At 42.4% G+C, this 144,179-nt stretch overlaps 3 protein-coding genes and 1 pseudogene across 20 annotated transcripts; 1 reads left to right on the forward strand and 3 right to left on the reverse strand.

Annotated features, from left to right (window-relative positions):
* Positions 1-22,863: 22,863 nt before the first annotated feature.
* Positions 22,864-85,619, reverse strand: LOC147605043 (RNA pseudouridine synthase 4, mitochondrial-like). Of its 3 annotated transcripts, none has more exons than XM_086794220.1 (3): positions 85,273-85,596; positions 37,435-37,494; positions 22,864-23,359 (listed from the first exon to the last, which is right to left on the reverse strand). In XM_086794220.1, exons 1-3 carry the CDS (start codon positions 85,543-85,545, stop codon positions 23,192-23,194), a joined length of 501 nt encoding a protein of 166 aa, XP_086650346.1. In that variant the 5' UTR covers positions 85,546-85,596; the 3' UTR covers positions 22,864-23,191. The 3 variants fall into 3 exon arrangements, with proteins under 3 accessions (XP_086650346.1, XP_086650347.1, XP_086650345.1); XM_086794221.1 differs by lacking the exon at positions 22,864-23,359 and adding an exon at positions 26,182-26,585 and having other exon boundaries at positions 85,273-85,608; XM_086794219.1 differs by lacking the exon at positions 22,864-23,359 and adding an exon at positions 27,121-27,724 and having other exon boundaries at positions 85,273-85,619.
* On the reverse strand, positions 30,784-34,513 carry LOC147605044 (uncharacterized; annotated as a pseudogene). The gene is made up of 4 exons (XR_015265253.1): positions 32,641-34,513; positions 32,162-32,507; positions 31,900-32,061; positions 30,784-31,804 (listed from the first exon to the last, which is right to left on the reverse strand). The product of XR_015265253.1 is annotated as an uncharacterized LOC147605044 (transcript).
* Positions 85,620-93,729: 8,110 nt separating the features above from the next.
* Positions 93,730-113,311, forward strand: LOC147605045 (uncharacterized). 3 transcript variants are annotated; one of them, XM_086793969.1, is made up of 4 exons: positions 93,730-94,529; positions 94,625-94,739; positions 94,908-95,004; positions 112,814-113,311. In XM_086793969.1, exons 3-4 carry the CDS (start codon positions 95,002-95,004, stop codon positions 113,183-113,185), a joined length of 375 nt encoding a protein of 124 aa, XP_086650095.1. In that variant the 5' UTR covers positions 93,730-94,529; positions 94,625-94,739; positions 94,908-95,001; the 3' UTR covers positions 113,186-113,311. The 3 variants fall into 3 exon arrangements, 2 of the variants coding, with proteins under 2 accessions (XP_086650095.1, XP_086650094.1); XR_015265224.1 differs by lacking the exon at positions 112,814-113,311 and adding an exon at positions 95,699-96,188 and having other exon boundaries at positions 93,730-94,739; XM_086793968.1 differs by having other exon boundaries at positions 93,730-94,739.
* Positions 96,297-118,771, reverse strand: LOC147605046 (protein SPA1-RELATED 4-like). Of its 13 annotated transcripts, none has more exons than XR_015265221.1 (11): positions 117,955-118,759; positions 117,396-117,468; positions 117,151-117,259; positions 115,634-117,024; positions 115,313-115,470; positions 106,813-107,746; positions 106,556-106,702; positions 105,651-105,989; positions 105,467-105,510; positions 104,892-105,015; positions 96,297-97,547 (listed from the first exon to the last, which is right to left on the reverse strand). XR_015265221.1 is itself a non-coding variant. In XM_086793964.1 (11 exons), exons 2-11 carry the CDS (start codon positions 117,396-117,398, stop codon positions 97,531-97,533), a joined length of 3,258 nt encoding a protein of 1,085 aa, XP_086650090.1. In that variant the 5' UTR covers positions 117,399-117,468; positions 117,955-118,762; the 3' UTR covers positions 96,297-97,530. The 13 variants fall into 13 exon arrangements, 10 of the variants coding, with proteins under 10 accessions (XP_086650090.1, XP_086650093.1, XP_086650091.1 ...); XM_086793964.1 differs by having other exon boundaries at positions 104,907-105,015; positions 105,467-105,529; positions 115,634-117,012; positions 117,955-118,762; XM_086793962.1 differs by having other exon boundaries at positions 97,414-97,547; positions 105,467-105,529; positions 115,313-115,473; positions 117,955-118,763.
* Positions 118,772-144,179: the final 25,408 nt, after the last annotated feature.

Consider the following 144,179-nt stretch of genomic DNA (forward strand, 5'->3'; position numbering starts at 1 on the left):
ACCCTAATTCCAACAGGACTTTTGCGAAATCTGGAGAAATTCCATCTTTTGATGCCAGAAAGCCCAAGTATTCAACATGGTCGGTAGAGAAAGTGCATTTGCTCTTTTTGGCAAAAGAGTTGGTGCTTCCTTAGAATCTCAAGAACTTTTCTAACATGAGCTTCATGGTCAGCTGCATTCTTTGAGTAAATCAGAATATCATCAAAGAAAATAAGAACAAAATCATCCAAGTATTCTCATCCAAGTATTCTCTGAGAATGTCCTGTGTTAAGCGATTGAATGTAGCTGGGGTATTTGTCAATCCAAACGGCATGACAATGAATTCATAATGCCCATACCGAGTATTGATGGCTGTCTTCGGGATATCTTGCTCATTAATCCTGATCTGATAATACTCTGATTTGAGATCTATCTTTGTGGAGATCTGGGCTCCACTTAGCCTGTCCAGAAGCTCATCAATTCTGGGGATAGGATACTTATTCTTAACTGTCAGTTGATTTAGACCTCTGTAGTCCACACAGAGTCTTAGCGTTCCATCTTTCTTTTTCTGAAAGAGAACTGGCGCACCCCAAGGTGAAACACTGGGTCTTACAAACCCTTGTTCCAACAGCTGTCTAAGCTGTTCCTTGAGTTCAATGGCTTCAAGAACTGGTATTTTGTACATGCGCAGGGCTACTGGCTGAGCTCCTGGGGTCAATTCTATCACATGATCTACTTCCCGTATTGGAAGCATCTCTGTTAGCTCTGCTGGGAATAAATCATCATATTTACTTAACCAATAAGGCTCTTTAGCTTTTAACTTTGAGTCTACCGGATTCATTTTGACAAGATAAATGCGCTGCTTCTTTCTAAGTCCTTTTAGTAACTTAGAAGCCTTTACTAACTGCAGACTTGGGGATCCTGAAATTTCGGTTCCTTGAACTTTGTTTCCGTGAAGGTCACGGAAGGAAATGGTTCCATTATGACAGTGAATGTCAGCTTGATTTTTGTGGAGCCAATCCATTCCAAGGATCCCATCAAAAACTCCCAAAGGTATAACTCTAAATTGACAGTCAGTTAAATTCCCATCTAGATGGAACTGAATACGATCTGTCTCAAGGTGAGTGAAAAGAATCTTTCCACTTGCCAATTCAACTTGCATAGATTTCCCTGATTTCTGATTTAAGAATGAGTACTGCCTGAATCAATCAAAAGCTTAAAAGGCTTACCCTGATACTCAGCTGGAGTATTGATGATGGAGAATTGACGATTTGGCCCTTGATTTTCAATTGCTGCATAAATCTGGCCTCTTTCTTCTTCCACTACTTCTGCTATTGTGACTGCTCTGACTGCTGTAGTCTGAGGCGGAACTCTTTCTCTTTGGTTGTCCCAGTTCTGGGAAGGAGTTCTGAGGCTACTCTAGACAAAGGCAGATGGCTGATGAGCTGGGGTTCTCCTGGGATTTCCCTGATTCTGGCACGGGGGACCTTGATTGGACTGATAAGAAGGAGTCTGTCTCGGAACTCTGGGACCCTGGCTTCCTTGGCCCACAGAAGGAGATGGGCAGACCTTAACATTCAAAGCATCTGTTCTCGCTTCGAAGGTCTTCTCTTTGCATTTTGGAGAGAGCCAGAGTTCCGGAGAATGTACTTCGGGGTAAAGGTCTCCCTTCATTTCTAAAGCTTCCCGTCTCCACATTCTGGTTAGGACCTTGGAGTCTCTTTGGAGGCGGAAAGTTGGAAGAACTTCCCGGTGTCTGAAATCTCTTGAAGGATGAGGGAGCTGGCATTGGCGGAACTTTTACGATGAAGGCTTTGGCAAAGTCCTTCGCCATTCTGACAGCTTCAGCCATGGACACTGGCTTGGCATTTTTGACCAATGTGTCCAAGGGTTCGTTCATTCCTCGAATGAACCTCGCCATGAGTTGCTCTTCATCAAGAGGTGGTGAATATTTGAGTAGAAGAGCAAAGGCTTGGTGATATTCCTCGATGGTTTTGCTCCCGTGCTTTAGCTCTAAGAATTCATTCATTTTGGTTTCCAAAAATCCAGGGGGACAAAATCTCTTTCTCAAATAGGTTTTTAGGTCGGTCCAGGACTGAGTATTTCTATCCAGACGATTGGTGTCACAGTGGTTCCTCCATGCTACCCTGACTGTTTCCACTATTTTTAGCCGGGCAAGAGCCATTTTGCTCCGCTCATTGTAACCTGTGACATCAAAATATTCTTCCATGGCTTCCACCCATTTCTCCACAGCCTCGCCTAGGTTCTCCCCTTCTCCTTTTGAAGGGTCCTGGCTGAGTCCTATGAAGAGCCTTACGAACATCAGGGTCAAGCTCGTCATCTTCAGAGAGAGGGTCTGGCTCTGATGGCAACGGTTTCCTCGTCTCATGATTCTGCCAAAAATTATATATTATTAAATTTTTATATTGATATCGTCGTGAGATCCTAAGACTTAAGAGGTTCGAAAAACAAATTTTTAAACAAAACAATGATCTTATTGGAGATCTATGACATATGTCCGATAACAGATTTTTCTTTATCAGATTGTCCATAAACAATCATTTATACAAGAGGAAATTTTTCTCCAAAAAACATTTCTTTATTTAAATATAAGTTGTAATATGTACATAGAGCAGCTCGGCTCCAGAATTCAAAATCTCCTCGGGAGATGCATATGACGATAGTACTGGGGGCCATAGCCATGCCCTGATACAAACGTCCACTTACTGCTGACAAGGGAGCTATTATCTTCCTCTTAGGAATAAAGCAACTACAGAGTCTGTAGACTTGACATGAAAGTTTGAAATTTTGAGGCGTCGAATGATATAGAATGACACCACGCACCATTTTCAGCTTTAACAGAATCATTGTTGCCAATGAGAGGTTCTGCCTTAACATTGCATGCCGGTCACAAGAGGCATGGACATACTGCCGTGCAAACCACTTATGCTGTCGTCTCTCCGCTAGGTCAGGAAAATATAATTCCTCGAAATGGCTTGCGAGTCTTGCTCGGCTTGTTCGAGTTGAAGCGGAAGAGATGAGATGCTCGAAGGCGAACGCAATCATATCTTGTGACTGGGTGAGGTCGCGAATACCGGATAAGTATGGAACTTCCATCTATAATTTCCAATTCAATTTATAAGTTTTTAATTTTTCTTTGAAGTTTACTCAACATAATATTAGCAAGCGAAAAACATTATTTCTCAAAAATTTAAGCAATTTATGCTATTGTTACGTAAATTTTACAACAGCGCTCTGATACCAACTGTGAGATCCCTCTGCCCCCTCCGCGCACCAGACTCCCGGTAGCTAACAGCAGTGGAAGCAGCCCCCTCATGCGTGGGGCAGGGTTTCTCACTCGGGGCCTTGCCCACGAATGTACGGGCACGAGACTAGGCTGGTGGTCGCTCCGAAAACCAAAACCGGGAAAATTTTCCATGCCCGAAAAGCGGGGACGATTCCACCTTTTTTAATTTTCTTAACGAATTTTTCTAACGTGATCAATTCTAAGCTATCCTTCAACTGAATAAACCAGATAGAAGGAAACTGTTCACTGATATAATTTGATCATTTTAGTAAATTCAACGCTTTTTTTCTGATCAAGATCAGGCACAGCCGTTGATCCACTCATTTGAGAAATTTATCAGGGAATTGACTAGCTACTCGGATCCTAGCGTAATCCTAAGATTTTTCAGTTGATTATTAAAAACTCCACTGATTCCAGCCTAACCCCATCCGGCCCATGGGTTAGCCACCGCCTTGTCACACTGGAATCGGTAGATCCAAACAAGTACTCACCCACCCATAATTGAAATGCCATTCTTAACTTTAGCTTTAGAAAACAGATATGCACACACTCCTCTTTAAAACTTTAATCTATAAAACAAAACATTGACAAACAATTTACGGGTTACACATGTCATACTTCCAAATTTCCATTGAGTCTTTGTTTCTCACAAAACAGTATCACTCTGGACTCTCTGTTGATACCAGCGAGTCAACAACAAGATCCAGTGTGATAGATTACAATAAACATAGGTCCATCATATAATATCTTCCTTGACATACGCATGGATGTCCTCGGCACCGCGAGCCTGTGCATCTCCTGGTCAAAACCCTCCAGGATCCTCCTTAGGTGTCCTGGCACTTCACTCAGGGACCGCTTCGTCGGCCCTCGTCCATCGTACCAGAAGCGTACCATTTTAACCATACCGAGGCTGGTCAAGACCTGGGCAGGCTTTGCCGCGTGAGCTATCCCTTGAACACTCCCCACCAGCTGTTGCAACCGAACTTCCCTTAGAAAACATAAATGCCAAATGCTCCCTCCAGCATTCTGGCGTAAGACAGTCCTTTTAAGAAAACAAGGTTTCCATGCAAGTTTTCAGTTTAGATTTTGTTTGAAAACCATGAATAATCTTAAATCCGTATCCCAATACTTCTAGATCCAGGTCTGAATTCCAAACAGAATTCCTCTGAACTGATCACATCGTTATTGACGAAGGAATTAGGTCTTGGTCAATAGTCTGAATCAGAGTTTGGGTCTGGAAAGGTTCTTCCTAAACTAACTTTCTCGAAAGATACTATTTCAATTTCTCTTTTTCTAAATTTTGTTCGACGAATATTTGCTTACAGATTTCTAAAACATGGATTTCTTTAAGAGGAATAAAATAATCATTTATCTCGATCTCCGACTTCGATAGTTTAATTGAATTTTCTCATTACCATCTTAATGAATATGAAATGGTAAAATTTCCTCTCACATCTTATCTACCTATTCATTTTTCTAATTTTTACGAAAATTAACAGAAGATTAAAGAGAATCCTTAAAGATTCTATATGCATCTAACTATGCATAAAATCCAATTCTGATGAAAGTCACACTTTTATCATCATAAAAATCATTTATGATGGAAATCACTCTTTTAACATGAAAGAAAATCTTTTATGCATACTTTTATGCATGAAAATCAATTATGATAAAAGTAACACTTTTATAATAAAAATAATCTTTTATGCATGAAAATCAAATATGATAAAAGTAACACTTTTATAATAAAAAAAATAATCTTTTATGCATACTTTTATGCATAAAAATCAATTATGATAAAAGTAACACTTTTATAATAAAAAAATAATCTTTTATGCATACTTTTAAATATGATAAAAGTAATACTTTTATAATAAAAAATAATCTTTTATGCATACTTTTATGCATGAAAATCAAATATGATAAAAGTAACACTTTTATAATTAAAAAAATAATCTTTTATGCATACTTTTATGCATAAAAATCAATTATGATAAAAGTAACACTTTTATAATTAAAAAAATTTCTTTTATGCACAAAAATCCATTTTGATGAAAGTAACACTTTCATAATAAAAGAAAATTATTCCTTTATGCATAAAAATCTATTTTGATGAAATTAACACGTTCATAATAAAAAGAAAATTATTCTTTTATGCATAAAAATCTATTTTGATAAAAGTAACACTTTCATAATAAAAGAAAATTATTCCTTTATGCATAAAATCTATTTTGGTGAAAATAACACTTTCATAATAAAAAGAAAATTATTCTTTTATGCATAAAAAACTATTTTGATGAAAGTAATACTTTCATAATAAAAGAAAATTATTTCTTTATGCATAAAAATCTATTTTGATGAAAGTAACACTTTCATAATAAAAGAAAATTGTTCCTTTATGCATAAAAATCTATTTTGATGAAAGTAACACTTTCATAATAAAAAGAAAATTATTCTTTTATGCATAAAAAACTATTTTGATGAAAGTAACACTTTCATAATAAAAAGATTATTCTTTTATGCATTAAAAAATAATAATAATCAATATGCATCTTCTATGCATGAAAATGACTCTTTTAGAGTATAGAATTGATAGGAATTACTCTTTTAGCATAATAAAAGATAATTCTTATTTCCAAAAATTTCACCATAACCTCCTTTGTATGGCTGACCATTTTTCAAAACAGGAGAGAGGAGATATAAAAATATCTCATTATTTGGGAGTTTAAAACTCATTCAAGCATGTGAAATAGGCGCCTCCTTCATGAGGGGAATTCCCCCATGCAGAGGTGTCAAAAATGCATCATTTCACCTAAATATGTCTCTTTTTTAACTATTAAACATGTCCTTAGTCAACTCTTCATCTTATGTGAGTATTTACTCATTTTTGGGAGATTTTTCTTTTATTTCTTCATTTATCTCCTCCCTACATTTGGATGAATCTTATTGGTCCATAGGAACCTTAATTTAAAATTTCAAAAAAATCTTCACTCCCAGGATAATGCCTCTTGAACAGATTATACTTAATTTCTAATGCACCTTCTAAAAATCTTTTTGAACTTTTGTTTCAAGGGAACTTATTTTAATAAGATGAGAATTTTTTCCATCCAAAAATATTTAAAATCTGAATATTCTCTCTCCAAAATATTTTCTCTCTCTAGGCCAAAACTGGTAGAAACAAGATCTTTTATATTTCTAAAGAGAAAATTGATTACAGGGGAAGATGCTAGACATCTTGAGAGGCTGGGGAGGAATCTTATAGATTGAGCATGTGAAAAGTCTTCTTAAAAGAAAATTTGAGATGAAGGATTTGGGAGATTTGTGCTACTTTTTGGGAATTGAGGTCGTTCGCTCACCTGATGGTATTTAGCTATCATAGTCATGTATTGGACATATTGTCCAAGTATGGGATGGCTGATTGTAAGCCAATCTTGGTGCCATTAGATCTAAATGGCAAGCTTAGTGTGGATGTAGGTTATGTGTTGGAGGATCCCACTATGTACAGGAAGATTGTGGAGAGTTTGATCTATGTCATGGTCAGCAGGCCAGATTTGAGTTACATTGTTGGCTTAGAGAGCCAATTTATGCAAGTTCCACGCAAACCACATCTTGATAGTGTGCGACGCACACTTCAGTATTTGAGCCACTGTTGATTATGCATTATTTTATGTAGCAGGTGTACCATTGGAGCTATATGGGTACACAATGCAGATTGGGAAGGTAACCTCTCAGATGGGAGATCTACCAGTGAATTTCTCTCAACATATAGGAGATCTACCAGTGAATTTCTCTCAACATATAGGAGATCTACTGGTGAATTTCTCTCAACATATAGGAGATCTACCAGTGAATTTATGTTTTCATTGGGGAGCGCTACTGTGACATGGAGCAGCAAGAAGCAACCCACAGTTGCCTTGTCAAGTACAGAGGCAGAGTACAGAGAGGAGCTGTAGTGGCAACGTGTGAGGTAGCTTGGTTACACAAGCTACTTGCTGATTTGAGGTTACATGTTGTCATATATTGTGACAATCTTAGCAGTATATAGTTGGCCAAGGAACCTAGTTTTCCATGTGCAGATGAAACACATTGAGGTACATTACCACTTCATCAGGGAGAGAATCTTGGCAGGCGACATCGACTTAGCCTACATCAGCACACAGGATCAAGTCGCTGACATCTTCACAAAGGCTTTGGGAGCTGAGAAGCTCTGCAGATTTTAAGATATGCTTGGAGTTCATGAGCTAGAGTTGAGCTTGAGGGGGAGTGTTAAGATGTCAAGATCAACATGAGCTGACACTCACGAGGTGCCTGCATGATCGTTCGACATTTACATCACTGCGCGGGTTTGGTACTGACTAGTCCATACCTACCCACTCCTCTTAGCGTGTTCACATTATGGACCATTTGCATATACTCTATTATGTGTGTTAGTCACTTTATCTTCTTAGTAGACCTCTTTTGTTGTGTGAAGAAGAAGAATTTTCAACCTTTCACCTTATGTGTTCTTGTCTAGGGTCTGTGTGAGTGTGTGTGTGCTTGCAAGAGCTCAAGCTCTCTTCTCCCTGCATATTTTCAATACTTGCACGGATGTGGTTTGCTCGGTTGTGAGTGACCGATTCATTACCAAACAGTTGTGAGTGACCGATTCATTACCAAACAGTTACCCTTCCATGGGGTGTGCTTTCCACGTTAGCAGATCTATCTTTAGGATTTGTGAGTCCCTTTGAACATACACATGGTCTAATGCCCAATCGTGCACCAATTTGGATTCCCTCATGAAGGGACTCCCCAAGATTATGTCATATGAGTCTGGTTGGTGCAGAAAGTTCATTACAACAAATGTATGATGGTAGCGGAACGTAAAGAGTTTAAGTCGTACATTCTTCAAAAGCCCCACGGGTCTTGAAGATGTTCCGTTTGCCATTTTAACGATAAGATCCGCTCTTTCCAGATCGGGTTTTTCCCAATTCTCCCATCATTTTGTGATGATGCTGACTCCCACGCCACCATCTAGGATGGCCAATGCTTGGTATCCGCCGTTATGATGAATTGGGATTGTAGCATTAGTGTTGTCACTTTCATAATATCGCCCCTGGTATCTTCACGAATCTAGGCGTTCTTTCCCTTGTGTGTTTTAAGTTTCTTTATGCTAGAGGTGGCTGGATTTTCTCTGTAGTGGTCGTTGGCTTTAGTCCTCCCTCTACACATTCTTTTATGTTTGCCCACAATGTTGGTGAATTGCGTAGTAGTTGTCCCAATGGCATTTGTACAAGAGTGGGCAGTACAACTGCGAGACTGCCTATGTCTCTGGGCTCTTTGGCAAGTGAGGGTTCCTTGCACGTGTGCGTCTCATATCCACCCCTAGGCACTGAATGAATGGACACATCTTCTCAGCCTCCTCAAACATAAGGTCACTTTGGGTCCCTCTCTCAGACTCTTCTACGATTAGAGTAGGCACTTCCAATTCTCTTTCCCTTATCGGCTCGTTTCTTGGATACATTGTATCCCTGGCCTAGTTAGCCCTTAATTTGGCTTCATGAAGTCGTTGTTGGCACTCTTCTACTAGGGCCCTAGCTTCTTCAAGCTTTCTTACCTATTCTTTAGCATTTGGGTATTCACTCACCAATCCCCTTAGGTGTTGTTGGTTTTTCTCTTTGCGCCTCTTGGGCAAGCTCGTCTAATTTAGACACTTGATCACTCTCTTCCCTTGATTGGGTGGATCTGGTGTCGATAGTATCTTCTTCAGATCCATCCTGAGTTGTGACCTTGGTGTCATCTTTACCCACTTTTTTCACTCTCCTTCTCCTACCAGTTTTAGAAGTGGGGGCATCTGTCGGGTTCTTCCCTTTGTCCTCTAGTTGGGCTTGGGCTTGTGTCAGGATATTAAATGGTGCGATGTTTCCAGGCTGCACACTTATGGTCCTGATAGTGGTCTGGTTAGAACCCGACAGATGGGCAATCTTTGATCAAATGATCAATCCCACATTTAGTACAAGAAAGCAGTGGCATGTCATTAGTAGGGGCTGCAGCCATTGGCTGAGTTTGATGCGCATGAACCACATTCTTGTTAGGGCATCTGCTATTCGATGAGGTCCACTACAACCAAAACATTGTAGTGGCCCCTCCTCATATTTGAGTTTATGTCCTTACCTTTCCACACTATACCGTGGTTTGGAACACTGGTATTGGTGTATTATTTTGTAAGACATAAATTTTTGGTGCAATCTCTGAAGCTTCCTCGTAGTACTCACTATTGACTTCTACCTTACGCACCATTTTGCCCTCATTTGATGGCTCCTCAATCAGCACTTGGTTGATTTTAGCTTGTGGTGGTTGTGGCAGTAGAGGTGACGTGTCATGTATCCGGAACATCCCTCTAGGTAAATAGGATGGGTTTGGCTATCTTACAGCCTCGCAGTGATTTGCACTGGTGGTGCTAGTAAGGTCAGTGGTGCTCTGGGTGTCAACAATTATGCTACGGTTTGGAATCTCAGATACCTGCACATGGAAGTGTCATGGTTCCCTAATTTTACATAATGAGCACAATAGAGTAATGACCTTACTCTTAATTGAGGTCATTCAGTGGTAGTGTGATTCATTCTACACATAGAACACCATACCAGATCTCTACGTGGGTAAAGATGAGCATGGCCATGCCCTAATGCTTCTCTTCCATCCTTAACCTTCAATTTGTCCAATATAGCATTATTGAGCATCCACAATCATGTTCCCAACTTGCTTACTCCGAGTTCCTGTGTCTTGGTGACTCGAAATTCACGAAGTTATTGCTACTACTACTGAAGCTGCCTTGACATCTTCAGGTTGTGGCAATTCAAGCATATTGTCTTCATATTTGATTGCCAACTTACAACATGCATCTAGAGTAGCTGGTCGGGCTAATACTAGATAATCATGCATTTTGTGATCTCCAACTCCTCTCTGAGAAGCAGGGCAATAACTGATCATTAGTTAGCCTCTCCTGTAGTTTACATCTTGAATTCAAGTGCTTTAGGCAGGATACGTAGTCTCGCATAGACTCATTTTCTTTGTGTTTGATATTATGCAGCTGTGCCACAGGGCTCCATCTATCACCACTTCAGGCAAAGCTTGGCACAAACACATTCTTGAGCCGAGTGAAATTGATCTTATCTTCTGGCTTGAGGGTTCAAAACCATTGATGAGCCTTTCCTTCTAGGGTCAGTGAGGAGAAGGCATGAATCATGGTAACATCACTTACTAGCCCGCAGGTTTTGCATGTGGACTTAAAGATCTCAAGATGTTGGATGAGGTCCCCATCCCCTGAGAACTTTTCTATGAGCTTTGAAATGATGTGTGGCTTCATTTGGGATGGTCTGGATTCTAGAGCAGTGCCTAGTTCCCTAACCATTCCTTGGCCCATTTCTATAGCCATATTCAACAAATCTTTCTTTGTGGCCGCATTAATATCTACATTTGGATCCACCATTGGTCTTTGAGGAGTTACTCCCCCCCTACCTCGACCTTGTCCTCTTCTTGCATTGGCTCTCCTAGGAATTTTGGGTCTATGGGTAGGTTCGGCTACCTCACTCTAGCCTGGCTCATTATTAGCAGTTTTCGCTTGTCTTTGTTGAATTAAGAGCTCCATGTACTACAAGAACATGGGATGATTGATCATTTTCTCTATGTCTTTCTTTGTGTACATGCGGTCTTTTACTTCCACAGTTTCCCTAGGTAGGTTATCCCCTTTGTTATCGGTATCAAATCCTTCCTTTGCTCTTGGCTCTTCATTAAGGGGCTCTAAATTTGGGATGTCTCCTTCAGTCCTGCCCATGACCATTTCTGGTTCTTTGCCACGTGATTGAAATGGATTCACATTTTCCATTTCCTTTTGTTCAGCCCTCGCTCTTCGAGTATCGAGCTCTTGTTTCCTTAAGCTCAATTCTTGCAGTTGTTGCTCTACTTCAGCCCTTTTCAAGTCTAATTCTACTTCCTCAGAGGTTGGGAAGAAGACTTAACCTATCCTAGCCGTACTTTCCATGTCTCTCCTTATCCTAGGAGTTCCAGTGTTAGACAACCTAGAACTTGAAGGTTGGGCTGGTAATTCTTGCCTTGGACCTAGTCCAGCATTGGTTGACGGGCCTATACCTGCAGATTGCGCTTCCTCATCGTTGCTGGTTTGGAGACCAAAAAATCCTCGGGCTATATCAATGATACCATTGGATGTGTAAGGGAAGGTGGTTTTTCCTCCTCTCCAAACCCAGAGAGAAACGTAGCCCTTCTTTCATGGATTCTTCACTACTTGTATCAATGGTGGTCAGATTCCTCAAAACACTCAATTAAATGCTCGCTAAGTGGCCTGAACCAACACTCTTTTGATATGAAGATCCTTGATGGTTCGATGCACTATCGTCGGGAGTAAGGTCATGTCCGATGAGTTTGCTAGACCTCAAGTGCATGTGAATATTCATGTTTGATAGCTAATCTGCTACCCCAAATGAATTTTGATAGGGTTCTGTCGATCTATTTTTTTTTGCCGCTGTGAGATGTCATGGAATCGTTCACGTCATGAAGCCCTAAATGGTTCACGTCATGAAATGGTAAGTAGTTCACATCATGAACTAGTTTCTACACTCTCACGTGCTCGAGGGTTACTTCGGATTTTCAGGTCCGCGTAGTCTTGATCTAAATTGATTGGTCTCAAATTGCTCAATTAAGGCACTTCCCTAACCTTAATTTGACAATACTAGATTCGTGAACTAGATCCGTTTATGCTGTGAAATTACAGAAAACAGTTCACGTCATGAAATATTTATTGTTTCACGCCGTAAAAAGGTATGCGGTTCAGTCATGAGATCTAATTGGTTCACATCATGAAACAGATGGTGTTTCACATTGTGAAATATTATCTCCTAGTTCACGACATAAAATTCTGTAGGACCTGTTGTGTCAGAAATGTTAGGATAAGGTGACCTATTTTTAGCAAGGTAATCTCGTGATTTTTGGCGCTGATTTGCGAAAGCAATTCACGTCGTGAGATAGCAGGAAATAGTTCACGTCTCGTGAACCGTTTTCCTGCACTTTCACGTGTTAAGTTCTCGCATTGATAGAGAGGAGTTTGGGTGCAAATTACCTATCCAAATGCTCCAAAATGGTTGTGCTAGTCCTAAGGAGTGTAATGCAAGTTCAAAACACAACCAATGGTGCCTTATTTTTATGATTTTTATGGATTTTTTTGAAAAAACAAAAAACAGAGTATCACCCTACTCGTTCACGTTCATGAATTTGGTGATACAAACATCAAAATTGAAAGGAAAAAATGGTGTAGCTTTCCTCTAGGGTCACCCCAGTACTCACCCTCACAATAAAAACAACCAATTTCTCACAAACCTTCACTTCCACTCAAACTTTATCCATTCATTCCTTACACAATGCACTACCAGAATGCAAAGGCAATGATGAAACTTGTATAGTGGGAGCTGAAACTCAAGGAGGACGGAAGAAACAAGGGTGTTTCCCTGGCAGCGATGCCACAAATGCTAAGGGCTACCACACCTCCCAAGAAGGAACTCTAAGCATTCACCTTTGGAACAAGAAATAGATCACAACCGTTGTAGAGGGAACTTACCAATGCTTTGAGCTCGTGTCCCTTGAGGTCTCCAAGCTCACTTTGAGAAGCTCCAATTCTCCAAGCTATCACCATAGAGTCTGACTACTCACACCACCACATAAGGCAATCTCTCTCTCTCTCTCACTCCTCTACACAAGCATACAAGCATGGAGAAGGCACATGTACTAGAGTACACTCTCGCACTCTTTCTCAAGACAAGGCAAGAGCTCTCATAGCATAAAGGGGGATTATGTCCATTCATTATGAGAAAATACCTTATATACAATTGGCCCTATTCACACCTGGACGACCAAAACTTACTAACTAAGGCCTTGGGTGGCCAATATCTCATAATGTTACAACTTTTATAGTGCCTTTGTATATGACACTTATTAATGTTCTCAAATGGAGGAGCATAATTGTTAATCCTAACTGGGATTAACATACTCGTATGGATCTTGGTGTTCATAAGTCTTATAGATCTCTTTTTCTTAGGTTTCTATCTCTACAGATAGTCACCATGGTGTGGTTCTTGGAGGAACAACTAAGGTAGTAGTACCGGAGGTGGATATGGCAATCGTGGGTATCTATACATACCTCTTGGTCATGCCTTTTGGTAGGTAAGCACTGGAGCTTGGGCCAGTTGAGGAATGTTTGGTGGGGCTGGCAAGGCTAATGGTTGCCTTGGAAAGGGGGGCATAGGAGTCCATTCTATTGGGTTTCTTCGACGAGCTATATTATGGTCTACTAGTGGAAATGCGCACAAAACTATTGGTTTTCTACATCTCAGTAGTGGAAACTCTATACTTATATGATTTTGGTGGTAAATTGCACATCAAACATATCTCTTTGTGGAAATAAGTGTGGATGTCCAGCTTGAGGAACTACTGGCCTAATCAATTGAGATTATTTTTTTTACCAACTCGGCCATGTTCATGTTCTTGAATAAGACTCTTGCTGGTGTTGGTTAGGAAATTTTAGTTACCGAGGCTTTGGATGATACATCCCCTATCTCTTAGTTTGTCTTGTAGATTATCTACGAGGTCTATTGCCTCGCGCGCGGAAGTACTCATCAAAGATGTAGTGTCTAGACCTATAGAGATGGTCATGAAGCCTCTTGCTCTTAAAACTTGTAGAGATGTTCCTGAAGCCTCTTGCTCTTAAAATTGATCGATGAGTGATAAGTCATCCAATCTTTCATGAGGGTTGCATCTCATATGGAGAAACTTGGTTATAGTAATACCATCCTGCATTATCTCTCCTCTCTTACTTAAGGTTTTAGATTTGTGCTATAGGGCTCCATCTGGCTCTACTAGGTGTGAGGATCCCATACCGAAAGTGTGTCTCAAGACCTCATAGCTTTAGTTTTCAAGTGGGTTTAGTGCGGTTGAGGAAACAATATGTGATTACTCTTTCCCTATTATCAAATCTTTACCCTTTCTCGTGTTCCTCGTTTCCTCGTTCAAAAGAAGAGGAACTCAAACTTGGTTCTATGTGGTGAAGAAGCTTCTATAATATTGACTCCTTGAGAGGGTGAAACTCTTATACTTGCAAGTGTATGCTTGCACTTGGGTTTCAATTGGGACAAACTTGGCTTAGGATTGACACCAAACATTTGAAACATTGTGGTGTCCTGACATGGTTTAACCACTTCGTGAGGGGAGAAAACCTTGATGTTCCTAGTCATTCTCCCACTCCTTCACACTGGAGCTTTTTGCCCAAAGATAGGATAATTTAATGTCCTTTTCACAAAGTTTATGGCTTTGTTTATAGAGCCAATGAATCAATCTGAGACTTAGAGGACCATGGCAGCTCTTGCTTGTCCAGGGGTTCCATTGTTCCTCCGCTCACATCTACATTTAATTGGCTCATATCGCCCAAAGCTCCTTGTTTGAGATAGATTGAAGAAGTCTTACCTTCTTAAAAGGGGAGCACTTTGTTGAGTGCTGGTTACGTTTGCTAGGACCAAAGGCTAGATGGATTTGATGAGGTATCATATAATATGCTACAATTGATTAGATTGTCATTTTTGACAATTATTCTAGATCGAGTGCATATCAAAGGGTTTTATTCTAGTGAAACCATCTCAAACCAAGTATGAGTGTATTTGGGCACGTGTGTTTCACCTAGGACGAAGTTTTTTTTTAAAGTTAAGGAGCTCATGGCTTATGTGAATTTGGAGCAACTTGGCTCATGTCCCACGTCATGGATTTTATCTGAAATGACTCTCCTCTCACGTCTGATGAGCTAGGCTCGTGACTCACATCTCATGTCTCATGTCTCGTGTCTCATGGCTAGCTGGGCTCACGGCTCATGTCTTACGGATTTTATGAAATGGCTTAGGCTGGTCTAGTGATGCTAGACTCATCTCACACTTGGTGGACTCACATCTCACATCTTATGTCTTACGGATTTTCTATGAAATAGATCCATCTTTTATTTCTTTTATGAAATAGGCATGCTTGGGCATAGATTCCAAGTAGTGCCACAGTTAGGGTTAATGAGAGCAATTAACAAGTAATAAGTGTACTTAATGCTCTAATAATTGTAAAGGACAATAAGTTTTATTGAATATTGATGCTAATACACATTTATGACAAAAAAATCTTGCTAAGACATGGCTAGGTGTGTCCTTATGAGTTTGTTTAGGATCTTGGCTATCGTTACATCTAGTGTACAAAGAGAAAAAGCACTATTGACAACACCTGGCAATGATCCACATGTATGTTGGTCTACTAGAGGTAGATATCTAGTGGATAGGTTGAGATATGATGGGTATACGCCCCATTATTATGTATATATGGCCAGGCAATATAAGAGGTAGGAGCCCACACGTTTTGAGGAGGCACTTGGACATAAGCATTGGGAGGATGCCATGGATGAAGAGATGGCTGCATTATAGATGCTAATGAGACATGGGATTTGGGGCCATTTCGTAAGGAAAAGAAGATAATTGGATGATGTAAGTGGGTTTGCAAAGTGAAGCACAATTTAGATGGTTTTGTTAGTAGATACAAGGCAAGATTAGTTTTCCAAGGGATATGAAACAAGGCACCTTTAATTGGCTAGCATAATATTAGGTTTACCTACCCTTTGACTCATGCTCATGTCTTGGTTCTCACGTCCCACGTATGTTTTAGCTCATGCCCACATCTATAATAGCTCAAGCTCATGTCTGCTATAGCTCGGGCTCATGTCTCACCTCTATTATGGTTCACGTTCATGGAGTGACTTTAGGCTTGCATCTCTTAACCAAGAGAGGTGGTTTAGCCTACTTCGTTTGTGATTTTTTAGACTTGAGATGGGGGATGATTAAGATTCATAATCCTAGTTTAAGATGTTTTATGCAAGAGCTTGCATATTTTTTAAAATTTTAGTTAATTTTGCATGCTTCTAAAAACAACAATGCATGAAGAAATATGAAATACATGAATAAAAATTAACTTCCCACTCTATTCTACACCTAATGGAGCTCAAAGCTTATATTTTCAGAGTGGATTCCACTCCTAATCACAATTGCTAAGCTATTCCTTAGCTCAATGCAATGAAATCTAGACCTTGTGGGCTTCTAATCATGTAAAATACCATGAAACCATGGTTTTCCAAGGTATGTAATAATGCAAATAAAGCTTGAAAACAACATAAAAAACAAACAAGCTAGACACATCCAAGGCTCCAAAATAGTAGGTTTTTTCCTAATCAACACTAGGCAATATTGGGTGATCCCAATAGCTTGGAATAGGCAAACAAATGGAACTAAGCCCTAGGCTTTTCCTAGCCTGCGCGCGATGAGTGCCAAATATGTTCAAGTCAAGAGCTTACCTTAGCCTTTATGAATCATGTGCCATTGGTACTTATGTAGCATCGCAAATGCAGCTTCTGGTGTGGGTGCGCTAGCTCGTACATCATGCCCTCACTACATTGTAACGTTGGAATGATCCTTTGCTAAGTGGGAGCTTCCTTTGCCAAGGCAAGAAGGAGATATCCTCTCACAAAAGGTGGGTGGAGAACAAGCTAATTAGGGAGAAGCCTATAAACAAACCTATCTAGCAAGCATCCCCATCAAGAAAGCAAGATTCAATAAAACCCATGCAAGATGGCTAGGAGGAGGAGATCGAGCACAAGTATTTTATTGCAAGAAAATGAATGTGTATTGTTCAATGCCAAAAATTACTTATATACAAGTGACTAGCTTTGGACAAAACTTAAAAATAGTCCTAGGCCGCTAGTTCTAGTCAAAAGCAAAGTACGTACATGAAGTATGTGACTTTCCTATTTGGCATTATTTACCTCATGGTACAAGTAATGCCGCTTTATAAAGTCCATGTCTGTAGTGCCCATTCATGCAGGTAAGATGACAATGCGATAGGTCATACAGACAAAACCATGTTAACCAATGAAGTAGTTTACACACACACACATGTGTGTGTGTGTGTATATAATATGTATAATGTATGTGTATATGTATATGCATATATACATACATATATATATATATATATATATATATATATATATATATATATATATATATGTACATATATATATACATATACATATACACATGCATATGTATATGTATATGTACATATACATATACATATACATATACATATACACATGCATATGTATATGTATATGTATATTTATATGTATATGTATATGTATATGTATATGTATATGTATATGTCATGGCAAGATTTCTTTGGTTGTCCTATATATAGATGACTTAAACATCACAACTGATAATGAAGAAATGATCCAACAACAGACAATGGATATGTTGAGCCATGAGTTGAAGATGACAGACTTGTAGTAAACATACAAGTTAGCATCAGAAGCACTTCTAGTAAACCTAATCTTTTTGAAAAATTAGTCTATCTTGTGATATCATGTCCTTAAGGCCTCTTTTAGCTCATACAATGCCCTCTTCAGCCTGCAAACTTTGTTTTTCGATCCACACATCTCAAAACCTGGTGGTTGAGCTACATATACCTCCTCCATGAGATGTCCATTTAGAAATGGTGATTTGCAACCAAGACAAGTACTGCCCTGATAGTTCTATAACATCGTTTTGTTGAGGTGTGTGAGCAGTAGTAGTGAGTTAGTGCTTAATTCCATTCTCCTTACTATTAATAGCTATCAAATTCTGTTGAAAGGAATTCTCCTCCCCAAGATGTACGAAACTTTTTCACCTCCTTTCCTGTCTCATTCTCCACAAACTTATGCCAAAAGCTTCATCCTAAGGAAATAAACCCACAGCTTCCTACTATAATCGTCGACTAACAATATGATATCTTACGGTAGTAGATATCTTACCACAAAGATTAGCCCAAGTACCATATCCAAAGGAGTGTTTGCCCTATTGTTGCTCCCTTGTGAAAATGCCTTGCGCTATTGCTTGCCCATCATGTAAGCCTCACATGGTTCTTGCAATTCTAAAAACGCAGGTAAATTAGCTACTTTTTTCTTTTTCTATATCTTCTTTAGCACTGCAAATTCGATATGACCAAATCACTTGTGCCAAAGCCTGCTCATGGTCTTAGTTGCAATCACTGTGAGGACACTCAACTCATACAGATTGTTGTGCCTTACTCCTTTATCGACTTGCCAACAACATCTAGAATTTCTACTTCAGTTTTCTTGAAGTGTACTTCAAGCCAATAATCTGTCATCGTAGTAAAAACTGACAGCAAGTTCCTCGTGATTTGAGGTATATAGAGCACGTCTTGACAGCTTCTTCTCTTCACTTGTAGCTGCCACAAAAGAGATGGTTCTAGATCCTTCAATTGGACATTTAGCATTATTCCCAACAACACTGATGGGTTCCTATAAAGGATTCCAGGAATTATACCAATCCTTTTTACCGGTCATGTGTTGAGGTATGCCACTATCCAAAATCCATCTATCATTAAAAACTAAAGCCTAAGAAGATGAACATAATTCTTCAATGGTGGTGACCCAAAGTTCAAGCTTGGTTTCGACATTGTTAATTGACTCCTTTCCCTTCCATGAAGACTTAAGGGTGCCGTTCTTCTCGTCAGCTTGCTTGCTTCTGTAGTCTTTGACAATGTGACTCTTGTCACAGTAATAGCAGCTCCCTTGAAAATTCTTCTTCTTTGACTTCTTCTTCTTGTCATCAGAAGATGCTGCACCTTTGCCTTTAGCATTGGTAGAAAATGCAACATCACTCCACGAGTCTTCAACCTCATCTCCTCCTCAAGTACTATAACACTAAATTCTTTAAATGATAGAGATGGTACTCTAACCTTAGTGTTTAGTGCCGCAACCAAGCCATCATACTTTTGTGGAAGCACTTAGATGTACCTCCAGGCTAGTTTCTCACTGGTCTTTGTAATCCCTAATAGCCATTTGATCCTACAAATTTTTGATTCACGTAATAAATACTTTTAACAACTTCTCCTTCACAACAAACTTCTCAGCAAACAAGGTAATCCTCTAGGTTCTGAATCCTAGTTTGATTGTGGGTCTTATACTGATTCCTTAGTATAGTCTAGGCCTTCGATGTCTTAGTTGTGTGTGTTGAATTAGAGTAAGAACATAATCACTTGCGCTGGTGTGATGATGGCACAAAGTGACTCAGCATTGCACCTCTTCCATGCATGAAGAAGTGTAGCATTTGATGAAAGTGTGTTCGTGCTGTTGTTGGGGTCAAAGGTTTCCCAGAACAGTTTCTATAGAAGCTCATAAGAGTCTGGAATGGCATTGACTTTGAATTTCCAAAGAATGTAATTTGTCCATCAAGCTTGCCTTCTCTGAAAGCTAGTGAACGAATGCGCAGGACTAGTGCAACTGTAGCAACAACAACCGAGGAAAATCCATCACTCCTAGTATTCTATGCAAAGAAAGACTAGACTTATGTACTATTTCTGTTATAAGAATCTAGCCTCTGATACCATATAAGGATATAGCACGACGAAAAGATATATAACAAAACAAAGTGCAATAGATAGAGAATGGAGAGAACTTAAAATTATTAGATAGGTACAATGTAATGGTGCTATCCATCCGTACACTCTCAAGTAGAGCTTAGTGGCGATCTAAACAGACTCTAGGTGAAGGATGTACTAAGTGTAAAGGGTGTGGATACTCACAAGCATTAGATGTCTTAGCTTGTGATATATTTAATGTTAGCGTGGTGTGGTTAGGTGTGGATACACAATGCGAGCGATTACTGGCATATACGCAATCTCACCATCCTCAATCTCACCATCCTCAAAGTCTACCCAACTGACCCCACCATCCACTAATAATGAACTCAACCAACCATCCGGGGCTTCCCTTAAGCCCCAACTAACTCTCAAACCCCTGATCATCTCCTACATTAATGGTCACAATAATGACCCCATCAACGTCTAAGCCAAGGTTTCCACCAAAGACAAGTGCATCAATGGATTTTTCTCATACTGGGGGCCTTTACAAATGTGCACCAAACATGCTAAGAGGGAGACATTGAGCGTATACCAACACATCTTATCATTAACTCTTCTCATCACCTAGCCAAGGCAAGGACATCTCACGAGATGCATGCATTTGCAGAGTATGCACCACTGGTAAGGTGGAGGACGAGGAGCACTATTTGATTAGATACCCATCCTATTGTAAGATCCAAGGGAAATTTTATCCTCTTCCCATGATCAATTCAACTCACTCTTGTGGGTCATGAAGTATGAGAACTAGAGATGTGTTAGGACACGTATTTACTAGAGCTTTTTCATCATAGAATACTAATGCAACTCTCTAACAAACAGAGCCACCTTGGCACCTTCCAAACTATAAATCCAAGATATCCTTCAATGACATGACAAGCTCGCATCACAATGGAGAGATGCTATGATTTCTATGCACTCTATTGTCGTCATACGTAGCTTTGCATGGATATTTTAGCTTATGCAACTATTTTCGTATAGTTTTTATTTCCATGGTTTAATATTCAATATGGATCCATTATACTACTTTCTTGATCTCAAAGACACTCTTAGTCTTTCGAAGATGGTAATCTGTGTGTGTGTGTGTGTGTGTGTGTGTGTGTGTGTAGCCTGTAATGGCACGTGGAGCTTGATCAGATGCGGAGCTGTACGTCAAAGTGCGAATGGTGAGTGCTTTTGGGGTCTAGGGGGTGAGGGTACCCAAGTCGTAGCACTTGGTCAGTTGAGCAGCCTTATGGGCCACCCTCTATAAGTGCCTGGCAGTGTGAACTTATCTGCATTCCTTCTATGGCTGGGTGGTGACTAGAGCTTCTTGTGCTCTTGTGCTATGGCGGTGGCTATGGTGAGCAAAACATTAGTATCGAGTGCAGTCCTCTCTCCTTGCATGGGCTCCCCATTCCCCTCTTTGCGTGTGAAGCTACTCCCAAAAGGCAAGTTTTCTTTCTTTTAATGGTTATTGTTTTCTCTTATTATTCTTTTTGTACTTTACAACAATTTTATCTGTGTGTGTGTAAGCTTGGAGAGGAAGAAAGCATTAGTTTTGCAATCCGTTACAAGGTTCTATATGTTGAGCTCTCAAGAATGGTAGAGAATAACGAGAAGGAGAAAATCACAACTAGTATGTGGGTGTGTGGTTCAACACACAAGAGAACCACTTGATTTTAGCAGTGTGTGTGTGTAAGAGCTTTTGAATGTGTGAACTTTGAAGCACACATAGGAGAGAAATAGAACTCATCTTTGTGTGTGTGGTGGTGGCAAGAATGTACCTTTGTGTAGGCTCAATAAAACACGTGTGTGAAGGAAATTAAACACATGATATATATTGTGTGTGTGTGTGTGTGTGTGTACCTTTTCTCTATGTGGAGAGGCCAATTAGAGCAAAATAGCCCATCACACACACAAGCAAAGGGTGCGTGGTTAGCCTCTAGTTCAAGAGAAAATTGAGAGAGATTTCACGGCCATGCGGCCATTGAGGGCCAGCCAGCATGTCAAGGAAGCCACATGGCTTGGCGTCCATCGATAAATTGGCCGCCAAGGGGTAGAACGATGGCTGCAGAGCAGCTGCTCCTACCGACTGTGGTGGTCGTGACTGTGTGTGCTACAACCATCTGAGCGAATCAAATGGTTGCTTACCAAGTCACTCAAGGCCAGGAGGCGCAAAGAATATAGCTTTTAAAAATTGACCTCTCATATGCACTCATAAACGAGTTATCTTCCAAAGGTTTTCCTTTTAATAAGGGGAAGTGCACACACACTCCTATCATCATAGTCTCCAGTAACCGCACAACCCATTGCAGAAGGTGAATTTTGGTATTATGATGTCATCATAAAGAGAAGTCATTGTCACCTGTTAGTCGTGCAATTTACTGTGTGAGCATGTGATTTGACATCATGTGTGACCTTGATGTGGTCATGTATGCATAGTCACACACAAGATCAAACACATGAATTTTACTCTATGCAATGGATGTGTGTAACCATGGAGTTTCACACATAAGTTCCATGGTCATGTGTGCGTAGCAACATGTGGTGAGACTTTCACGGTGACGATTGCCACACTTTGGCATAATTTTGAGTTCACTCGAGGTTTATGATAGCAGTTCCCACAAAAAGACATCAATTGATACCATGTTTTGGGCAGTGCTCACACACAAATTGCAAGGCTATTGGTTGTAAAACAGATAACATGCATTGGCACAATATTTACATGCTCTCACCCCTTGTGCGCATATCCATTAACATACGAAAAAAGTTTACACCATCTATGGGGACAAGTAGTTCGTCAATATTGACTTTGGCAATAGATAACAAAGTTTGTCACTGTAAAATTGATTGAGTTATGGTATTTGAATTCAATTTTTGTAAACTTTTACAAGTTTGCCTATGCGGACGTTAGGTTCCATTCTTGGGATGATTGTCTTCAACCCATTGCACGTTTTGATCTCTTTAAGTTGGTTTTGATTTGTTGGGCCAAGGAGCTGTGCTCACTTGGTCACACTAAATTATGGTTGTTTGACCATCCTTATTCGAAGATGTATGCATGCCAATCAGCGACCAGAAAACCAACAAAGTAAAAATTATTCACCATCAATGCATGCATGTATGCTGTAGACATGTATTATGTCCATGTATGTATGCACATGCGCCTTTTTGTAGGTGGGTACGCACCTATAAACGTGCACCTGTTTGTGAGGGGGTGTGATAGCACGGGCACATGTATGCATGCTCTACATTCTGAAGAGTATGCATGCATGTTTTACTTTCTGAAGAATATGCAGAGACTAAGAAGACCTCGCGAGTATACTTCTATGAAAAAAAAAGGATTTTTCATTGCACTACAACCACACACCAAGAACTGTTTGTTGCCACCTATTCCTCTTCCTTGGAAACATCTGGCTTCGTTTTTTCAGTCATATTGGAATCCACTTTAGGGATCTCGTTGAGTTTCCTTCCCCGAGCATGAGTATTTACCACCTGCAGAAATTTTTTTGGCAAGTACAAAACTGATCCGTCTGGAAGAATGTCTTTTCTGGTAACCTGCAATGCAAAACTGTCATCTAAATAGGACTTCTTTATAGCGCAATTAAGGCAGCCATGATAGCTTTAAATTCAATATTAAAAGAGTGAAATCAAACGCAGAATGGATCCCCAACAAAACATAGCCATAAACGAGCAATGGGAACACACTGGTTATCGGCAAAAGCAGAGTAGTATTGATCATCCAGCATGGATTCATACCCTACATGGATGGATCCGTTCAAGACATATGTTCCATACCAGTATGAAATCGGCCCAAAATAAACATCTAGAGGAAATCGCACATTGTATCCTGCACACTCCCCGAGCCCCATATGTTGCTGTCTTGCAGCCTGCTGCCAGCCTGCTCACAAATTCCGGACACTCCAGTGCTGCCCGTCTCTGTCTATCTGCATTAATTTTCATCCCTCCCCAACCCCTACCCTGATTCTTTTTACTTTTCCCCTATTTCCCCAATTATTCATGTTCAAGACCGACTTTCCTCAAATTTCAAATCTTACAAATCCCTCAATTTTCCAAATTACTCCTAAATTCCCACAATTTCCCTCATTCCCCCAATTTCCTCCAAATCCAACTTCTTCCCTAATTTTCCCAAATATCCCTAGATCCACCAACTTTCTCATTTTATGTAATTACCCCTAAATCCCTTAATTACACCCAAATTACCAATTCTTCCAATTTCCCCCAAATCCTCCAATTTTTCAAATTCCCCAAGCGTCCCTCAATTTCATCCGATTCCCCCACTTCCCCAAATATCAGCCAGCGTCCCCGATTTCAGCTGGACTTGTCCAATTTTGAAAATTCTCTATTTAATGGCCACAGCCAAAACCCACAAAACTTGAAAAGAGACTTTGCACAGGGACACCACTACAAGCTTTAGGAGCCTTCTCTTCTCCGCTGGACTCCAGAAGGACCAGATTTACCCTAGTAAAATCTTTGATACAAAGACTCTCACCAATAAATTGAAAATCATGAATATATAAAAAATACAATTTGCACATAACCTTCTTCTTCTTGCCCACATCTGGGACCCTTTAACTAGTCCTTATCACGTTCATGGACACATGGCGGCCAACCAGCAAGTACAAAAGCAGTAAGGCTGTTTCAGCCAAGCACAGCAGCAGTACAGACAAGTCCGCCAGGGTATGGACAGCAACTGGCAGTCATATTGAAGGCAGGGGCTGATGTGCAAGCCTTTGTGAAGAGGAGAACAATGGCGTAGATTTACAAGGGACCCTTTACATGTTATTAACCTTACCCTAAGGTTTGGCAAAATATAACAGGTATTGCCATATAGTAGAGAATAGGCCACCAAAATATTGTTTTGCATTTCCATTAAATATATTCTGAGAGCTTTTCAAGAGTAAGAGTGTTTTTCTAAGGTTTTATTTTAGTATGTAATGATTACTGCTTGAAAAAGTCAAAGAAATGATGACCCTCCTTGCCCTTTCTATTTGCATGTATTCACCCATCTCCTTTCTATTTCAGGTCTCACAATGCTCTATAAAAGGCCTCAAGGGCTCATTCTCTACTAGAGTAGAGGGACTAGGAGCGGCTTCATGTACTAAGCTTGTATGAATTAAATGCCACGTCAATAGCATTTAATTAGTACAACTACGAATGAGTGTTTTTCTAATGTTGTATTAATTAGTAGAGAAAGTCAACATGTGCTCCATGTAAAAAACTCAACAATTCTTTGTGCTATTTCCTCGTGCTCTAGGCACCCAATGTCTCATGGATGTGAAATCCATTTAAAACGGAGTGCCCAAATGACACTTTGTCCACCCTCCATAAGTGAGTGTGAATCCCTTTAAAAACCAGGGTGCCCAAGTAATAACTTGCCACCCTTTTATTAAATGATGTGGAGACCATCAAATGCCCTCTTTATAGCTTCTGTTCACGCACATATGTTTCCCCCAAATTACTGGGGGCTGGCTAAGGCTATTTTTTGCCCGGACAAAGCCTAAGAGTCAAAAGATTGTGCCTACAAAACCAATGTACTTGATAAATCTAATGCAAAAGTCACATCATTAAGTCATGTGCTCTCTCTCTCTCTCTCTCTCTCTCTCTCTCTCTCTCTCTCTCTCTCTCTATGTGCACACTCCCCAACACCACGGCTTTCACCTATCACCCACCATAGCTGCATACCTGTGCTAACCCTAGCACTATGTACTGCAGCACACTAGCTCCTTCAATTGGGTATTAGAGCTAGGACGTCCTCTTGCTCTTGCTCCCGCTGTCCCCATCATTGCTCCCTTTTCTTTCTTCGTTGTCCACGTCATATGCACTGACCTTAGTTGCATTCCGTACTCGTACTCATCCCTTCGGTACTTTCAATACATACCGTACCGGTACCATGCTTTCCATACCCGTACTTTAAAAAAAGTTTAAAATGACTAGTCACTCATAACTACTAGTGAATACATGGTATGCAGGTTGATATTGAGGAGCTCGAGCGTGGCAAACTGCAGCATGCCGAGGAGAGCAACATAGTTCGTGACGAGCAAGAGGAGATATATAGACAGCTTCATAAAGAGCTGGAGGACATTGATAAACAAGTCACTCGAGCTCAGTCTCAAGCTCTCACGACCATTTCCCTCACTTCTTTAGCTCAATAGAGTCATCCTTCCACCTCTAAAGGCAACAAGGTGTATACTCATGGTGCACATTCGAGAGCTAGTCACATATTCAACTTGTAGCTACTAGCGGCTAGCCTTGTACTTTCATGATTTATGATCAAACATATATAATGTCATATTAAGACTTCATGTTGTATGCTCACAGATTTACATAGCATAGATGTTTGAATTTTAAATGTTTTTTGCTCAATTCTGTGTATCAATGTTGCTGAATTATGAATGGTTTATAATATTTTTTTAAATTATGTAATATGTATACATTATTTTAAAAAAGTGAACGTACTTAAAGTACTTATCCCAATGCGTACTTTACGTACTTGTACGCATACCATACCGTATCGCACCGTACCTAAAGTACTCAATCACTATGGCGTTGACATACTTTTTCGCAGCCTATACTGCCTACCTTTCCACAGCCGTTCGCCAACCTCCAATGCACGTCTTCGCTTTTAAATAAGACCGCCAGCTAGCCTTATTAAAAACTGAAAGGATTAAGCCTCTAAGCCTTATCACTAAGGCTTATTAAAGCCACGTCAACGTCAATCTACTATCTTCAAAACTCTTATCTCCCAGTCGACTGCCACCTCCTACAACATAATCATCACCATACAATTAGGGGATTTCAAAATACATGGTAAAATCATCGAATTGAAGGTGTCTGCATCACACCAAAAAAATGATTTTTTTTGGAATTTCAATACTTAGCATGAATTGAAGCCTCTCCAAAATTTGGGAGTTTTCAAAATCACGGCAAAAATTGCCTAATTAACCACTCCAACATTCATAAAATTTGGCGTATTTCAAAAATTGGGCAAAAATCGTCTAATTGAGCATGATGAGTTGGCTCTGACACAACATGTGATGTGGATAGTAGGTACCATGATGAGTCGGCTCTCACACAACATGTGATGGGGTTAGAAAGTAGCATCTTTCTTTTGCATAACCTTATTCGTGAACATAGTTGTCAGGTACGAAACGAAGGTACGAAAAAACGGTACCAGTACATGACTTTTAAATTTTGAAAAATAAGTTCAATTGAGGTACGATCTACTTTAAAAAACACTTGAAAAAAAGATATTTGTACACATTTAGAGATGCAAAGTCTAGAGAAGCTGTAATTTGTCATATGACATAAACTAGTACAAAAACTCAAGAGTCATGAACAATGAACACTAAACATGCCATAAATAAGAGTCGTGACCCATGGCCTACAATAGGAAATACAAAAAGGTGTGTTGTGACCACTAACTAGTCACAACACTAAGTACAAAAATGTCTAAAGTCTAGACTCTAGTCCTCCTCCTCAGAGAAATCACTAGGGGAAGGAATGCCCTCGCTAGATTTGCTTCCATCATCAGAGGCCAACCCAAAACTGCCCTCGCTAAGGACATTGCTCTCGTCATCATACTCGGGCTCTCTGATGCGTGCAATAGGAGCATCCTCTTCTTCAGCAAACAGGTGCTAAAGTGCTCCTCGAAGTCGAGCCGGAGCCATGCCTCACATATGTAGCCATTGGGGTCGAAGTAGAGCGCCGAACAGTGCATCCGCGACCTCCTACATGTGTGCCACCTCTAGCTACGCGACCTCTACGAGTACGAGAAACTCGACGGTCAATCTCCTCTAGCTCCCTATAGAGATCCGCATATATAGCCTCCTCATCTGGATCTCGCTCCTTGTGGACACTCTTAAGAGTGTCCACTGTCAACTTGAACTCGTCGACATTCACCTGAAAGCAAAGTTTAAACATTTATAAATTATTAGACTGTAGTCATGGCACATGCATTTATAAATAATTATTAATGAGTTGAACTTTGAACTCTGGAGATCTCTACCTGTTTGGAGATCTCCATGTCATGCATCTTCTCCACCATGCGCATGTTAGCACGACAATATACAAGCCGCTCTAACTGCATGGTGCTGAGACGGTTTCGTATCTTTGTGTGTACAAGTGAGTAGGAACTCCAGTTCCTCTCGCATGTCCCCGAAGAGCAATCATATAAAAAATAAGAGAGTTAGAAATTAGAATGTAAGAACTAGTTAGTAGTTATGACTCTAGAGACTAGAGTATACACCATATATTCAATAGTCACCTGTGACAAGACTCTCAAAGCCACTTTTTGTACGTGAGCCATTTGATAACCAAATGACTCCCACCAAAAAAGTGGCCGGACCATTGACTCCCTACTCGAGCAAAGTGGGTTCGTAAAAGCGGCTCCCCTCTGATCATTATACCGAATGAGCTCTTGGAGGAAGTCTCTTTGCTCGTGGACGGGAAGTATCCTTGGCAAATAGGCATCCCGATCGGAAAGTAGCTCCTCATCGGCGAAGACCTTGGTACTTTGTAAGCGGGATGCAACAAGGCCGCAAGACCATGGATAGGTCTATACATCCATCACCACCTCCTCTCCACAAGCGCCACGATCGAATCGCGTCGCGGAGTGAGTGGAGGCTCGGTGGGATCCCATGTGCCGAGAGCGCATGAAACAAGGATGTTCATGATACCTCTCTTCTTCCGATCACTCCATCCATCGGAGAGGATAGAGAAACCATACTTCGCCCATCCTTCTTGCTGCACGGGTGTGAGTTTGTCGTTGATCCTTTGCCTCTCATCAAGCGCGGTGGTGCGCATCTCATGGTAGGTGATACCATGCCATTCACCATGAGATGGCCCCAGCTCCGCAATGGCCTTCACCATTTTGTGCCATTGTGGAACCTTGAGCACACTGAAGGAGAGATTGCAGTCTATCACCGTGCATGCAATCTCCTCATTAGCGGCTTTCATCTTCGCCTTCACATAGGTGAGGTTGTTAATGTTTGCACCGATGGCAGTTTGCCTCAGAACTGGAGAGCTCTCCTCCCTTGGCCTCTTTGGAACTGCCTGAGACAAAACCGAAGCCGGATGGGATGGGCGAAGGAGTCACGGATACGGAGGTACCGGACATGGAAGCTCCCCCACATCCACCTTTGCCTTGGTTGCGGATGAGCGAGTACTTCTTCACTATACCATCCGCAATTTCTTGGGGAATCTCCTTGCACGGCGCCACTTCCCCACCAAGCTCGGACACATGTGCAAGTAGCCTTGTGACGCTACTTGTGCAACCCTTCCAACAAAAGTTACACGTCCATTTCCATGACCCCGAATTATCGATAGGTTTCTCACCGGTGGTGGTGTATAAGGCAAAAGCCTCATGCTTTTCCTTTCATCCGGACCTCATTGCCAAAGTGGCAAAGTCTGAAGAGAGAGAGAGAGAGCTTGAGAGAGGGAAAGAGAGCTTGAGAGAGAGAGAGAGAGAGAGATAGAGCCTAGAGGGAGAGACTAGAGCCTTAGCTCTAGGTACTAGTTAGTAGGCCGAGAGAGAGAGAGAGAGAGAGAGAGAGAGAGAGAGAGCTTGAGCTTGAGAGAGCTTGAGAGAGAGAGAGAGAGAGAGAGCTCGGGAGATAGATAGAGCCTTGAGAGAGAGAGAGAGAGAGAGAGAGCTTGAGAGCGAGAGAGAGAGAGAGAGAGCTTGGGAGATAGATAGAGCCTTGAGAGAGAGAGAGAGCTTGAGAGCTCTTATACAAGGGCCAAGCCTCAAGGCTCTAGAGACTAGCATGGAGGTGAAAGCCTAGGCCCTAAAGGGATCAAGTTCAAGGCCATGTGGCCCATCATCCATGGCACACGAAAAAACGGCTACAACAAACGGGAAACGCGCGAAAAACGAGCGAAAAAAACAATCAAAAACGGGGAAAAAAACGGTAAAAAACGGGCAGTTTTTTTCAAGACCGTTTCACTAACGTACGGTACGAAACGGTACGACGGTACGACCGTTTTGCTGGACCGAAACGTCCACTGGCATCAAAACTGTTTCGGAACAGTTTCGCACTGCTCGTTTGGCACCGTCCCATACTTTTCGTGCCTGTGCTATGGTACGCATCCTGTAGACAACTATGTTCGTGAACACCTTCTTAGGTGTGAACACCCCTTATATCTGGATAAGAAAAAGTATGCCATGTGTCCGTCCATGGGTCTAATATGTGAGAGTCAAAAGATAAGGCCTACTGCCTATAAAAGCAATGTACTTGATGGATCTAATGCAACAGTCACATCATTGAGTCGTGCGGTACACTCTCTCTCTCTAGCTTTTTTCTCTCTTTTTTTCGTAATAGAAGATATATTACCGAAAATTACTTTACAAATGGCCACATGGCCGCCATGTGATGTACTAGCTTTCCCTCACTAATTACTCCGAAAACAGGTGTAGCTCGAAGTACGGCCTTCACCTATCACCCACCATAGCTCCATACATGTGCTAACCCTAGCTCTGTGTATTGCAGCACACTAGCTCCTTTGCCTTTTTTGTGCCCGCCATAGAGTCAAATCTATTCATCAACTCCACCTGCCTCTCAACATCCACTAGTTTTGCGCATTGACTACAAAGAGATTCAACACCTATGAGTTAGCCAATCATAAGGTTTCTGTAACTGCTCCCTATACAGGAGGCCTGACAAATCAGAAGATAAAATACACATTTTTAGATCACTTTACTAATACAAACAATGGGCAATATTTGCAACATTAAAACTGAAAATGACAAAGAACACTTGACACCATTACTGGAGCAGGAAAGCCCCCCCCCCCCCCCCCCCCCCCCCTCCTCCTCTCAATACAATTGTATTTCTTGGAGTATTTATATGTATAAGTGTTCATGGACCCAAGGCCAAATTTCTCCATAACAAGAAGTGAGTACATCTGAAAAACAATAAGATTTTATCAATGAAGAATCAGTTGTCGAAGTCAAGGTTGATGTGTACGTACTGTACGTAATGTACGGTACGTATTTGTACGTTGTTCCGTACAGATAAAATTTTTGTGTACGTAAAAATACGTACCATTGTAAAAAATATCAATCTATATGACATTTCATATCAAAATAAACATAAAAAGATCCAAATACATTTTAAATTGTGAGAGAGACCTACAAGACAATCTAATAAGGTCTTTGCTAATACGCATTTGATTAGTAATCACAAAACCCTTGCCGCATGTTGTAAAACTTGTTACTTCAGAAATCAAACATTAGATACCAAAACCATTTTTCAATCAGATGACAGAGATCAATCTTCAATCACCAATCACCACTCTTAGAAGTTAGCTCTATATAAACTGATGAATCAGTGTTCACAGTGCACACAACAAAAGTCTCGACTCTCATCCATGTCAAAAGGCTGCAAATGCATCAAGATTCAAAACAAACTGAATACAATGCACATACTACATAGCAAGCTGCAACACTACATCATAGAAATGTCCTCAAAAGGCCCATAAGGGCTAGTCCAGAGTCTAGACTCCACAATGAAACATGATCTAACAGTCAAAACTCCTCATCAGATGATGATGATGACGATGCACCAGAAGAGAGCAAGTCCCCATCTGTCAAGACATTGCCCTCGTCGTCATACTCAGGCTCTGCCATCACGGGCACATGTGATGATGTGAAAGATGTATCATGAGATCCATGTGCTACATCATCATCTCCTGGCTAACTCTGAGTATGAATGAGAGTGACAGCCTCATTCGCCCGAGTCCGCTGCGTACGAACAGGCAGCTTCCCCCGACGAATGCTCCTCCGTCTAGCGCTCTCTGAATCTGCAGCCTCCTCACGCAAAGGTATCGCCAAAGCCCGTGCGCGTGACCTTGTGACACGACGATTGATGCTCTCCAACTCTCTATGAAGGAGTCGTATAATATCTGCCTGCTCGTCTCTGACACGCTGCTCCACGTCGCCCTCAGTAGAGGTTGGCCCATCTTCACATGGGTCGGATCTGCCTGTGGAAAAGCAAAATCCGACAAGTCAAAACCACAAGAAATGACTTATATTGAAATGTGTCAAAAGACGTACGACAGTTAAAACTTAAATATACCTGCTTGGGTGCCCCCAAAGCATGATAATCTCGCACGAGCTTCATGTTAGCTCGGCAATACACTAATCGCTCCAGCTGAGCGGTACTAAGTCGATTGCGGATCTTCGTGTGAACCAAGGAGTACGCACTCCAATTGCGCTCACAAGCACTAGCAGAACAATCCTACGATCACGAATCACGATACGATTTCGGAGTCAAGACTCAAAACCCTTAATGAATCAAACTTTAAAGATGGATGCAATTGTGAAAGAGTCAAGAGTACCTGCGAGAGGATTCGGAGAGCAAGATGAGTCAGCTTTGGAAGACCTTGTCTTCCATAGCTCTGCCACCACGTGAGAGGAAATTTCGTCGCCTCCTCTCTCAAAACCACCGCTCTAGCAAAGGATGGTCCTAGATTGTTCATAAAACTCACCATCTCTGCATCAACCTCAAGTTGCTCATCCTCGTCGTACATTATGTTGATGTAGTGGTCTTTCTGCGTGAGCAGAGTGCTCTCACTAAACAGCTCTGGCTTCTTGTAGAAGGGATGAAGCAATGCAACCATCCCATGAATGGGACGGCTCATAAATGTCCATCGCCGCTCTACAATAGCCAGGATGTCACCACGGCTACAAATTGATAAGCCAACATTCCAACAGTCATTATATAATATAACTTTAAACATATTGTTCATTGTTGCAATGTGCATATTATTTAATATTAATATAATCAACCAAGAACAATATCCAAGTGTACACTCACTGAGACTCCGTCAATGTCGTACAAGTGGCAATATGGCGCTTCATCTCCATGAAGAGATGATAGACCAGTCCAAGAGTAGAGCCCTCCATATCTGTGATTCGGAGGAGGACATGGATAGGCTGCAATGCCACCGTCAAGCTCTGTACCTCTGTCCAAAAGGCCTCGTCAAGCACTTTCCGCTGAATGTATCTAGTGGCCTCTGTCTGTGCATGGTGCATAAACCTCCATTTCGGGTCCACCACAGTCTGTAGTAGTGGGTCCCGCAATCTAAAAAGCCTCTGCAAGACCAAGAACATATAAGAAAACCTGGTCTTCGAGGGTCGCACCATATCAAGTGCACTATGGCTCCTGAAGATGGCCAAAGCCTGATGTTTTTTTCGGAAAAATGTAGTAATCTTCATGGCATCTACAACATTAGGTTGCACCCATGGCAACTTTCCAATATCCTCCATCAGCAGGTCCAAGCAATGTGCAGCACAAGGAGTCCAAGCAATGCGAGGAAACTCTGCCTCGACCAATTCACCCATACGCTTGCAATTTGAAGCATTGTCTGTCACCACTTGGACCACATTCTCTGGCCCAACATCCAAAATTGCCTGTCTGATGTGGTGATAAATAAACTCAGCACTGATGGATTCTCCTGCCTTTCCTGCATCCACAGCCCGCAAGAAGTATGTGCCAAGACATGAGGACACCAAAATATTGATAATGTGTCGTCTACGCATATCACTCCAGCCATCAGATATGATGGTGCACCCAAAAGACTGCCATCCTGCCTTGACAAGTACCAATGCCTTGTCTATCAAGGCTTTCTGCTCTTCAAGCATCGTGGTACGCATTTTGTTATACTCCACCCCGGACCACGAGTCTGTGTGGCCAACCTCTGCTATGGCCCTCACCATTCTCTTCCATTGATCAGTCCTCAGTACATTGAAGGAGATGTTGCACTCCACAAGAGTGCTTGCAATCTCCATCTCAGCCACTTTTTGTCTCTCTTTCACCCACGAAAGAGATGACACACGTGAAGGCAAAGTACTCTGTCTCAGCACATGTGCATCATCATCCTCATCACCCTCCTGCATGACACGGGCCCTCTTTCTGTCCCCTGTAGACTGGCTATCCTGTGTGGAAGAATCACCCATCTCCCCCACAAGCGCATCATGAAGTGCATCTTGAGTGTGCTGGCTGCCCCTTACCTTCTTTGAACCCTTTGCTGTTGATGAATTCTCAGCAATGAGCTTGTCTCTGATATCCTGCGGCACCTGCTTGCACCCACCACAATTGCCGGTGGTGCCAATACCTGTCAAGTGTATCACGACACGAGAAATTGTGCTCGTGAGCTCGAAGTTGCAATACTTGCACTGCCATCTACGCGTGCCAGAACCAGCTTGGGTCGGCGTATTAATAACACGGATGACATTCGTGTGCTCCTGCCAGTAGGGGTTGCATGGCTTCGGCATATTGGATCCTGGAAGCTCTGTGACACAAACAAAGAGAGAGAGAGAGCTTAGAGCAGAGTACATACTCCAAAGGAAGAAAGAGAGAGAGAGAGAGAGGGAGAGCGTAGAGCATACTCCAAAGGAGGAAAGAGAGAGAGAGAGAGAGAGGGGGACCCCGGACTCGGGAGGGAGTGAGAGAGAGACGAGATTAATCATGTAGACAGTAGTACATTGGCAGAGAGAGAGAGAGAGAGAGAGAGAGAGAGAGAGAGAGAGTACAGTACGAGATGCATCATGAGGGACCAAGGCCATGAGCGAGAGAGCGTGTGAATTACCTGTGCACAGTGTGCACAGACGGAGCGAAACAGAGCGCTGGGCGAAACAGGCGAAATTCCAAAACAAGGCCAAAATCGCACGGCGAAGGTCAAAAAGGGGGTTTTTTTTTTTTTGTTTTTTTTTTTTGAAATAAATGTACGGATGGATCCGTACGCGTACGGATCCGTACAGTACGTTCCGTACGGTACGGATCGATCCGTACGTACGTACGGATGCAACCTTGGTCGAAGTAGACCAAATCACAGGCAGTCTCCCACCTTCACTAGGTGAACACTTGCTCTCACTAGTCTTCCGGGACTGTACACCAACAAGCACGCCCATACTAACGCCTGGCAAGGTGAAGCACCACAGAGAGAGTAATACCTGGTGCTCCCAAGTCAGCTTTGCTCCTAGTTTTCCTCATACCCAAATGACCTGCACTGGCTCCTCTAAATGTGAGCGCAGTTAGGGTAATCATGGGAAAAGTCACCATCCGGCCTTCCTTGGTGAAGGCAACTGGGTGTGATGCTTTGCCTAACAAGACTTGTAAAAACAACATTTGATTTTAATAATATCTGAATCTGAAAATACAAAAATAAGTACTTGCTGAGACAAGGATTTAAATTCAGATCTCAAGAGAGAAGTTCATCCCCTTTTTAATGTTCTCCAATTTTGTAGGCAGGTACAAGAGCTACAACAGCGCACAAGTGCTGTAGGCAGATTCTGGGCCGGAACAGCAGTCGAATACTCCAGCAGATACAGTCGAGTACACTATCATCAACAAGTACACCAAGAGCAGACGGGTACACCAGCAACAGTAGGTACTGGGCAGCAGGCGGGTACAGCTATGTAGGCGGGTACAGCTCTGTAGGCAGGTACTGGGCAGCAACAGGTGCTCGGCAACAGGCGGATACAACAACAGGTACAGTCAAGTACACCATCAACAGCAGGTACAGTCGGGTACACCAGCAACAGGCGGGTTCAGCACTCCAAGCGGGTACAGGGCAGCCAATCGTGTTCTCTACAGAAACCAAGACAGAGGCGAGTTCCAGGAGGTGCCTACTTTCCATCATCACACCCCCCCCCCACTTACCATCCACATGTGGGGAGGAAATGTTTCCCCATGCAATACATGTTGTAAATATTATTATTAAACCTTAATAAAGTTGGGCACCCACATTAAAATCAAGTGTCCAGCCAATGTTTTAAATGTGTGAACGCCCAACCTTATAAACATTAAGGTTTAAATTACTTAATGGATTTTACATTTGAAAAGGCCATAGGCAAAACACAAGTCCTGGCACGGGCCTTCCTATGGAGTGACAATCTCATAGACAAGGTCGGCACAAATATCAGTCCTACCATGGAGTGACAGTCCCATGGATAAGACGCAATCTTGGTCATACACGGGTGGCAGCAAACAGGCTCCCGTTCATATGGCACAATGCTGGTCACACACGGGTGGCACAAAACTAGTTCCCGTCCATGTGACACCAAATGACTGACCCTTTCACATGGAGCACTGGCCTGGCCACATGTGAACATGGTACAAATCTGGCCGCTCTATGGAGTGATAGTCCCATATACGTGGCTCCAAAAATGGAGATGGACCAAATGGAGACAAGTTCCTAGGGATAAGACACGTGTCGTCATCCGACCAATGAGCATATCCAACACTAGAGGGAGCATCTCTCCCTCATGGGATATCCTGGTCCTTGAGCTCCAATGGTAGCACTCAAAGAGTGGACCTAAGTCCTCTTTGTTTTGGGTCTTTCACCAAAACCCAAGAAGACATATCTTGTTCCAAGTTCCACCAGTCGTTCACTAGAACTCTGGAAACTTGTACCTTGTTCTTACCTCTGGGACAAGTCCCCGAGTGCCAATAAGAGAATCCAAAAAAACCATACTTATAGCATTGTGGCCATAGAAACATTATCCCATGCTGTATGAAACATATCATTCCTTATACAAATTCAATGCATCCCTGCCAAGGAAGCCATGAAAAATAAAAGAGCCCTTAGAACCATAGCAGATGCCATGCAAAATGTGCTCCCTAAAACCATAGTCCATATATTCCATTCTAGGGTCCATATGATATAAGACACAGACATAGTCCACAATCCTTGAACAAATCCAGAGTTTCCATAAAAAACATTTTCCCTAGATTAGCTTTTCTTGACAGCATTTGCCAAAAGTCAAAAAATGTGCTTCCAAATCTTGCCTTTTTGAAACATTGGAAAGTATGTCAAGGTTGATTGTTTCTGGGGCATTAGCATTTGCTCCATGACACTATGCTTCATGTTTAGTCATCCGATTGCCCTCAAGACAAGACAAGCAAGACGAATGTTTTGATGCGTGTTGTATTGAGGTGCTGCAAGACTTGCCTTGGCATTCTTGTGATCCACATTTCTGAATATGTGATCTTCTCATGCTCTTGAAGCATGCCTTTCTCCATGCAGGTGGATTGGCTGGCCATGTTTCAAGTTTCAACCACACTAATAGCTAGTGTTGCCCCCAGCTAGAACCGTCTTCCTTGTAAGGGGGAGGAATGCAGGGATGCCTTGCACTGATACCAATGCGACTGAAGCAAGGGGCTTGTAAACTATTAATGCGGTTAAACACATTTAAATGGCCATAGCCAAAACCCACAAAACTTAAAAAGAGACTTTGCAAAGGGACACCATACTGAGGCCGAAATCGGGCAACCCCCTTCCCCTTGAAGCATTTGAGCTATCCAAGGAGAAATAATTCTACGAGTACAAGCTTTTGGGGCCTTTAGCATCGACGCAACAAACACTGCTTTCCACTCTACACTTGTTTAAGTTCAACATAAAGTCAAATCATGCCTTATTAGATGACCAAAAATAGCAATAGTCTTCACAATAATGGACCCCAAACAGCAACCTTAGCTTCACCTCAAGTCATGTCAAGGAAGCAACCACATCATACTTTGACTTCAAAAAGTCTATAAAAGGCAAGCAATTAGTACTGACTTTTACAATAGCAACGTCAGATAAATCAATTTCACAAAGCCACTTACTTTCTTTAATTCTGGTTGTTTCGATTCACTTGCTTGACAAGCTGGTACACACATCCTCACCTAACATAAGACCACTTCAAAATATTAAAATATCTGAAAGGTAATATCGTGATATCACACATTAAACAGCCTTAATCAAGTATTTGAGGCTAAACTCCCCATAAACAGAATGCTATTCAAATAGACATGCAATCTCAAACACCACAACAATACTGTGTTGCTAAAAAATAAATAAGCATAAACAGATCTACAACAAAATGCAGAGATTTGTTTCATGCTCAACATTATAACAAGCAGAAACCAAATACAAACAAAAAGCCTTTTTCATTGCTTTAATAACCTAGATGTGACTTATGACTAGTCACAAAGGTGTTTCCCCACTAAGAGGCAACCAATCGTACGCCGGAAACACCCCAGTTCTCACAAATCTTCTTCCCCTTGCAACCGGATATGCAAGGAGACTATGCCAGTTCCTTCTCCGTAATGACCCAACCCCTAAGGGTTTTCCATCTCTGCTGGACACCAGACACTACAGAGGGAAGCTAGGCTAGTCAAAACAATATTGGTCCATGGGGGCCTTCAATAAATGTTGATCATTTGATGGGACAGATGCTACAGCATAGTATAAATGTGTCATACACGTGTCTCATAGGCAGCAGCAAGGGGATAACACACTATGCAGGAGCTGGGCAAGAGGAGCTGAGCACTTCATAGGGGTGGAGATTGGCCCTAGATGAGAGACAGCTACACAGGTGGCAGTGCTGAGGTGCAGTTATGGTGAAGAAGTAACAGGCGGCCAGCAAATCAGGGCTGTAATTCACCCCGTTGGGTGTGAGCATGTATTGGACACCATCTCAAAAATAACAATCACTCAAAACACTTTATGAAATGGAAACAGCACAAAACATAGTCAAAGCTGAAAAATAAAGTATGCTCAAAGACACCACACTTGGGCCACACCTCCCCCCCCCCCCTCCCCCAATACCAAGTATATTATTGGAGTATTTTATTTGTACAATATTCCACAGGCTATGCTTACCAGAGTTTGCCATTAACAAAAGATGAATATGAATACCAAACATGTTGGAGAAGAATCCGTCGATGAAGACTCCCTCAACACTATCCCGTCTCTCGCTAGAGAGATGCAAACACGTCATTGGTGTTCCGGGTCACCACACGACATTGCTGTGCCTGTACTAGCCTCTGGCTCGCACTCTCACAATGTAGGAATGCTGAAAACTAAAGAACTGGCAACAGTGGACACTCCTGACACGATACTAGGCAGCAACGGAGTTGTTGATGTTGAAGCGCAACAGAAGCAACCAGTTGGAAACGGGCGCCGCCCACAAGCACAAATGGGCATCTAAGCTGCCCAGAACAGCACCAAAATCAACGTACACCACCACTGTGAAGCCAAGTAGGCTGTCCGTACAGATTGTATTAAAACAATGGAGACGTAAGTGTGTAAGAGAAGATGTGAATTTCCTTCAAGGAGGAAAGAGGAAACCAACGACCGTGCAAGGTAGGTGGCCAACTACTTGGGCCACCCACATGTGGGGTGTCCTCAACAATGGAGACGTAAGTGTGTAAGAGAAGATGCGGATTTCCTTCAAGGAGGAAAGAGGAAACCAACGACCATGCAAGGTAGGTGGCCAACTACTTGGGCCACCCACATGTGGGGTGTCCACCCACTTATGGAACACCCACTTTTGATGAATGTGAACCTACGAAGGTTGTTAACATTACAAAGTATATTAATAAATTAATACAATAGTTTTAAGTGCACTTCCCACCTGCTCACATGCTACAAAACATGTTAGAATATAGGGCAATCGCACGGTTCACAAATAGGTGTCCCACGCCCATGAACTAGACATTCATGGTAGGCAAACACACGAAAATAGTTCACGCAAAAACAATAAACATGTGTGCATGTGCACTTTGTTATTAGCAAATCTCCCGTTCATGGAACAAGTACAACACTGGCATTCCGAGCACAAGTTTGCCACACTGGAAAGCATGGAATCCTAGCAGAACTAGGAGCTCGGGCACGTGGATCCACACACTAGCCACAAACGGGCACGAAGAACTGGGATCCCAGACACTCGGATCCACACACTGGCCACAATCAAGCATGAGAAACTAGAGAGGACCATTTCGGTGGCCAAATGGTGACATCCCCCCCCCCCCGCGGCTTCTAATCAGTTTCCTCAACTAAAAAGCGTCAACGTACACCCAGAGACGTTGGGGGATAGTCAAAGAAGTATTCTTCGTTGAAAGTGTGCATAGAGCAGAAGCAAAAGAGCACTAGAGTGTGCTGAATAGAGAGTGCAAGAGAGAGAGAGATATGGAGCAACTATGCTGAATATACTGAAGCAATAGTGTTGGCCGACTAGAGACACTGAAGCTGGCCGACTGGAGGACTGAACTGGCCAACTGGGAAAAAACCATATGGGCTGGGAAAAATCCCAAAAAATATGTAAAATAGGGGTGGCCAACCCACAATCAAGGGCCATGCAAAAGGGACCAAAGAGGACACTAGAAATCGGCAGAAACTGGGGATGACTGTGCTAATACCCCCTCTCAGTACTAGATGCTGAACAAACTCCGAGAAGCCGAAGATGAGGAGCCAAGGAAGCCTGAGAAACCGACTTGGTGAACAAATCTGCAGCATTCTCCGCTGAAGGACAATACTCCAAACGCAAATCTCCAACAAGAACCTGTTCACGAACATAGTGATACTCTATCTCAATGTGTTTCGTATGAGCATGAAACACAGGGTTCTTGGCGATGGCGATGCAACTCTGATTGTCACACCAGAGAAGAGTAGATCCAATAGGAGGACAGCCAAGCTCCTCCAATAATCTCCGCAACCAAATCGCCTCACATGCAACATAACAAACCGCACGATACTCTGTCTCTGTAGAGGAAAGCGCCACAGTAGGCTGCTTTTTACTGCGCCATGAAATGGCTCCAGACTTGAGTGTAAAAACACAACCAGTGGTCGAACACCAAGCATCTAGATCTCCGGCCCAATCTGAATCAGACCATCCAACAAGAGTGCATCCTTGGCCATAGAAGATGCCAAAGTCCAGAGTGCCACACAAGTACCGAAGAACTCTGAGAGCACACCACCAATGCTGCTGACGAGGTTTGGATGAGAAAGAACTCAATAAACTGACTGCGAAACATATGTCCAATCGGGAGTAGGTCAACCAAACCAAACAACCTACAAGAACCCGATACTGTCCCTGCTCAATCCCTAGAGAAGCATCAAGAAGAGAAAGCTTCTCACTAGTATCCATAGGAGAAGATACTGGTCTGCATCCAGTCATCTGAAATCTATCAAGAATCTCCCGTGTGTACTTCTGCTGAGAGAAGAAAATGCCCTTCGAGGTCTGCCAAATCTCAAAGCCGAGAAAATAATGCAGAAGGCCAAGATCCGTCATCTCAAACTCTGTCTCCAAAGCATCCATGACTGAACGGATCCTCACAGAATAAGAACCTGTAAAGATGAGGTCATCAACATAGAACACAATGATAACAATCAACCCTCTCTCAAGGAGAATATAAAGGTTCGAATCTACATGAGAATAGCGTAGGCCGAGCTTCTGAAAGAACTCATCAATCCGCTGGTACCAAGCCCGCGGAGCCTGCTTCAGACCATATAAAGCCTTCTTCACCCGGTACACCTGATCCTGTTTGCCTGGAACAACAAATCCTAGCGGCTGATCAACATAAACCTCCTGTGTAAGCTCTCCATTCACGAAAGCCGACTTGACGTCCGTCTGGAAAACGGGCCATCTATGATGTCCTACAAGAGCAAGAACAGTGCAAATGGTAGTCATCCGGGCCGTCGAAGCGAAGGTCTCATCAAAGTTGACTCCAGGGCGCTGAGCGTAACCCTTGGCAACCAACCTCGCCTTGTGCTTGTCCAAGCTGCCGTCAACTCGGAACTTTGATTTGAAGATCCAGCGCACACCAATCACCTTACGCTGCAGTGGCCTAGGCACCAAAATCCAAGTGCCATTCCGTTCGATAGCATCCAACTCTGCCTGCATAGCACGACGCCAAGGCTCATGTGAAAGAGCCTCATCCACAGAAGTGGGATCAAAAGGACCATTAATGACAGGGATAGATGTCATGTGCATAAAATGCCATGGACATTCTCAAATGCTAGTCCAGAAGGGGCCGCCAGAAAAGAATCAGAAGAAGACCAGAGTTAGGAGCAGGCTACAGTTTGGAGCCAATGTTGGACTGGAGAAGGACTTGGATCCCTGTCGGCTGTACCAGAACAGAGCAGGAGCTGTCGACTGAGATCAGAAGGGCTGTTGGCAGAATCAGAACTCAAGCGGCGACACGCGCCTCGGTTTTGATGAATTAATGTCCAGTCGGCCAGCCGACTGCTGATCGGCCAACACTCCATGAAGTCCAAAAGCCTATAAAAGGCGTAGATGCTCATTGAGTAGATCATTCAACTCTTTAGGAGTTGGGTCCTAGTTAGGGACTGAGGCAGCTAAGGGCTGTAGATTGTAAGTACCTTTTGTACCATCAAAAATATACTGAATTTCCAGCATCTCTCTCTCTCTCTCTCTCTACTCTCCCTTCTGTCTGCGTTTTTGCATCCGCATGTTCTCAGTGGTGTTTAGGGCTGAAAGAAGACTCTCAGAGCTTCCGCGTGTTACATTGGTATCAAAGCATCAGGCTCAGCAAAGCTAAACACTGATTCAGTCCAATATGATGGTGTACAGATCAAAGGTACAAGAAAGTACACGGATACGAAGCCCAAGACAAGGAACACAAGAACGGGAAGAGCGCCCAGGAGGTTTGTTGGTGGTGTTCCACAAAGCCAGAGGGGGTGGCAGTCCTCTGAGAGCCAGATAGGTTCTCGGGCAATGATCCCAAGGGAGGATTATCCTCCAAGGGGTGATGTGAGAGTGCCAGACTCATTTCTCAAGAATGAAGACCAAGACGATGTTCAGGGTCAGGGCAAGAATGGATTGGAAACTAGAGGGAACAGATGCATAGATTTTATTCAGAGTCAGAGTGGTTTTGGAGACCGGGCCGGGTTTTTAGTGAAAAGGGTTGCTAGAGTTGGATGAATGACAGAGGGACTCCGAGAATAGAGTGGGATGATGACAGTCATCCAAGGGAAAAGTTGGAATCCCGTCATCAAGTTTACCAGAGGGGGATGTCATGTGCATAAAATGCCACGGACATTCTCAGATGCTAGTCTAGAAGGGGCAACCAGAAAAGGATCAGAAGAGCAGGCTATAGTTTGGAGCCAATGTTGGACTGGAGAAGGACTTGGATCCCTGTCTACTGTACCAGAACAGAGCAGGAGCTGTCGACTGAGATCAGAAGGGCTCTTGGCTGAATCAGAACCCAAGCAACGACAGACGCATCATTTTGATGAATTAATGTCCAGTCGGCCAGCACTCCATGAAAAGTCCAAAAGCCTATAAAAGGCGTAGATGCTCATTGAGTAGATCATTCAACTCTTTAGGAGTTGGGTCCTACTTAGGGACTGTTTTGGTGATGTTCACCTTTTCAAGAAGGCAACCAAGGGCTGTAGATTGTAGGTACCTTTTGTACCATCAGAAATATACTGAATTTCCAACACATCTCTCTCTCTCTCTCTCTCTCTCTCTCTCTCTCTCTCTCTCTCTCCCCCCCCCCTGTCTGCGTTTTTGCATCAGGTCTGAAAGAAGACTCTCAGAGCTTCCGCGTGTTACAACATAAGAGCATAGTTGACAAACATGTTGCCCTCATGAATTTGTTTCCCTGTAACTCTGGAAGATCGCCAGAGAGAACCACGCGGAGGAGCATAAGGAAGCTCACGTAACCCAGAATCACGAACTGCCTGATAGTACCATCCAGGCACAGATCTGCTCGAACTCGCTGGAGGAGGAGCAGAGTCATCATCATCTGACTGAGAATCCACAGCTGGAGGTGTAACAAAAGCAGAGGGAGGAGGAGGAGGAGGAGGAGGAGGAGGAGGTGGAGGAAGAAGAAGCTCACCACCCCCGTCTGAAGATGTAGGAGTCTCGTCGAACACCACATCACGGCTCACAACAATTTTGCCGGCCTGTGGATCGTAAAGACGATATGCCTTGGACACAAAGCTGTATCCAAGAAAAGTCATGCGCTGATACTTCGAGTCCAACTTGGAGCGATGCTCCTAAGGCACATGAACATACGCCGAACAACCAAATATCCGAAAATGAACAACGGAGGACTTCTCACCATGGAAAGCCTCATATGGAGTTTTATCAGGAAGAGCAGCAATAGGAGACCTGTTCTGAATGTAGACAGCAGTTAAAGCCGCCTCAGCCCAGAAACGTCGAGGTAATGAAGAATGCTCAAGCATAGCACGGGCCATCTCCATAATGGTCCTCTTCTTCCTCTCTGCAACTCCATTCTGTGATGGAGTATATGTTGTAGTAAGCAGTCTCCGAATGCCATGGGTCCTGCAATATTGCTGAAACTCTTGGGATGTAAACTCCCCCCTCCGTCGCTCCTGAGAGCCTTGACCGAGCGACCAGTCTCTTTTTCCACCTCGACTCTCCAATCACAAAAGTGCTGAAAAGCCTCATCCTTGGTCTTCAGAAAGAAAAACCAAGTATATCTGGAGAAGTCATCCACCATCACGAGCATGTACAACACCTTACTCAAAGACGCGGTACTCATAGGACCAAATAAGTCTACATGAACAAGAGCAAGTGATGTCAAAGATCTGTGTGTCGCCTCCTTCGGGAAAGGTGGCTCGGTTTTGCTTCCCTTGAAAAAAAGAGGAACAAGTAGAAGATGGAGCCTTGATGGTCGGTAAACCTTCAACCAACCCATCTTTCGAAGCTCGCTGTAGAAGCTGATAGCTCAAATGGCCAAACCGAGCATGCCAAAGAGTAGAAGAAGCACCAGAAGAAAACATAGCAGTCAACTTGTACAGACCACTATCTTGGACTCCTTGAGCCAAGATGCTACCAGTCGCCTTATCACGAATGGTAATCTCATAACGAGAGAAGATCACCTCCGCACCTTGAGCTGTAAGAGCACTCACTGACAAAAGGTTAAAAGCCAAATCTGGAATATACAGAACGTCAGAGAAGTACCTCTTCTTCTCGAAAGAGCGGAAGATGGGGATGGTGCCATGTCCATGCATTGGCACGGAAGAAGAATCACCCAATGACCTGGCAGTGAAGTCCTCGAACCAATCTCGATGGGGTGTCATGTGAGCAGTAGCACCGCTATCTACAATCCACGACCGCGACTGAGAAGTCACAAGAGCAAGTATACGACGATGAGTACCTACTAATAGAAGAATGCCATCATCCTTCTTGGTCTGAGACACCGCTGTAGAGGAAGAGTTCTGTGCTGCTTCATCCCGCTTCTTCTTGTGTCATTGGGGCGATTTATGACCCTTCTTGCCATAATAATGACACTCAATGTCTTTGTTTTTAGAAGATGTGCTTTTGTCTTTATCCTTGTCGGTATCCTTGGAGTTCTTGTCAAAACCCCCTTTCCCTTTCTTTTGTTGATTCTTCCCTTTATCTCGCACAGCCAAAGCTCCATCAGGGCCACCAAAGGTGCCAGTCCGCTCCTCAGCGAGACTCAATTTGCATAACGGAGGGGAGAACTTCCTCCCAAGTAACTGGAACAAGACGAGGAGAAGAAACAAGAGACGAAAAATATGCATCAAACCTCTCTGGAAGCTTGGAGAGAAGCCGAATAGCCATGTCCTCTGTAGAGATATCCTTGCCACAAACAGCAAGCTTGTCCCGGAGATCTTTCATCTTCGAGATGAAAGCAGATAAAGATGGAAAGGCGGAAACTGATAAGTTCATAAGCTACTTTTCCAACGCCAAAATCCGACCCAGAGACTTAATCTCGTAGAGATTCACAAAAGCCTTCCAAACTTCATGTGCAGCATCTGCTATAAGCACATGAGAGAGAACAGAATCCTGACTTTTCAACATCAGAAAGGAGAAAACACGACGATCATTTGCTTGTCAAATATCAATATGTGCCTGAGTCACACCACCGGAAGCAAGGGTGGGAGGGGTGGCATTGGCCGGTGTAACAAGCCAATCCCAAAGATCCACGCCACGCAAGGCCGATTTAACCTTCACCTTCCACAAGGTGTAGTTGGAACCATCCAACTTTGCAGACTTAGAGAACATATGAAGAATAGTTGAAGCAGCCATCACAAAGCTTGGGCTCAATCTCAGAAATATGCACAATCTCAGAAGAAGAAGTGGCCTCCACAGGTGCCAAGGGTGCCACCAAAGCCCGAACCACCACAATCCCCCTCTGCACAAGGGAATGTCCATCGGAGAGGAAAATGCAGCCAAAGAGGGACTGATGTCCTGAAAAAACAGGCCGCCTAGATCCAAACTCCAAGTAGGAATGAAACACTGATGAAAAAGTTACCTTCTGGCTGCAAGCAATGAAGCCAAACTGAAGGAGAACAACTAGCAAAAGCTGTCTAGAAAACGCAGCAAGAAGAAGGCTGCAGATCTGAGAAAAACGCAGAGGTTAAGGGGCTATGAATAGGGCTAAATCTGGGGCAGTAGATGGAATCGTTGAACCGGGAGCGATGATACCATGAAAGAGTGCAGAGAGCGGAAGCAAAAGAGCACTAGAGTGTGCTAAATAGAGAGTGCAAGAGAGAGAGAGAGAGAGAGAGAGAGAGAGAGAGAGCAACTATGCTGAATATAATGAAGCAATACAGTCCCAAGCAAGAGACACACAAAAGATAGACAAGGCAAGATACTAGACTGAGAGGCCAGCCCACCTATTTAAAGGTGGGGAGTGCTGGCCGACTCGGGACACTGAAGCACGCCAACTGGAGGATTGAACTAGCCGACTAGGAAAAAGCCATACGGGCTAGGAAAAATCCCAAAAAAATATGTAAAATAGGGGTGGCCAGCCCACAATCAAGGGCCATGCAAAAGGGACCAAAAGGACACCAGAAATGGGCAGAAACTAGGGATGAATGTGCTAACATTCGTCAACCCATTTTGCATCAATAGGGAGGTAGTTTTTAAACTTGACAAGTCTCCAATACATTCCATGCATGTTGTGAGGTTTTACATGAACGGACGTGAGAAATAATGGATCTCTTTACTAACAAAGAGATCAAGGCCATAGCTTGAGCCTCACGTGCATCCCATCTGCGTTGTTACTGAGTGGCAACTTTGGTGCCTGTTGAGCATTCTTGCCAAGAGTTGCAGGTGCAATGTCTACAGGTATCAGCTCGTCACCATTGACAAACCCCCAAAGGCTTTTGCCCAAGAGCAAGTTCTTGACCATAAAACTTGACAAGGAGTAGTTGGTGCCATCCAACTTATCCTCTTGTGAGAGTACACCAAGTACATCTATTGTGTTTTGTACCATTGATACAAATGCACAAACTGCAAAGAGGCTCAAAATAATCTATATGCAACCAAAAATGCACTATTGTGCACTATCAAACCCAAAATGCACAAACTGTGCCAGTAAGCTGCAATCACTTGGGTTGTAGTTGCTAATGTGCTCTGTCCGCACTACACGATGTACTTGTATCGTTAAACAACAAACCCTAACTGGTATTCACCTTCACACATGTGGTCATCTTGTTGCTCCGATTCTATTTGTACAACTCCGAACTAAAACCGTATAGTGCCATGTCATCATCTTGCACAGTTATACTTGCTACCAGACGACTATACCTGATTGTTGTACGAGTTTGCTGTACAGCTGAATCAACATCAATACTTGCTGCCAGACTGTACCTAATTACTGTACGAGCTTGCTGTACAGCTAAATCAACATCTTTACTTGCTAAAGGTACCTTTCAGTACACATACCTTGGATTTTTACAACAAAAATTTGGGGCTTCCATTGTCTTCCGACATTGGTCAATTACACACTACACTACTTGAAGCCGACTAATTGCATCTGTAAGTGAAATTTGAGGCTATTTTCGTTCTTTTCTTCAGTTCATTGCAACAGGTACACATTGTTGTCCTAACCCTAGCATTGTGCCAACAATTGGTATCAGAGCCTGTTTTAGGGTTTCAAGCTATTTTAGGGTTTTGTACAAATTCAAGTCAAATCAATCCATTCAAGGTACATAGCAGCTCAACCCGCCTGTGTCCATCCCCAGAAACCCTGGAGCTCACACACAAAGGAGCAAGTCAACTAGCATGAGCATGGGAGAAGTACTTGCGCATATATTGATGATAAGTGAAATGAAGTATAAGCAGAACTTATAATGAAAGCCCTAGTTTAAGTATCCTTTCACACTAGGTGTCCAAGGGGAAAAACCCATCGAATTATCTCATGTTCACATGTGACACTACATATCTGCATACCTTCAATAGGTACTTCTCCCACGCGATCTTTTGGTCTGCAACATAGCACTTTAGAAGATCTAACACATCTCAATTTGCAGCCTCACTTTGGCCATCCATTTGTGGGTGATATGCCGATGAAAAATCCAATTTAGTACCCTTGTTATCAAAAAGAGCCCTCCAAAATAGGCTTGTAGTCTTAGGAGCTCTATCCCCCATAATGCACTTCCGCATACCATGATGCTTGAACACTTGTGCAAGAAAGACCTTCACAATATGCTCGAGTTTTATGGTCTTCCTGACAAATAAGAAATACGCTTGCTTGCTAAACCTGTCCACAATCGTCCAAATAGCATCATTACCCAACTAGGTCCTATTATGAAGTGCACAACTATGCTTGCCCATGGCTGCAAGGGAATAGGCAATGGCTGAAGCAATCCTAGAACCTTTGGCCTATCAAATTTCACCTTTTGACAAGTAATACATGTACGTACATAGGCTTCTATGTCCTTGCATATGATTGGCCAAAAGAAATAGCGCTCAATCATGTGCGTAGTAGGTAAAATACCTAGATGATCAACATAAAGAGGAGCATGGCACTCATCCATAACCTTTTGCCTCATGTTAGACAGCACACATAGACAGCTATTCTTCATGAGATAGCCATCTTTGATCACATATGAGACATGTGCATGACCAGCCATCAAATCAGCCCATAAACTTGCAACATCTGCATCGGAGTGATAGAAATCTCGCATGGCAAATAGATCCCCATGTGAAGCAACTAAAACTGCAGCCACATATGGTCTCCGAGACAATGCATTGCCACAACATTCTTCTTCCCTAGAGTGTGTACAATCTGAAAAAGAAACATGAAGAGGAAGTTTGTCATCCTCATATGCTTGTCTGAAAGTTTGGTTTGCGTGAGAAAGTATCTTAGGCTTTGGTGAACTCTCTTCACCGTAAAATCAGTCCCAAAAAAATGATGTTTCCAAATGGTTGGCATGAATTTCAGCCAATAATTCTTTCTCATAGATGCCCAAAGAAAGCTCCCCATCATGCAAATGACGGCTTTCATAAGCCACGGCATATCTCTCTTAATTTAGGACAACACTGATATGATTCCCACAAGCATCACACTATTGGTACTAGTGGACACTCTTGGGCACCATACCAGGCACAATAACGGAGCAGTTATTGATGTTAGAGCGCGACAAGAGTAACCAGCTAGACACTGGCGCTGCCCACAAGCACAAATGGGTGTGTAAGCTGCTCGGAACAGCACCAAAATCAACATACACCACCAAGATGATTGGAGGCCAGCAGCAGAACAGCCCAACCAGCATTATGAAGCCACGTAGATAGTGCATACAGGTCGTATAGTTCTATAGCCAAATGACATGGCAGTCGTACAGCCCTGTCACAAGGGCCAATTGGTGACAAGGGCCAAAGCTAACAGAATAGAGGATGGTGCTCGACGGAAGCTAGGTGGCTCCATCTCTCAGACAACCCCTTCACACGAAAAGTGTAGGCACTATGGCTAGACACCTAGCGCTTTGTGAGTCCTTCCCATTTGTGATTCCTTGTTCAAGGACATGTCAGCTAATGTGAGTCCTTCCCTTTGTGATTCCTTGTTCAAGGACATGTCAGCTAATGTGCCACCACAAGAAAGTCAAGGTTAGTTGTGCACGTCCTGCACACATCAAACATACTTATTCCCGCACACCAACGTCTCTTGAATGATGTATTGGGGACACTTCTTAGGCTAGTTGGCCGAGTGAACGGGCACCTACCCAAGTCAAGAGTCTAGGTCTAGTAAGCACAAGTGTGTGAACCCATCTTAGGCATGATACTAGCAACACCAAAAAGGAGATCATGGAAGCTGAGGGACCATGGGCTGCTTTCAACCCATTCGCCAAGCCAATTGAAAAATAGAAGGCCAAGAGAGAGGCCCAAGCATAGATTCCTGTTACAACCCCATGGATCTCCTAAACACAAGACACAAGTGATTAGTACAAACCCCCTAGAGGGGTCAACTCCCAACCGCAGCTTCTATGCTTTGAACCACCCCTGCGCTAGGGACTAAGGTCTAACTCCCACAAATCCATGCCAATCTACCCCATAGAGGCCTTCGGCATGCCGATCTATGCTCTGCCACATGCGTGGCAGGAATCTTGGTCGAACTCTGATCAATAGTGAGATTATGTCACCATATTGGGCATCTCCAAACTTCATGTGTGGAAGGGCCTTGGACGTCCAAAAGATCGAGAATGTACAAGCTTTGGAAATGGGGGATTATCCAGTATAGAGGACCAAGTGTTCGTAGCATGGTCCATGCACTCGAGACGGTTTCTTGGACACAGAAATGGATTTTGGAGCTCAAGTGTCAAGTGGAAAGTATGTGTGGCGAACTCTTGAGGATTTGGGGGAGATCGAGCAATGAAACAAGTTTCTACATGGTGCTTACATGTATTTCTCATGTGGTGGAACACAAAGAGATCATCTCCTAAATTTTAGGGAAAGTTGCTATTTTTGGCAATCTCCGATGGAATTTCCGTTCGCATCGTTACCTCCGGAATTCGACAGAGATCAAGTATTGCCAAAGCACCGATGTGAAATTAACTATCATCTACGATATTTTTAGAGCTGAAGATTGTGGAATTTTTGGCCTTTGGATTTGGGACATGTGGCAGATAAGAGAATAAAAAAGAGACAAGTGTTCTCACATTATCAATTCAGCTCTACACATGGCATTGTAGCATTTTCTTGCTTATTTGAACATGAGGGAGTTATCTCTTGGGCGAGTTTGAGCGCTTCAAGCAGGTTTTTGGAGGCTGAAAACTCTGATTTTTCAACATTTCTCTTCATTTCGAAGCCTACCATAGCCATATCCAACTTGGGAAAGATGATTTTCACTACTCTACACCATCTTGCACACCCCGGATGGCTGTTTTTCAACAAAACAGTCCTAAAGCTTGCTGAAATTTCTGGTTTTATGCGATATGCATGCTATTATACTAGTTTATGCACTCATGGATGAGCCACATGGGCTGGTTTACAGGTTTTAGCACTCATGGATGCGACATACAGGCTGCTATATACAAGTTTATGAGCTCATGAATGAGCCACATGGGGTGGTTTACAGGTTTATGAGTCCATGGATGAGCCACATGGGTTGGTTTACAAGTTTATGTGCTCGTGGAAGAGCCATATGGGCTGTCATGCAAGTTTATGCACATATGGAAGAGCCATGTGGGCTGTTATACATGTTTGTGCGCCTATGGAAGGACATGTTGGATAGCCATATTGGATGAAGAACAGGTTTATGATTGTATATGGATAATCCGGCATCTCCCATGGGGAGAGTAAGGCCCTCAAAGCTTGTACATGTTATATTTCTCCTTGGATAATGAAATACTCCCAGGGAAGGGGGGGGGGGGGGGGGGCACGGCCCATTCCGACCACTATGTGGTGTCAGTTGTGCAACGTTTATTTTCAGCTTTGTGGATTGCTTAATGGCTGTGATTAAATGCCGAAATGTTTAATTGTGCTCATGGTCAAAGCGATGCACACCCACTCCCGCGCTTCCCGAGCGAGTTACAGGTTATGACAATAATAATAACCCATGTTTTACTTATATAGTGCCAACTGCTGCTATAAATAACCATTTAGTTATAAATAGCCAGTACACATGGATTTATTGATAATAATCTTAGCCACCCGTGTTAGCATGCTTTCTCCTAATCCCAGGGCTCCCTAGCCCTGCCGGATTAGGAGAAAGCATGCTAACATTGCCCATCTCTCAAGCAGCCCACATGTGAAAATGCTGCGCACATTTTTGTGTCCTCTCAGCCAGCCCACAGTCCGAGTCGACCAGCAGCAAAAGGCGAATCTCCACTAAATAAAGGTGCTCCAGCCTTCATTCCAAGCGTCTAATCTCTTAGCAAGAACCCATAGCCTTGTGCACATGCGCCAGGCAGCCCACAAGCAAGAAAACGCAATGAGGTGGTCCTAAAGCGAGGTGACCAGTAGCAACAGCCAATGGCCCAATAGTCTCCAAGAGGAAAATGCAGGCACCAAAGTGCTGTCCAGCAATACAGCAGAAGGCAGCCAGGTCAGCCCCCTTTAGCGGTGTTCTTCGCATTGAGTTTTGGTCAGTTCAAGGGCTGATTCTCAGCCCACAGTTCAGCAATAAAGCAAATACACCTTCATGCTGGGGGCCCTTCACTGGGTTATTCAGACCCAATCTGGTGTACTATCCTCTATTTATCTCTCCTTCACTCTCCTATGTGCAAATTGTCAATTTATGAATGATGAATTCTGCCCTAACCATTCTATCTCCAAGCTTCACATGTCACACTTGTCAGAGCTTCAACAGTTGGTCAAATGATTTAGCTTTTTTTTTTTTTATCTTGTGTGAATGGTTTACACTACTCCAGGAAACACCTCTAAGAGAAGCCCACACCGGTCTTTTGTGTGGATGGTTTGCTAGTGCTCCAAGGCATCCTAAGCAAACCCTCAACACAAAAGACAGTTTTTACTTGCATCAGGAAGAATCTTGACTGCTACCACTATGGCAACCTCAAACAACAAGAGAGAGCAAGAAATACAAGAAGAACCTAAAGCATCCTGAGAGCGTTGTGCTACCCTGGCACCGACCCCTATGTTCTTGATGCTCGACCAAAATTCAATAGATGTTTCAGGCCATGTTCAATAATGCTATGGCTAACCACGACTGTGCAGCAGTTGTCCAACAGCCACCTGCACCCCAACCTTCTTCTCTGGCCCCTTCTTGTCTCTCTCCCAACCACGTTTTTGCTTAAGAGAAACAGAAACTTCAAAATGCTCACATGGCCATGTGCCAGATGGTACTCTAGTTCAATGCCCAACAACACAACCAGAAGCGGCAACAAAAGGTAACTGAGGATTTGTAGAGAGAGCAAGCTGCCAAGGAAGATGCACAACAACAGGAGGAGCATGATCAGTTCCTCCTCAACCACAGGATGACACCGACTTCTTTGAGACCAGGAAACCCTTTTTTGGAAAGGGTGACCTTCAATAAGTATGGCGGTAAAATTGATCCTTCAGCCTTGCATTCTTGGTTACATCAATTTGACACTTATTTTTATTCTATTAGTAGAGAGATAGGCATGGTTTTGGCGAGCTGCCACCTAACACGCAATGCCATTCTTTGGTGGCACGATTGGTCCAAGGCCCACCCCAAGTTTGTGTCAGAATACACAGCGGAGATGATGACCAGATTTGGGAACACGAGAAAAACGCAGTGCAGAAAATCACAGCACAAGAGAGAGAGAGATAGAGGCGTGAAACTCTGCTCTATATACACAAGATCCCGAGTATGATACGAAATGGAATGGGGGGCTGGGGGCCTATTTATATGGCCCCATATACCAGTCGGCCTGTGCTACAGGCAGCCGACTGGTCCTTAATCTCCACGACCAGCAAAAGCCTCCAATCGGCCAGCTAAACTGAGTCGGCCAGAACAGAAATGTGGTCGGATACATGAAGGTTCAGTCGGCCAGCATAAAGGCCCTCCTGCCAACACATGGAAGCCACCCAAGCCATGGGAAAAAATAGGGGAAAAATGCGGGGAGTGAGGAAAAATGATAAAACACCTCATAAGGGCGGGCACACCCACAACAAAGGCCCTAGTGTATAAAAATAGACAGGAGATGACTTCTAACACCCCCTCTCAGCTCCTGGCTGTGAAACCAACCACAGGGAGCTAGGGTGCCGCCTGAGCAAATCCTAAGATAGCGACTTCGTGAAGAGGTCCACTGTACTGTCCTCCGTCGAACAGAACTCTAGCAAGATGTCATCAGCAACGATCTGTTCACGAACAAAGTGCCTCTGGATGACCATGGGTTCCTCCAGTGGAAGCCCAAACCTGCAATGCAACCTCTGCATCCTCACTACCTCACAAGCAGCAGCCCGGTACTCTGCCTCTGTCCTCGACAAGGCAAAAGATGACTGTCTCGTACTGCTCCGTAAAACTGCTCCTGGGCCTGAAGTAGATCTCCTCGTGTCAGGATCTCCTCCCCAAACTGAGTCACTCCAACTGTGGAGTCGGACTCCATCCAACAATCCCCCACCTGTGTACAAGAGTCCATGATCCTTCGCATGCCGCAGAAACCACAGAAACGCAATCCTGCCTCCCAAAGAGTCATCCGCAACCATGAGCTCAACTGCCTCATCAGGAAGCTCCCGTCCAATCTGGTGTCCATCAACCAGATCAATGAACCATTCTGCTTCTGAGTCAAAGAGGCATCACACTGCTCACAAGGATCTACACCTGTTACGGTGCAAAAACAAGTCCTGGAAACCTGCTGAAGACTACGCAAGGCCTTGTGAAACCTGTCAACCACCCCCTCTGACTCCGGAACCACAAAGCCTGGAAAAACCACCTCCTTCTGCAAGTAATCACCTGCCACCTGCCTGGCTTTCCGAAAGGTCCCCGTGGAAAGAACATCCTCATCTACTGGAGATTCTTTGTCCCGAATACGACGAGACATCAGAGCATAAATGACCTGTTCAGTTTCCTCTGACTGACGAACACAAGAACTACCAACATCAGTACTGGAGAGTTCCTGCCAACTGCTGCCATCTACTGGCAAGCTATCCACCATCTGGTCTCGGAAAGCCTGCATCTGCAGCGTATCAACACTTAAGTGGCCATTACCAGACTGCCACTCATCACAAACTACCTGGCCTGTTGCTTTGTCCCGGAGAGCAACAAAGCTCATCAAACTCCACCCATACGCCAGTCTTGCAAACCTGATGCACTGACAACAGATGAAAACCAAGTGCCGGAACATACAATACCTGGGAGGAATGCTTCCCCCCTCTGCCATCGGGAACTATCTCCATCCTGCCCTCACTGTGAACTGGGATAGTGGATGTATCCCCAGAAAGAATGTGACCAGAATACTTGCAGAGATCCTGTAAACCAGAGCGGGAAGGAGTCATGTGCCTGGAAGCACCACTGTCTAGAATCCACTCCCGAGTATCCCCAGTAAGAATGTGACCAGAATACTTGCAGAGATCCTGTAAACCAGAGCGGGAAGGAGTCATGTGCCTGGAAGCACCACTGTCTAGAATCCACTCTCGAGTATCCGTTGTGGAGAATCCTCCAATCTCCTCCCTGCCTGAAGAAAATGAAACATCCGTGTCCATCACCTCCAGGTGCACAAAAGCCAGAGTCTTCATGATTGTTGCTGAGGAATCTTCACCCTTCTCGGTCTTCCGCTTGGGACACTGCTTCCAATAGTGGCCTTTCTCGCCACAATCATTACAGGTCCTCTCTGCCTTTAGTTTCTCGCGGTCAGTAACGGACTTCTTCTCAGAAGACTTCTCCGACGAAGCCTTCCCTTTGCCCGTGTTACGGCCTTTCGACCATTGGCCAGTTAAGGCCTCCGAACCTCCACCCTGAGGAGGGTTCCTGAATCGTTCCTCCTGGTCCAAGACCATGGGCACAAGCTCCTCCCACGTGATGGTGCTGAGCCTGCCACTGGTAATCAACGAGGAGTAAAATGCTGAGTACTGAGAGGGCAAGTGTGATAGCAACGTTATGGCCGTGTCCTCTGACGATATCTCCTTCCCAGCCTGAAGAACTCCCTGCTAAAGAGCCTGCAGCTTGTTAATATGCTCCCGCATCGTCGACGACTTTGCAGGGCTCATAACCCACATCTGTACTACCAAGGAAATCCTCTTCATGGGCGATACCCTGTTGTAAAGAGAGGCCAAATGCTGCCATATACCTCTGGCCAGCGTCATATGCTTTACATGATTGATTACCTGCGGTGTGCAATTGAGAAAGATAAACGAACGGACCCTCGCGTTGACACGATCCCACATCTGTGTCTGAGCCTCCCAGTCCTTTCGGATCGACGGTAACTCCCCTTCCCTGGAACCCCAACAACGACGAAATCAGCGAGGTCGTAAGACTCTAGAACAGATTCCATCATAACCTTCCATATGCCGTAGTTGCTCCCGTCCAACTGACGGTCCACCGGGAACGTGGGGAGTGTCGGGATCTTCACATGCCTCTCAGCCATCTCAAACAAATCTGCCATTGCGGGGATGTACTCTGAAAAGGGTGGGTGGGTGGGAACAAAGAAGAACTAACACCTGCAAGTGGCTGCCCAGCAAATCAGCCCGCCGTCCTCTTGCTTCTCCTCTTCCCGAACAGTCCTGTACGGTCCACCAATCAACAACACAACAGTCCCCCTCTTGCTCACACAAATCCCAAGAACTATCTAGAGCCTAGGCTCTGGTACCATGTCAGAATACGCAGCGGAGATAATGGAACACGAGCAAAACGCAGTGCAAAAAATCACAGCACAAGAGAGCGAGAGATAGAGGCGTGTAACTCTGCTCTATATACACAAGAAGATCCCGAGTATGATACGAAATGGAATGGGGGGCTGGGGGCCTATTTATATGGCCCCATATACCAATCGGCCTGTGCTACAGGCAGCCGTCTGGTCCTTAATCTCCACAACCAGCAAAAGCCTCTAGTCGGCCAGCTAAACTGAGTCGCCCAGAACAGAAATGTGGTCGGGTACATGAAGGTTCAGTCGGCCAGCATAAAGGCCCTCTTGCCAACACACGGAAGCCACCCAAGCCATGGAAAAAAATAGGGGAAAAATGCGAGGAGTGAGGAAAAATGATAAAACACCTCATAAGGGCGGGTACACCCACAACAAAGGCCCTGGTGTATAAAAATAGATAGGAGATGACTTCTAACAGTTTGATGCCATGGACTGCAATTGGGACTAGTTCGTCAAAGATCTGAAATGGTGGTTTCTGCCACCCCATTACCTTGACAGACTTGAAGACAAATTCAAGGATTTGCATCTAGTGCAGGTATGCTAACTACAATGGTAATCCTTGGAACAGAGGAGTGGCTGTGGCAGAATTCATACATAGTGCACACATTATTTTGTTAGTAGAGACTTGGGAGCATGATGCCCCAAGAGTTTCCTTCCAGGACACGTATGTGGGACACTCTTTAGTGAGCACACAACGAATATTGAGGTCAAGGAAAAGGTGGGGTCGCAAGCATTGATTCAAAAGGATATAAGCAGGTGGAGGAAGCATAGTAGCAACGGAACGGGAATGGAACAAAAGCCGCATCAAGAGAACGTGAACGGGCCAAAGGGGGACCAAGAACGAGGGAGAACGACCTAGATAATTCCTAGAAAAGACAGTAAATCTTCACATACATTGCTCATTTTAAAACCCGTATTAAGTTACCTAAAAACAAAAAGAAATACTTATAGAATTTGCGAAAGTTTAGATGTAACCAAATTAGAGACACTAAAGTCTAGTGCACCACACAATTTCAAAATACATACTAATAGATCTCAGAGTTCAAAAGAAATTAGCCCACATCATACATAACATAAGTGACAAAAGACAAAATCCGGCCCACGGCCTAGATAGAAGAAAGAACCCAAGTCCCAAGCAATAAACTTGCCCAAAGCAGCACATGCAAATGACACAAAATGTTGGACTCCAGACTCCATAGTCCAAGCCTCACGGTAACATGCAAATAGTAAGGAGATATCATGCATGGCTACTGCCAGTGATGCCTTCAAGGAGACTATCATATGTGTCATCTAAGAAAGCCATATCATCAAGACCAACATCTACAACATCCAAAGCTTCAATCCCATCCTAACCATGATCTCCAAGTACACGTGTCTCCTCATCATTCGACGACTCCTCATCAAGCAATATAAACTTCTCTGGTTTAGGAGAATATCACCAAGCAAGCGCAAATTAGCACTTACAAAAATCAAATCATTAACTTGTTTTGTCCCAAATTTGTTCTTCTTGGATGCGACATGGCCGAACATACTCCATAGTTGCTCAATCAGAGAGGAGCTTGCACCTTGAGACAAGATCCTTCCTGCCAATGATTGAAGCTCTTGTGTACGAGCCCCATAATCCTCCCACTATAAAGCAGCCCTAATCTTAAACTTGTCACTTTGTGCATCAGCCAATCCAAACCTTCCCAACTTGCTGCGATAAAATCCAAGTTAGTCTTTCACCAACCTTTGTTTATCATCATCACGAACCTGCCTAGAAAGAAAGTATCATCTCCCAACCATCCATTACCTCATCATCGACCTCTTGTCCACATCCTTGGAACTCAAGATCCAAGACATATGCAACAACATGCATGGAAGAATGATAACCATTCCATCGTACTTCACATAATTCTCGAACCTCTGCATATTTCTCATCGGACAAGCCTATATCCCCTATTTTCTCAATCATTCACTCAGCCCCTTCATAAACCTTATCAATGCATGGCTCCTGTCCATCTGCAATCTATATAAGGCGCATGATCGGCTTCATCATAGCATTGATAGTGTTGACTTCATCCCAAAATGTGAAGTCTTTGTAGGCATATACTCACTTATGGTAGTGCTATGTGTGAACAGGGCTTAACCAAGGGCACTTTTTCCCATGTGGTTTTTCCCCTTGGACATCAAGTGTGAAAGGACACTTAACATATAATATTTTGTACTTCTATATTATATGGATGTGGCACACATGCAAGGGTTGACTTGCATTTTGTGGATACCACACTTTTGGCTCTCTCTCTCTCTCTCATTTCTGTGTGTGAGCTTCTCTACCCTGCACCTAACCCTAATGTGCAGGTTTGTGTGTGTGAGTGTGTGAGTCCAACACCCAACATTTGGTATCAGAGCAGGGAGCTGGCCCTGATATTCTGCTGCTGGAAAAATTCCTGCGAAATTCCGTCCACAGGCTGCCAAATTCCGTCGCCTACGTTTTTCCGTCCGTCGAATTCCGTCGCCGCTGTGTTTCCGTCTGTCGGAGCTCAGCCATCCGGCCGCCAGTGACGGGCGGCACTAGTGGGGAGCCCACCACCTCCGCCCAGCCTCGCGGCGGCGCCTCCTCTGCAACCGGCGACCCAGCAACGGCGCCGCCCAGGTGCGTCTCTGAGCCGTCAAAGGAGCCGCCGGCCCACCCTTGTGCCGCCCCGCCGTTCCGTCCAGGCCGTCTCTGCTACGTTCACGGTCCATACCTCCCGCTCCGTTCTGCTCCGGCGCCGCCGTCCGTCCGTCTACGCCGTTCCAGGCCCCCGTCGCTGTTCCGTCCACGCCGTGTCCGTCCGTCTACGCAGTGCTCGCCGTATGCTCCATCCTCCACGCGCGCTAGCCCACGACTGACTCGTGGCCTTCATTCGCCAACAAGCGACTCCAGCGACAACTGTCCTACAAGCTGCACACCTCTCCCGCCCATTCCGACTTACCTGCGGCTCGCCTTGTTCTGAGCGCCCGCCTCCGTCTGACGACTCGCCCGACGCCTGCCCAGCACGACGATGACTCGACGGCTGCCATTGTTTCTGTTTTTCGCTGCCGCCGGGCCCAGGTGCAGCTACACGAGCAGCTAGCCTCAACTGCCGCCTCCGTCTTTCCCATCGGCTCCGTAAGCTCCAGCCCAGCTCCCCGTCAGCTGCCCACAGCCATCCGCCTTCTCCACCTGCAACGACTGGCCACCCGCAACGACTTCCTCCATCGCCCAAGTTCTTTTTCAATTTGTCTGCTCCAAGCCTGCTGCCCTTGCCTGAAGGTATTTCTCTGTGCAAATTTTTTATCAAACCCAAATACAAAATCTGCAGCCATTGCAGTACAGGTCATATGCCGATTTTGCAGACAATGAATGCTGTACAAGTCAGATTGAAAGGAAAATTGCAGATAAAATTTGGGGGTTTTTGAAATTGAGGTCAAAATCAGCAAATTGAACCTCTCTTATTTGCAGAAATTTGGGGGTTTTCAAAATTGAGGTCAAAATTGGCAAATTGAAGCTCTTACATTTGCAGAAATTTGGGGCTTTTGTGAAAATTGGCCAATTAGATGCACATTGAAGCGATTGGAGTGCATAAAAATTGGGGATTTTCAGATTGGAGCATGTAATTGGGCATTACAGCTGCGATTTGTCGCGTATGTATACACATTGTGTGTAATTGGACAATTTGGTGCAGGTTTACACTTGCTTTGGTTTGCAGGCATACATTTGCACAGGACATTTGGTTGCCTGGCAGTGCACATTGGTGCTTGGTTTGCTTGCAGTTATACTTTGTTGACATGGCACAGAATGCTACAGATGTATTTGGTGTACTCACCCAGGAGGACAAGCTGGATGGATCTAACTACTCCCTCTGGAGTTTCATGATCCGTAATTTGCTGGTAGCCAAAGGGCTTTGGGGCATCGTGTGTGGTGATGACACACGCCCACTTACCATACAGCCAGCCACACCTCAAAGGGGAGGTGCTCAAAGAGCTCCTGATGTAGATCCTGCTCCCACACAAGAGCAGAAGAGATGGGACTCTAGAGATGCACAGGCCATGTCATTGATAGCCCTTTCAGTGAAAAGGACTATTATTCCGCACATTCGTTCGTGCAAGACATCGAAGCTTGCATGGGACACACTGGAAGCAATGTATCAGGTACGCAACGAGGCAAGAGTTGCCTACTTGAAGAGGCAATTGGATCTTCTTTCTATGGATGAGGGTGACTCCATGGCAGATCATCTCACCAAAGTGAAAGATTTGCAGGAACAATTGCTCAACATTGATGAGGTTATCCCAGACAGACAGATGGTCACCAACACTCTTCATTCTTTACCGCCTTCCTACTTGGGCTTTCACACCTCTCTCAACCTCTCGATGAGAGGAGGTGGTGATCCCGTCACTTTTGAAGAGCTCGTGGGTTTACTCTTGCACGAAGAGCAAACAAGAGCAAACATATCGAGCAACCGTGGTGGAGAAAAGGCATTTACAGCCAAGGATAAAGGTAAAGCAAAGAGCTTTAGGCATGGGGGACAACAGTCTAGCAAGGCTGGTCATGGACAGCCCTCTTCTAGTGGTGAAAAGTCTGACAAAGGGGATGCAAACAAGCCCAAAAAGAAGGGCAAATGTCACTACTGCCATAAGCCTGGACACTACATCAGTGAATGTAGGAAAAGGATTGCAAAAGAGAAAAAGAAAGAAGCAGGCAATGCAGTAGCAGACTCTTCGGATGACAAAGCACAGCAATCAGCTAATGTAATCCAGGAAGAGTACACTTTTTTGGTCACATGCACTAGTGACACACCAGGTGCTTCAGACACTGATATGTCATGCAGTGCATCTGACAGACAGAACACATCATGGTATTTTGATAGTGGTGCTTCGAGCCACATTTTGATGTAAATACAGTGGCTGCCCACACTCCTGCTATGCATGATGCAGAGCTATGGCATGCTCGTTTTGGGCATGTAAATTTTCGGAGTTTGATGCCTTTGCAGAAGCATCATATGGTTGATAATATGCCGCCTCTTGAGTCTCCGCCAAGACATGTATGTGAGGGGTGTATTTTGGGAAAGATGCAACGAAAACCATTCCCCAAAGATGGAGCTGTTAGAGCTGAAAGTAAATTACAGCTCATACATAGTGATGTATGTGGTCCAATGCGGACACCATCCATAGGGGGGCATCTTTACTTTGTCACGTTCATTGATGACTACTCCGATTTGCTTGGGCTTACCCTTTGAAAGCGAAAGCAGATGTGTTTGCATGCTTTCGACACTTTGTAGCAATGGCTGAAAATATGTGTGCATGTAAAGTCCAAACACTCCGCTCAGATAGAGGTGGAGAATACATGTCAAATGCATTCAAGGATTATATGCTTCAAAAGGGCATCAAACACCAATGTACTGTGCCTTACACACCGCAGCAGAATGGTGTAGCTGAAAGGAAAAATAGATCTCTCATGGAGATGGCAAGATGCATGGTGAAAGCACAAAAGTTGCCTCACAAATTTTGGATGGAAGCTATAATGTGTGCAACTCATGTGTTGAACAGGTGTCCAACAAAAGCTTTGAAAACCATAACACCATTTGAGGCTTGGTATAGCCGAAAGCCAACAGTGGATTATATGCGTACATTTGGGTGTTTGGCATATGCACATGTGCCAGAACAACTCCGAACAAAGCTTGATGACAAAGCAATTAAATGAATTTTTGTGGGCTACAGCAATGAAAGCAAAGGATACCGTCTTTATAATCCAACTACACGAAGGATTTTTGTAAGTAGAGATGTGGTATTTGCTGAAAATTCAGAACAGCCCATATTCATCTTGTATAAAAGCAATGATACAGGCTTACAGGACATGTTTGATGGACTTTTACCCATTGCAATTAGGGGGGATTCAGATCAGCCAGCCCCTACACAAGGAAATCCACATGTAGAACATGTGGACCAGCCAGCTATTCAGCCCCCTTCTATGGAAGAAGTGGAAGATCTTGTCAGAGAAGAGCAAACAGCCATAGACACAGCCAAGTCAGTGCCAAGATGGTTGCTGAAAACTTTGCAAGAAAGCAAACTTGCAGCTCCACTCACAGGTAGAACAAGGGCTAGTTCCAGCCATGCTTTGAATGTACATCGTAGGGAGTCTGCATTAGCAATGGGTGGTCTCTTTGATTCAGAAGAGCCTTCTTCTTATGAAGAAGCACATGAGAATGAGCATTGGTTGCAAGCTATGCAAGCTGAAATTTCTTCTATCATGAAGAATAATACATGGGATCTTGTGGAATTGCCTAAAGGCAAGCATGTAATTGGCACAAAGTGGGTGTACAAAGTCAAAAGAAAGTCTGATGGTACTATTGACAGGTACAAAGCAAGACTTGTGGCTAAAGGCTACTCCCAAAAAAGGGGAATAGATTATGAAGAGACTTTTGCTCCTACTTCGAGAATGACCACAATAAGATCTGTGATTGCATTGGCTGCCCATAAAGGATGGAAAGTGCATCAATTGGATATCAAAACTGCATTCTTAAATGGGGATTTACAGGAGGAAGTATATGTAAATCAGCCCATTGGTTTTGTAGTTCCTGGTGAGGAACATAAAGTATGCAGGTTGCACAAAGCATTGTATGGGTTAAAGCAAGCTCCAAGAGCTTGGTATGATAAGATACATGCTCATCTAACCAGCCAAGGTTATGAGAATAGTCCAGCTGAAAGCACATTGTATGTGAAGAAAACCGATGCCGATATTCTCATAGTCATCTTGTATGTAGATGACATGCTCATTACAGGTACAAGCAAAGCACAAATTTCAGATTTCAAAGCTGATTTGAAAGCTGAATTTGATATGTCAGATTTGGGGCCTTTACACTACTATCTCGGCATACAGTTTATGCATACAGATGATGGCATTGTTATGCAGCAAACTAAGTACATAAAAAGTTTGCTAAAAAGGTTTCACATGGATGAATGTAAGCCCATTTCTACTCCGGTAGAACCAGGTGTACGGCTTACTATGCATGATATTGGAGAGCCTTTTGAGGCCGGCATTTACAGCCAGGCAGTGGGATGCCTCATTTACTTGTGTAACACGAGGCCAGACATATCTTTTGGGGTGTCTTTGTTGAGTAAATTCATGCACAGCCCAGGCACAAAGCATTGGCAAGCAGTCAAACGCATTTTTCGATATCTTAAGGGTACCCTGGATCTTGGCTTGTTCTATCCCAGGGGGGGCAGCTTGCAGCTTTATGCATACAGTGATTCAGATTGGGCTGGTGATTATGATACCAGGCAATCCACCAGTGGGAATTGTTTTTTTCTTGGCAGCTCATGCATATCTTGGTTGAGTAAAAAGCAACCCACTGTTGCTACATCTACTTGTGAGACTGAGTACAGGGAAGTCTTTACAGCTACAGTAGATTGTGTATGGTTGAGGAGACTATTGGCTGATCTTCGTGAGTGTCAGCAAACACCCACCACCATTCTCACTGATAGCCAGAGTGCTACGGCCGTGGTACGAAATCCAGTATTTCATGCACGTACCAAGCACATAGAGATTCATTATCACTATGTCAGAGAGAGGCTACATGCAAGGGAGATCAGTTTATCTTATTGCCCTACACAGGATAATGTTGCAGATCTATTCACAAAGGCTTTACCTCGAGAAAAGTTTGAAGCTTTTCGCAAAGCTTTGGGCTTACTCTCATACAGAGAGTGATCTGCTACCTTGTACAGGTTCACACTTCCACTACAGGGGGGATTTGTAGGCATATGCTCACTTATGGTAGTGCTATGTGTGAACAGGGCTTAACCAAGGGCACTTTTTTCCATGTGGTTTTTCCCCTTGGACATCAAGTGTGAAAGGACACTCTAACATATAATATTTTGTACTTCTATATTATATGGATGTGGCACACATGCAAGGGTTGACTTGCATTTTGTGGATACCACACTTTTGGCTCTCTCTCTCTCTCTCATTTCTATGTGTGAGCTTCTCTACCCTGCACCTAACCCTAATGTGCAGGTTTGTGTGTGTGAGTGTGTGAGTCTAACACCCAACAGTCTTGTATGGTTCTCGTCCCATCCACTCATTGCATATAACCAACTGCTTCAAAGGCAAGTTCACTTTGGAAGTTATAACCAGAGCGTGTCTCCGAGTACTTCAAAAGATCCTCTCAGGGTGATCTCTTGCGGAATTCATTCAAAATAAACTAATGGTTATGAATGAAGCTTATTATCTGCTCTTGTATCCCACAACACAATTTGGGTGAAAGCTAGGAGATTTCCTCCACGTGGATCAAGGAGGCATCTTCTCAGGAATTGTACAAGGGCTACGCCAACCTCGAGTTATAAATAAATACCTACGGGGGCGCCACGCTTTGGGGCCAATTGGTCTTTTGTGCAGGAGCACACTAGCTCCACTTATTTATTTTCTTCTTCTTCCAAATTTATTATTCCAGTTCGTAAAGCGATTTAAGTGTGATTAAGTGTGTTCACCGCCCGTCAAGTTTCTGAAGGCCGGTTTCAAGGTTCCATTGCCGAGATTCATCGTCAACTTTTTCAAGGGGCGAGCTTGTGGTCGACACATTTAATTCTATGGCTCAAACTAGTGCGGAGATGAAGGATTTATCTTCAGAAGACTACTTCGATGAAGACGAGGAAAGCGAGCAAGAAATACCTTCCGATATGCTAGAAGCTGAAGATGATGATGCCACCTATGAAGCAAAGATGCAAAGCTTGATGGAGGGATTAATGGAACTCGCGAAGGACTCACGTTTTCCACAAAACTTCAAAGCTGATTCTAAACCACAGAAGCAGGGGTCTGAGAAGAAAGCTAAGCCTCAACATTCGGCTCCCATCCACCCAAATTTTCAACCATACCCTGATTCTTCTTCTTCTTTTCCCCCACCTATCCATGGAAACCCTTTTAATACTTCTCATCCTGGTTACTTTGGCGGAGGCTCTGTCTTTCATTCCATGACTGGGAGCTATGGTATGCAACCAGGTATGCATGGAGGTATGTATGGAAGTATGCCAAGAGGTATGTATGGAACTTATGGTGGTGGTGGTGTTAGTGCTTTTGGTATGCCTGGTATGGGAGGTGGTATGATGGGCATGGGATCTAATGCTGTGGGCAATTCTTTTCTCAAACCACATCCCTATGATAATCTTGTTCAGGGCAAGAAGCCAAAAGATTATAAAGAGGGTGGTGCTGCAGTAAAGTTTGATACTTTTAATGGTGCAAAAGATCGTTTGAAGGCTCTCACCTTCATTCAATAGTTTGATGCGGCATTTTCTGGTGGAAACTTCACAGAGGCATCTAAGGTACGAAAGGTAGCTTCTTTCCTAAAGGGTGATGCTCTTCAATGGTGGTCGACACTTCTTCATCAGGGAATAGCACCTAGCACTTGGGTGGAGTTCAAGCAAATCTTCTCTTCTTTATGGTTGACACCGACTTTTGAGGTGGATGTTATGACAGCTTGGCATCGATTAGATTCCAAAATTATAGCAATCTGGAAGAATATAACAAGAAATTTTGGGATGCTCTGCTACCGATCACATCCTTTAGGCCCGTGTCACTAGTTGAGCAGGTAGAGACATATTGTTGTGGGTTACCCAAGGAGCTTCGTGATTATTGCATCAAAACAAAGGTCATTAATATGTCTCAGATGATAGAAAATGCTCAGACTGGATATGCCATGCTTACTGGTCAGATGTCAGGATTCAAGGATCAATGTCTCTTCTCCAAGAAAGCATCAAAGGAGTCAAAGAAGACCAAAAACACTGAACCATGAGAGAGGGGGCAATCCAAGAAGAGAAAATTTCAGCCCTTACCTCAAAGGACAGATGAAGAAAAGAAAGAGCTTATAGCTGGCAACAAATGTTTCTCTTGTAGGGAAGAGGGACATCAGTACTGTAGGTGTCCGACGAGAGCACCTAAAAACGCAAATGACTCAAAGGAAGAGCCTAAAGCAAAGAAACAGAAACCGTCTGCTGGACTAGTACCTGACTTGATAGGGTTGAAGCAAGGGGATGCATCTTCAGAGTTATGCAGAGCATGGGGAAGACTTCGAGATCAGGAGGTTTTGATCTTTTTCGACCTGGGGCTCGTGCAAACTTCATCACCCCCGAGCTTGCACCAAAGTTGGGCATCAAACCAGAGGAGATGGGTGTGTTGCATGAGGCTACTTTTGCTTGTCCTGGACATTCGGTTGAGGTTACACCGATCATTGGGAAACTGCGTCCCAGTGTGCAGACTGAGGAAAATCTCTCTCACTCATAAGAATAAGGAACACACTCTTGATGTAAAGCTTAAAGGAGAATCTATTCCTGTTGTATCGGCCTCGACCATTTCTCGTTTAATAAAGAAACATCTTTCTCTTTACTTAGTGTTTGTTAAAGAGAATCAAGATACCACAGATTCTAACCTGTCTGAGTTGGATAAGGAAAGATTGGACTTTCTCAAAAGTTTTCAAGATTGTTTTTCAGAGGCTTTGCCAGGGGAGTTGCCACCTCCTAGGCCTGAGGATCATGGGATGAGATTATGAGCCAAGTGCGTGATCTGTTGAACAAAGGGTTGATTCAGCCGAGCTCTTCGCCCTATTGTTCACCAGTGCTTTTGGTACATAAGAAAGATAGTTCTTGGCGGATGTGCATTGATTACAGGGCACTGAATAAGATTACCATCGAGAATAGATTCCCTATACCTCGAATCGATGATATTTTGGATCGATTACAGGGAGCAGCTTACTTCAATCGCATTGATCTGAAGAGTGGATATCATCAATTTCGCATCAGGCCAGAAGATGTGCACAAGACAGCTTTTGGACTTTATGAGTTTTTGGTCATGCCTTTTGGTCTTATGAATGCTCCAGCGACTTTTAACAGGATGACGGATCGGATTTTTCGACCCCACCGTGCTTTTGTGGGCACCTTCTTTGATGATATGATTGTGTTTTCTCATTCAGAGAAGGAGCATCGGGAGCATTTGACCAAAGTCTTTGAGGAACTCAGAAAGCATAGGTTGGTTGTCAATGGAAAGAAGAGTGAATTTTTCATGCAAGAGATTCACTTTCTTGGGCACATAGTGTCTAAGGATGGCGTCAGGATGGATCTAGTAAAAATTGAAGCAATAACGAATTGGCCGGATTTGCAGACTATTCATGATGTGAGAAGTTTCTTAGAACTTTGTTCATATTACAAAAGGTTTATCCGATTCTTTGCAGAAATTGCTTCACCTTTACATCACCTGACAAAGAAGGATGTAAAATTCCGATGGACAAACAAGGAAGTGGAAGCTTTCAACAAGCTTAAGGAAAAGCTAACTACTAGTCGAGTTTTGGTTTTACCGGATCTTCATAAACCTTTTGTGGTACAGTGTGATGCATGCGGGAATAGCATTGGAACTGTTCTTATGCAGGATGAACATGTTATTGCTTATGAGAGTAGAACTTTTTCACCAGCAGAAAGGAGTCTACGAGTATATGAGAAGGAGCTTCTTGCGATTATTCATGTTCTTTCCACTTGGAAGCATTACCTTCTTGGGGCTGATTTCATTGTTCAGAGTGATCATCAGACTCTTCGCTATTTCCTTACCCAAACGAAGCTTTCAGAGAAGCATATGAGATGGGCAAATTTTTTGTCCATGTTTCACTTTCAGATTGTTCGGGTGGACAGCAAAAAGAATGTGGTAGCGGATGCCTTGTCCAGGAAACCACATGTGGCCGCCGTCTCCATTATCTTTCATCATGAACTTGATGATATGCGAGAACAGTATGCTCATGACTCAGATTTTTGATCGTTTGACTGAAGGAGAGCAAGTTGATCATTATCCTCTCAAGGAAGGATTTTTGATGATTCATGACAAATTGTGTGTCACATCTGAGGCAAAAGGTTTTGACAGAATGCCATGCTCCGCCTTATGCAGGCCATCGTGGTATTGAGGCTTCAGTGAAAGCTTTGGAGGCATTCTTTTATTGACCTATTATGCGCAAGGATGCTGATGCTTTTGTTCATGATTGTATCATTTGTCAAAAGGTGAAGTATGACCGTCAAAAGACACCTGGGTTACTTCATCCTTTGCCTATTCCAGATAGACCGTGGGAGAGTATTGCTATGGATTTTATCTTTGATCTTCCTTGGACAAAGAGTGGAAATGATGGCATCTGGACTATCGTAGATCGTTTCAGTAAGCAGGCTCATTTCATTCCAATCAGGAAAAAGATTAATGTAGAGCAAATGGTGAGGATGTCTTTGACAAATATCTTCAAGTACCATAGGATGCCCACATCTATTGACCGAGATCCTCAAATGACGAGTTTATTTTGGAGAGCATTGTTCGAGAACATGAAGACTTCGTTGAAGTTCTCATCGTCTTTTCATCCACAAACAGATGGGCAATCGAAAATTGCCAACTCAATTATATTGGATCTTCTAAAGTGTTATGTTTCGGATCATAAGGAACAGTGGGAAAATTATCTTCCTTTGGTGGAGTTTGCTTACAACAACACCATTCACACTTCGACATTAAAACACCTTTCGAGATTGTAGAAGGCGAGAAGAAAGTACCTCCGATCCTACATACAAAAGATAAGATCTTCGAGGCAGATCGTTTTGTGGAGAATATGGATGAGGCTTACAAGAAGGTCAAGGTGGCTCTTCAAAGGACTCGAGAGAAACATAGGAAAGCAGCAAACCTACACCGTCGATCGTTGGTTTTTGATTAGGGTGATTAGGAAAATGAAGGGTAAACAGACTTTATATCCTAAATCGAGTATGCGATACTATGGGCCTTTTCAGGTGATTGAGAAGATGAGTGATGTTTCTTATCGTCTTCAGTTACCGGATCATTGGAGAATTCATAATGCATTCCATGTGAGTCTTCTTAGACCTTTCAGAGGTGAGGTGCCAACAGATCAAGTTGATGAGACACAACCAGAGGTAGAAGAACTTGATGAGATTCTTCAACCTGAACAAATTCTGGCACATAAAGAAAGAAAAGTCAGAGGAAAAGTTTCATGTTGATATCTAGTGAAGTTTATGAACTATTCACCTATGGATTCGAAGTGGATGGAGGAGAGTGACTTGGCAGATTCACCGAGGATACTACAACTTTACCTCGAGGCTTTTGGTTTGGAGCCTACCTTAGAAAGTGCTTCAACAAAATCAGTTGTGGATTCTGGAGTACTACTTGTTACTCAAGAGTGGGGTGACTCCGCTCCTTTGTCACAGAGTTCACTTGGATGAGATGTGGAAGTCGCTTGGTGTTCTTATCAGCACACCCGAGATATTGAACTGACAATATATCTGCCTATGGGATTTCTATGATATATGTGTACTAGTCACATGGTTTGATTCATGGATATTCGAATCTTTTGAGAGAATGGGAACGCCTATTCTAGACTTTCGTTAATATGCATCAGTGTTTACTCATGTTCATGATGTACTGCTGATCGTGGATCCTGTGAAATGGCCATGAGCCGAGCAAGTAAAGCATCCAGGGGGACATGACTATTCACGAGGTGGATGCTCTTGATTTATGTTATTCAAATGTTCTGTTTCAGTTGGCAGGACATAGCTTTCTCATTGCTCTCTTAGGTTTTGTTTCAGTTGGCAGATCCTTTGAATGAACAATCGAAGACGATTGCTTTGTTTTAAGAGGGGGGTATGCTACACGACTGAGTATTTTACCTCTTTTTCTTAAGCATTGTAATTATGTTTTAAACCTGTTTAGCATTCACTAATCATATTTATCTGTAAATGCATGTGTAAGTTTGTACATGTGTGTGGATGCAGATACATGTTTCACGTGTGCATGCTCATGTGTTACGTGGCGCTGCCACGTGGCACTGGTACACGCAGCTTACGTGTCACACCTAACTGCTACACGAGCTAATGTGGCGGTACTCCTGACTACTGTTGATACACCTGGCGGCTAGTTGATGGGTTGCCATGGTTGCAAGCTCTTCTCGGTGGCTGACAGCATAGGCAGCCTGCAGGCACTGCCACGTAGGCAACTGACGTGGCAGGCACTGCAGTCATACAAGCGCTGCAACCGTGCTGCAACCAAGCGCGCGCGAGAGAGAGAGAGAGAGAGAGAGAGAGAAGCGAAGCCGTGCAGCAAGCGCAAGGCGAGCAATAGAACGTGAAGTCGACGAGCAGTAAAACGCATCGCCGTGCAAATTTTTAAAAAAAATATTTAAAAAAAGCGATGGAGAAAAAGCAACGAGCAACTGCGTGGGATTTCGAAATCACTAAGTGCCATGTAATTCTTTTTTATTAAAAAAAAGAAGAGAGAGGGAAAAGCTATTCAAAGAGGAGCTTAATAAAATCAAAAGCTCTTGTATTAGTTTTTTTCTAAGGGCTTTTTCCCCAAACTTGTATAAATAGGGGGCCAAGGCTCTTGTATCCCACAACACAATTTGGGTGAAAGCTAGAAGGAGATTTCCTCCACGTGGATCAAGAAGGCATCTTCTCGGGAATAGTACAAGGGCTACGCCGACCTCGAGTTATAAATAAATACCTGTGAGGGCGCCACGCTTTGGGGCCAATTGGTCTTTTGTGCAGTAGCACTCTAGCTCCACTTATTTATTTTCTTCTTCTTCCAAATTTATTATTCCAGTTCGTAAAGCGATAAAAGTGTGATTAAGTGTGTTCACCACCCATCAAGTTTCTAAAGGCCGGTTTCACAAAGCATGGACTAAATGTGCTATGCGTATACCTGTCTTCAAGCTTTAGACCAGTTGCTCTATTTGTTGCCTCACCATCAGCTAAGAACTGAATATCATTCTATGGGCCAACTTTCGTAATACCTTGGGTCCACTCTTCCACAAGCTGATCCACAGTTTTTTAAGCCCCAGAAGCATCATGTGAGGAAATGAATTGCATTCTTCCTCGAGAATAAGCAACCATGCCATGAATGGACCTTTTTCCAGTGTCACTCCATCCATCTGCAATAAGTGACACCATTCTTTGTCCAACTTTCATGCACGGATTCTAAAGCACATTCAATCACAGCTTTCTCCTTTTGCAAACAAGGTGGTGCGTAGTGTCTCATACGAAGGAGGCTTGTATGTTGGGCCATACCGTGCAATCTCTTGGACCATTTCAATAAAATATGGGGACCTGGCAACATTGAATGCTACATGATCATGATAAAAGAACCTTGCAACAGCTGCATCTACTCTCTTTCTTGCGCTCCCAAGGTTTGCTGCTTGCCGGAGCTTGCACCCACAGGCTGCGAATTCTATGAAAATGCAAAGCTCCCAAGTCCCCCATATTGTTGTCCATCTCCCATGCTTACATCGTCCCCATATCTAGTGAAGTAAGATGCATCAATTACTGGTTTCTTTCGTGCACATGCTTTCTCCTCTTCACTTGGGTACTTTGCCAAAAGCTCTCTACACATTTCAGGTGTTGTCCCTGGGCATTTGTTCACTTGGTTTTTTTCATTGGAAAAGCTGTTGCTGCTGCAGTCAACCTGGAGAGAGAGAAAATTGTACGGCTAGCAAACAGAGAAAGACTACTGCCCTTACTGTACGGCCAACGATGAGAGGGAACAAGAAACTAATTGCTGCCCGCCACCTCTGCTACATGCACATCCTTCACCTCCCTTTTAAAGGAGTCAGCCAGCCCAATATACCTGTGCTTTTTCGTCTTTTTGCCAAAAGTGGCTGAATATGCTTAAAATGCCAATTTTTGTGCTTTTCCCAAACTTGTTGGTCAAGTTTGCCATAGGCGCCTTTTTCTATCCATATTCACATGCCCAAAATAATAATAAGCCCAGCCCATCTTTAGTGATATGTGAACACACCATCTTATAAATGTTATAAAGTCACTTTATATGTTAAAGATCCCATGCTGCTTCTCCTCAAAAGCCATCTTTCGGGCCAAACTTTGCTAGTAAATGCTCCAGCTTTCTTCCATGGAAAATCCCCGTTCACACCTTGGTTCCAGACAGTGCGTGAAACACTGTTCAAGATTGGTGAGAGGACCAAATTGGTGACAGACACACCTGAAGAGGTGGAATGGGTTGGTGATAGTGGGGCTTCTACCCACATGACTAATCCAGCCCATATCCTGCACGACTTCCACACTCTCTCTTCTTCAGTTCGCACCGGCTACAACTCCTCGCTTCACCGATGGCGGTAATTTTTCTTTGGGTTCCTTTGCCACCTTACATGATGTTTTATACGTACCACGGATTTCCAAAAATCTGTTTTCGGTGTACAAAGCTTCTCAAAAGGGACTTGGTGTGTAATTTGATGATGAGGCCATTGAAGTGATAGACAAGAAGACTCTCTCGGGTGTTGCCAATGGAGTCAATGATTAGGGTCTCTACAAGATAACCAACTTTACTTCCTAGCTCACACGCACTGACTCCCATATTCATCAGCTTTTCTCCCCCCTTGATGGCTTTGGTTTCAGAGGCAAATACTTCTCTGTGGCATTCACGCTTCGGTCACGTACCCATTGCTGCCTTACACAAAATCCATTCTCAGCAGATTGTTAGCGGACTACCTCAGCTCAAGTCTCTTTCACACATTTGCTCATCCTGCATGATGGACAAGCATCATCAAGATGCATTTCCAGAGGATGCCACTCATCGAGCAACCCGAAGACTGGACCTTATACATGCAGACCTTGCTCAACCCATGGAGGTTGAGTCTCTTGGAGGGGCTCGATATTTTCTTCTTCTTGTGGATGATTTCACTCGCAAAGTCTGGGTTTGTTTTCTAGCTCGCAAGTTAGATGCTTTTTGCCAATTTCATGACTTGGATCGCAATGGTGGAAAATCAGTCTGGGGTGCAGTTTCATTTCTCCAGACTGATAATGGTGGCAAGTTTGTACCGTTTGATGCCTTCCTTGCATCAAAGGGCATTCACCAACAGACAACAATTCCTTACACTCCTCAACAAAATGGAGTTGTGCAAATAACTCGTGCTTTGTTGCATCATGCAAGTCTCCCTCCTGCTTTCTAGGGTGAAGCTGTGGCTACCTTAGTTTATCTCATTAACCGCTCTCTCACAAAAGCGGTTGAGGGAATGACTCCGAAGGAGGCTTTTTCAGGAGACAAGCCTTCTGTTTCTCACCTACATGCTTTCGGTTGTGTTGCTTATGTGCATGTCCCAAATCAAAAGAGGACCACATGTTGGGTTTTATGCTGTGTATGCACCCAGAGGAGTGCTAGTGATCATCAGTAGGTTACTGGGGCACTTTTTACTTCAGTTAGTGGAGGTTTTTTCCCCCAGTTTAGTTCAGTTTCACTTATATGCAGTTTATAAGTGTTTTGGTCCACCCGGCACATTTATGGCCGGACATGTGAACACTTATCCTTTAGGGGTCACTATCATGTGGCTTGTACTTCACTTTTCTATCATTGAGATATACAGCAGTCGTGTTCATCTCCTGCTCCTTGGTTTTCCACGCCTAATTGCTTTCTGTAAACCCTAACCCTAACCTTGTTTGTCTTCAATTGGTATCAGAGCCATTGAAGCTCTGCTCAGCACTACCCGTACACTTGCTGCATCTGCCCGTACAGAAAACGTACATTCAGTCTTCAATGCCTGCATCGCCTTCAGAAGCTGTACCAGCCCGTACAGTCAAGCGAAGCCACCACCTGTGCGCCGTCAGCTAACCTCTACGCCTGCTGCCCGTAATCAGTCGCCTTCAGTCAGGTACTATAGTACGCCGCCTACAACTACTATAAGTGTCCTTCAGTCGGGTACAGCGCGCCGCCTTCAGCGCACGTGTACCAGCCACCGTACGCCTACAACTTCAGCGCACGTGTACCAGCCACCGTACAGTCAAGCGCAGCCATACGCCTTCAGCGCCAACAGTACCTGTCACCTGCGCAGTCATACGCCTTCAGCGCCGACTGTACCTGCAAAGCTTTGGTCAACTTTGTCAGTACGGTACTGTGGATGCCTCAGTATCCGTACTGTACCTGCTTGCTTACAGAGGACTGTTTTCGTACTTTGCTACGAGTACCTGCACAGTACAACAGTCTACAAGTACAACAATTAACTCATACGTATTGCAATCTCAACTGGTAAGCATTACAAGTTTTGAGTTTTGGGCATTCTTATTTTTCTCTGTGAAAAATATACAGGCACAACAGGCAGATTTTCTAGCAAGAAAATATACAGGTTTTTTGCACAGTTTGGGTGCAACAAATTTGGGCATTTTTGGGGCATTTTGGCATTGTGTACGCCATTTGCTGCTCTATTCAGTCATTGGTGCATTGAGCTGCACATTCAGAGGATTGAGAGTGCAGGCAGATTTGGGTGGATTGTATTCAGTGGAGTACAGTTGTTATCACGGTTTTTGCTATTGGGTTTTTTGGTAAACAGGTACAACATTGTGCGTAAAGCATAATGGCAAATCAACAGCAAAGTGATGTATTCACATATTTGTCTAAGGAAGACAAATTGGATGGCACGAACTACTCCTTGTGGAGTTTTATGCTGAAAAATGTGCTTGTGGCAAAAGGTCTTTGGGATTTTGTTAGTGGTGATGAACCACGTCCAGGTCCATTGGCTCCAGAGACTCCTCCCCAAGGGGGTGCTCGTGGACGAGGACAACAGGTACAGGCTCCAGGACAGCCATTGCCTGTTCAGAGAACTAATGCTCAAAAGACATGGGATGCCAGGGATGCACAAGCTTTGTCACTCATTGCATTGTCAGTTCAGAGGTCCATTATACCTCATATTCGTTCAGCTAACTCTTCACAGAATGCATGGGTGACTTTGGAGCAGATGTATGCTGCTCGTAATGAGGCTAGGATCTCATTTTTGAAAAGAGAACTTGAAAATCAGAAAATGAATGAAGGAGATGATATGTCTAGCCACTTAAACAAGCTGCAGGATTTGAGAGAGCAACTCATCAATGTGGATGAGATTATTCCTGAGACACAGCTTGTGTCCACCATCTTGCACTCTTTGCCAAGATCTTACTTGGCTTTCCATACCTCTTTGAACCTCCGCATGAGGAATGCTGTTGAACCCCTCAAGTATCAGGAACTTGTTGCTCTCTTACTACAAGAGGAGCAAATGAGGAAGAATATGAATATGAACACAAATGCTGAACAAGCATTTACTACAGGTCAAAAGGGGAAAGGAAAATCTCAGCCAAAGAGTGCAAATCAAAACTCAGGTGATGGTGGTTCTTCACAGGATACCAAGAAAGGTGATGGACAGCCCAAGAAGAAGGGCAAATGTCATTACTGTAAGAAGCCAGGTCACTACATCACGGAATGTAGGAAGAGGATTGCCAAAGAGAAGGCAAAGGAAGCTGGGATGTCTGTTAATGATGCTCCTAAAGCTCCTCCAGAGACTGCTTCTTTTGTTGAGGACAGGGATTACTGTTTTTTTACATGCAGCTACGATGCCTCTTGGTCTTCACAGGCACTCAGTTTGACAGAGCATGCATGTACTTGGTATTTTGATAGTGGTGCCTCAAAGCATATCACATCTCGCAGGGATTTGTTTAGTCATGTTGGCCCTGCCCCTGTTGGCAAAACTGTTCAGTGTGCCAACAATGCTTCATATCCAGTGTGTGGCATTGGGGAGATTCAGCTTACAGCCATTGATGGCTCCATTCTCCGCCTTACAGATGCTTTATATGTACCAGGGATAAAGAAGAATTTGTTGTCCATTTCTTCTTTAGCACATTGTGGAATGCAAGTCCACTTTGATGATGATAAATGCATGGTCAGAGACAAAGCAAATGCCTTGACCTTGATGCTTACTGGTACATTATGTCATGGACTTTATGAGTTGGATGCATTTCAGCCAGTGGATCAGTCTGCTTATCATGCATTCACTCTTACTCCAGCTATGATTGATGCGGAGTTATGGCATGCTCGCATGGGGCATGTAAATTTTGGTAGTCTTATGCTTATGCAGCGACATAATATGTTTACAGATCTACCTCTCATGGAGAAGCCTCCAGATCACATTTGTGAAGGATGTATTTTGGGAAAAATGCACAGGTTTTCCTTCCCACGTGATCAGGCTCTAAGAGCAACTGCAAAGTTGCAACTTATACACAGTGATCTTTGTGGTCCCATGCAGACGAAGTCATTAGGTGGTTGCTTTTATTTTGCAACATTTATTGATGACTTCTCTCGTATATGCTGGGTCTATCCTTTGACACAGAAATCACAGGTATATGATGCATTTTTGGCCTTTATAGCACTTGCTGAGACAGAGTCAGGATGCAAGGTGAAGACTCTCCGTTCTGACCGAGGGGGGGAATATATGTCACATGTGCTGAATTCCTTTCTTGGGAGTAGAGGTATAAAACATCAGTATACTACTCCTTACACTCCACAGCAGAATGGGGTTGCAGAAAGGAAAAATCGGTCACTCATGGAGATGGCCAGATGTATGCTAAAGGCAAAAAGACTACCACATATCTTTTGGGTGGAAGCAGTAATGTGTGCTTGTCATATTTTGAATCGATGTCCCACAAAGGCATTGGTTTCTATTACTCCTTTTGAGGCTTGGCATGGCCGCAAGCCTTCTGTATCGCATTTTCGTATCTTTGGGTGCCTTGCATATGCACACATACCCAAAGAGTTAAAGAGGAAGCTTGATGATAAAGCCACAAAATGCATTTTTGTTGGGTATAGCCGTGAGAGCAAGGGCTACAGGTTATATGACCCACTATCCAGGAAGATATTCATCAGTCGGGATGTGATTTTTGATGAAAAATCAGAATTATCCATGGCTGGTTATGACGCAAATCAGGCTGAAAATGATGTGTTTGAAGGTCTACTACCCATGGAGTTTCATTCCACAGTTGGTGATCCAACTCATGAGGGTACTGGACAGCCAGCAAATGATGTAGGTGGTGCAGAAATTCAGCAGCCAAATGAGCCAGAAGCTGAACCAAATATGGGACAGCAGGCACCACAGGTCAGACATATACCTAGATGGTATTTGAGGACATTACAGGACAGCCATTTAGAGGGTCCTCTTGCTGGTCGTACTCGTAGGGAGACAAGGACCAATGAGCATGCACACATCATGGATTTGAATCTGGTTATGGCAGCCAGTTTACAGGATTATGATGAGCCTGATTCATTTGTGGATGCACGAGATAATGTGCATTGGAACAAAGCCATGCAGGATGAGATTGATTCTATTAAAAAGAATCAAACATGGGATTTGGTTGATCTGCCCAAAGGCAAGAAAGCCATTGGTACTAAATGGGTCTATAAGTTGAAAAGACATGCAGATGGATCCATTGACAGGTACAAAGCCCGTTTAGTTGCAAAGGGCTATGCACAGAAGAAGGGCATTGATTATGAGGAGACATTTGCTCCTACATCCCGTATGTCGACACTTAGGTGTGTCATTGCATTGGCTGCACATCGTGGTTGGGTTGTTCACCAGTTGGACATAAAGACTGCATTCCTACATGGGGACCTCGAGGAGGAAGTTTATGTATTTCAGCCCATGGGATTTGCAGAACATGGTCATGAGGGGAAAGTATGCAGGCTGAAAAAGGCCTTGTATGGTTTGAAACAAGCTCCACGAGCTTGGTATGCAAAAATAGATGCTTTTCTACTCACTCAAGGATTTGTGAACAGTCCATTAGAGACCACTTTGTATGTGAAGAAAGAAGAGACAGATCTGCTGGTCATCAGTCTTTATGTGGATGATCTCTTGCTCATGGGATCAAATGATGACAAAATTGCAGCATTTAAGGAGATACTGCAACAGACATTTGACATGTCTGACTTGGGCCTTGTACATTACTATTTGGGCATACAGTTTGTGCAGGATAACAGAGGCATTGGGTTGTTGCAATCACGTTATGTTGCTAAACTTCTGGAGAAGTTTAAATTTCAGGATTGCAAGCCTATTAGTACTCCTATGGAGCCTGGGATGAAACTGTCACTACAAGATGACAGTGTTTCCTTTGATGCCACTACATATGCTCAGGCTCTTGGGTGCCTCATTTACTTGTGTAATACAAGGCCAGATATTCAGTATGCAGTCTCTCAGTTGAGCAGATTCATGCACAGCCCACGGTTGTCACATTGGCAAGCTGTGAAGCGTGTATTCCGTTATTTGCAGGGTACCTCGTCTCTTGGTTTGCTTTATCCTGAGGGGGGTGACATGCAGTTACACGCTTACAGTGATTCAGATTGGGCTGGTGATTTTGATACCAGACATTCCACTAGTGGGAATTGTTTCTTCCTTGGCGCTTCATGCATTTCTTGGCTAAGCAAGAAACAGACCGCAGTGGCCACTTCGTCTTGTGAGGCAGAGTACAGAGCAGCCTACACTACTACTGTTGAGTGTGTTTGGCTGCGTCGTCTTATGACTGATATGGATATTTCAGTGGAGGAGCCTACACCTATCTATACTGATAGTCAGAGTGCCATTGCTGTGGCCAGGAATCCTGTGTTTCATGCTCGCACGAAACACATTGAGATTCACTATCATTTTGTTCGGGAGAGACTCCAGGCAGGAGATATCAGTCTGATCTACTGTCCTACAGATCAGAATGTGGCAGACATCTTCACCAAGGCATTACCACGTCCGAAATTTGAAGCATTCCACCATGCTTTGAATTTGTTTCCTTTTGGTGGATGATGTACAGTGATCACATATCACTCCAGGGGGGTTTGTTGGGTTTTATGCTGTGTATGCACCCAGAGGAGTGCTAGTGATCATCAGTAGGTTACTGGGGCACTTTTTACTTCAGTTAGTGGAGGTTTTTTCCCCCAGTTTAGTTCAGTTTCACTTATATGCAGTTTATAAGTGTTTTGGTCCACCCGGCACATTTATGGCCGGACATGTGAACACTTATCCTTTAGGGGTCACTATCATGTGGCTTGTACTTCACTTTTCTATCATTGAGATATACAGCAGTCGTGTTCATCTCCTGCTCCTTGGTTTTCCACGCCTAATTGCTTTCTGTAAACCCTAACCCTAACCCTGTTTGTCTTCACCACACTCGCACCGAAGTCAAAGAGGATAATCTTCACAGGTTACAGTCTAAGATCCAAAGGGTATTGCTTTCGGGATCCGAAGATTGATGACATCATTATTTCCCGTCATGCTCGATTAGATGAAAGCTTGTTTGGCATCGACTCCTCTCCACCACCTGATGCATCTCGTCAGATGTTAGTGATCTTATACCTCTTCCACGTCCAGCTCCTCTTCCTCCTCCTCCTCCTCCTCCTCCTCCTCCTCCTCCTCCTGCAACTCCGGTGCCAGCTGCTACTTTACAGCCACCAGTTCTTGTTGCACCAGCTTCTGCAATTCCCAATCCCTCTACGAGTCCTCCCACCAGTGCTTACTTCATCACCTCTCCCAGTAGCATCGGATGATTCCTCTACTGTAGCTGGATCTTCTTCTTCACGCTTTGAGAGGAAGCTTAGCCTACCTCAGTGGGTTCAGCAACTCTTTCGAGATTCTGGTCTCACTGATATATATACCTAAATAATTCCAAGAACATGCCCAAATTCACCTTTTAGGAACGTGCATGTTATATATGTTGGAATGTTGGCGATTTCGAGCGTGTGATCTATGGCTAGAAGGTGCCTTGGATTATCCCATAAGTGGAAGCATGGGAAGTTGAAGAGCCATATATAGGCTAGAGTGGCACCTTGTCATAGTCATCTCCTCCGACCGGTGTTTTGGTGTCACGTGCATCCCGCACTTGGATGCCACGTAGAAATTTCTGTACAGAAGGTGCAAGACCTGGGATGGTGAACTGGTCCCATGTGAGCCCAGTCCGGGACAAGTCAGCCATCTCAGTCGTCCGAGGTCAGGTGTGGCCGAGATTGTTAACTGGGAAGTACCACAGACAGCTTATCACATTAGATCATTTGTGGGTATATGCCAGGCATATTCCACCCACATTGACAAGTTTTCTAATCTCTCGGCAGACCTCACCGATCTGTTAAAGGGAGTGAAAACAAGAAGGCAAAAGATTCGAATGACTCATCGAGCGTTGGAGGCATTCCAGAACCTCAAGGTGGCTTTATCAGAAGCGCCTTGTTTAGCCCTTGCCTCGTGGGACGAACCATTTCAAGTGATCACCGATGCGAGTAACATCGCAATTGGAGGTGTATTGCAACAGAATGGTCATCCGGTAGCTTACATGTCTCGTAAGTTACTGCCCGCCGAAAAGAACTACTCAGTCTATGATCGTGAACTCCTAGCAGTTATACAGGCCTTGAAACATTGGAAACATTTCCTGTATGGCCGTGACTTCGAGGTTCGCACTGACCATCAGGCATTGCACTGGATTCAGACGATGCCAAGTGCACAGTGGAGTGATCGACAACACCGCTGGAGTCAGATATTCCAGCAGTTCGGTGGCATGATTGAGTACCTTCCAGGAAAGGCCAATCCAGTGGCCGATGCTTTGAGCAGGAAGGGACAAGTATCTGCGATTCAGACCACTAGACTTGACCTTGTTATGAAGCACACGTACGCGGATTCCGAGGAATTCGGTACTCAGTGGGAACAGGCATTGGATGCCACAGGACCATGCCATTTTCTGATACGCGATGGTTGGCTTTTCTACAAAGGCCGACTATGTGTCATGAAGTCATTCCGGGCAGCTCTTCTCCATGATGCCCATGACGCCATTACAGGTGGTCATAGGGGCATAAATTCGACTCTGGAGAAATTAGAACGGCAATACTATTGGCCAAAGATGAGGCGTGATGTGTTTACATATGTACAACGCTGTGACATTTGTCAAAAGGTGAAAGCTCCTCGTGGAAAGAAGATAGGGTTGTTACAGCCTTTGCCAATTCCTGAGGGTCCTTTCCAGGACATTTCGATGGACTTTGTCACAAATCTGCCTCCCAGTCCGAGTAAGCATAATACGCAGTGTTTAACTATTGTTGATAGGTTCAGCAAATTTGTTATGCTTATTCCTTGCAGGGCCAATGTGACCGCCGAGGATGTTGCCCAGCTATTCATTCGGCATTGGTACCCGATTGGCGGGATTCCTAGAACCATAGTGTCAGACCGAGATGCCAAGTTTACTAGTCATTTTTGGAGGGCATTGTTTGATAATTTTGGTACTAAGTTGAATTTTTCCAGTGCATTCCACCCACAGACAGATGGCCAGACAGAGATATACAACCAGTTGGCCTTTGATGTGCTGAAGTGTTATGTCCACGATCAGCAATCTAAGTGGGAATCGTTTTTGCCTTTAGTTCAAGCTATTTTGAATGACTCTTTTTCTTCAGCTATTGGCAGGACTCCATATGAGGCAGCGTTTGGAAGGCCTTTCCAGTCGTTGTTAACCAGGACTTCGTCTTCAGTACCGGAGGCGAACAGAGTGACGGAGTCTTACCAGGAGATCCTAGAGTCTGTTAAAGACAGATTGGCTAAAGCGCAAGAGGCCTACACTCGACAGGCCAATAAAGACCGAAGGGACATGACGTTTTCGGAAGGGGATTGGGTGTATCTTCGGATTATGAAGCAAAGATTGAAGCAGGTGGGCAAGCGATGCCCAAAGTTGTCTTTCAGGAGCTTCGGACCATTTCCCATCCGGAAAAAGATTAATGAGGTGTCTATGCAGTTAAAGCTACCTCCGAGTTGGACTATGCACGATGTATTTCATGTCAGTTGGTTAAAGCCATATGCAGGTCCACCCCCTTCAGAGGTCAGAGACGAACCGGAACCAGACATTATTGATGAAGCAGAAGTAATGGTTCCAGAACAGATCCTTCTGCACCGTTTCAAACATGGCTCAGGCCGAAGACTACGACAGTTTCTCACGAAGTTTCAGAACCGAGGAACTCATGAAGCCGTATGGCTCGACAAAGAATTTTTCGAAGACTATCCGGCATTATTGACGGATTATTTGGAGGCTATGCAGCTTCCGTCAAGTTAAGCAGAAGGGGATGTCACGTGCATCCCGCACTTGGATGCCACGTAGACATTTCTGTACAGAAGGTGCAGGACCTGGGATGGTGAACTGGTCCCATGTGAGCCCAGTAGTCAGCCAAGGATCCATCTCAGTCGTCCGAGGTCAGGTGTGCATTGTCCTGCACATGAGTCCAAGGTCAAGTGTGCACTGTCCTGCACATGAAACAGTGCCAGTCCGCGCAGTGAGTCTCCCTCTGGAATGATGTCAGATGTTCTATGTATCTAGTTTGCAACTGGATGCCAGACCTCTGTGGTTGCATGTAGAGATGGGGCCAGCCCATAAGGCTACCCCAGTGCGAAGGTTTGCACTCTTAGTGTGGGCATGGGGGAGATGTAGAACCACCCCCCAAGGGGCCAGGAGGGCCCAGGCTGTGCCCACCAGCCATGGCATGGGTTGGAAGGGCTGTCGGCCAGCCCTAGTACTTCTGGACAGGCAGCCGACAGGGCTAGAAACCCTACCCAGCAGGTCGGCCAGGTGTAGGGGGCAGTCCCACACCCATGCGCAGAGTGTCCAGCAGCCTGGCACTGTCCCAGCAGGCATGCGCAGAGTGGCCAGCAGTTTGCAATAGTGTGAAAGCACAATATTACTAAAGACATGGTCGTGAGGCTTAATAAAGCTAGCCGACTGGATGATAAAGGGAGTATAAATACTCCAGCCAAGAATCAATGAAGGCATCTCATAATTCACCAAGTGCTCCAAGCAAACAAGGGCCAGGACAGCCAAGAAGTTGCTAACGCAAAGGGGTGAAGGACTGAAGGTCAAGGGCAGGATTTTCCAGCCAAGAAAAGGTCAAGTTTTCTGTATTTGTTTTCAGATTTACATCATTCTAATAAAGCAAATACACCATCCGTGGTGGGGGCCCTACATAGGGTAATTGGGACCCAATACTGTGTCCTCTCCATCTCCCCCTTCTCTCTCTATTTTCTGCACATCTCCTTTCAGTTTGTGCATTAGTTCCGTCGCGAAAAGAGTGCTGATTTCTGAGTTTTGAAGTACCGATCCTTCTCCGAAGCTTCCGCATATTACATTTGGGAGGCAGCTCACCGAGAGATGGGAGCCCGGTGGAGGGATGCTACAGTGCCGGTTGGGGGTGTTCGTGGAGCTCGATGGTGGTGCATCTCCTACGTGCGTTAGTCTTCCGCTGCGCATTCTGACAAGATACTCATGGTAGTCAACCCACAAGACTATATAACTATCAACTCCATTATGCATAGTATGGACTTGATATTACGACATCCCCACTAACGTCATCAGTGCCCAATAGTGGGTGTAGAACTCTGTACCAAGATATGCTCTCAAACACACACATAAGAGCATATATTCACACAAAGTCCTTCGTACTGAGTTTCTGTCAAACCTCTAGTCTCACTGATGCACAACTACATAACCAGATCTCTACCACCATCCCTGGACCTCTCGAGCTTCCACATCTCATCACAGTGAATTATGCTCTAATGAGTTCTCGATGAGCCTGAGAGTCCAAAGAAGGCTCTTTCACAGCCGCAGTGACGGCAAGCCATGGAAGCCAAGATGTCCTCTATTGAAAGGAATCACACTTGGTCTTTGGTACCACGGCCTTTACATCGTCGTGTGATTGGTGTGAAATGGATTTTCAAAGTCAAGTTTCAAGCAGATGGTACTTTGGACAAGTACAACACCCACCTTGTTGCTCGAGGATATGCTCAGAGGTAGGTGAAGACTTTGATGGCACATTTGCTCCTAGAGCCAGGTATACTACCATCAGGATTGTTTTGGCTCTAGCTGCACACTTCAGATGGCCCTTGTTCTTCCACGAGGGAGGCTTGGAGATCGTGATGGTACCCACCCAATGGATCTTATTCTACGAGGGACAACGAACAGAGTTTTCTAATGGTCAATGCGTCGAGCATGGCTGAGGTCTCCATCTTTGGGGAACAATGTGTTCCAAGTTCCGTAGAGACAAAGATAGTCTTCCCCCACGTGCTGCAACCAGAGGTAGTGTTTCAAGCAAAAGAGGAGGCAAGGTGGTGCTCCCAATACTAGTGTCTGGGATCCGTGTGTCGGAGGTCCAACACACAACTCTGGCAGGCAGGTCAACCGTATTTGTCAAGGCTATGACTCTAGTTTATTCTGAGAGCCTTGCTACGCATATTGGAGGAGCTATGATCCGGTGGACTTCTGAGATCATTGCTTGGTGTAGCTGAAGTCTGGACATGATGGTGTTCCCTATTCATAGTTCGAGGTTTTGTTCTTGTGGGGATAATGGACGCATGATGCAGCTGAAGTCTAGGCAGGATGGTGTTCCATGTTCATAGTTTTGTTCTTGGAGTTCTAAGATCATTGCTTGGTGTAGCTGAAGTCTAGACAGGATGGTGTTCCCTGTTCATAGTTCGAGGTTTTGTTCTTGCGGGGATAATGGACGCATTGGTTGCAGTTCATAATTCTATACAGTGGAGGTCAGCGCAAGTTGGTGCTAGACTTTAGAGTTCTGTGCAGATTGCTGCTTGAATTCATCGTCAGGGGACAACTCTGCAAGGAGTTTGGCATTTGTTTCGAGGAGACAATTGATCAGTGCATTTTCCGAGGTGTATCCAGCATCGGCCAGTCCTGGAGTGTCCATGGACGCATCGTCATCGACTTGGCTTCTTCAGACTTTTGCACACTTTGAGCTCCAAAGGGGGTGTTAGAATGTGCATCTCTTGTGTGCTTGGGGGTGGAAACTACCTCTTGTAATGGGATGGGCTTTTATGACACGCGGCATTTTATCCAAGTCGTGGGGTATTTATGCAAGTCAGGGGGCCCTCATGTGCAAGTCGGCCATCATCATGTGCCTCCTTTGCTCCCCGCACACTTTATTCACTCATCTACAATGAGAGCACTTATACACTTGGTCTACCGACAGGGTATGACCCTTGTAAACATCTCATACTAATGCCATTGAATTGTCTACTTTCTCTCGTCTTTCTTTCTCCTCTCTCTAGTGCCATTGTGCACTTCATCACCCCTTCACAATGTTCCACATGCGCGTTCCAACCGTTTTGGGCAACTCAGCCATGGGGGAAGACGTTCCCCTGCTCATACATAACCCAAGTATACGGGTCAATGCAGACTCCCCTTTTATAAGTTTAAAGCGATTGGGATGGTTACCATGCCTTTTGAAGGAAGGCATACATAAACGACCATGATGAAATGCAATGCAGACTCCCCTTTTATAAGTTTAAAGTGATTGGGATGTTACCATGCCTGCTGAGAGAAAAACAAAGAAATACCTGTCTTGTACGAAAGAGGGTTTCCGCACCATTTCGGGAGATCTGAGGGCAGCACTGCTTAAGCCAGCTGATAGCAGTCACATCCTTGCGCTGCTGCATGATCTGGGCCAGGCCCTTCGCACGAGGCACTGGGGGGAGAATAACCCATCTCCCTTTCGCTGATGCCTCCTCCAAATGGGCAGCAACAACAGCCGGACGCACAGGTTTGAGGATAACCCTTTTGGCCTCCGCACCTGCCAGATGAAGAAGAGAGTGTAAACCGCTCTTTAACATGACAACATTTGCCCCTCCTCTCAGCAACACCAACAAAATATATTTATTATTTATTATTATTATTGGCTATTAATAGTATATTTATATATTATGATTATTATTGCTTGGCTATTAATTATTTTCTTTTAAGTGGTGGAGGACCTTAGGGTTTGAAGGCTGAAACCTTACTGAAGAGACAATCTGAGCTTCCGAAGTGTTTCTTTTTTTTATGATGCACTTTAGCTAGATGTGGCTGTATGAAAAATGTAATACTCATCCCTCTTCTTTAATTGCATTGTATCATTGTATATGCATTTAATTGTGCTTTTATTGTTAAAAACCGAATCTCCAAACTAAAGTCAAGTAAAAACGTTTCATCGAATAGATTGCGGATGGATCATGCCTTCGTGAATTATCCCGATAATATAAATGGTAGATGGAGTGGCAGTGAGAGAGATAACGTTCATGACGTTTTTAAAAAATGTACTTTTTAAAATAAAAAATAATTTCACTAAGGTTCAAACCTTAGTAGATTTCCTAAGGTCTTAACCTTAGGTTATTCATTAATTAGTGCCCTCTTTTGTGCGCACTAAAATTAATGCATATGTCTAGTGCAGTGAATATGACTAAATTAGGGTCCCTTACACACTTGGATGATAAGTGATTATCGAAAACATAGAATGGGTCACGATAAAATAGAGTATGGAAGTTTGGACCCATCTGCTTCTATTTTATTCCAAGGCTAGAAACCTTAGGATTTAATGTGAAGTCTCAAAATAGAAGTACTTTGTATTTAGCAGAAGTTGATCTACGCACTTGGTTTCCTTCTTTTCTATAGGTATAAGTAGCAACTATTGCATTATGCACCCCCTTCATAGGAAAATGATAACAAATGAAATGGTAAACTGGAAAACACTATGAAATTTAATACACACAGAGAACATTTTATAAGAGCCGAAAGACACACCATTTCCATTAAAAGAAAGTGGTGTACATCTAACATTTGTCCATCAAATGAGATGACAGAGTACTACTAGACTTAGCTTTCCAAGTTGAGTTGTTTATTGTTACCTTCCACCATCCAAACAAGAGACATGTATTAGTACGCTTGCAAACTCATGGGAAGCTATAGATGTCACAATAAACAAAAAAAACAAATGTATTAACATCTAGTAGTTCAAGGTGAAAGATTGAGGTAGCTTATATGGTTTCTTTTAACAACGAGAGTGATATCACTACGTAAAGGTGTTTATGAAGGAAATATTCTTGTTTGTTAATTATAAATACAAGTTTAATGATAATTTTGTTTAAAAAATACAATAAAAGAAGTGAATAAAGGTATATTTAAAACTTCAATCCTAGTTAGGTACCAAAATGAGATGAATCTCAGTAAGCCAAGGGCAAAAAAATGCAATGAGATAACACAAGATAAACTCAAAGTTCAAATCTTTGAGCCATGCATGCACCCTATGAGCTTAGTGCTAAAAGATAAAACACCAAAGCAAGAGTAGTTAAGGCAACAAACCTTCCATGTAGCAAAAATTTCATCAAAGATGGCTATTTTGGAAAAATCTAAAAAGATCAAGCTAAGAACATGAAATCAAAGCATGCAATCTCATGACCACGTTTTATTCATCATGCAATCTCATGACCACGTTTTATTCATCATGACCACGTTTTATTCATCATGTTTAAAAAAAGATTTATTGTAGTCGAAGTGATAAAAACATGGATCTCATAAATTCACCAACACAACCAAAGAGTCTTTCAAGGTATTAATGGATTAGGCCCATGAACTTGTGGCTCAAAGGTAGCTATACCATTCAAGGAAAGTAATTTATTAAGGGTTCAAGTTAAAATAACTTTGTATGACTCAAGACCTTCAAGATCCATAGCATCCATGACTCTACTCCAAAAAAATATTTAGTTTTTGAAGACCATTACCACTAACAGTCTAACAAGACAATAGTAAAAGCTACTCATTCACAGACACTATGATTTGTCAAAATCTAAAGCAACAAGGTCATGATCCCGGATGGTTTTGTGGAATCTAGGGACTTCAACACATGAGAGAACGGGTTGAGCAATCAGGGAAATGCTTTTCCACGTCTGCTTTTATAGTCATAATAAATGAAACATTTATATAGTTTGTTAGTGAGTCATGAGCTATCATAGGCATTCCACTGACTAGTTGGGAAACAATTGTGTATGTTAGCTATTCCAAACCCAATTTACTAGCACACAACCAACTACATACTAGGAATATTTAAAACTATGTAGTTTTTACATTCTCACTTATAGCAATATTAAAAACTACATAGTTTTTGTATGCTGACTTATAGCAATACTAATAACTATGTAGTTTTTACATGCTAAATTATAGCAATGATTACACTTAATCGTAACATCAGCTTAAATTGAGTGTAATCATTGCTAAAGCAGCATGCAAAAACTACATAGTTTTTTATATTCCAAGTATAAAGTTGGTTGTGTGCTAACAAGTTGGCTATGTGTTAGCAAGTTGGGTTTGTAATAGCTATCACACACAATTGTTTCCCAACTAGTCAGTGGAATGGCTAGGATAGCTCACGACTCGCTAACAAACTATATAAACGTGTCATTTATTGTGACTATAGGAGTAGACATGGAACCCTTAACTTTGGGCCCTTTAATATAGCCTTACCCTAATTGCCCTCACCACGTTCAACCTATTCTCTCGTGTATTAAAATCCCTACATTCCACAAAACCATCCACAATCATGACCTTGTTGCTTTAGATTTTGACAAACAGCATCTGTGAATGATTGGCTTTTACTATTATCCTTTTGTTAGACTATTAGTGGTAAATTGGCCTACAAAAACTAAATAAGTTTTTGGAGCAGAGCCGTGGATGCTATGGATCTTGAAGGCTTATTATATTAATTGTGTGTCAAAACATAAATTCTACTATTGAAAATTTCTTATTATATTAACATAAAAGGACTGGACTAAGTTCAACAATTAAAGATCTAAACTTCCTCTATTTTTATATATCCTTCAAGGCATAAAGCAAACATTTCCACAACAGAGATTCCAATTATACTAATAGACATATAGCTCAACCAACTAGCAAATTATACCAAATGCTAAAAAATCACAGACGTAAGCTGAAAGTAGCATAAGAAGTTAAACTAATGTGATGTGGTATTGTTAAAGAGTCATCACATAAAAGCAAATTTCCATGCAAACTAGTATGTATAGTAAGCATAGATAGTAACAATATCCAACATCTAGTAAAAAAAAACTATTTTTCTTACATTTAGTCATGCCACAATCTAGCGTGGTAAAAGAGCACACATAACCACGTTAATATAGTTAGCATACATGTTAGCATTGATAGTAATAATATCCAACATCTAGTAAAAGTTAAACTATTTTTCGTAGTTATTAAGGATAAATTTGGTCATGCCCCAATATAGTGTGGGAAGAGAGCACATAACCATGTTAATATAGTAAGCATACATGTTAGCACAGATAGTAACAATATCCAACATCTAGTAAAAGTTAAGCTATTTTTCTTAGTTATTAAGTAAGCATTTAGTCATGTTGTGGTAAAAGAGCACATAACCATGTTAATATAGAAGAAAACAAAATATTTTAAGCAAGTTATTATGATTATTATAAATCTCTAATAGCAGAAAATGAATAACCCAATATATATAAGAAAGTGATTATAGTCTGCATGTAGATTTAGGTTTGCTTTTTGCCAACCTATTTTAATAATGTTCTTATGGGAAGTTCACCATGGTATCGTAGTAATCTAGAAACAAATACACGAGTATAAGTATTAAAATTTTGCTTATAAATATTTTTTACTATAATAAAGTTACGATGCCAATACTGAAGTTATCAGGTTTTCATGTTACATCCACTATGTCTAAGTAAAAGACCTTCACAATTAGTCAAGTAACCATGTTAACCATGCATGCATACCTATTACTTGGGCAAAATCATCCTACACAAATTCCCTCTACAGGGACTTAAACTTGTTGGTACCACCAATTACTTAAGTGTGATCATGCTTGTTAATTATCTACAACAAAAACATAGGGATTCTAACTATGTTACTTATCTATCTTTCAAAATCAATCACATGCAATAAAATGGTCTCTATGATCCCAAAGCAATGCCATGTTATGCAAGTTGCACTACAAAATTGTTAACATTTTATTTCAATAACAACAAGGAGACTCCAACATAACATTAATAGAAAATCTAAAGTATAGATAAATAGTTTTAAAAATATTACCTAGAACTTTGATATTTTATTTCAAGGATTGTCCCCATAGAGTGACAATTGCCCCAATGGCAAAAGCATTTGCCACTTTAACAAGCCTTAACTTATTGTAAGTGTACAAGGAGGACTTTTTCATATAGTTTCCCTAATGTTATGACAAGGCTCTCAGACAAGACGAGGATAGCAACTAAGGAAACAACAAAGGCTGTAAATAAGCAAAAAAGCTCAAGCATCAGATTTGAAGCTATCAGAAAGCGTGACCCCCAAAGGCCAAGGCAGCCCATCAAAAGGGTAAGATATCCCTTGAGAAAAAGCTAAAGAGGACCAAGACCACAGGTCCAAAAGAAAAAGAAAGAGCACGCAAAAGTGAAGAGTAGCTAGTCACGTCATAGTGACCAACACCAATGGAGCAAACACCAACGGAGTTCATAGTCAAGGAGTATGTGGACCCGGCTTGAGTACTCACATTCTTAGCATAACAAAGATTCATCAATCAACATAATAGAGTTTTTCTCATTGTACTCCATAAGCTAACATCTAGGTTAGCTAGAAAATTGGGATGAACTCTTCAACTGAGCTCTTCTAGTCCTACTCTAGCCATGATCAAAAACTTAACTGCATACACATGCTCACAAAGGTACTATGTCATGTAATAGGGAAGGAGATTCCACCACCTAGTGCCTTTGCAAGCCAGGTAACTACTGTAAGATCTCCACATATTTGACAAACTAGAACTTAACACTTTGATAAAAAGATGGGTGCGACCATCACTTATTCTTTAGTAGCTCGAGAGCAACCCCAACCATAACCCACTCCTCAATAAGAAAAGCTTACCCAAGAGTAGTAGCCACTAGTATAGCCCCAACCTTCTCAAGAAACACAACCGTAAGAAGATGAAGAGGTCCATGTGAAGAATAGCTAGTCATGTCATAGGAAGTGACCAACAAAAGAGTAGAAATCTCTTAGCGTGGGGGATAATACCTTTGAAGAACATGAGCTGGTAGCTCCAAGAGGAGCCCAAGGAATATAGTAGCAGCATGAGATAGAGCAGCAAGCTCTCACCACTTGACGAATCACCCAAAACTTAGCCTCTACCCTTGCATGACAAATTCTCATAGAGTCCCGACCGACGAGACTACCTCCAATCCATCTCACTAGTCCTTATGAACCCCCACCCTATTACCAATTTTCTTTCCCCCAATACTCGGCATAACCTTTATGTCAATGAAATCAAAGGACAAAAGTGGCTTAGCCTTGTTGGTGGTCATGTGGCTAAAACCTCCATGAATATTATGGGTATGCTTGGGTATAATTTGGGCTCCCTGCTTGCATGAGTTTGCATCATCAAGGCAAGCTTCCTCTTCTTCCACACCCTGTTAGCACTTAAAGCTCTCCAATAGTGTTATAATGGAGGAGTTGGGTATTTGGACGACCAGCTAGCACACCCACACAATCGAGAAGTTGTTTTGGCAACTCTCTTTAGTGAATTTCCCATGACACATGATTTGGCAAGGTAAAAATTCTAACTAACCACCTTCTCTCTTTAGTATTGCTAGCATAATTCCTTAGATGAGACATTGTTTGCCCATGACTCTTATGAGCACAATGGTGGAGTTTGTAAAGAAGAAAAGATTTTATTTTTGCATTTAGGGAAGGTTTATATTTTATTCCTTGTAAGTTAGTAAAGGTTGATTTACTTGCATTGATGACTTTGTAGAATAGCTTTAATTTCTTTCAATTTGTGCTCCATTTTGCACTTTCCTAGCTTTAATCATTTCTTGTTTTAAAAAACACAAAAAATTTAAAAGCTTAACGGATGCACATAACCTTAATTTACGCCTTGAAACTATCCCCAAAATCACATTGAAATCATAAAACGTACTATTGTACGGCATGTAGTTGCAATCGTACCATGTAGTTGCAATCGTACCATGTACAATCGAGATAGATTTGGAGATAAGCCTATTCGAAATTAACTAGTTAGCATGTGACACATATGACATCAAAGCGATCAAGTCACACATTGACATGTGGCAATCAAATGTGTACAAGATCATATGTATGTTATTAATTTACTCATACAATTGAATTATACATAGTATTTTTGAATTGTATGTATCCAAAATTTAAACACATGGGATGCGTACATTTGAAAGTATGCCGTATAATTGAGTTATACGTTGCACAGTTTAAACATATAACATACATTTAAAGAAAAAAAAGAGAGGTGAATCCTAAAAAATTTCACCTTTCTTAGGGTTTTTGGAAACATCACAACTCTAAGGCTATGATAGGATAGGACCAGAATTGATTTCAAAACTATAAGACTCTAATAGGATAGGGCCAAAACTGATTTCATCCAATTGATGCACTTTCCGTATTCTCCTCCCGAGATAGGGGTTTCTTTAGTACAGTTTGTTTCAAATGCTCTCCCTAGTTAGGCTATTTGAGGTTATTGTTAGAGAAGCTTATTAGATTAGTAGTTCACTCAATCACCACATATAGAGTGTTCATGTATTCACTTTCCTCCCTCGGATCCATAGATTTGTCACACTGGTTGATGTTTCTAGGGAGTCCTATTGGGTTTAAATAGGAGCTTGATGAGAGGATCCTAGTCCTCTCATCCATAGATTTGTCACACTTGGTTGATGTTTCTAAGGAGTCCTATTGGGTTTCAATAGAACCTTGATGAATTGTTGGATTTCGTCTCATACGAAAGAAGCTCAAAGCGTTTCCTAAGGTTAAAATAAAAAAGCCTTCTATCCTTCAGGTCGCCACATCAAACATCTCCACAATCAGCCCATCTGCCCCATGAAGGCAATGCTTGTTAACTCTTCTAATAGCCTTCTATTTGGCTTCTCATGACTGTCTGGACAGTTTTTTTTCCCTGAAGCAAGGCATCGTCTACAGAATACGAGCAGCAGGGACTAAAAAATCTCAAGGCGGAGCCCAAAGCAAGCATTGAAAAGGGTATTGCTTTGGCTGACAAGTAAGCTTTGTTCCTTTTCTGCCAGCAATTTTGTAGGGTAGCATGTAGCTTGGAGATGCACAACAAGCATTCAGACTTCAAGAAAACTTGAACAAGAATCTATAAAAAGCTGAACATGCTTTTCATGATTTGTATCTCCAATTGTGTGTTGAGAAAAGGATATTACATGCCTTTAAATTTGATTGCTGTGTGTTTTTGGGAGCCCTCAAAGTCTTGAGAGTCCTTCAACCTAAGGGGTGAAAGTTTTGAGTTAGCAGGAGGAGTTGAAGATCAGTTGTTGCTGCAAGTCTGCGATATTTGCAGCAATTGCCTCTCTTATGAAGTAGTAGCCGATAAGATTTTAGGGGACTTATATCTTCAATTGTGTGTTTAGAAAAAGAGAATTACGCCTTTAAATTAGCATGCCTTGTGTTTGCTTTGTGTTTTGGGAGCCATCAAAGTGTTTAGTGTCCTTTAACCCCGATGAACGCTTTGATTTGGCCGGTGGAATGGAAGGGGAGTTGCTGTTACAAGTCTGTAATGTTTGCAGCAATTGCCTTTCTTATGATGTAGAATTCGGATAACCCTTTAGGGTAGGTCTTTTTGTCTGATATATTTTCGGTTGCATGCATGCTTAGGTCATATGTTGTGATGGTTGTTTTGATTTTGTTCATAAGTCATTCACCTGACCACAGCATGTGGCAGTTAACAGGAATAATCAAAGGGGTTAAGGGAAAGCAAGCAGGAAGACTGTGCCGGAGACATCAGTGAAGGTTTCAGTTTTGGTTAACTGTAAGATTAGTCTTAACCACATGGAGTTTTTGGTGGACTGTTTTTTTTAAATTTTGTGTAAGAACTTCTACTGGGTCTTGTCAGCTTCTAGAGGCTCCATCATGGTTTCATTATTTGGTTTCCCTAATGACTATTATGTCATGTTGCTTCATCCTTAGCCTAGCTTGTTTCAAGTTGACTCAACAGCCTGGACAGCTAGAGCTAGGCTTGTCCATTGTGAAGAGGAAGGTTTGCCTCCGTACTTTATGTACATCCCGAACATGTTGGTACACACCTGTACTATCACAAAGCTGTGATTGTGTTGGTGAATGTGCGGATGCGGCAAAGTGCCTTCTTACTTTATCTTGTTGGTACACACCTGTACTATTCACAAGGTTGTGATTGTGTTGGTGAATGTGTGGATGCGGCAAAGTGCCTTTGTGCAGCTAAAAATGGGGGCGAGTTTCCTTACAATGAAACTGGCCACATTACTTGTATGATTACAACTACACTATAGATTATGTTCGAGATGCAAATGACAATGTCAAGAGCAAGGCTTGCTCTTCTTGTGGAGCTCAAGATTGCAAAGGCAGGCTGTATTGATTTCTAGCTCCTTTTTTCGTTGTGTGGTCGTGAGTCGTGACTTTGGCTGCCATTTCAAGTTAAGCACTGCACTCTCATGTGATCAACTGTTTTTGGTAAAGTACATGCAACACTTCCATATCAAGCGATATCATGTGCAGTGTAAGTGCTCAAATCAAAGTTCCAGAAAACGGATCTCATATGCTCAATACCAAAGTACCACAAATCAAGTTGCTTTTCATATCTTATAGTCAATGCAATTCTATATTTAACTAGTGTATCTGGGTCCATCGATTGAGTGGATTGAATGTTATGCCCAAGTCCAAGATTTACAGATCTTTCAATGTGTTATTTTGTGCATTGACTATGCATCATCCAGCTTTGGACAGCGCTGGACATCGTTACGAGGTGACCTTAATCAAAAAAATTTCTTTTCTTTTCTGTGCAATGTCATTTCTCAATTTCATAATTATGATTGTTATGTTGGTTGTGATGTAATGCAGCAACAACAGGTATTTGTGATATTGTTTGTAAGGGGAGTCAAACCCTTATATGTTCATGGTAGAGAGCAAACCTCTGTTTGATCAGCTGCATATCGGCCAGACAGATTTGTTGATGGTCAGACACTACTTCCCCTTATTTTCTAAATTTATATATTATGTAGCATTGAATACAAATTGCACCCTTGTTACCCATTATTGGAATACAACACTCACAGATTACAAATTCGAATCAATTTGCTGAATCGAAACAATACTTACAGATTACAAATTTGACACTATGCAGCACTAAACTAGATTCGCTGGACAGCACATTCTTGTTGCCGTTAATAATTAGTGCGAGACAACCTTAAGGATGCTCGAGTCCTCATTTCATAACAATGGTTTGCTCTATAAGCTTTCTTTTTACAAAAATGGATAATAAAATATTTCAAAAATCTCACTTCCGTGAATGGTAAGACTCCTGACATTGTTGACAGTTGAACAACCTTCGCAAAAGATGGCCCCTAGAAAAGTGGCATGCCAAATAAAGGCATGACTGTTTTTGAACATGAATATCCATGGCCCCTGGCCTTCATACCCACCATCACACTTAAATGCATGGCCCTTGAGAGTACATTAAGGAGGCTTGGATTTTGAGGGTTAGATGTGTACCAATCAAGCATTTGAAGACATAGCCTATGTAGGCAAGGCCAAGGCAAAAGCGATGCTCCTTGCAAAGTGGATGGGATGGGTCGGAAGAGGCACATACTTCGCTGTGAGGGCAGGCTCTTAGCATGTTTGTGGCAATGACACTAGAGAGAGATTAAATTGGCATATCAGTTACAATGCATAAGACCTTGTAAGATTTAGATCTGGTCATCACTAAAATCAAATTGGAAGTAAGAAAAGAATACCAGAAAAGAATACCCGATGAGTCTAGGTGCTCATGGGAATAGAGTACTCATATATTAACTTAGGGCTGGGATTCCACTAGATTTGCCTTCATATAAGAGCTTGCCCCTCCATGTGTGTGTGTGTGTGCATGTGTGAGAGAGAGAGAGAGAGAGAGCAAAAGTCAAACGTGTTAGTGTATAGATGGGATTGCGCAACTTAAAGAAGCAACATGAGCTTTTTACCTCTACAATTCTCTAGTCCAGCTTTGCCTCTAGTTCTCATTCGCTACTTCATTTCACATCTCTATTCTATTCCTTAATCCAACTATATATCCACACATACCAAGAGGCACTAGAAGAAGCCTTTTGAGGTAATCAGAACACTAAGCAAGTTAGGCTGGATATATAACAGCTGTTACATGGAGGATAACATTAAAGTTCACTTGCAAAGATTTAACATTGACATGTTCTCTGTCGGTCAATCATGAAAATATTAGGCAAAAACCAAAATAACATTTGTAAGCATTTTTGCTAAGAATTTCAAACTATTGAAATTGGTTTTACTTGTTCTCTCCCCAAATTTGGTTGATACAAAGTGAATCGTGGCACGAGATTACAAATGACCCCAAAAGATCTTTTCCACTTCCGAGCCAACAAACTTACTTGATTAAACTAATGCACTTGGTAAAGAAATTATTGTCAAATTGAAGTCTTTAAAAAAAAATCAGTGTACAAGTTTCTAAAACAAAAAGTTGTGGAATTGAACTTGACACACATCCATAAAACCCAAGGCATCTGACTGGGTACAAATTTGACCACTTTCCATATAATAAGTATAACCAATGTGGCCCATGTCTATAAAGTTCCATTACAGACAAAACCCTGACAATCTCACTGCATGCAGGGTTTAGACCAGAAGGCTCCCTTGCCCGAGGGACATGGGCGGTCCAGATGGAGACCTGCAACTTGCAAGATACTATTTGCCAGAACTAGAGAAACTTTTAGCAAAGCACCTTTCCCGTGCTTACCCTTCCTCATTAGGAAAAAATGTTAGTGTACATGATGTTGAAGGAATCCCAAAATTTAAAATATACAATGGCTTGCTGATATAGTCAAGTAGGTCATCAATGTCTCTTAAAAAAGGAATACAAAATACCAAAAAATGGCTTTTCAGGGGATTATCTGATAGAACTGGTTCCTTGCATCAGGGTTATACCTCTTGGATTGCAGTAAACCCTATTTCTGTACTTCATTTGAGCTCTCCCTCGTGTTGTTCAGTGGAACCAAGATCACAATCAATTGTTTCAGTTGTCAGCATTTGAAGTGCTGGAGACGTATATTAGCGTAGCTAGAAATCAGCTGCAATGTATGATGCAACCATACATAGTGAGTGTCAGCATTTGAAGTGCTGGAGACGTATATTAGCGTAGCTAGAAATCAGCTGCAATGTATGATGCAACCATACATAGTGAGTGTCAGCATTTGAAGTGCTGAAGATGTATATTAGCGTAGCTAGAATCAGCTGCAATGTATGATGCAACCATACATAGTGGCCCTTACAAATTCTGACTAAGTGCAAGGAATATGGAGCCTCCACTCTCTTAGTTCACATATGCTTGAAAGAGCTGGAACACTGGCATTTGCATGTCTGGTTTATTGACACGGATTGTATACATGAAGGTGTAATTGGAGGAGCATGCAGTAGGTGTCCTTCAGCCCTTGATTGTAATTACTTCCACTGTTCATTATTATGCCACAAGTGCCGTTGTTAATCCCTATATCACCTCCAGTGCCTTATGTGTTCCCACTCCAACCTTTCAGTCCATCACATCATTGCTGTGCCAGAAACTGAGTTCATTTTATACCATCTGCAGTACCTTAATATTCCCTACAGAGTTGGCTGCCACCAATATTTGAGAATCGCCTCTCCAGCACACACTTGAAACAAACTGACCCCCAATATCTTCAAACTCTTGACCTGAAATTGGATCAGCATATCCAAATTTGTGTGACAGCATGGTCACAGGAAGAGACTTATGGTATACAAACACCTGATTAAAGCAGCCAACAACCATAAATTAGAAGCCATCATTACACATAAGTTGCTTCAATGCCTCAAGTGTCTCCCTTAATTGTCAAAATGTTTTCTGTTGCTGTACTGAGACATAAATAAAGCCAATTTTACTATTTGAATTAAGCAAGCGCACATGCACGCTGACAGAGAAGAGATTTCAATAATGTCGACTAAAGATCCAATCGGTCTATGAGACTAGAAAGTGTTATATCTGTTCCATGTAAACTGGAAATCATAACAATGGAAACAACAAAGCGCTAAAGAGAAGCAAACGACTAAATTACTACAAGGGCCTCACATATACAATTAATGAATGAGGCTCATCAAGTGTAGTCCTCCTGTAATCACATGTACAATGAATGAATGAGGCTCATCAAGTGTCGTCCTCCTGTAATCACATGTACAATGAATGAATGAGGCTCTCCTCTAATACGATATACATAGGAGTCAATGTCCACTGGCTGGGGCAATGCTACTCTATGGCACCAAAGAATGTCCCAGATCTGGAGCTGACTGGAAGACGTTCTCAATCTAAAGGGGTGGAGCATCTCTGTGTGCTCGACCTCTGATGACTCCATGTGTGTGTGGCACAAGGAGATCCCAAGTCCCATGGGCACTCTCATGGTGAACTCGGGTGTCTCGTCTATACTCTCTCCCTGGGCTGGGTATCCACAACAATAACCAGGTAATGCCCAAAGAAATCCATGATGGATCGAGATGGCATATCCCACTCATGTGAAGGTGAGCCAGGTCTAAACAGATGATGCAGCTGATCTCTTGCCGAGAGAGATCCAGGAAAGGAAGCTGTACTCAAATGGGGGGGAAGCGATCGATCTGGAGACCATGTGAATCAAAACAGTTGGTGATCCAAGAATACCAACATGTATGATACGTCCTATACCAGCTGCCTCAGAGACTTAGGTGCCAGCTGCAGGAGACTCTCTATCCAGTGTGTATACATGATGTAGGTAAGTGATGGTCTTGAAAAAAGCATCAAAGATTAGGGAGGCTGGCCCCAAACACGGCAAGTATAATCTCATGCAGCACTGATGGCTTACACCTAAGCATGTGTGGGAAAACATCATCATGTGCTTATTCTCTCATACCCAAATCTGGACCCCAAAACGAGGCACCATAATACATCACAGCAGGACTCACCAAAATGTCAGACAGACAGCCCTTAGTTCTTGGCTCTTGGAAGTGGGCCCGGAAGTGTTGGGATTCGGAGTCTCGTGTGTACCATCTCTGTGTGTAAACCACCTCTTAGCATGTGTTTGTGTGTTTGTGTGTGAACAGCCACTTATAGCTAGATATAATGTGTGAATGTAATAAGCAGTGATGTCATAGGCCTAGCCATATGTCACTGCCCCAGTGTGTGTGATGTGTCAAAAGATAAGGCTATAAGTCTATAAAAGCATTGTACTCATTGAAGTCTTCTCACATCAATCATAATCTTTGAGTCGTGCAAAATCATTGGCTTTGTACTCTCTCACCCTCTCTGCCTACACGGTTCTCTCTTTCTCTTTTCTACAGTCATGGCCACCTTCTATCCACCGTCACCCCACAGTGGTACCAGAGCCGCAGCCCTGACTTCCACACCCATACCCACAGTCCCTTCGCTCCGTCCTTTCCACTGCTCGCAACCCCTTCTGCTTGGCACTCCACACCTCCGTTCCACGGGCAATTCTCGCTGCCACCCCCCCTGCTGAGCCACCATTACATGGGCGGCGCTAAGTGGGGACTGCTCCGCCCGGCCGCTCAGCCTTCCTACTGCTGCCTCCACAACCGTTCACTGCACCCCAGTGCCCTTGTCTACAGCATCCTGTTTTCGCATGTGGGTCCACATCTTCGCCTGACCTTCTTCAGTGCCCTGCTGCTCTGCTGCCACTCGTCTTCACTGCTCTGGCGAGACAGCAGCCTGTACCTCTACATCCCGACTGCTGCTAGCTTCTCTGCTCTAGCGAGACAGCAACTCTGCAGCCTGACTGCTATGAGCTTTTCCACCTCAACTCCTGTATGTGTGCCATGCTCTCGACAAAACGCGTTGATCTACTATTGTGACATCACCATTAGCATCTCATCTCCGCTGCCCACTGAACCTTGTTAGCATATTCATCCCCATATTCTGCCCATGTATTTGCCCATATTTGATCCATTTTATGGCCCTTGGTTGTGGGTTGGCCACCCGTATATTTCTCCCATTTTTCCTGGATTTTTCCCAGGTCGGGTGAGCCTGCTCTAGTCGGCCAGCTCCTATGGTCCAATCGGCCAGCCCCTTCTTACCTATAAATAGGTGGGCTGGCCTCTCCCTTTTTTGTTCATTGATGTGTGGTTCATGAGTTGACACACACTCACCTTTTGTATCCTTCACTTATGAGACTATTTATGTCTCTTGCTCGGGATTGCTTTCATTGCAGTATATTCAGCTTATTAGCTTCATCTCTCTCTCTCTTGCACTCTCAGTTCAGCACACTCTAGTGCTCACCTTGCTTCTGCTCTGTGCACTCTTTCAAACCTACTCATGCTTCGACATCATGGCACTATCAATGGCAACAATCGATAGATTCTCTAGCACCAGGTTCCCTACCCAGTAAACCAAGATGCTGCTCTTGTTGATGCGAGAGGGAGTATGGGAGACAATCTCAAGAGATGACCAAGTATTGACCCACACAAGCAAAAGATGTGGCAGCAACCCCTAACCGGCCTAAGTCTTGGTGCATCACATAGACTTCAAATCCACAACCAAGCAAATCTCGGCAAAAATAGAAGGTATTTTCGGTGATAAAACCACTAACTCTAATGTTTTCCTGAAGCTCAAACTTTATGATCTTAAAATGAATGAAAATGAAGATCATCTGGCCAAGTTTGGGTCAATAGTCCAGCAACTTGCTAGTCTTAATTGTGAGCCTGAAGACAAAGACAAGGAGGTTGTACTCATTAAGAGTATGCGAGGGATCACTCGGTATGAACAAACTTTGGAAATCCTTCGCGTGGCAGCTACAAACTTTTAAAGCCTAGTAGCTTTGCTTCTTGAGAAGGATAGAAAAAATAAAGAGGAACAACAAGGTAGCAGCAGCTTGACCACGAAAAAGCTTTTGTCGAAGCATAAGATCCAATGCACGTACTGCAAACAAATGGGCCACAAAGAAGCAAATTATTTTAAAAAGCTTGAGAAAGAACAAGAGTAGTACCATGCACATCTTGTTGCTAAAGATGAGGAGAAGCCAACAACTGAAGAAGAAGAGATAATTGCAGCAATAGCCCAGGTCTCCCTTGGTGAGGAAGACTATGATTGGGCATTCTAGTATTCTTGTGTTGAGCCAATAAGGGTTCTTTGCCTGGGTTGTCTCCCGAAAAAGATTTGTAACAAAATGTTAGTGTGTTTTGTGTGCCTTCACTAAGCGCTTATAAAAGGCTCCGTGTTATTCTTTACCCCTGTTAGGAGCTAGAGGGGTGACGAAGAGCTGCCTTGTTGCTTCAATCACTTGCTGAATGGAGGATTAGTGCATGGCTAGATCGCTCCCTTGCAGCATGTGATGGAGTTAGAAGATAGCTATTTCCTTTGCGTGTTGGGTGTGAGGGCAAAAGGACGATAGAACCAGATGTACGAGAGATCAGAGCAAAAGAACACAGCATCAAATATGTGAGTGAGTCTATATATATAATGGTGAGTGAACATATGTACAAGAGCCCTCTGCTGTGAGGTGACTCTAAGTAGAAGGACCAATGCAAAAGCAGAGATGATGTCGGAGCTAAAGCACGGTCAATGATGAAGGCTCACGTCGATGTGAGGCAAAGTACTCCGAGAGGTAGTCAGTGTCGAAGGCTCGCATCGGTGGTAGTTGCAGCAGAAGATGAGGTGATGCAGGCTCTGGTGACAAAGGTGCTGCTGTACTTGAGGTGGTAGATGAAGAGCAAAGAGGACTTCTGTCCAAAGTGGTGGTTGTGGTGCAGGCTCTGGTGACAAGGGTGCTGCGTACCTGTGGGGTGGTGAGGAGCAAAGGGGGCTGCCGTCCCGAGCGGTGCAAGCTCTGGTGACACAGGTGCTGCGTAGCTGAGGTGGTAAGGAGCACAGAGGGCTTCCATCCCGAGTGGTGCAAGCTCTCGTGACAAGGGTGCTGTGTACCTGATGTGGTGTCGGTGGTGAAGATAAGCAGAGAGTGGGCTGCCGTCCTGATGGTATGATGTAGCAGAGAGTGGGCTGCTGTCCCGATGGTGAGAGCTGAGGAAAAACGTTGAAGTGCTCTATGTATAGCAGAGAGGGCTGCTGTCCCATGAGCTGTGGAGAAAATGCTGATATGCTGATGTAAGCCTTGAGGTAAGCGCTGATGATAGGCTGATATAAACGCTGAAGTAAACCCTGATGTAAGCGCTAAATGTAGCAGATGTAACAGCTGATGTAAAACGCTGATGAAGCGCTGATGTAAGCGCTGAATGTAGCCGAGGGCTGTTGTCCCATGGTGTGGCCTGTAGCAGAGAGTGGGCTGCTGTCCCGTGATGTGGCCAAAAGAGAAAACGCTGATGTGCTGTCCTGTCAGGCGAGAGCGACATTGTGTAGAACCCCGCAGAAGCAACAGCAACAGCATATGAAGTGGTACCGGATATGATCAATGATATGGTACACTCAGGTGAATGATGACACAAAGCTATATATACTAAAGGGGACTGCTGGTCAGCCAGCCTAAAGGCTGTCGGCCAGCAACAAAGACAATAAAACCAAAAATACCCAAAAAAATCCCCTTTTTAGGGCTGGGAAAAAAATTGTTTTGTGTAAACCACCTCTTAGTATGTGCTGGTGTGTTTATGTGTGTGAATAGCCACCTATAGCTAGATATTATAAATGAATGTAATAAGCAGTGATGTCATAGGCCTAGCCATGTGTCACAGCCCCAATGTGTGATGGGTCAAAATATAAGGCTATAAGCCTATAAAAGTATTATTGTACTCATTAAAGTTTTTTTTTTCTGACTGGCCTTGGGCCCAAGATCCTCCCATAGTTACTGATTTTCTACTGCCCGTAGGCGCCTGCTCATAGATGCTAAGCAATGCCACCGTGGAAGCACCAAGGGGGGTTTTGAGCCCAAGACCTCTTGGTCCTAGGCAAACAGCTGCACCACTTGAGCTATCACCTCATTGGCTACTCATTGAAGCATCACAAAAGTGCTGAAGTGCATCAAGGTGCCTCTGAAGTCCCTCTGCTGAATCTGAAATGAGGACCATGTCACCTGCACTGCCAAGCCCCTATGCCCCCTTGTCTGTCATTAAAGTCTGAGATCTTATCAATATTGAATCCAAACGGTGTACAAGATAGCGGGCAGCCCTGTTTGACCCCAATTGTGCTACAGATCTCCTTGGATAGAGCTCCTAGTGTCTGAACCCAGCCCTGTGCATTGGCTGTCGGAGCATTGAAATTACCCAAAAGGAGGATGTCTACTTGTTGGGCAAAATCCACAACGACACCAAACACAGGAGAGGCATAAGGTGGCTGACCCTCCTGCAATACATCTTGTGCAAATGCAGATGTCTCCAATGGGAAGTAACAAACCGCTATATGTACGACTTTGGCACCTACAATAGCTATGCAGATCCACATCAACCTGGCCGCCTCATCCTACAATGTGAGCACATTACAGAGCTGGGTGCAAGATAAAATGGCCACACTTCCTAAACCTTGCACTCCCCCAAAAATATGAGTTTACAATAGGCACGCTTGACTCTCCTCGGAATGTCTAACAACAGGTCTCAGAGGGAACCGCCTCTACCAGATCTTAAGTCTGGTCACATGTGGCCGCCTAGAGGCAACAAGAAGTCTGGACGTTGCAATGAGAGTGCCCTGTGGTTGTGGACTGAGTTTGCTCTAGCCAAACTTTAGTTGAGCATTTTGTGATAAAGGAAGTAAGAAGAGAATGATCTAGGACAGAAGCAAGCTGCCCCATCTCAGCAGCATGTCTCTGTCTAAATCAATGGTACTCACAGCCACGGTATGAGGCATTTAGTTTCCTTGAAAAAGTCTTGACACAATAGGTCATGGGATCAATGGCCTCCACAGCCTATAGGTATAAAACATTTGGTCTCAACTACACAAGTGGATCACAATTCTGACCCTAATAGGTGGCCATCAAGCAGCGGTGAATAGGGCATTGAATGAATAAAATCCTGTGCAGCCCTAGACCAGTTCAACATCCTAATCTGGACTTCTTGTTGATTTTGGTCCTACTGTCCATGGACCCAAAGGTTGAGGTATTGAGTCTCGACCTCGTGGCTCTCAGCCAGTATTACATAGTTTATGGTTGCACCTTGGGCAGAGCCATTGCTTCCATAAGTCTCATGTATTTTTATCAGAGAGGCCTGCCAATAAGGGGCATGGTTTGGCGCAAACGGGGTAAATCTTGCACTGTGCTTTGATCAAGACATAGATACATTGTTTATAGAGCTGCATTGCATCTCAGCATGTTTGAGGATGGGTGGCTTCGTTGCTGAGATTATTGACTGGTTCATGGAGACAGCCCTCAATTTACTAAAAGGATAATGGGTTCTAGGCCAGCACATGAGGGCTTCATTGCTGAGATCTCTATCGAATGGTTCATGGAGACAGCCCTCAGTTTACTGAGAGGATAATGGGGTCTAGTCCTGGTGCTTTGCATCATTGGATACAACCCATTGAGAGAGAGAGAGAGAGAGAGAGAGAGAGAGAGAGAGAGAGAGATTAAGCGCCTACTAAAGACCCAATGGGCCTATGAGACCAAAGTGATACAATAATGTCCATGGTAGCTCTCATCATGGAATGGAAAATAAAAAAGAAACAAAAACATAGCTATCTCACTAGGGTGATACAAAACTGTCCATGGAAACTCATCATGGAATACCAGGAACTAGAAACATGAGAGGAGCATCAGCCCCCAGTAGATGGTATACCACTTTCCAAGATATCAAGCATGGGGCTAATGAGTATGGCCGAGAGGTCTCCCTCAGTTACGTCACGCGGAAAGGAAGCTCGATGGCGGTGGAGCATGTCCTGAATCTGGAGCTGATGAGGGGGCCGTGGGCGGCGTCCGGCACGCTGGAGAGAGAGAGAAAGAGAGAGAGAGTACACGGTGACCAGATGGCCACACGTTTGTGGTAGGAGTCCATGGGAAACACTATTGCTAGTGCCTGAGGTCTGTGCTACAGTCAATCGATGCCAAGGAGAGGTGTGCTGCTCATCCAAATTAGCCTAAAAACCCGCCATGCTTCTCAGATAAAGCAAGAGCATCATCAAAGGTTTTATGATTGTGCTGATGAAACATATCATGACAAGGACACCAAAAATGATACCCTCTACCTAGTCCTGTATCACCTCGATCTGGATAGCCAGTTGGTGGACAAGATTGCACAACTGCACCACAAATCCACCCTCTTTTTGGTTCATGTTCTTGTTCTTCTTGACGTTCCAAACAAATATCCATCTGGGAGGAAGCACTGTTGCAGCTTAGTGTAGACACAACACCATAGTAGCCAATAAGCATGCAATCTTTGATGGTCACCACTAGAAAATTGGTTTTGTAAAAGGCAGTAAATCTTTGGTCTGTTTAAAGGTGCCAAAGTTGTAAATAGACACAACACCATAGTAGCCAATAAGCATGCAATCTTTGATGGTCACCACTAGAAAATTGGTTTTGTAAAAGGCAGTAAATCTTTGGTCTGTTTAAAGGTGCCAAAGTTGTAAATAGCATGATCTTCTGATAAGTGCAATAAAAATCGCTATTTCTCAGTTTAAAGGCATGTCACTTTGAAGCACAAGTCAAGAAAAACTTGGAACTGCCAATGCCCGAGGTTATGAATTGAGCACAAAAACATTGACAAGGCAGGTGTGAAGCTGGGCCAAAAACACAGCATGTGACATGAAATCGATCATACCCCATTCGTTTCTGATCCACAAGCTATGTAGCTCCCCTCTGCAACTGAAAGTCCAACAAAGTTCTGAGTATAAACAAAATATGAGTTAGAATCAACTGAAACAAGAAAATTGCAAACACACTTTCCCAATAAAATAACCCAGTAAAAGCTCATAAGATAATTGAGAACCGAGGAATCAACCCACCTTCACATTGGTATGGCCAGTGAATGTTGTGACACAATCACTTCCTGATTCAAAACTTGCATGGTTTCCCCTGGCTTTTGTGCTTGCTTTTGTTAAGTCCCAAAGTTTCAGCGTATTGTCGGTAGAAGCAGATACAATACTTATAGAGTCTGCAAATCTGATAAAAGAGACGGTCTTTCGATGGCCTGTCAAGATGCATGTTGGACCCCTGATGTAGCGGAGGTCATAGCAATAGACTTGGCTATCTGCTGACCCGAATGCCAGTAAATGGGAATAATCTGGAGAAAACTGTACACTGCACACATTTGCTTTTGTCTTGATTGTCCCAACACTAGTACCCTACAGCCACCAGTAAGATCTTACGACTTATGTCCCCAAAAGGTATGTAACTCATTTTGTTTTGATTATGAAGTTATACAGATGCCAGTTAGTGGCTAATAACAGTAATTGTCGAATGTCTGTTAGTAGGTTATAAGTTAATAACCCCGTGTAAAGTGACTAAGATAAGGGCACCTCACTTTATGAGATATATGAGTAAGCAGAGGGCTCATTAATGGCCACTTCCTACAGTGAGAGAAAACTCATGAAAAGCCAGGAACATGCCTATGCCATGCTCAAGCCTAACACCTGAGAGGTGGGTTCTGGTGTATGGGATGCCAGGACTTGGGTGAGAGTTGTGGCACAATGTTGGTCTAGCCTCAGGCTTGGGGGTGCTCCTGTAGGAAATATGGCTGGGTTGAGTGCTGCCCAATTTCCTCCTTGAGCGGTCTTGGAATTGCCTAACAGTGTATGATTGGTGGAACAAAAGCTAAAGCTGGCTGGTTTTATTCTCTTAATAAACAAATGACATTGGTCAGATAACCCTAATCCTCTTAGGTATGCGTCACTTCCTAGCAACATGTTACCTGATTCGTGCTCCAGAGTTTCACACAGCAGTCATCACTCCCACTTGCCAGCTTCGAAGGGTCATTATGAGAGAAGTCTACTGACCAAGCACATTTGTCATGCTCTTTGAATTCCATAATTGTTCGACCAGCTGTCACATCCCATAACTAACAAAAGACATCAGTTTGTTAACTGCTTAGAAACACATCCATTAAGTGCTTAGAAAAGCCTACACTTCATCAGGACTTGGAGAGAAGAACTGGATAAAAGCACTGACCTGAACAGCCCCTTCCAGGTCGCTGGATGCCAAATGATTCTTACGGAAGTTGTTCCAGCAGACACAACTCAGTTTTCTCCTACTGTTCATCTCAGTTACAGGGTAATGCATGTCATGAGACTCTTCCAACAAAGCATTGCATTCAAAGATCTTAATCCTTCTGCAAACTCCTGCTGTTGCAAAGAACTCATCATCACAGTCAAAGTTCAATGAGCACACCATATTTCTTGTGTTCAAAATGTCACCATACTGCAATGTAGCCTTCACATCGAATCTGCTGTACTTCACAAATTTGCACAAGTCTTCAAAGAAACCTCCCAGACGATCTCTAGAGTTGCCTTGTTCTGCTTTGGAACTGCTAAGGCTATTGATAACCCTGGATGTGTCCAGTTTCTCTGCATGTAATCTTTGCTCTTGACCACTCTGTCTGATGTTGTCATTTGACAAGTAAGAGCCAGTACTATTCCCCCTCTTGATCATAGAGAGATAGGATTCTCTCAAATAGGTGAAACTACTCATAAGCTGAGCAGATTTTGCAAGCAGTAGCTCTTGTCTCCTGCCTTGCAATCCATCTCTACCATGACTAATGCCATCAAACTCTTCTTTCCAAAAAGATTGATTATTCAGGAGATTCGATCCACCTATTTCAGCCTTAGAACTTTCCAGAACCTTATCCTTTTCCTTTAATATCTCGCCCCGCAGCTTGCTCTTCATAAGCAAAGCCTGCCACCTTTCAACCTCTTTGATGTCATGGTTAAGACACTTAAGTTCTTGAGATAGCTTCTGGATGATGACATGTTTTTCTTGCTGCATCTGCAGTAGAAAGTCCAGAGTAATTTCTGCCTCTGATACTTTCTCTTCTAGGTTCATGATGGCCTCTCTTTCAGCCAACTTGTCTTCGACCTCACTGAAAATATCTGCATGCAAAATCTCCCTGTTCAAAAGACATCACAATTATATGATTTGTTTCTGCAAAGAATTTTTGATACTTGCAGCACATATATACTAGACACTTCAAGGATCAAACCCATCAGAATAATCTCAAATTTGTAAGTTTCGATATGAAAAAAGTGTTTACATCAAACATATCATTCTTTCGATATCAATATTTTTTTAAATCATATTTCCTGGCATGCAATTATGCCAGCCATTTTCCCCACCATTCCCATTACAAGAAAATGTGCCTGTAAGATACTATGATAAACTCACATCCATCGCTACCCCTAAAAACGATTTTCCTAAAAAGTTGGCTACTGATGGCTATCCAAATGCAGCCAATCATAGACAAGCAAAGAAGAGATCCTGAAGAGGCCTGTGCAAACTTAATAGGTAAACCCAGCCACCAATATGAAACTTCTTTGGGGCCTCTTTCCAGTGATCTCTCTAAAGGACTGAAACATACACAAAGAGATCAAGGTTTTCTAACTCGTACGCAGTGTACTGCACAAGGATGTCTCGACCGGCTTAGCCTGTAAAGCCTTAATGGACCATCTTGGAGGGACTGGTTAGCTCATAGCTCCCCTAGAAGGCACAACCAGGCCTCGAGCATGAGGATAGACCAGCACCATCCCCAAACTTCTCATCCAAGCCTTGGTGTCCCATACCGGCCACCATCAACGATAGAAGACAGGAGCCAGACCAAGACCTTATCAGGGTCCTCACTACCGCCATCTCCAGCAACCTGGGAGTGTCCATTGATGAGCCTAAACCTCACTTATTTAGATGTTATGTGAGGGTGCCCTGAACTTTAAGTTACACCAACTCATAAATTAGTGACTTCACTAAAACTAAGTATCCTTCTTTGGAGCCACTCAGTGGCATTAAACATATTGCGTCATTTAAGACATAACCATGACTTCATTTGGTATGTACAGAACTCTAGAGCAACAGTAACATTAAATGAGCTTATTTTTAAGAGAAGCAAAGAAAATCAGATGCTGATCATTGATTTTCCAATAACAGCAAGACATAAGCTACAGCAAGTCTCAAAAGCTTGCTCAAAAAGGATATCAAGAGACATGGAAGCAAAGGGCCACTCCCAACGAGGCAAAATAATTTGTGCACGAAAGCCTCTTGAAATATGCTCCATATCATATCAGTGAATCACAGAGGTTTGATCATGGGACAATACAAATTCAGGAAGGTTTTACTTCAGCCAAGCAGTTCACAGCTATTTGATAGCATAACACCTCCTAGAAATCATTCTTCTATACCTTCAGCCAACAATGTCTTGAATGGCATAACCGTTCAACCATGAACCTCTATGTCCAGTCACCTGTGAACCTTCTAGAGCAAGAACTTCTGAAACTTGGTCAGAAACCTGCTGCTTCTGCATGGACATCTGTCCCAGCCACACATGCAAGCCATCTGCTGCCATTATCATACTGCCAGAGTAAATACTCGTTACAGACTGTCAGTAAGGATTGGGTAGGCCAACTAGAGACAAGATAGTTGGATTCATGGTTGCTTGTGATCCTTGCACGTGTAGCACAAAGCACGGTGAAATTGACGTACAATTTAGGATAACCTTCCTTTTCCTTTCCATAATCCATAAATAGGTCCAACTATGTGTCTGTGTCTGTGTGTGCGCGCGCCCCTTCGCGCACCCTGGCAGCCCCTTCCAGTGCTGCCCCACTCATGTGCTGCAAGTATTCCCACTTGCAGGCTGTGCGAGCTGTTCACCTTGGCGCTGTGCACTTCTGTTGCCCACTTGACTTCCCTCCATTGCCTATCTGTGCTGCCTACATTTGGGCCCCCTGGTTTGCCTGTTGGTGGTTGCCTGCCCCCCATGCTTTGCTGCAACCCACCCAGCACCGCGTGCTGTATCTAGCTGCCTGCCAGCTGCATCACAGGCCTGCATGACTTATCCAACCTTTGACAACCTTCCTTACAAACCTGCAACTTTGCGACATCACACATAGCGCTCTCTCTCTCTCTCTCTCTCTCTCTCTCTCTCTCTCTCTCTCTCTCTCTCTCTCAAGGCTATGATTGAGGAGGGTAGGGCACACTGGCACCTCGTTTATTGTTCCTTTGTGGATTTTGATTCCATCCCTAGATCACTATTTCTTGGATGATTGCAGGAGCTCCGCTTCCCACCTGCAATGATTTGGGGTGTCATGGCACTATCGGGGACCTTTCCAGAGAGATTGGTAGCACTATTTGGGTCAAACAGGGTGTACACTCTCTCCGACACTTTTTGGGCTTTACATTGATGAGATTTGGGGTTTCATCGACCAAATGGGTGGCCCAGGCTCACAGCTAGTCCTCATCTCAGACTTGGCCGAGGGATTGCAGCACCACCTCGATGCATTGCAGGCCTTTTGTGATCAGAGGGACCTCACATTAAATCTTGAGAAGACCAAGTTTGTGCTTTTTAATACCTCCTACCCGGTTGCAGCCAGACATTCCTGCACATACAGAGGAGATGAAGTTGAGTTGGTCAGATCATATGTATATTTGGGGTTCACTTTTACTGACCCGCTCTTTACTATGCGCCCGGCTGCCCAGGTACCACTGGCACAAGGATATGCCGCTCTGGCTCATTTAGAAAGTGTTTTCAGACTCGCTTTCCAGAACCTGGTACCAAATGCTGGCTATTTGATACTTTGGTTCGCCCGGGGCGGAGATGTACAGAGCATCTCTCTAGGGACCAGACTTGGGAGCGGATGATTGGAGGAGAGTGGAGAGATTGCAGGTTATGAAGGTGTTACTGTCATGCATGATCAGGAGTGAGCCATCCATAGTACTCACCGAGTTTGGATCAGCCCCTCTTGTCATAGATACCATGTTCCAGGCTGTCACATACATCCAACATGTCTACACATTACATAGAGATCACCTCCCACAGTTGAGTCCTCTAGACAGTTGTTGGTATGCACACACAGTTCTGACTCCCCCGTTCTTGATCTTCATGGCAGGAAGGCGACCACATCATCCTGCCTGGATCTGACTCAGCTTCATAGAGAGCAGACAAGGATCTCCCCGAACGAGCTTTCCCCAAAGCTCCAGTCTTCTAAGCATTTCTTGAAGGTCACTAGGACAGATTCATTGAGAGGCTCGGTAATCTCCACAGATGCATGTCCCATAGACAATTATGCAGGCAATGTAGCACAGGGGAGATAGAGTCAGAGAAGCAATACATACTTAGATGCCCAGTCTACTATGAGATAATGAACGCTACCACTATCTCTTCAGGTAGGGGTTCGGGCCCTGTCACAGGTGCTGCATTACAGAAATCGGAGATGTCTGGAACTTTACCTATTAGAGCTGAGGCACAAAGACAGACTATTGAAGCAAGAGCCCGAGAGGCAGGATACCGCACATACATCTATCACTGAATTTTTGGCCCTCACAAGCGAGCCCAGCTTACTCTAAGCCCACAAGAGATCTATTGGGACAGATTGACCAGGACAGGGCAGATGCACCCACCAAGTGAGCACCCCAAGCACTTGGGGGGGTCTGAGAAAGAGCACATGTCCTCCAAAGAGCCAGACGTTCCCATCGAGGCCAGATACTCGGTCCATGAGAAGCAGGACACATTATGACTTAGGACACATGAGTCTTCTGTTGGCAGCTGGTTTTTCTTTTTCCATGTTGTCTTGACATCCAGTTTACTCATGGATCACATGCAACATCTTTGCGGACTCATAGAGCTTCAAGTCTTTCTAAGTTGTCAAAAACATCTCTCTCTCTCTCTCTCTCTCTCTCTCTCTCTCTCTCTCGCTCTCGCTCTCGCCTGACTGCCCTGCGCGACTGTCTCACGCGCCTGTCTCTGCTCCATTCCCTCCCCCTCGCTTGCGCCTGCTCTCTCCCATCACGCATACCTGCTTGCCTGCTCTCTCCCTCGCGCGCGTGAGCCCGCCTGAGCCCCAGCTAACTGCCGCTTTTTGCTGCTCGCGCGCCTGAGCCCCGCCTGATCCTCGCCACGCTGGGCCTGGTGTAGAGCACCACCAGGCCATAGTGGTCACCTCCGTGCTGTGTCCCGCCCTGTAACAAGACTGCGGTACGTTGGGAGAGCCAGGCCAACAAACGCGGGCCATTACCACAATGCCGAGGAAACTCACCTACACAAGTGCCCTCGCCACACCAACCAAGCCATTGACCAGTCACAGCTCGAGCTCGTGGGATCTCTTAGCAGAGATCGACAAGCTACGAGAAGAAAATGAAGCCTTGAAGAAGCAGCTCAGCAAAGTTGAGGCCAGGGTGGCCACTCTCGAGGGCAAGCCAGACCCAGTTCAAGAAGTTCAGGAGCAGATCCAAGAAGCCAAGGAGGAGTTCATTGACGCCACCAAAGGTATGCAACAACATGTGAAATTAGATGTTATTTCCACCATCAAGGAAGAAAAACTTCAAGTGTCAGTTGCCCGAGACATTCGGGTAGGGGGACTCCCACAGGGTTGGGACAAGCAAGAGGTAAGGGAGAAAACTGAGATTGATGCAGATGACTACATCCCCAATATGGACATCTGGAAGAGGACAATCAACAGGGTTCTCCCCTCCATCGACATAGGCAATCCATATCTCATTACCACAAAAGGGGGACAGGCCATCCTATGCTATGAAACCAAGAAGGACAAGATCAAGGTTTTGCGACAATCCAAGGCACTCCAAGGCACCAAGCTGTGGCTAGCAGATGAGCTTACACCTATGCAGCTCAAAAACAAAAGTGCAGAACTTGCTAAAGTTTGAGAAGCCTGCCAAGCTGGACAGTGGGCTGTCTACCGCGAAGGAAGAGCAATAATTGAAGACTTCCGGAAGCCTAAATTGCATTAACTAGCTCTCTCCTACGTACCACAAGCATTCATATTACACATGGTAGTTGACCCTTAGCTTTTTATTCTTATTTTCAATGTTCGCTCTTATGCACACTTGCGCATAAGTGCACCCCGAAGTGGATTGTAATGATTGTGATGTCATGTCTTTTGGTCCCATATGCCTTCAAGGCATTCCACGGACGTTAATATGACTCTCTCTCTCTCTCTCTCTCACTCACTCCTAACAGAAATCGATAAGCTGCGGAGAGGAGAATGGCAAGCTGAAGGATCAGCTCACTGAAATTGAAACCCGGCTGGCCTCTCTTGAGGGCAAGCCCAACCCAGTTCAGGCAGTTCAGGAGCAGATTCATGCAGCCAAAGCAGAGTTCATTGAAGCTACAGAAGGTATGGAGCAGCATCTTACCGCAGAAATCATATCAACCATCAAGGAAGAAGAACTCCGAGAAAGCATTGCTGAGCATCTCCGAGTAGGTGGACTCCCGGAGGGTTGGGACGAGCAAGAAGTCAGAGAGCAAACGGAAATTGATGAAGATGAATGCATCTCAGACACGGAGATTATGAGGAGGCGACTCAATAAGGCCCCCCCCTCATTGATATAGGCAACCCATGGACCATTGTCAAGAAAGGGAAGCATGCCATTGCGAAATATCACAATAAACAGGACAAGATCCAAGTTCTCCGACAGTCCAAATCATTACAGGGCACCACGCTCTGGTTAGCTGATGAACTCACTCCCTTGCAGCTTAAAAACAAAAGTGCAGAACTCGCCAAAGTCCGAGCAGCCCGCCAAGCTGGAAAGTGGGCAGTCTACCATGACGGAAGGGCAATAATCGAGGACTTCCGTAAGCCTAAACCCAATTGACTAGCATTCTAATGTGCCATCGGCATTTTTTGTATCACAGATAGATGTTTATCATCCTAGGGTTTTCATTAATCTTTTTCTTGCACCCCGAAGTGGACCGGTTTTCGGTCCCATAAGCCTTCAAGGCATTCCGTGGACGTTTATATGACTTTCTTTCTTTCTCTCTCTCTCTCTCTCTGCTGCAGAAGAACTTCAGAAACATGAGCACTTTGAAAAAATTAAATGAAATCCTGACACAGATGGAAACAACTGTCAAAGGACAAGAAGGGGGGGTCAATACTATGATGGACCCACTCACATGGAAGGGGTTGTTTTCCCTGACCAATAATGCTGAAACAGGAGGATGAGAGAAGGCTGAACTGAAGTCCCTCAAAAAGAAGATAAAGGTACTCGGGTCCACCATACAGACCAAGAATGAAGATACGGCCTTGCAGGTAGACTTGAAACAGCTAAAAGAGGAAAAAGGCATCTCCGCAAAGAGATAGAGGCAGCCAAGGCCGAGATACGGGAGGACTTGGTAGAAACAAACACCGGCCTCCTGCAAGCCATACACAGGAACCGAGCTGCCATTGAAAAGGAAAATGCGAGTTTGCAGAAGCATGTCAAGGCCACTTCCAAATGGGTGGAAGTAACATCAATGCCACCGCCCAATGGGTGGAAGCGGCACAGAAACAAAAACCGACAGCCCAACGTCATCAGAATGCAAGAGATCGCACGTGATGATGTTCTCATGCATGATAAGGTGTAAATTATCAGTACCACATGAGTCATCTACCCAGCGGCATGCCACTTAAATGATATTAAGGGGCTCCGACACTGCAACATGCCGTAATTCCCAACAGAACAACACCGTTCTATGAATGTGTTAGCAATGACAAGGAACGTTAGCTAGAAACGCGGTCAACTAACTGGCACAATTGCCTTAAAGATGAAGGTGTGAATCTTGGTTGGAGAAGGCCACGGTCTCTTCTCCATAAGCCGGACCGCCAAGATTGTGCTTGCTGAGTTTGGGGCAGTCCTCCTGGTCCTTGACGATCTTTACCCCAGCTGACTCTAGGCATATTTCCTCCCAATCCTAGGAGATCCCAATCAATCATTTCTAATCACAAGGAGAACATGGTAGCACATATCCATACTTGAAGTCATGTACTCTTTATGTCTCTACTACCACACATAGTTACTAGCGTTTCATGAAACACATTTAAAAAACATTACATACCATTTTGAAATGTTTCGTACAGTGAGGGGGGTTACAGGTCCCCAAAAAAATCCACATTTCGGCCCTGGTACATTTAGCAAACTTTGTAGAAGTATAGAACATGCACCATTTTGTATTCAAAACATGTTACAGCCTCATATGAGGCAGGTGTTAAAAAAAAGAGTGTCAATCGGCCAAAACTGATGCTGCCAACCTCAGAAAGGTCCTGCATCCCACGGTGCCATGCAAATCAAATTGCAGTACATTTTTTAAATGTACAGGGTGTATCTCTATCAGATGAGGCCCCCAAAAAACATTTTTAAAAATGAGGTTAAAAAACTGGTTTGAAACGTATGTTTCAAAACGTGTGAAATGTGTTTCACAACTCTGCCAGCACAATTGTTTTTACATAATCAAGCATACTTGTAGCCCTGAGGATCCCATAGTCATATCTTATTAAAAATATAGCAATACTCTTTGGGCACAAAACATAGAACAACTCATAAGCAAATGTAGGTCAATCATAAAACGTATATAGGGCTCTATCTGCTATCTCCCAGCAGTCTGCTGCAGTTTTATATTGGAGCTTACCATAAAATTAATTGCAATGATTCCAGGGTATAAAAACAAAGCATCTTAGCAACTTCATGGATCTGCAAAACAAACCTAGCTTTCGGTCTGACGCTTGGATTTGGGTGCAGCAGCGACAAGCAAAATGCTGCTTCTTTTGGATGTTGCAACAGAAGTGTAGGAGGAAGGAGACGATGTCTTAGATCTGACATAGCCCTTGACAACTCCCCTTCAGATCTGGAGCTGTAGAACAACTGCTGCCAGAGCAAGTCTTAACTGCATGAGGTTGACATTCACTTCAAAGCAAGCAACTAATTTGATGTACGCATAGCCCCAACTATTACAGATTTTCAATTTCTTCCTGCTGGAACAGTAAAGGCAAACGAAAAACATAGGAAAGATCCTGATTCTGCTTACCTCCAAGAAAAGTACACCCAAGCTGTAGACATCAGAAGGAAAGTCTGAGGTCCCTCCAGTTAGCTCCTCAGGACTTTGGTACCACATTAGCTCCATGGAAAGGATTTGTTTCAAGGGAAACTTTCCATCCCCGAGTTGAAACCTCTCGTGGTCACTAGAGCAAGAAGTGAGAGATTTGCCTCCTTGTTCTGCACCATGCTTTTCTTCAGGAAATCGTAAATCCTGCCTTATGCTTTCTGTGCCTTCATGGCCAGAACTCGAGCTATCACCAGAAAGGTTTTCATCCCTCTGCACCTCTGTTGTAAAACCAAAAACTCTCCCGGCTTGCTGCCTTTCAAGTGTTTCATCAACCCCATGCACAACCACTGGGATGGTTGAAGACTCTTTTTGAGTTCCAACTTCCTTTTGCTGAGCTGATTCTGCAACTCGGTTGGGTGGCCCTCTTCTTGAGCCAATGTGCTGGGTCTCTACTTGGTTGATAACATCCAAAGACGCTGGCCCTGCAGCTCTCCCAGTTGACTCTTCCGATGAGCCTGAGATTGTGTGTGAACTGGCTGATTCTATAATGGAGACATGGCTCAGTGACGAAAGTAGGAATGATGAGGGACGGATGTTCCTCAGGACAACTCCTTGAGAGTGGGCAAGTTCCACAAACTCAGCAATTTGCTTGAAAATATGCAGGTTTTCAACTCTATCTATCACTCTAGCTGAGTTGCTAAGCCATTCCCTAAGAGAAATGCTGCGGTTACGCTCTTCACATCCACTGCTGCTAGTATCTGAAAGCCTGTCAATCTTTGTAGTTGACAAGTGATTTGCCTTCTCCTGCCGTTCTACCTCCTCACCAAGACTGTATTGGTGTTCGGAACCCACACCAGTAACAATGGCATTTCCACCAGACTCATTCCATGTGTAAATATCCATGTTTGCACCTTGCAAAGCAACCAGATTCTCATCTTCTACAGCGTCCATCAGAGCAGCAGACTGCTGCATGTGTTTTTCATCACAGGGATTTGTCAAATTATCATTCTCCCTGATAAGCACATCCACTTTTAAATCCTGAAGGTCCTCATCTTTGAGGTACTCCTCCCTAACTTCTGCAGGCTCCAAGTCTCCTTCTTCCTCATCGTTTTTGGAAGGATTACCACCTGATGTCCACAACTTGCTCCGTGAGGACGAGCTTTCTTCCTTTGAAGCACCATCCTTTTCAACATCACAATGCAACTCACTTTCAGTTCTTCCATTATCTGCCATTCTGTCTACAAGACTGGCATCTTCATGAGCATTCAAATCTGCCATTTGGGCTGGAGAAGAATCTATGTTGCTTGCTACAAAGAACTCCATGGTTTCCTTGACATGATTAACTGCACCTGCACCTGGACCTGCCAAAAAGCCTGGATAAGGATGATCTAAACTTAGTGACACTAGTAAACCATCGTTTTTCCGCAACCACATCATAATCTAGAACTAAGAGAAATAGTCAAATTCCATGACAAGAGAAAGTGTGCGTGGGATCTCACCAGCTGTTGTAAAAACCTTGAAATAGTGGTCAGCTTCTTGTGAGGAGATCAGAAAAGCTTTAAGGTTGAAATCAACAACGACATGCTTAAGTAGGGGCCATACAACTGTCTGCACATGTTATTGAGAAATAAAGACTAGGCTAAGTGAAGGTTCTTATTCTCTTGCGAAGCTTAGCCTAACAGCTAAACAAAGCCATGATTAGATTACCATCCCTTGCAATATCAATTACAAAAGAAAAGCTCACCATGCTGGATGGGTAGACTTCGTCTTAAGGAGAAAGCACTGCATTATTATTTTCATCATTCGTTGTTTTATCCCTGCATGACGGCAAGATGGAAAAGTACTGTCAAGCGATGCTCTGAGTGAGCCAGCAGGGAAACACAATCGCCAGAGCTATTTGCATGCGGAACATAGCCAAAAGGCCAGGAAATGACTGTAAAGAGCAACTTGTGCGCAAGAAGGAAAGCCATAGCCAAAAGGCAAAGGCCTGCCTGTAGAAAGAACTTAAGATAAACCAGTAGGGAATCGGCTAAGCGGGCGTAGCAAAATGAAAGCACTTTTATCTTAAGATGATGATGGCAAGTGTAGACATCCCTTTGCATGCATTGATTATGAAATGCAAATGAAAATGAAGCTTCGATTGTTGCTGCGCAGACAAGTTCGATGATTGTGTCAAAACGCAGATGGCTGCAATGGCATGGTATTGGAACTAACTACTCTCCTGTGGCGGTGAAAAAGGAGAAACCTTCCATCCTGCAGAAAAAACACTCTGTTTTCATTCATTCCAGGAAAGATATGCTCACCTCTGTCATCTGTCTTCTTCGCTTCTTTTCAGCTCTGGCACCTGCCTAGCCTGGTGTGTAGAAGAAAACTTCCATTTCCAGTGCAAGAATCGCCCCTGATACGCAAACTTATTCACAATCGCGGTACTTCCAGCGTAAAGGGTACGGAAAAGTCGAAGCAGACCATGGGAACCCTACAAAAATGTGCAGAAAACCCTCTCCACAAGAAGAAGCCCTAGCCAGCCAGCAAAATGAGAAGAGAAGTGAAAGTGAAGGATTGGCCAAATTCGGAGATAGGCACGGAGGCCCAGTGGCCGCTGATTGGCAGAGGATCGCAGGCCACACAATCACCGGCATGACCGCCCGCTTTCTTTTGCCACGTCATAATGTCTTTTGTTTATGTTGCCACGTCAACAGAAAAGGAATATTTTTATGGATGGATTATGTTTGAAATTTTACATTCACATGTTCTTGAAGCCCCACCCCCAGGTGCTGTTTTTTTTTCCTGCGGCGCGCAGGAACACACGCAGTGAGGGTGAGGGATGGACAAGAATCGAACCTGTGTCTGGGGCAAGAAGGTCGCCGCCGTGCCCAGCCCGGTGCGTTTTCATGGAGTGAGGGTGAGGGGTGGGCAAGAATCGAACCTGTGTGTGGGGCAGATGGTGAACCACCCCGGCTGGAGCCTGCGTTTAAGGGGCAGAAAGGTTGCCGCCTTATCCACCTAGATACTAGCTTGAACATAAACACCCTGCCATTGCAGGCACATACCTTAAGCATACACTAACAATCTCTCCCCATTACAATAACTAGTATTGCACCCACGCCCCAACCAAGGTTCCAGAAAAGAACTATTCTCTCTCTACAACCATCTCTCTCAAGTGTTGCATTCTACCAACGTTAATACCTCTCTCTCTCTCCTCTCTCTCTCTCTCTCTTTCACACACACATGCACATGCACATGACCCTCTCCCTCTCTATGTCACATACACACACTCTCAAATGTTGAAACTCTCTCACATGCACACATATACACACCCGCTTTCTGTCTCTCTCTCTCTCACACACACATGCACACACTCTCTCTCTCTCTTCTTACACTCTCCCACACATAGAAGCACTCTCTCTCTCTCTCACACACACACGCACGCGTATGCACACATACACTCTCTCTCTCTCTCTCTCTCTCTCTCTCTCTCATGCACACATACACATATGTAAATATATAGTATATACAATATTATGTTTTAGATACATATACCTATACATAGACACATATACTTATACACATATACATGTATTTAAAAATATAAATACAAACATCGATATAATTTAATTAATTTTGATTAAATTTTAATGTGCGAAGATGGGTGATAAGTTGTGCTCACTTTTAAATATAACCCCTCTCTCTCTCTCTCTCTCGCTCGCTCGCTCATACACACACGCTTTCTCTCACATAGAAACTCTCTCTCTCTCTCTCTCTCTCTCTCTCTCACACACACACACACACACACACACGCCTAAATAAATTTACACACACACGCCTAAATAGATTTACACACATATATATAATTTTAATTAATTAAATTTTAATGGTAGGGATGAGTGGTGAGGTGTGCTCACTCTCAAATAAATGCATCTTACATGTAATCTCTCTCTCTCTCTCTCTCTCTCTCTCTCTCTCTCTCTCACACACACACACACACACATACACACCCTCTTTCTCTCACATACACATGCACACACTCTCAAATGTCGAAACTCTCTCTCTCTCTCTCTCTCTCTCTTACACACACACACACACATGCACATGTACTAATGCAAATACACTCTTCCCCCCCCACACACTCTCACACATAGACTTCCATGTCTCTGTCTCTCTCTGTGTTTCTCTCTCTCTCTCTCTCTCTCCCCTCCACTCACTCACACACACGCTATCTTTCTTCTCACACACACACTCTCTCCCCATATAGAAACTCTCTCTCTCTCTCTCTCTCTCTCTCTCTCTCTCTCTCTCTCTCTCTCTCTCCCCCCCCACACACACACACACCCACATGTAAATATATATTATTTATAATATTATGTTTTATTATATTTAGAGACGTATACCTATATCTACATGTGCATTTATAAAATAAATATATATATATATTTTAATTAATATTAAATTTTAATATGTGGGGATGCATGATGAGGTGTGTTCACTCTTAAATAAGTGTATCTTATATACAATGTCTTTTGTCTTCTCTTTTACATACATATGTGTGATTGTGTGTGTGCACATATACACGTATGTGTGACTGTGTAATGTCTCCACGCGTGCATGTGTCGTGTAAGTGTCTTGATTGTGTGTATGTGTTAGTGTGTATTCGTTGTGTGTGTGTACATGGTGTGTATGTTTTTATTTATGTGTATCCACATCGAGTGTCTGCATGTACGTGTGTGTGAGCATGTGAATATACTCGTATGTACATCTATGTGTGTGCACGTGCAGGTGCATGTGTGTGTGTGTGTGTGTGTGTGTGTGTGTGTGTGTGTGTGTTCATGTCCATGTGTGTGCACATGTACTTGTGTATGTGAGTGTATTTATGTGCTTGTGTGCATGTATACACGTGTGTATGTGCAAGCTTGAGTATGTGTGCAAGTGTGCATATCTCTATGTATTGCACGTGTGTCCATGAGTGTGAGTGTGTAAGTGTGTTTGTATGCATTTGTGCATGTATCCATGTGCTTGTGTCTGTGTGTTGTGTGTGTGTGTGTGTGCATGAACATACATGTGTGTGCGTCGACATACATATAAATCTATTTATATATACATGCTTACATACCTATAGATACACATACATACATAATATATATACGTGTGTGTATGTATATTCTCTCTCTTACACATGCACATAATATATATATGTGTGTGTGTATGTATATTCTCTCGCTTACACATACACATAATATAATATTAGAAGATATGTATATATATATATATGTGTGTGTGTATGTATATTCTCTCTCTTACACATGCACATAATATAATATTAGAAGATATGTATGTGTGTGTGTGTGTGTGTGTGTGTGTGTGAGAGAGAGAGAGAGAGAGAGGAGGAGGGGGGAGGGGTGGGCAATTTGCTTTTTAATGTATTATGTGTATATATATATATATATATAAGAAACTCATTCAATGAGTAAATGGTTTGATGGTGACAACTAATTGTGAGCCCCAATGCATCTAGGCGTGTGGGAAAGAAACCCCCAAACACTTGTCTTCTCTTCTCCATTGATGGGTAGCAAGGGTGTTATCGATTTTAACACAAATTAGGCTACTTATCTCCTTCTCCCTCATGGGTCATGAGCACGATACTAGTGGGTCCATACGTAAAGGCAAGCTACGTCATGTACCAACCATTCACATTGCAAAAGGGAGAAAATGAAGTGACTCTCCGAGTTGTCCAAAGGTTAGGAAAGGACAAGAACGACTATTGCTTGAAGATATGAGGTTGCTTGAAGATATAAGGTTTACCAAGAAAACCAATTCCATCCATAGATTTCGCTTACGTGGGCAACATGTTGAAGGGCCTCCTATTGGGCAGGCCTCTAAACATGAAAACTCACAAATGTATTTAATTTCTTTGGGTGGTGGTTGATGCACAGTCCTATTTACACGTGTGGTTGTATGTAACCACTCGGGAAGGAGTTGTACATTTTAGAACACAATTTTTCGTGTCATCCCTTTATATAAGAATGATCCGAGAACACAATTTTCATGTGTCATGTGGTTGTATGCAATTGATAGTATGCAATTGATAGTGACTCTAAGAGAGTAACTATATATGCAATTGATAGTGACTCTAAGAGAGTAACTATATAGGAAGAAAGTATGTGGTTAGCAACTATAGGAAGAATGTGGTTAGCAACTACAAGAAGAATGAGTTAGCCACCACCATAAGAGCAACATTTTCGCCAACAAATGAGTGCCACGCATTAGGCAACTTTCCCTTTAACCTTGACGGTGCTTACACATCAAGTGCCCTTGTTTCCTCATGTGTCCCCTGTCCACCCTATTTTTTAATCCAACATGCTAAAAAAGGGGAATAGGTGTGTAAAGCCCTTGAGATGCTAGCCTTAGATTGTTTTTGTGGCTTTTGGACATCAAATTTTCATCACTATAAACATGCAATATTGCACCCCCCCCCCCCAAAAAAAAACACCAACCCCTCCACCCTTCCCTAGCCGCCCCTTCAAAATACACAACCCAAAGTTTCTTTGACACGAAAGATGAGTTCCCACATATCTATACAAGATAAAGGAAGAGTGCCTACCCCTTTACGTGGAGAAAGCAGAGGGAGAATTTTTGAAAAGGAGAAAGGAGAAGAGAAGACAAGTGTTTGGGGGTTTCTTTCCCACATGCCTAGATGCATTTGGGCTCACAATTAGTTGTCACCATCAAACCATTTACTCATTGAATGAGTTTCTTATATATATATATATATATATATATATATATACTACATTAAAAAGCAAATTGCCCACCCCTCCCCCCTCCTCCTCTCACACACACACACACACACACACACATTTCTTCTAATATTATATTATGTGCATGTGTAAGAGAGAGAATATACATACACACACACACATATATATATACATATCTTCTAATATTATATTATGTGCATGTGTAAGCGAGAGAAAATACATACACACACACATATATATATTATGTGCATGTGTAAGAGAGAGAATATACATACACACACGTATATATATTTGTATCTATAGGTATGTAAGCATGTATATATAAATAGATTTATATGTATGTCGACGCACACACATGTATGTTCATGCACACACACACACACACAACACACAGACACAAGCACATGGATACATGCACAAATGCATACAAACACACATACACACTCACACGCATGGACACACGTGCAATACATAGAGATATGCACACTTGCACACATACTCAAGCTTGCACATACACACGTGTATACATGCACATAAGCACATAAATACACTCACATACACACGTGTATACATGCACACAAGCACATAAATACACTCACATACACAAGTACATGTGCACACACATGGACATGAACACACACACACACACACACACACACACACACATGCACCTGCACGTGCACACACATAGATGTACATACGAGTATATTCACATGCTCACACACACGTACATGCAGACACTCGATGTGGATACACATAAATAAAAACATACACACCATGTACACACACACAACGAATACACACTAACACATACACACAATCAAGACACTTACACGACACATGCACGCGTGGAGACATTACACAGTCACACATACGTGTATATGTGCACACACACAATCACACATATGTATGTAAAAGAGAAGACAAAAGACATTGTATATAAGATACACTTATTTAAGAGTGAACACACCTCATCATGCATCCCCACATATTAAAATTTAATATTAATTAAAATATATATATATATTTATTTTATAAATGCACATGTAGATATAGGTATACGTCTCTAAATATAATAAAACATAATATTATAAATAATATATATTTACATGTGGGTGTGTGTGTGTGTGGGGGGGGAGAGAGAGAGAGAGAGAGAGAGTTTCTATATGGGGAGAGAGTGTGTGTGTGAGAAGAAAGATAGCGTGTGTGTGAGTGAGTGGAGGGGAGAGAGAGAGAGAGAGACAGACAGAGACAGGGACAGAGACATGGAAGTCTATGTGTGAGAGTGTGTGGGGGGGGGGAAGAGTGTATTTGCATTAGTACATGTGCATGTGTGTGTGTGTGTGTAAGAGAGAGAGAGAGAGAGACACAGAGAGAGAGAGAGTTTCGACATTTGAGAGTGTGTGCATGTGTATGTGAGAGAAAGAGGGTGTGCTATTAGGCTACATTACCATTGAATAAATAGAAGGGGAGTAGCCTAATACCCACCATTGAGACTTATTTTATGGGCATGGGCACATGTAATGTAGCCACATTATATATCTCTTGTGGCCTATTATTATTGCCACATTATATATCTCTTGTGGCCTATTATTATTGCCACATTTTATATCCCTTGTGGCCTATCAAGGAAGAGAAATGTAGCTTGGCATGAATCTATAGAAGCAACAACAAAGACAAGGTCATTAATAATCAACCTTCTGTCATGCTTTCATGGAGTAGGTTATCATGCTCTTTACCCTTTACCCAATTATCATGCCTCAACAAACTCACATGTGAAATGGGAGTAACCATTTGGACCAACACTTGTTTACGTAACTAACCCTCCAAAATGAGGATCTCTCTCTCTCTCTCTCTCTCTCTCTCTCTCTCTCTCTCTCTCTCTCTCTCTCTCTCTCTCTCTCTCTGTGTATTATGGTCCCATGGGGCGTGTATGTTTCAGGCTAGGGTTATGCCTCGAGCGACCCAAGTGTGGGGAAATGTAGGTTATAGGTGGCTTAAAGGCACTTGTGGGTGTGAGATGGTGTGCAAGCCTATAAATAATAATAAGTATGCTTTTATGCTATCTTTGGATTCCCACACGCTTATAAATGACTATCCCACAAAGGGGGATCATGACCAAGTAAGGGCCTGGACTTTATTCTTAAGTGTCACACCTAGACAATTGGATTCTACAATGGTATGAGACGTCATAGTTAGGTGTAGGACATGGTCGTGGTGCTAGCCTAGCCTCATGGCTCGGGGGTTGTCTTGTTCTTATGCGTGTTTGTGTGTAGGGATGCTCGAGAGATCATGTGGTAGCTTTAGTTGGTAGCAAAGCCACTCATGCATCTCCATGCAAGCTTCATCTCGAGGTATTATATTATGTATGTTATTCTTGCTTTTTCATTAGTTTGTAAAGTATATGGCATTTTCTTCTACCTAATTATGTATAGGGTTACACTACATTATATGCATGTTAATCGAGGGGTAATCTTTGCCTAGCTGATCGAGGGGTAATCTTTGCCTAGCTAATCGAGGGGTAATCGAGGTGTCCCTTTTTTGGTCTTGCCTTATGCAAGACGTTGTGAGGAATGGGGGGAAATTGACGAGTCAAAGCTATTGGGGTCGACCATCAAGCGATCTAAAGGCGGATGTTTATTCTATTTTTATTTTTTAAAACTCTTAAATTAGGTATTGAGATATTTTATTGTTTACATAAGTATAGCATTTATTGTTTATGTAAGTATAGTTATTGTTTATAGTAAAAAGTCAATCATCAAGAAATCTAAGCATTTCTTGTATCATTTATTGTTTCTGCTATGTAAGTGTAGACCTGATCAACGCCTTGAGTGCATCAGTGAGGGGATGAGGTCAATGGTCAATATGCGAAGTAAGCAACGATGCCAAGGATGCAAAGATCCATGTGTGCAAAATTCAAAGAAGCTTTAGCAAAGATATTGCGTACACGATTAGCCTCTAACTCATGCACAAGTACCCTAGACGGGTCCACAAGGTGAAAGCGCTAAGTTAACAACTTCATAGGTCAACGTGGTTTACTTTAGCATGCTTTGCCATCTTATCCACTCGAAAATGGAAACCTATCTTTTGTAAGACGGTGCTCGGATATATAAAGTGACCTTCCCACGAGCTTAATGTCAAATAATAGAGAAAGTCTAAGGACTTCCTATACATACTTGCTTAAGACTAGTAATAGTGGACTGAATCGTTTTAAAGTTTTGGCTAGCCTAGTGTGAAGACTATGTTGAGAATGCAAGCTCAACGAATCATGGATGTGATAGGTAACTTTATGATACAACTGGATGATGAGAGTCAAACCATAACATTGCCCTAAAGTATTTATAGATGCTAGTTGTGATAGGTAACTTTATGATTGGGCTTGTAGTCAAGTGTGCTTTAGAACAAAAATAGTATCTATGAGATAGATGAAAACGTTTTTTATTATGGAGTATTTTAAAAGAGATATAGACACTAATTGAGGTGAAGAAAAGCTTTAGCCCATGGCCCATTGTGTTCTCCATATATTTACTAAGTGTTTGATAGCAAATAAGTGTATTAATTAAGCTTAATTTAAGTTGATATTTACTAACAGTCAAGTTACCATGGAAGCTACAATTTCCTCTCTTAAGTTGGTATCAAAGTGGAGATTCTAGGGCTCCAACACCCACAAGCATTTGTCCAAGTAAAGTTCATGACCTACTCCACATCTTTGAGCATTCATACGACCTTTGTATAAGGCTAGGTGAGTTAGGCAAAGGCTCTAAATTGCAATAGCTATAGGTGGCAAAAATACAATGTTTTTGATTTTAAAAAAATAAGTATCTATATGAAGCCATTGAAGCATGAGACATTGGGCATTATGTTAGCAATGTGTTGAGTTATCTCTAGAGCCAAATAGCAAGTGATTTGGTGCATTGGTGGTGGAGAAATCAAGTAAGAATTGAGCTATATTTTACACTAAAACATGGCATTTCCAGACTTTGTCATCATTTTGAGGTAACTATTTGAGGGCCTTTCTCAAGGTTTAAGAGCCCTCTTGTTTGAGGTTTTATCTTTGGATAGGCTAAGTGGATGCAGTGATAGCTTAGCAAAAGGTTAAAGCATGTGTGATTAATGCTTGCTCAATTAAGCAAAAATGTGGATTACACGCATCACATTCTACATGCAAAACTTTTGTAATGGGAAAAGGCGATGAGTACAAACCATAGAAAGAAAGAGCACACAAGGTGTTACATTGGGCTTTTATTGTCAGAATATGTGAATGTGAAGCATAAGCAAATAGAGATCACACAAGAGAGAGTAGACAACCAAGAAAGATCCAACACCTGAGCTAGAAATTGAAATATCGAATGTATTGAATGAATAAATGAAGGCACAGTGGCCATGCTTATGTAAAGCAATCAACCAATAGCATTGGAGGACAAATGTCCACGACATATAAAATACCTAAAGTAGCCTAAGAAATATGGAAAAAATCCCTAAAAATATCAAATAAATAAGGGGATAAAATGGAGTACAAGAGAGCTAGAGATGACATGTCCAACCCTTCCCCTTAGCTCCAGCACGGGGTCCGACTCGCATATGGGTAAGGAGCTGATCGATAGTACCTCAAGGAAGAGGTTTGGTGAAGAGATCAACAACGTTGTCCTAAGAAGGACAATACTATAGTGTAATGATGATGTCAGCACTATAGTACTGTCCTAAGAATGACTTGTGAATGTGGTATAAGGATTTTGGTAGCTCCCACAAAGGAATAAAATAATCTAGAACCAACCTTGGTCGCTAGATACCAACCCACAAGATTTTTGAGACCAACCAATTCTCCATCTCATAGAACTAGAACAAAAGAAGGACAAAGTGGGAGGCTAAGTTGCAAAAATCTGAATTTTTATTACCAAATGCACTTTAGATGAAAGGGTTGAGAGACCATGACTTAAAGATGTACTTTATTTGCTAGTTATAACCAAAGGATCCATTAAGCACACATAGGATGGAAGAAGTGGTATATTCTAAAACATTAGATGATTGCATCAAGGCTTAAAGATGATTAGATGAGGCTTAAAGTTTACTTAATTTGCTAGGTATAAACAAAGGATCCATTGAGTACATAGGATGGAAAGAAGTGGTATATTCTAAAACATAAGATGATTGCATCAAGCCTTAAAGATGATTCGATGACTGTGCACCAAAGGTTCCATTGTATAAAACATTGCTATATCTTTCCTTTGATCCTTGCAGCTCTACTAGCACCCGATTCCTCTACCATGTTGGCTATTAGTGCTGTGTTGGGTTAAAAACTGGTAGTGTTTGGGATTTTGCAGATATACCCCTTGAGTAAATTTAATTGGCCCTTGGTTGTTTTATAGGTATATATTTTATCATATTTTTTATGGATTAATAATCGTATAAAAATATGCTTGATTTAATATGTGCAGGAATCGACTTAATCGAATGTGCGAATGTGCACAAGGTTATTATATATGTGCGAGTGTGCACAAAGTTATTTCATGTGTAAAGGCCCAATAACATTCATATTTAGGCAAAGGCTTTTATATGTACAAACCTTAGGAACTTTCATATGGTTAATAATATGTAAAGCAATACCCAAAAGCCAATGAGAGAGAGGAAAGGAAAGAGAGAGAATTATGGTAAGATGAGGGACAGAATTAGGATAAGATAGAAGGAGAGTATGATGGTGAGGAAGAGAATGACAGTGAGAGAGAGGGAGACAATGAGAGATGGGGTGAGGGTGAGAGCTAGATAAAATATACTAAAAGTAGAAAGTGATTTTCTTGGATAATTGCTAAAATTAGCAAAAGTAATTACATGGATCAATGCTATATTTAGGAAAAGTAATTACATGGATAAATTTTAAACTTAAATAAATGTGCCAAGATATTCCAACAACATTGATAATATATAAAATGTTATTTTTGACATCAACATGTAAAAAAGCTAATATATAAAATGAAGATATTCCAACCATTGACATTAATAGAAAAAAATATATTTGTCATTTCCATTGTAAGCATTGCAACAGTTGATTGTCCTAGAAAGATGTTAAAACGCGAAAAGTATATAGACCTTTGTAGAGGAAGTTGATAATGATATGACATTAATTATATATATAATAATAATATTGGCATCAATAGAAAAAGAAATATATTTTGTTATTTCCATTTGAAGCATTGCATTATAACCATGGCAATTTTTTATTAAAAAAGTGGAAAGCATATAAACCTTCATAGCAGAAGTTGATAGTGACATGATATCAAGGACAATATATATTAGCAATATCATATTATATAATATATATATATGCGTGAGTTTAATGCTATGTTATATAATATTATATATATGTATATATATATATATATATATATATATATATATATATATGAGTTCAAATCACATATATAATATTATATATATGTGAGTTCAATGCTATGTACACATTCTCATGCAGATTTACCAAAGCAAACATTCTAAAAGATAATAATCTCATTGATATTGTCAGTCAACTTAGATACCAACTAAAAGAGCTCCTTTTCATATTAATTGCCTAGTGCTGGAATAATCTGAATAGATCATCTTTTTTTAGACTTGGTTGATGTATAAACATATTACGGTTTGTATCTAACCTAAAAATATGCAAATATACAAAATATAGGTGCTTACACGCACAATATGATATACTTGTCCTAACTCTAATTTGAAAATTCAGACATGTGTATGATGGATTCTTTTCCATAGTCACCTTGTATTTTCACTATATAGTAGTGACTCCTTGGTCTCAATTACAAACCCTTACATCTATTTAACTTAATGAATAAATGCTCAAAGATAGTACTTGTATTCCAAATTATTGAATCTATCCTCTTAGCTACCATATCTGGTATGCGACTTCTATACATTGTTCTGGTATGTGACTTTTATACATTGTTGACTTTTGGGCTGGATAATTTGCTTCTTGGTGTAATCCCTTTTGCAAACACAAATCCTCTAGTCAGTGCTTGGATCTCATCCATATTAAGGTTTGTACCTCTTTCAACTAACCATACAACTAAGGGTCTTACAAGTGATTGATAGTATTACATAATCTCCAAGTGTGATCTATGCTATTGTTACAAAACCACATGAATTAATGCCTTTTTCCTCCTAGCCACTCTCTCATAACATAGAAATAAAGAGCCGAAACACCTCACCCATCATTTTTGATGTTCTTATTACACTTGCTATCTTGGCCACCTAACAATCCTTCATTGGTGACCTTGCTATTTAGAGGTGTTTGACGTATAGCCCACATTGAGTCGTGGATATCATTCTCAACAATATCCTGCACTTCATCTTTAGTTTTGCAAATCCTTTTTCATTGTGCTAACCACCTTGTGTAGTTGTAGTAGGAATAGGGAGTGGAAAGTTTAACCTTTTAGCCTTTTTATTGAGTGGCTAGTTCTCTGTGACATATTCCGGATGATGTGATGATTTGTCATCCTCAAGGTTTATAATTGTTGATTTTCAACGCTGAGTAACTGTAATGTTATCACCCTTTATAGTTTGCTAGTGGTTGACGGGCTTGGAGCTTTTGATGATCTAGCCTTCTCCATTAACTTTGTTATTATAGGGCCTGCACCATGATATTTTCCTTGCATAAATGCATGCTTCTTTGTGGATTTCTAGAGGGCACTAGTGAGATCTGAAATAGCAGTATCATATAAATTGATGGTTCCCTTAAAACCCTCTCTAGCCAACTAGCTTGCATGTTTTGTTTCAGCTAGATTGGTGGTTGGCATATGTGACAAAGTTGCATTATCCACATCCTACAACAAAAGATTAACATATGAGGATACAAAGTGTAAGCTCTATGTTTTGAAAACAGAAGAAGTGATACTTACCCCCTACAAGGTGCTTCCTCCAATGGGACTAACTAAGCTAGTAATCCATGGCTAGTAAGTTTTCATCATCAACTTTTCTGTTCATCCACCATGATCTAATGTACTCGTACTTCAAAAGTGTCTCTTCTTTACTCAATGCACAATGCCATTGAGGCAAAGTGGCTTGTGCTCATCTTGAAAATTCTTGACTACATATTGAATTGTATGGATATTTAAGCCTTGTTCCCAATAAAAAATACATGACTACTCACGACCTTTCAATTTTTTTCTGGTCTATTATTGTAGACTATCCTTATTGCCCTCCAATTAGCTCTTGCCTCACTAGTCATAAAGCCATTGTAAAATCTATTTTGGGAAAGCCTTTGTATACCACAACATCATTGATCATCTCCCCAAAAAAGACAATAAAATTCTATCTTGGGAAAGCCTTTATGCACCATAACATCATTGATCATCTCCCATAATAAAACTTATGCATCTATGTCTTCTTCTTTTATTTCACAAGAAGTAATTGTTAAAAGCTCTTGCAAGCTGCATGCCATCATATAACATTTGTAGCAATTGTAAGGAAGTTAACAAATTTTAAGAGTTCTACAAGACCATGGTGTACATTAGATCATACACATGTGCAACCATTGTTGTCCATCCTTGCACACGCCTGATATGATCAAAGCAAACCCATGCTTGATGTGGTCGAAGAAGCAAACCCAAGCCTTTTTTAAATCACCGTCTCCTATTTGACGTAGACGGTTCACTAAGTCTAAACCTAAGGTGGGCCCTGTGGGGTTGACATTTTATATATGTAGCACCTCTCTGACTCATGGCCTATAAAATGACTATCATAGAAGAACTCAAATGCGCATTGTCTCTTTAAATCTAAAATATTAAACTCTGCAACTTGCACTATATTGTTGTTTTTAGAAGCATGTACCATCCTTCTAAATCTACAAGAGATATGGATAACTTAAAATTTCATTTAAAATCGTGTTAAGAATCACAATCATGTAATTAAAACTTACATTTGACATTAAACCACGCATTTTATGTGTTCCAATAATTATAACAACTCCATGTTGCTAATATTTGATCTATCCCCTAACCGCATCCAATACTAGTTGTTTTGTGATATTAGTTTGAATCTTCCTTGGACCACTTGTAGCAACCTCCGACACTGCCTCTTGCATAAGTATTCTTATCTTTTGTAATACTTGCCTTGATGTGTCTCTTTGCACTTCATGAAAATGTTCCCCTTGATGTATCATCAGTTTGCTCTCATATGCAGGTCATCGAGCATACAATAGTACACTACTATAGCCTCACACATGCTTCTACATATAGGTTTGGTCTTATAGTAGAAGCAAGCTAATATCCATCCGATGTCAAGCTAATATCCATCCGATGTCAAGCTAATATCCATTCGATGTTAAGCCAAGAGAGCAAAGCTTTTGTGTGAGCTTTCCTATTATTTTTAAAAATATAAAGTCCTAAAAAATACTCTTATCAATCAATGTTTATTAAAATTTAACTCAAGTATAAATCTTACTAATCCATGACATTCTATTGGGTGTGTCATTCATAGTCCTGCTTCCACATAAGGCATAAGTTCGCTCAAACAAACATCGACACAATAACTCTTTCAGACGATTCTGGGAACCTTTACATGAATCTCCACAGGTTTCACCCAACAATGCCCATTGTATGTTTGCTTCATTCCTTACATTGGGAAGGATAAAGGGTCAAGTACCTCAAGTAACTCAAAAGCCACATTGCCATTATAAATTTGTGAAATCTCATCCATGTTTTTAATAAGTGTGCATGCTAATATCATTTTATGAAGAACACCTACATGAGATTCCATAGATAGTAAGTTTTTCACCACACTCTTCTAATAAGGTGTGTATATACTTTAGAGAATGTAGGAGAGTCTTGGTGTGCACATTATATTATTACTTGACTCCCCTACTATTGGAATCAGAAGATATTCTATTGTTATATCGTTATCAAAGATATAATATGGTTCTTCTCTAATAGGTCTCGTTGACTGGATTAATATAAGATGATTTACATCATCATCCTTTGATTTAATTGCAAATACCTTTAAACCAGATTGATTAGGTAAAATTCTAACATAATCATCAAGTTTAGAAATATAAAAATGTCCTTGCATAGTCCTCGTAATAGGATTAGATTCTAAACCTCCAAGAAAAATGTAACATGTTATGGTCTCCATCTCAATAAACAAAAACAGAAATAAAAAAAAGAGAAGGAGATCTGTATCAGTAAGGTATTATATGACCTAATAAACAAAAACACAAATTTAGAAAAGGATAAAAAATAGATGTGTTTGTAAGGACATGAGACCTAGAAGCACACGATGAAAACTAGAAAACGAATTTAGGTTTAAAGGAATGAATCCAAACAAATAAGTAAAGAAATAATTATTAGAATTAAGGTTGAGAGTTGATGAGTTGATTTGGATTCTGATTGAAAGATAACGATTCTTGAATTCTGGTTGAAAGGAGATAAGTGTATAAAATAATATATTATAACTAAAAATAATAAAAATATCCTTTTAATCATTGTAAGTGATGTCATGGTTATGAGAATCCAAAAATTATTTTTAATGATAATATTTAATATTAAATGCATAGATAACTTTTATGTATTTATTATTTTATTTGTAAATATAAAATTTAATTAAATTTTTAAATATAATTAAAATAAATTATTGAATCTATTATATAATCTTATTATATATTGGTTTATAGTGATCATTGTGTTCATTGTAGTGATCATTCTGTTCATTATATTGGTTTGTAGTTGTGTAGTTTCGAATTTAATACACTCTCAAATCCAGGTATTTCTCTCTCTCTCTCTCTCTCTCTCTCTCTCTCTCTCTCTCTCTCTCTCTCATCCCCCTCCCTCTCCTCGCTCTCCTCGCTCTCTCTCTCTCTCTCCCCCTCCCTCTCCCTGTCTCCCTCACATAGAAGGCCTCTCTCCCTGTCTCCCTCACATAGAAGGCCTCTCTCCCTCTCGTGGGATGGAGAGAGGGAATAGTGTTGATCGGCCAGTCGAGCGACCTCCCTCCCTGTATGTCGCCTTGCGGGAGGGGCACACGAGGGCTAACATCGCCCCCTCACTCCCTCTCAGCTGACTGAGTAGTGCCGATCGTTGGTCGGGAGGGGGAGAGAGGGGGTTAGAAGGTCACATGAGGCACATGAGGGGGACGATTTAGGTAGGTGACAGGTAAGGCACGAGGGAAGTAAAAGGGCATGGGAGGCCAAGGGGGAGGGGCAGTGCAAGAGGAAAACGAGGGGGGGGGGCACAAGAGGTAGGCAACAGGCGACGGGGGGAGGGGAATAAGTGCACGGGAGGCACGAGCGGTTAGGGGGAGGGGAGGCGGGAAGGGCAGTGCGATAGGCTCGGTGGGGAACGAGAGGCAGGCGAGGGGGTGAATATGGTCGCAACTGACCATATTCGAGGGGGAGAGGTAGAGGATGCATATCACTAACAACCATATTCGAGGGGGAGAGGCAACGAATGTGGTCGCTAAAACGACCATATTCAGGGGGGAGAGGTAGGGGGTGAATATGGTCGTTAACGACCATATTTGAGAGAGGTAGGGGGGTTGATCCCCCCCCTCCGCCTATATATATATGTATATATATATACATCTATATACATATCTATATGTATACATCTCTCTCTCTCTCTCTCTCTCTCTCTCTCTCTCTCTCTCTCTCTCTATCTATATATATATATATATATATATATATATATATATATATATATATATGTATGTATGTATGTATGTATGTATGTATGTATGTATGTATGTATGTGTATGTGTATGTATGTATGTGTGTGTGTACGTATGTATGTATGTATATGTGTGTGTGTGTGTATGTATGTATGTCTATACATACATACATACATACATACATACATACACACACACACACACACACATATATATATATATACACATACATACATATATAATATGTATATACATATATATTATGTATGGAGATATATACATATGCATACATAATATTTATGTATACATACATACATAATATATTATGTATGTACACACACACACACACACACATGTACATACATATAAGCCAAGGAGAGGATTGGCCCATTGTCCCTCCTAAGGGGCAATCGTCGCCCCCTTCTTTCCTCCCACCCTAACAGCCCTCTCTTTCGATTGTCCCCTTGCTCATCGTCCCCTTCCATTTTATTTATAGAATTATTATTCAAGTTTACATAATAATATTATAATTTCATAAAATAATTCGTCATTGATATAAATAATATATACATGTTTAACCTTGATATATATGTATGTAGCATGAATATATGTATTAAGTATATTTTAAATGATTATTTAAATAAAAAATACTTTTATAAAAATTGACAAATCAAGAGATTAATTTATGAAAAGTAAAAAATCAATAGTTTAATTAATGATATTTATAATAATATATTTTTTATCACATGGTTTTATTTTTAGTTAAGGTTTTTTTTAAAGGATATGAGATTTTTTTTAAAAATGATGTCAACTACATATATGGCTCAAAGATTAGCGAGGGACTATATTTTGGGTTTTATTTAAAGTGGAAGTGGGCAAAGGCATGGTTCTACAAATTGAGCAACGAAGAGATTATGTTCATGGTATTGCACTTTCTCACGGTCATGTGGGTGTTCTTGTGACTTATTTGTTGTAAGGAAAAAAATGTGTCACTTCCATTTTCAATAGAAAATGGAGAGATTGTATATCTTCATGATGCAATGAAAAGCTTTATCATTTGACTTATAAAAGATGTAAGAATTCAACACTCACTTCAATACTATATTATTTTACAATAAAATTGTGAAAGGTGACATTTTATGACTTCAACTTAATACAAGGATCGAGAAATTATTTGAATGATAAAGGATGGGAGAAAGAAACTTTGAATACGACTCAATAAAAAGTTAAAGTCACCCAAAAGTAGAATAAAAGTATCAAGCAAGCATGCCCATAGAATGCACAAGGCTATGAGTTAAAAAATAAGCACCTTCGCAAAAGGACGCTAACAAAGAAGGCCTAAAAAATAAATCACCCATAAAGAAGAGAAAATTGTGTGGAAGCCAAGAAAGAAGACTCCAAAAGAGGTGGCGCAAGAAGACAAAGATGAGCTGAATGCAAAGGAAGATGATGACAAGCTTGATACAAACAAAAATTTCATAATAAACTACTTCAGTCGTCTTCGACTTGATCTTCTACAAAACACCATTAATCATTTGCGTATGATAAATCTAAGTTTTAGTAAGGGTGTTGGTGGATCGATTATAATAAGTATAGATCACTCTTTTTAATAGGTGAAGAAATTGACTCCCCCACCTTTGTTTCACTATGTCGCCTAGTTACTAACCTTGTAGGTAATAAAAAGGGTTCACTCTAAGTACCAAAGGTTATGTGTGGATTATTTCACAAATGGATATGTTAGGGATAGGATAAATTTTATTTACTATCTCAAATCATCCAAGTATCCTATTATAGAGGTGCTTAATGCAAACAAGGATAGCTGGGATGATATATGGAAAGCGAAGAATATAGAATTTAAAGATCAAATACGAGAATTTGAGTGGGCTTTCCTATCTGAAAAGATGCTATACGTTTGGGATGGTAATCACATAGAGGTAAGTTTTTGGATTGTGCATACTCTATTTAGATAGACTAGGACAATGTGAAAATAGGGATATGAAAAAAATAAAAGCAAAGTGTGAATGGATAAGATCACAAAGGCTAGTGTTAACCACATGTGGTTAACATGTTTCTATGATAAATATGTCCACACTTATGTAACGAGCACCCGTACTATATTGTAAGTCCCGTCATTTGATGAGGAAAATGCCCTAAAGATTCTACCAAGTCTTGAGCTTCAAAGGATAAACAAGAGGATCTCAACTAATTGGCCAAACCATAAAGAAAAGCCTCATAACTATGTTCCGAGCGCCTTGGGTCACTTACTCCCAGGCGGCCTAGTGGGAAAAGGCTTGGAACTATAAAAGCCAATTTCTCTTGTTTGTAACTCATTCTCCCATTTATGCAATAGAATTAGAGTGTTTTCTCTCCCTCTCTCGTGAAACTCTAATCTAGTACGTGTGGTATGCTTGGGGTTTGGGTGTGATTAGTGCTAATCGCTCATTCTCTCGTGCTTCCCTATTACTTCTTCTCTCTGTCTTTCTTGGGTGATTAGGCTATCACCGTGATCGGCTTTTGTGGAGATCCCACATGATCTTTGTGAGAGTGGTTGCACCACGTATAGGATTAGGAACTGCCTCGGTGTGATAAAACAAGTGTGGGAGGATCGTAATGACAAGCAGCTATTTACACGCAATGGTGGAGCTCTTTGTTATGGACTACCACACCTCCGAAGAGAGAACTCTATTCATTCACAATCGGAAGAAGAAATAGACAACAACTATCGTTGGGTATTTACCAATGCTTCGAGCTCACGTCCCTTGAGGCTCCCTAAGCTCGCTTTTGGAAGCTCCACTCCTCCAATCTCCACCTCCAGACTGTCACCGTAGAGTCGCTCTCACCACAATGCAAGGCAATCTACCTCTCACTCTTCCATACACACATGCATAGAAGAGGAATGTGCACTCGAGTACACTCTCATTCTCTCTCTCTCTCTCTCTCTCTCACTCTCACAAGACAAGGCAAGAGCTCTCATAGCACAAAGGGGGATTATGTTATTTCAGTATGAGAAATTGCCTTTTATACATCTAGCCCTTATTCACACTTGGGTGATCAAAACTTACTAACTAAGGCGTTGGGTGGCCAGTATCTTAAATGTACAACTTCTATAGTACCTTTACATATAACACTTATTAATGTCCTCAATTGGAGGAGCATCTTTGTTAATCCAAAATGGGATTAACATCCCCTCGTACACCTGATATAGGTTCTGTCCTCAAAACCTTTACCTAGGTCGAAAGACCTAGTCTCCGAACTCGTGTCTATAGAATTTTTGGTGGGATTGAAGCTTTTTAAGGGTTCTTTGGAATGTTGAGTGGGATGTCTTCGAACTCGGTGTCGACCATGTCTTCGAACATAACATGTATGTAACCCGGAAGACACCTTAAGCAATGATAGTAAAGCATCATGCCTCTTTCAGTTGGGCCTCTGTTCATGTCAAAGCAAAGCTGCTCTACCTCAAATCCATCATGCCTTTCCTTTGGTTGATCGATGAGAACTACTATCAACTTCATGAATCTCACAGCAGATACTATATCTGGATCCAAAATTTTGTGGCATGCTCGTATCCATGTGAGCAATTATTGTCTTTGACTTGTTATATCCTGGAATGTGGCGAGAAGTGAGGGAAGTTGTAGCAGACATGAGAATCTCATTTCTTTGCCTCATGGAATTAGAGTGGAGTCAAGCGCCTTTTGAGTGGAATGAATAAGGGATCCACTCATTGTGTTGGCGGGGAGAACTAGTACTGATAATTGTATTCTGGGACTGTCAAATACTCCTTGCACCATTCCGGCTATATGCCAAAATCTACTATGCGAGGATTGATAACATCTGTTTGGATTGCCATATAGCCTCTCCTTATATGCATTGGGTGTTGTTTGTGCCATCTGTAGAAACAATAGCTGATTGTGAATGTAACAATTCTTATCCTGCTGATTAGCCAAGTGCAGATTGGCCAGCTTGGTGTGACGAGCCACATTCTCCCGCAATGTCCCTCTTCTACTCCCATCGGAAGCTCTTCTAATTCTGGCATTGGGGCTGGGAAAGGGTATGGAATGTAAGGCTACCTCCGTGACTTCATGTATGAGTATGAATCCAGTAGGCTCAAATTGTGTGATTTGCATCAACACTTTGAACATGAGTTTCAGTTTCAAGAGTGGGTTGCTTGCGCGGATGAAGCCCTCGTACTCTACAATTGACAAAGACTCGATTGGATATCATCTTGGCGGTGATGGTCATGTACCTCATCGATTAGCCTTGGTGGAGATAGAGTTGGTGTCGGCATCTCCTCGGGGGCGAGAGTGTTAGTGGGAAAATTAACGGGGATAGAATAGAAGCAAGAGAAGATACAATTGGCCTCAGCTTTGTTAGCTGGAGATACATTAGGAAAGGGATTTAATAACTTATTGGCGATGGAAGAGAACATTGGATAAGTAAGATAAGGAGGTTCCTTGTGTTTCTTCTTGACCCTCTCTGGAACTTGGGGTTGGTAGACTGGGCTTGTTAGTTTTCATAAATTCTTGGAGTTGGAGGTCAATTATATCATTGGTGATTATATTATGATATTTTATATGCTCTTTATTAAAATTATAAATCACGTTAGTGAGCATAGCCTCCAAATGATTATAGATATTTTGATAAAGTTTTATAATATCAAAAGGATGATATACTGTGGATTTTGAGAGGTTGAGATGCTAATGCATATTATATACTTCAATCCATCCATGGCTAATAACCCATTGGTAGCTTCGTGCACAACCTAATAGTTGGCCGGTGTCATTGGGATATCATTCTAGTAACAGGTCAAGTTTATCAACATTGTCATCCACGATGTTTGATTATTGCAGCACCCGACACCAACTACGAAGGTTTAGCACTATGGGATGTAAGGGGAAAAAGAAAATATCATCTAGGCTATTTAGAACTATATCCCCCCCTGTAGGATTCCCATTATTATGGTTGGGTCTGCATCCCTTTTTGTGTTTTGATGAATTACGATTAGGTCTCCTAAACTGAGGTCTTCAATTAAGTTAATTTCGTATTGAAGAAAAGAGAGAGTTAGCGCAGATAAAAACAATGTTAGAGTCTGAGGAGGGGGCAGAGGAGTTACTGGCAAACAACCAACCTATCTCCAAGGCGCGTTCGATGAGTTGGCATAATTCATCCGGTTGATCGGTTCTTTGAGTTCTTTGTTGGAGGGCAAGATGGCATTCTAGATCCTATAATCTGGAGTCTTTGGTGGTGAGTAGTGTGGATATGGTTGCTCCCCAGACATCTTAAGCAGCGGCCAGCTCTGCATATCTTCTTGTAGCTTCCTCTGTTGCAATCCTGGAAGCTATGGCTTGAATATTAGTCTCTTCAATTTGCCTTTGCCGCTCCTCTGCCAAGGTTTAGCTGCAAGTCAATTGTTGGTGAACATGCTCAAGCACCTACTGATGGGGCTAACCACAACATCTAATCTTGCCTTGAGCTCCTCATTCTCTTTGGTGGTACGGACTATAGACTTGCTGATGAGTTTGTTATTGCCTTTGAGTTTGTTAAGTTGGCACTCTATCAAGGTAGATAAAGTTCAGAAAGCTCATGAGTACTGTAAGTTGGTAGTCTAGGAAGAAGGACGAGTGGTGATCGAAGACTTTCATAGACCTAAACCATCTTAGGACCATCTCCATTTGTTTTTATGCTTCTCATTGCTATTATGCTTTTACCCGAAGTGGATTGTATTCGTCATGACGTAAGAACTCTTGTCCCATATGCCTCCAAGAGGCATTATGAGGACGTTTAATATGACTTTATTTCTCTCTCTCTCTCTCTCTCTCTCTCTCTATATATATATATATATATATATATATATATATATATATATATATATATATATATATATATGTTTATATATCTCTTCTCTCATTGATCAACATATTACATTCGTTTATGCATACAAGTTATGTATAACATGTGTCTTTGCCTTGCAATTTTGCTTTTTTACCCTCGTGTCAAGAGACCACATTATTTTGGCGAAGTATTTTGAATGTGAAAATCATTTAAATGATTTTCACATTCAAGAGGATAAAGACAGAGAGATCAACACCATTATTACAAAAACCACATGAATTGATATCAATGCAAGAGAGACAGAGGGATAGTGTTTATGATACCACTGAATTTGAGAGAGATCGAGATAAAGAAAAGGAATTTCACATACACAAACTACACGCAATCCTCTTGAATGAGCTTCTTGTGCAAAATCTCCACCAATCCAATTCTCTTACAAAGGTATTTATAATCAATGTTCATAGCTCTCTACCTGGTTGCATCTATCCTACAAATATCACCATCATATTAGTATGAATGTAGTGCCATCAAATGATACATTCCTACAATGGGTACTTTTAAATCCTTTCAAGTCGTACCTCGTAAAACCCATCCATCTATTGATTTCTTCCAAAGGGTAGGGCAGCTAGTGTCATACACAAAATCTAGCTTGGGATGCTCAAATTTGTGCTCTCCTAGGAGGCTTGTAAAATGGACATGCATAAGTGACACGGTTATAGTGATTACAAATGCGATCAAGCATACATTATTAAAGCATGCAAATAACATGAAAATATTATGGCTCACCATAGATCTATGAATACTCTCCACTTCAGTATTGCAACCTACGCTAACAAGGCATTATACTTTGTATCCTTTTGCATCTGCCTTGGAGCACATATTTGTCACTTGATACATTGACTCAATGTGTAATGAAGCAATTATACATGCACATGCACGTGTATGGGTTTGGGCCTAGGCACATGGACCTTGGGTTCCTTGAGCATAGATTTGGGGCATGGGCATATTGATTAGCCAGAGTGAAATGGCCAGGTACTATATAAGTGACCTTAGTCTATGCTATTGTACCTTTTATCACATTTTTATATCATTTGATATGATAGACATCTTGTCTTCTTGGAGCTATGCCCAAGCTTTCAATTGGTTCATGGCAATTTTCCATGTTTAGGTGCTACTCCCTAGGATGAGTGGGACATGTGTTTACTCCATGTTAATGTGTTTACTTCATTTGATATGATAAACATCTTGTCTTCTTGGAGCTATGCACAAGCTTTCAACTGATTCATGGCAATCTTTCCATGTTTAGGTGCTACTCCCTCTAGGATGAGAGGGACATGTGTTTACTCCATGTTAATGAGTGCAATCCCTTAGGTCCCTTCATTGCATTGGTATCAGAGCCATGGATTCTCTTCGTTGCTTACATCTTGATGTTTTGATAGGGATCTACTAGTGCTTAATCATTTTCAAATTAGTGCTTTTACATAGTTTTTAGATTCTCTTCATGCATTGGTATCAAAGCCATGGTTTCTCTTCTTAGCTTGGATCTCGATGTTTTGATTAGGGAGTGACTAGTACTTATCATTTTCACATTAGTGCTTTTACATAGTTTTTATATTTTATTTTGTGAGTGGATTAGCAATGGGATTAATGGTAATCATTTTGGAATATATGGTAATCATAGATTTCAAAACCCTAATTCTTGCACAAATTTGAGAGAATCTTGATTTTCTTGATTTTTGAACTAAGGTTTTCAACCATTTTTAGAGTGAGTTTCTTGAAACTTCTTACTAAATCCTCTTGATTATTGCTTCCTTTCATCAAATTTATTCATGAACCTTAGTTTCCTTCTATATTTGCCTAGTTATAGGGAATCTTGTGGCAATTTTGGAGGATATTGAAGGTTGTTGTATAGATATTGGTGCAGTTTTCATCAAGAATTGTAGATTAAAGATCCTATGTTTTTAGTGTAGATTACAATTTTATTATACAGATTGAAGATCCTATGTTTTTAGTATAGATTGAAGATCCTATGTTTTTAGTGTAGATTACAATTTTATTATACAGATTTGAGCATTTTCTCGTGTAGTTCTATATAAAGCTTACTGTGTAGAACCAAAATTCAAGAATCTTGATGCAGGATTGTAAAGTTTACAAGATTAAGTGTAGAAATTCAACAAATGAGTGAGTGATTCTTGATTGAAACTTTCATAATCCTTATCATTTCTTTGCAAGAATTATGTTTCTTTAAGAGAAAATTGTTGAAACTCTACGAAATCAAGAAATGTTACAAAGTTGACACAACATAAACTTAATTGTGATGTTCTTGCTTAATTTGATGCAAGTAAACAAGATTAATGAATCTTATTGGAAGTAATGTAAGACTATTGCACACTTGGTAGTTTGAAGTGATCATGACAATTTCTTAACTAAGAAAGAGTTTATAACAATGATCTATGTTAATCAATGTGATCAGTTGATCAATTTGGATGAAGTTTGATCTCCTATTAAGAAACACTAAACAAGACACACACTTGTAGGAAGCTAAACCCTAATAGTTGTTGCAAAATTACAACCCTATTGAGATTCAAACGCAAGCCTTTGGTGCTACTAGTGCATAGCCAATGCTTAGGGTTCCTACCTACATACAACTGTGAGTAACAATATTGAAGGAAAAAGTTACTTCTCAAGTGCAAAAGCTTACAGTTTGTAGTGTGAACACACAAAGCACAAGATTTGCAATTACAAAGAAGTGGAAGTATTTCAAAATCTAAACTGAAGGGCCATTAATTACTCTTGGTTCTTAAAGTAAAGCTCCAATATAATGAAGACTTGCAAGTTCTAGTGTGAAGGCTGTCAAAAGCATTCATCACTGGTAGAGCGAAGACTTTAGGAGATGATTTACTTTTCTTGAGCAGTAAGGCCACTTTCGAGCCTCCTGAAGCTATTAGGAGAGGGATACTAATATGCTTTCATAAGTTTAGCAATCTTGGCTCCTTGGAACAACATGGTTTAGCAAGGAACATGCTTTGGAGCATTGATCCTAATCCCCTACACCACCTCCAGTCAATGGTATCAAATCTTTTATTGATCTTATCTTGAAGCTCTCAAAGGACGACTATAAGATATGGCCTAATTGTTTTGAGCTTAGGCTATAAGTGGCCTTGGGGGTTGCTTACACTTATGTTAAGAATTAAAAACATAGATAGCAAGCCGTTCTCATTCACGTTTGCCCTGCACACTTATTTTTCAATTTCAGACATAAGTGAGGTTCAAGTTGAAGGTTTGGAAACTCTCAATTATCTTAACAACCTTGTGGAGCACGTTCCAATTGCACTAAGGCGAGCTTTGGGAAGATCTCTCTCTCTCTCTCTCTCTCTCTCTCTCTCTCTCATTTTGCATTTCACATAGCATAGCTCTTAGCTGTCCTTCAAGTTCAACATCAGGCACTAGTGTAGAGAGGCTTGTTTCTGAGTTGGGAAGAGAGGACTCGCAAGTTGGAGTTGAATTATTACATTGGCTAGCACAAGATTCGTGATCAAGTTGCACAATCAACTGCTTTAGTGGTGCGTTAACTTTAATACTAAAGAGAAGAAAGAAGATACACCAAACATTGGCTAGCACAAGATTCGTGATCAAGTTTCACAATCAACTGCTTTGTTGGTGCATTAACTTTAATACTAAAGAGAAGATACACCAGACATTCGTGTCACATGCACCCATTAAGTGGACGTAGGCCTTCGCATGAGATTTGCAAAAAGACTATTCTTAACTCACCTCAACCAGGGCATCCTTGCCTTTAAAGGCTTAGCTCAGCGCATCATCATCATATTGAGCTTCTAAAGAAGCTCAGCTCAGTGCAAGTGAGAATCTCCACTAGCTGCCATGCCAGACTCAACGCTTATCATTATAAGTAGCAAGCGCAGAAGCAACATCTAGTTTGTCGGGCGACATACTTAACGGGAAGATGCATTGGCCGCCAGCGTGATGAAGAAGTTAACTGGGGGAGATTATTATTTTTTAAACGTTGACCTGTTAGGGTTCTTACCCCTCTCTTTCACACCTTCCTTATCCTAAGTTTTCCCAAAGTTGATGGCCACTTGCCCACTCAAGCCTTCATTAATTTTCCTAATTGTTAATCTAACCAAAAATTATCGTGGGAAGTTGCTGATCCACTGAGCTCCTCCATCACGTGTGGATAGCTGCTTGTCATCGTATGTGATCCTCCTGCACTCATTGTCACACCAAGGCGGTTCTTAATCCTACGGGTGGTACAACCGCTCTCGTGAAGATCA

This window comes from Cibotium barometz, chromosome 60 (genome assembly GCF_041138505.1).
Source record: "Cibotium barometz isolate CiBa-2024 chromosome 60, ASM4113850v1, whole genome shotgun sequence".
NCBI classification, from domain to species: domain Eukaryota; kingdom Viridiplantae; phylum Streptophyta; class Polypodiopsida; order Cyatheales; family Cibotiaceae; genus Cibotium; species Cibotium barometz.

Coding starts and splice junctions, on each gene's coding strand:
- LOC147605043 (XM_086794219.1), bottom strand. CDS start 85,545: ATGTTAAAGAGCGGTTTACACTCTCTTCTTCATCTGGCAGGTGCGGAG. Junction 37,495..85,272: donor CCCTCTTTCGTACAAGACAG/GTATTTCTTTGT, acceptor GTCTTATGTTAG/GTGAGGATGTGTGTACCAGC. Junction 27,725..37,434: donor AACAACCAGAATTAAAGAAA/GTAAGTGGCTTT, acceptor CTTTGCTTTCAG/GTGAATGTCGACGAGTTCAA.
- LOC147605046 (XM_086793958.1), bottom strand. Junction 105,990..106,555: donor AACTCTGGAGCACGAATCAG/GTAACATGTTGC, acceptor TGGTGGCTGTAG/GGTACTAGTGTTGGGACAAT. Junction 97,548..105,466: donor GTGGATCAGAAACGAATGGG/GTATGATCGATT, acceptor TGCTTTAATCAG/GTGTTTGTATACCATAAGTC.